General features: G+C 40.1%; 1 protein-coding gene across 1 annotated transcript; it reads right to left on the bottom strand.

Moving 5' to 3' along the window:
• Window positions 1–499: 499 nt before the first annotated feature.
• ANKRD44 (ankyrin repeat domain 44) lies at window positions 500–75,497 on the bottom strand. Its single transcript, XM_059820517.1, has 27 exons — window positions 75,447–75,497; window positions 66,674–66,752; window positions 59,754–59,824; window positions 55,977–56,177; window positions 54,349–54,436; window positions 51,928–52,070; window positions 50,316–50,528; window positions 48,771–48,849; window positions 45,456–45,570; window positions 41,828–41,910; window positions 40,406–40,523; window positions 37,888–37,956; window positions 37,003–37,143; window positions 34,058–34,141; window positions 32,927–33,038; window positions 20,358–20,429; window positions 17,114–17,315; window positions 13,072–13,150; window positions 11,917–12,034; window positions 10,650–10,866; window positions 9,831–9,918; window positions 7,819–7,902; window positions 6,409–6,554; window positions 5,460–5,542; window positions 4,206–4,288; window positions 2,989–3,080; window positions 500–789 (listed from the first exon to the last, which is right to left on the bottom strand). Exons 1-27 carry the CDS (start codon window positions 75,480–75,482, stop codon window positions 524–526), a joined length of 3,162 nt encoding a protein of 1,053 aa, XP_059676500.1. The 5' UTR covers window positions 75,483–75,497; the 3' UTR covers window positions 500–523.
• Between the last annotated feature and the right edge of the window lie 46,399 nt (window positions 75,498–121,896).

Below are 121,896 nucleotides of genomic sequence, written 5' to 3'. Positions count from 1 at the left end.
AGGCAGTTTTAAGATTTACAACTTTACCTTTGGTTTGTGTAAAAAAAATTATCTAATTAACAGAGCCCCTGGAAGTAGGAAACAGACAAACAGAGGAAAGGGGTGATGCTCGAATCTGTGAAGGCTACACTGGAAATACGTTCCTGTACTAAAGGTACAGCTAAAACATGTAAGAACTTTTTACAAACAGTTACCTGTTTATTTGTGCTGTCAAAAAGAAAAAAGGCATTTTCTCTTTTTCTACTTAAAATAAGAGGTAGAGACTTTCCACAGGGGCACTTAGGGCCTAAAGAAAACATAAGGAAGCTGAAAAGCTGCAGAACATTAATGGGAGTACGTTCCAGTAAATCCCTCTAACTTTGTTATTTAAAGGCTTGATTCTCATCAACACCAGAAATCTTTCAATACCTACTTGTCAGGAATTATAGTTAAGAATATAGTTGTGGGATTTAAGCTGTTTAAAAAGACAGAAATAAAGCTGAAATGAAATAATAATGAAAAAAAGTTTTTGAATACCAAAAAGTCAAAATGTTTCAGAATCCGAATCATTTTCATTGTACCCATCCTCTGTTCCTATGTTATTACTCAAGGGCTTATTATATGAGTTAATGCTACCCATACTGGAGCCATCGCAGAGATGTGTCCTGCCCAAATTGTCTTTTTTAAAACAAACGAAGTTGAAAGCCGTCATTGAACTGGAAGGAGAAAAAGGCATCATGGTAGCCAAAATGAGTGCCAGGCAGTCAGCCACGTCTTTGTTAGGAGCGCAAGCCAGGGCTGGCGTATGACCTGGGCACAAATGCAGACAAGGCAATGGTTAGTACTAAGGGTACTCAGAATGGCACTGAGCATTCCTCATATACATCTCTAGACGACGTCGTAAGCAGGAGATGTATGTTCAGTTACAATCATGCCAGGCAACAGGGATATGTTACTTATTTTAAATTAGACATGCTGGGAAAATACACACTTTATGGAGCATTTCAATCACTGTGACCACAACAAGCACTACTTTTTTTAAATCAGGCAGCAAACAGACTTCACGATATGAATAAAAGCACTTGCTAAACACAGTTCTACAGCACAGACAGTATGATGAATACAGAACATGGGGAGTACAGCAACAGGGACAGAAACTGGCTCCAGTTCCTGTGCAGATGAGCAAGTCTCATTCTGAGAACAATGACTTTCATTAGAACATAAAACATACTTGTTTTAAAACATCTTGAAGTAATAAGCAAATTATTTTAAAGACTGATCAGTTGAGTATCTACTCAACTCAGAAAGCAGTTTATTTAGGAATTAAATTATGAGAGAAAAGAATTAAGACCAGTGCATGTGGTACACGTATAGCAGGTATGACTACGAGGATGTTTAGTTATCCAAATTTACTTTATGTTAGAAGAACAATGACTGTGTTCAGAAAGCATGGCATACGCTTCAAATACAAAGTTAATATTCTACAGATGTCAGTAAAATGAAGAACTGGGGAGCTATCAAGTTTGTCTTCACTGCAGTTTAACATGGCTCCTGTCCAAGTGCTGCCCCTAAAGCAGCTCTTCACGTATACAAATCTTGGAAACCAGTACGCTGATTGCACTTGCTATCAATACATTTTGCAGGCTGCTGTGTAGTACTGCAGCACTTTCCAATAAATCCTCCTTTATACCAAGAGCAAACAAATTCTTTTGAAGATGGCTAAATCTTAAGTGCTGCAGCAATAGTAATCTGAGGCAATGACCACTACTGATATCCTACTGCCCCAAGTAAGCTGAGAACACCTGCAGTGTACGTAAGTTTGGTGGACAAATGTGAGTACAGTTTTGTAGCAAACTACCCACACTGAAGCACTGACTGCACTGACTGCATGCCCTAAATGGAATTTCCTCTTCCACTGAGTTCCAAGCGTGAATATTCTTTAGAGTTGTACTTACACTAAGATTGTACTTAAATATCTCTTCTTTTAAACTGCATATGCAGTTGTTCCTAGAAAAATTAAATGTGTATCAAATTTAAACTTAATTTTCACTCGTTGCATACAGGCAAATTAGCTGGATCTGTATGTACAATTTTAATGATAAAAACTGTGGTTAGAAGCTAGTCTGGTTCATTTTTCTGTCCCCTATGTCTAAAATGAGGTTAGGGCCAAATGACTTCAGTGGAACTCATTCATGCAAGTATATCTAGGTAGCATTTGGTTAATAGTAAATACTCACCACTCAGTTCTTTTCATCCATAGATCTCAAATGTCTTGCAATGATGGGTGAATATTATTATTGTTACTTTACAGATATGGGAAGACGGAGGTACTGAATTGTTACATTAATGCCATGAAGTCAGTATTGTAAGAAAGACCAGCTTATTTCAGGAAGACATTTTTGAAAACATTAATTATAGAAGCACAGCCCTCTATGGGCTTTATAATGTTTAGGGAAGGACTTCATTGAGATCTGAAACAAAATTATCAGATTTATTAACTAATCATGTATTTTGTGAGGCAACAGTAATTTACTTGCATCTTGGATTAGGTCAGACAATTGGTAAGCGCAAGCTTTGATCTCAGAATGAACTAGGACACAATCAAACATATGTTGATGGTTTTCTTCCTACCCATTAAAACATGCGCTGATGGAATGCATAATCCTTAATTCTTCTGCAAGGCGTCAGAATTATCCGGTGCCACTTGCATGTTTAGGAAATTCAAGTTACCACTGCACTCAAGCATTAAAAAAGACTAGCTGTTGACAGTACATGCAAAATGAACAGTAAAAGGGACCACTGTGATGTTTAGAATACATTATTATATTAAAGAAAAATAAATAGTATCTTTTTTTTTTTAATAGGTACTCACACAGCTCATTGTCTGTTCTTGGAAGGATAAAGGCATCAATGATGTCTATCATCAGCTTTTAAGTCTATTGCTTCGGTCTGTTGTAAAATTACCTGTTGGGTCCTACTGAAGATTGTCTAAGTGTATTTTTTACTTACCATTTTCATCTACTGCTAGGACACATGCCCCTTTGGCTAGCAACTCTTCAACCACCATCTTTAAGCCGTTTCGTGCAGCAATATGGAGAGGTCTACAAAAACATAACAACTAAATTCAAGTTCAGTTTAAAATTGACTTTCTAAAAAAAGTTAGGTAATGCTTAAAGCATACCCAGCATCAGAAAGAGAATATTTTCCTTTTTTGGATAATACAATTATACTGTAGACATTAAATTATATTACAGCCTTTAAAATAATCCTCATATTCTACATCCATAAAACATATGTGCAAGACGAATATAATTACCTTTACATACACAAAGATTGCTTAATACTTTCCAGTCTAAAGGCTTTCTTTAAAAAGCTCTCATTTTTCCACTGTTTGCAGCACACAATCAACATTTAAAAGGAAAATTAATCGAAGACTGAAGAAATGCCTTTGTTCCATCCTTCATTCTGGCCACTACAGACTGTTCAAAATTATTGTATTGTCTTTTTATCCTTGAATATTTAATTGCTAATCTTTGTTACTGCAGAGTAGCTGGAAATTAAAAAAAACCACTTGTTTGCTCCCTTCCTGGGCCAACACCCAGTGCTCCTGTTTGGGGACAGCTAGTGGGACAGGAAAAACAATTTCATATTGGAAGGGGGAAAAAAGGGCTAAGATGGAATGAGTTCTTCTGCAAGCACTAGATGATCTGCCACCTCAGCTCGTGGTTGATCTTCTCCTGTGGGATTCCCCCATACCAGTCAAACAGTTGCAGCTGGAGTAAGAACATTGATGGTTCTAACTCTGCTGATAATGTATGGAAGGGACAGGAGTTACACATAAAATATCACCTAAAAAAACCTCTGAAAATTAAATGTACCACCTTAAGTCTAAATAAATTATTTAGATTTAGGGTGAAGCTCAAAAAGCTAGGAAATGTCAGATGTATACTTACACATTCACATGATTAATAGACATTTTGATATACTCTTCAAATAAATGACCTCATACAATTTTTCCACAAGGTCATGTATAGAATTGACATCAAAGGAATCAAAATTAAAAGTGAAAATGAAATACAAATCTGGTCTTTTCAAGGGCAAACACTCAAAAAAATCAGAAATTAACTTTTTTGTTCTATGAAAAAAATCTGAGACATGAATTTGAAATGCTAAATCGGAATCTTCTGGTAGGTCAACTGAACTTAAGAGGATCAGACTATACTTACGTCTGCAATGCGTTATTTTTTGCATTAATAAGGCTCTGTTCTTGTATCTTGTCAAGTATTAACAAGGCACATTTTTCATGACCCTGTAGTTGGGAAAAAAAACAAATAGTGTTAATTTGCTGAGGAGTTTGAAATTGAGGCAAAAGAAATGTTATATGTAAAAGTGAAATTTAATAACTCAATTTCAAACAGAAAACATGCTACTCAGCTTATAAGGATGTATAGTAGGTGAACTGTAGGAGCCTTACAATACCATTTACAAACTGCCACTGCTAGGATGCTTTAGCACATTTAGAAATGTAGACATTCACCTGTCTCAACCCTCCATTCATTATAAATGAATTCATCTCCTCAGCTTTCAGAGGACACTGCTATTTCTCTTGAAAGAGCATTCAATGGCTTATTTATTAGAACTACATAGTAACATAGAAAGAGATGGCTTCATCTCAAAAACTAATACTATACTTTCCGGGTCTTTAAATGCCTTTCTCTATTATTAATAAGCTACTACAAAATCTCTTCAGTGTGAGAGCTCTAATAATGAAAATTTGGAAATAATACAGATCCAGGCCTTATTTCTGATACTGTTTCAGCACAGCAAGTCGCAGATGTCGAGCCTACAGCCCTGTCAGGTGAACAGCTGCCTGGAGGGCCTTGAGAATTCAGCGAGGCTCATGTGTCTGCAGAAGCTGGAGTAATACTATCACACTGGAATGCAATCTGTGGATAGGAGCAAAAGAAAAGGCGCAGGAGAGGGAATCCCATGGGCGTTTTTTCTTGCAGAAACAGCAGTAGCAATTGGAATTAAGGGGAAGAAAGGGTGGGAAAAGACACCGCCACCAATCCAATCAATGTCTCTGGTTTTACTGCTACAGAGCATAAGGGAAAACTTTGGGTTCCTTCCACAGAAACTGGAGAATAAGAAAAAAGAATAAATACCTTTTTTTCTTCCTTGCCACTGAACTTATGTCAAGCTATTTTCTAGTGAGATTACTGGGTAAAATCTCAAAGGATTTTCCGTTATTTCTCTTAGTTTCCCTTCCTTATGTTTCAGCTGTCATAAGAGGCATCCGTATTTCTCAATTTACTAACCTTGAAACAGACTTGAGAAAAAGCTTGGAACAATGCTCCCTTCCTCACCAGAAGTTTGGCTGTCACATTTCCATTGCAAAAGAATTTTTAGGAGCATAAACACACACATACATACGTACAGACTGTGAAGATAACAGAGGCATACAGAGGTCTTCAACTTACTTTACTGCTAGCCAAGTGCAAAGATGTATTCAACTCCTTATCTTTTAATGTCAAGTCAGCCTTGGCAATGTTCACCAAAAATTCTGAGGTATAGGATAGAAATCAACGAACAAACCCAACGGGCAGACGGACATGTAAAAACAGAGGAAAAAATTTACTATTTCAATATACATGTGCATACATGCTAATCAATTTAGCTTTTATGTGATGCGAGCTTTATGAACATGAACTGAAAATAATGAGAACAGACTAATCTTGTGAAGTTAATCAGCAAGCAAAGGCAGAGCTAATAGCTCATTCACTGTGCCCCAAACTGTCAAACATATATTCATCTTAATTTATTTATAAACTTTCCCATTTGCAGATCAGCAAGTTCTGCCTGAACCACCTTCTCCTGAGAACAACTGTGGATCCTGCTTTGAGAGGACTAAGTGGATATAAAGAATTTAGGGTGCAGTCTGTGCTGTTGAAGCTAGAGAAAAGGGAATTCTGGTAAGCCAATATGACCCTAATCTGTATGTCTATAGTATATAGTCTAGCCTGGAAAAGCAGCTGCTGATAGCTGTCATTTTAAGAATAGGACTTCCTATAACAGAGCGGAAAGAAAGGTTACACAGTCTTTTTCCACACGTGCAGTTTTATTGCTCCATAAAATCAAGGAAGTAAACAGGAGAATAGAATTACTACTCCCCTCATGCTTTTTACAATGTGCTCCTAGGAAGAAATAAGACTCAAGTTTGTTATTGCAAACGTTCACCAAGACTGCTGAGAAAAAATGACTGAGAAAAAAAAGAATTTTTTTACAGAAGTAAAGGTAGCTTCTTACAGACGTCAACACAATTTATTTTTCTTCCCTAGTTTTCACAGAAAAAAAAAAAGACTGCCTGTTTGGGATAGTAACTGCAGTAGTAGCACTCACCCTTCAAGACAGAGGCAAGGATGTACTTACCTACAGCACCTACATGACCCTTTTGAGCTGCCATCATGAGGGGTGTTTTCCCTGCATGATCCGCAGCATTCACTTGTGCGCTGTGACTCAGGAGGAGCTGGAGGCACTCCACGTGATCTGCGAAGGCTGCTGCGTGAAGGGGCGTTCTGTGGGGAAAGTAACATGACCACAGCTGTTGCTAAAGAATTACAATATTCCTGTTTATTCACCTTCCCAAGAACCTGAAAGTGCAAGACATTTTTAATTTTTTTTTTCCTATGAAACTGAGTTATCACCAGGGGAATGTTATAGTAGCAGCATCTGAAATAATATTTACAGTCTCTGTCATGGTGCAATATAAACTTTAAAAAAGGGAAGCATAAGGTGGATATGATACTGTGGAGATAGGATACTGTGGAGAATCTCATATCAGCAGCATATTTATTTTAATGGAGCATACTGCGTAATATGAAAAGCAGTACAATCCCTCATTTTTACTAATCTGATTTTATTTTTTTTAACAAGCCTAAGATGGGAAGAACTATCAGAAAAGAACAGATCCATTATTTAGAAAAACTAAAGTATTTAAAAAAAAAATACTGCAGCAACAAGCTACAATAACAGTATTACTATAAAAGGCAGACGGAATTCTATCCACTTTGAAGGTTATCAGTTTCCACAAGACTGAGACACTAGAATTCTTTCACTGTCTCCCTGTGGTGTTTTGGGTCTGAAGTGTGACTAACAGAGATGAAAGATAGTTGGTGCACAACCCAGCTCATAGTGTTACTTCAGGTTTTGCTTATCAGTAAGGGTGAGGTGGTCTTACCCTTCTAGGAGTAAGTAATCACCATTACTGAAGGTCTTGAATTTGTTTTAATTAATAGAAATAATGAGCATTCAATTTTTAGAATTTCAGCAATTTTAATTAAATATATACACACAGACACAGAGTGAGGAGATTATCAACGTGACGAATTAAGGATTTGGCTGAATGCATATCTCTTGCTGTATCAGTATTATTTTGCTGCATAGATGTTTTGAGTTGTGTGCCCTGAGAATGCTAACATAATATTAAAGCTTTTAATGAAATACTTTTCTATGTGTACATAGTATCACTCCATTTAGCAAAGATAAATATGTTTAAATATTTAACAAAGAACACTGGTTCAGGGAAACAGCCTATAGTCATAGCTGTTCTAAACAAACAAAATACTATTTCTTTTGTATTTCTTTTCATATGTACTATGAAATTGAATACTTCACTATTTAACTCTGTTGCAGTGTAAACTGCTGTCTGAAAGAGTCAGCATGACAAGTCTTAGGTCAACCATATCAGGTAAGGATTAGTTCCAGAGGTTCAGAAAGGATTATGAAAAATACTAGATGGATTCACGAAGATGAAATGCAATTTGGTTAAGAAACTATTACCTTCCTTTGTCATCTTTGCAATTGACAATGCTGGCATCGATGGCTCCGATGAGCAGTGATGCACAATTTTCGTGATCATTGATTCTGCCAAAGAAAAGAAAATTTCAAAAAGGTAAAAAGTCTACATCTTTTCTCACTTTCCAATAGTAATTTACTTCACTTCCCATTAATATTTCTTATTGGTTACTTGTAAGTAATGCTTTGCTGTAATGCTTTCAGTCACATATCTGATTATTCATCACCTCTCCATTTAACCAAACTGCATCTGCTACTATGCTACTATGAATTTCAGTCTCTAAAGCAAAGCTGATCCTGCAATTCATTATGCACAAAGGTCCTCGAAAGTGCAGCACAAACCTAGGGTTAAAACTTTAATATCTTAAAATCCTTTAGTCTAAATGTCAAACACACCTGGATCTGGAAAGCATTCAGTCATAGATACCTACATATAGAAAGCTTTATTCTAATGTTTTAGGTACTGAAGCCCACATCTCTTCCAACTCACACATTTACTACTTTTCCTTGATGGATGTACTCAATTAATACTCTTTCTGGTTACTGTTATTTTGTCTCATTTCATTATGAAAATGAACAGTGTTTAGTAACAGTATCGGACATATAGCTAACACACACCCACACTGGATTAGCAGCTGTTTTAATTTTAAATTTGCATGCATTTTGAAGTTGCACATATTTTTAATGGGTTTGAGAGTTACATTCTAGTTTAGAAGAATATAAATATTGAGAAAAAAATTTTCAAAGCCATCACTAGAAATTCAGATTTCAAATACTATGCTTCAGTCACAAATTATTTTATTTTAAGCAGAGTAAAAACAGTGCTTTATATATGCTTTTATTTCTCTAATATATTGGGGTTTTTATAATTTCAAGTTTGATACATGACAAATTACTTCTCTACTTGTGGATTGTAGAAGGGAAGCCTACACAATAGTTACTCCTATCATTACTTCTGGAGGACATTCATTCTTCTAATAGAACATAGAATAGACTACAGTCATTCTAAGTGGACAAATTAGGAGGGTTTGCATTTATTTTTTCAGTGCTTAATTCCTTACTCTTCTGATGGCTTACATGTTTTAATAAGCATGTTAGGTCCTACAAACTAAAGTAATCTTGCATTTTAAATAAAACGCATTTGCAATTATGTTATGAAAAGTTACGATTTTGCTCTGTTAGAATCCTTCCCATATGAAAATATACTGCTTTATTTGAATAAGGAATATGTATAAAATACATGCATGGAATAAGATGAGTAACTCATAGTAGCCACCTCCTTTTTGTTGTTCATAAGTAATACGGGAACTCTGGATACAGAGTCTGCCTCTATAACTGATCAATCCCTTTGGCTAGGACCTGGGTAAGACGTACCAAACCTTCAAGACAGAGATTATCTCAGAAGGAAAAAGGACCATGAAGAAAATCAGTCTGGAAAACACTAGGCTGAGGATGTCTTGGAAAAAATATGCCTGCACAGAACACCATTCTAGCACAACATAGATTGTTGTTTCAAATCCTTCCTTCATTAAAGCTTTGTTCCTATTGCTAAAAAAGAATCATCTTTATTCTGACAAATTTCTGAACTTTCAGCCATTGGGTTTCAAAGTAACCTCAAAAGCTCATTCTTACACAGACCAAGGCACTGTAGCCCAGGTCATGGCCTAAGAACAGAAGAGCTATGAAGTTCTAGCCTGTGTGAAGAACAGGCATAGGTCTGTAGTTGTAAGCAAGGGAAAAGAGACTAGAAAGGGAGCAGAAATGCAGCTATTTAATTACAAGTTAGAATTTCATCAAATAGTCTACTTGTGTGAAATTTATACAAAAATACTCTTTATTCTGTCACTTTTTCAGCAGAAGTATAAGCACAATTTTATGATCAGCTTTAAAATTATTTGCTCATGCAACTTATCTAAAAAAAAAAAAAGCTTTCTTCTCATACTGCTATTTTTTCTAGACATATTCTAAACCATTTCTTACTGGAGATTTCTACTTACACGGCACAGTGCAATGGAGAGAAGCTATTACCAAAGAATGTGCGGAAAAATTTTTGTTCCAATAGTACCTCTATGCAGTTTTCATGACCTGTAAGAGATCAGACATTTCACAGTGTTGCACAAAGCAAGTAATTCACTTACTTCATATTGGACTTATACAGATTAGAATTTAACACTAAATTCAAAGTTGAACACAATGTGTATATAAGCTCTTATGTGATAAAATTATAAATACTTTTTTTTAAATGGCAGTAGCAAGATAGATCCAGGCTAATAGCACTTACTGAAAAAAGGAAAGGAAAAAAAAGTCTCTTTTTTATGTGATGTTATGTAGGTTGCCTTACAGATCTCCAAAGATGGTCTTAAATGATGGCATTAGGAAGCTTTATCCTTGTATTAAGCAACAAGTTCAGATTATCCAGTTTAGAATAATCAGTTCAGTTAAGAATATCCATCTATTCACGTGGTCTCTTGCATCAATAAATAAGAAGGTGACACCTCAAACGAGCATTCCCAGCCCCACAGAAATCAATGAGAATTTCATCACTGACATCAGTAAAACCAGAATTTCACCCTGGCCTCCTGTGACTGGGAGCAAATGAGCTGTAAAGCCACTGGGAGGTATTGCTCGAATGAATTTCCCTGGCTTCTGAACTGAAGGGTGAACATAGCAAATGCTAACTACAGAGAGCAAGTAGAGGGGAGATAATTTGCCTCTTCATTTCAAGCTTCTCAAAGTTTTAGGCTGCTTTGTTATCACGTTTCCCTAAAACTGAGGCCACATTTGAGCTTGGCAAAAGTCCACAGGGAGAAACTTACCATTGTAACAAGCCCAGTGCAGTGGTGTATAACCTTGATTATCTTTCAAACTGCAGTCTTCCTCTGAAAGTGCTATCTGCAGTAATTCACTCAGCCAAGTGGCGTGACCCCGAGCTGCTGCAAAGTGCAGAGGTGTTCTGCCTCTGGCATCTTTACATAAAATAGATACTTCTTTCTCTAACAGCATCTGAACACACTCTTCATGCCCAGTCATAATCTGATAACAAAGAAATGAGTAAAGAGGTTGACATAATACAGATTCTTTCCCAGGAAATATAGAATATGATTGATGCCTGTGAACACGAAATGGCCTGGATGGGATTCAGAAGGCAGAGATGAAAGCTCCTTTGATCCCATAAGTACCTATGATAATTGATACACTGAAATGTATTTGGTGCTGTCTTTCAGAGGCATTGATTCCCAGTCTGTGGAAGAGAGTCCACTAAGTGAGGCACAGGTGAAGTTTAAGACTAAGGAAACAGATGAACAAGACGTGAGGTTCATAAAACCTGAGTCTGGCTTCTTCAAAACTATGTATGACTGTGAGAGAAGAACTGAGGAAAAAAAGGATCAAGAATATCATCAGAAATATGAAAAGCTGTTTTAACAGCTGGCCAGCTACTATCAGTGACTTCTGTATCATACATAGGGTAGCTTTGGTATCTTGGTCATGTTTATGTATTGCTATCAATACAGAACAGAAATTTTATGCCATAGCTTTTCTTACAGACTTGTGCTGGACTCCTAAGCTGAATTGCTCACTGCAGTTATCACAGAGTTCTGTATAAAAATAATCTCTTGCATCAACTTCACATTGGGTAAGAACCTGACTCCTAGAAAAGATTAGATCTGCCTTGAGTTTCACTGCCTCCGGATCAAAACTTAAGGCTTGCTTATTTATACCAACCTCCCCAAGAAAAAAGAAAATAACTGCTGGGCAGTTCTTTTAAAGAAATTATTTTCAGAATTCATAAGGTGCTCAGTTATAAAAATAATAATTGCTATACTGAAGTGTCTAGAGCCAAGAAAAATTGGTCTAATCAGTATTTTATCCAATTAATTAAAGTGAACGTGAAATAAAGTCAAAAGCAGAGCATTACTGAGAGCAGATCTGTCCTGCTTTTTAGTTCATTGACTGTGCTTGGTCAGGTTTCCAATCATTTACAGTATTCCCTGTATTTATATCCCAATCATTCAATATCCCTGTATTTATAAGTGAGTTGTAGTCACAGTAACAAATAATTAAGAATCATAAAAATTAAGTCACCCCTCGGTGTAAAGCTGTGCATCCCAGGAGATCAGCTGCATCTACAGATGCTTCTTTTTCAAGTAATAAAGAAACAGCATCAATGTGCCCATATGCCACTGCAAGCATTAGCGGGGTTCTAGAAAAAACAAAAACAAACCAGTCATAGCTGTAAAATGACATACTACTTGCCACTCCTAACTTATAGGAATAAAGAAATCAGGAAGCCTTGCATTTCTCTCCATTCCTACCCACAAACCTGTTTCTTTCACCTTACTCATCTATATAACACCCAAGTGAAGACCTTTTGCATGAAATTATTAAGATGTTTAACAAGCAACTACCATGACTGAAAAAGAAAAAAACTCATTTGTAAGCAGCTTACAGAGCAACATCATTAAAGACAATCTGTTCTCTTAATAACCTACAATTATTGTCACCTCCAGCAACACATGAGCTTTACAATACCCAAGTGTTGTGGATGAATGTCCTTGCTAGTTACCAAGACGAGAACAACCCAAAGCATTTCTTTTTGCAAATGTTGTGCAATTGCTTAAAGAGGATGAAGGAACATAAGGAAACTATTCAAGCCAAAATTTGGACCAACATATCTTCCATTTTTTCCTGGAAGGGATCTATTCTCCTTCTACTTTTAGATAAGACCAATATAATTTAAAGTTATATGTATAGTAAGAGATGTTCCAGGCACCTCAAATGAGTTTTTTAAACCATTCACATTTTCACTTTAAAAATATACTTAATTCTCCCTCTATAACTGTCATTTAATGAGAACTAACATTTTTGTGGGAACATCTCAGACTCATGTGTCACCTCAAATAAACATTCTGTCTCACTGCACCAGCCTAATATACCAAATAAACCCTGAAATATCAATGTTTTAGAAAGAAAAAGACTCTCTATAGAAACATCTCAAGAGCTTGTTAGTTTTTATTGAATCTGGCCCTCAGCATCTATGAAGAATTGTTTAAAGTATGAAGCAAAGGCTAAGATTAATAAATAATCCTTTCCACATGGCTTAGATCAACTGAATGTGCCAAATTCTATAAGGAGACGAGCAGGAAATACAGTATTTCAAATAAATGCTTTTTTTGTAAGAAATCGGAGATGCTATTTGAATCACAGAGCTGAAAGAAAACCATCACAAAGAAAACTTACTGTCCTTTGGCGTCTGTCACATCAGGGTTGTCTGCAACTTCTAGCAATAACCGTAAACAAGGTGTATGGCCATTTATGACTATAAAGAAAAAAAGTATGTTTAATTAAAACATGTTTAACTTCAGATACTTTTCCACTGGGATGCTTATGGATAAGAAATTTCCTTATAAACATGGAAAATATTTCACAATATAAGAAATTAATATTCCCACAATTTTCATTTAACTTGAGCCGATAAAATGGTGAGCTCTTTTTTCCCTGACCTCAGTAAGACTAGGATTAGTTCTCTTACATACAAAAATCCCAAATGAGTAAACCAGAAATGGTGATTTTCATTACTGAGATATCTACTAAACCAGACAGCGTTTCAAAATCCCGCAGAGCGAGGAGGCAGACAAAGCTTTCTGCGATCAGAGTTGGAACGCAGTAGGAAGTACGTCAGCAAGGCTCATTAGTTTTGTGTGCACTGTACAAGCAAGTTCTTCAGTGCTGCTATGAAAAAAGAAGCATCTGTAAAGAATGACCAACGATACAAATGTCATATTCACAACAGCACATAACACCAGAGACTAAAATTCCTTTGGGGATTTTCCAGCTTTTCTAGTTTAACATTACTGGAAGCCACAGCTACTTCTCAAAAACGGGGTTTGCTTTTTAAAAATGTAACCCATTGCTGTTGGAAAACAGCCCTGAGTTACTACGTTTTGCAGGGCCTGACACTGGAAACCCATCTGTGTGTCAGCTGGCTTAAAGGCTTCAGCTTTATATAACTCATGGGATCAACAGAACAGTATTTTCTTCTTTGAAAAACAATAATTCCTGTACTCAGTAGATATAGATCGTGTTCCTATTACAGCAAGTCATGCATTCACACTGCCTACACCCTGTGGGCTGAGGCAAAACCCTTGGACACCACCTATGTCACTTCATTCTGGCAGAGAAATGGGTGGACATCATCACATTTAAATCACTCATCCAAAAATAATCTTAGTTGCTCTACCCAGAAAAATAAAAGACATTTTTAGTTATTTACCACTAAGCAATGCCATATACATAACACGCAAACAGTTCTGCAGGGCTGATGAGTCACTGGCTTAAGGGGAAAAAAAAAAAAAAAAAAAAATCTATTCTTTCTTCCAGCAGGAGGAAGAGAAATCATAACTTATTCACACCGAAGTCTGAAAAGGATTTTGGTAAATGAGTTTTAGAACAGATACTCGCAGAAACTCTTAGGACCTGACCCAGTGATTGCTAAGCATTACAGACCCCGCAGGGAACATTAGTTTTGCCAACAGAGCTGCAACACTAACACTAGGGAAACATTTGCAATGGATTCCCCAAGCTAGCCAGAGGAAAGGCTGGTGGTAATAAAATTACACAGGGAACATATAATTTAGGCTAAGGAAATTCTCCATATCATGAGGTCAGAGGAAGTCTATTCCCTGAGAGGGACAGACAGAAAAAAGAAATACTTCATTAGGTGATTTCTCTACTGAAGTTACAAATCCCTTTACTGAATGGAGCTCTGCAGAATCCTGTAATCCAATCCACCACTTCAGGTCTCCTTAACTATTGTGTTCTGCAATTGTGCTTGTGTAATTAGAAGGAATGAAGGCAAACACGTTTAAGGGGATGGGCACACATGCCGCCTTGTTTCTTTCCAGTGCACAGGAAATACATGCAAGTAATCACTTTTGTGTGTGCAAATGCGCACTGTCTCTCAAAGGATTAATTCAGCAAGAATTCTGTTTGATTTCTCAAAATATGCCAATTTACCTCTTACACTTGCATTGCAAAGAAAAACGCTGGATACTGCAGTGACACCATGCAGAGTTTCTGACAGGTGGCACCATTCTTTGCTAAATACGCTCCTAAACAAAATGTACTGTTATGAAACAGCGTAATAAAAATCATCAGATTGCAAGTAGCTTTTCATAATAGTTGGAGATTGAAGTTTTTTTCCAGAGCTAATTCCTACACAACGCTACATAGCTCTTGATCTAAATGTTGTCTTAATGGATATTTACCCTAAGTGCACTTATCTCCCATTTTAAAGCCTCCAAATTGATGTCAGCGACAAACTTCCTTTACTAAGAGTTCAAATATTCAACCTGTCTGTGCAGTATTTTCCCTTCTTAAGGCACATGTTTTCTTTAGTGTCTCATTCCTGTGGGTAAGGCTTTCTTGCTTCTTGTCTTTTTTTCTCCCCCTTTTTTAAATACACACCTAACTGATCTTGTTTCACTGCAGATTTAAAGAACATTTTCCTCGTATCCCTGGAAGATTTTTTTTAATCTTTTAAAATTTAATTATTTTTTTTTTAAAGCAAAAAAATATCACCGACTAGAAAAGTCTACAATGAATCTTCCTACTGGCTTTACATGGAAGGCACTCATACTACAGTGATGGGGGCAATTAAAAAAGAAATTAAAACAGGGAAAAAAACCCACAACCAGAATTTGTATGAAGGTAATAAATGTGCCTATTAAAATAACACCTTTTATTCAACAAATCTACTCAATTCTATTCAACAAATCCATATTTTAAGTCAGAGCTGCTAACAAAAATATGGCTTTGTTACCATTTGCTTTTCTCGGTACTGCAGAACCCTTACAATTCCACTGTGACAACAAGAAACCTATGTCACTGTAACCAAATTTTTAAATAAATGCAAAATCATTGCTATAGTGATGAGGTACCAGACAAAGTCACGCCTTGTTCGTCATCAGACCCCAAGCTATGTTTGAAGTGACTATAGGAAAGCTCTTGACCAACACAACTCCAGTTTTGTGGCAGCACTGATCTTGATTTAAATTAATTAAACTAACAGTTTTAACAGGGTGAGGATCAGCTGGATCTACTATTATGTGTTTTTATCAAAAACAACTAAAACCCCCTCTCACTGAATTCTGGTCTCAAACTTCTAATATGTAAACTCTAGTAGCACATCTCTATATCATTAGTTTATTGTGGGGAGTATTCTACTCAGTTCTGATGCAAAATTTAAGAAGGCAGAAGCATTTTTTAGTATGCTGTGAAGATCTATTATGCACATTTTCTTCAGTACTGCACACAAAATCGATAATAGTCTATTTGACCTTATGCTTCCAGGTTCCACTTATATGATCACACGCAGAGAACAAACTGGTAGTAGAGGATGTATATGCATTTTAAGCTAAGCAAAACTAAAAGATAAACAGAAAGACAATTAAATCTGGCCCTGAAAATAATTTTTATCCAACTAAGTATTAATTTTACTTCCCACTAGAGGTCACTGCTATGCTGTACTGAGCCCCTCAATGAACAGCCAGAGGAGCAACATTCCCTTAGGCACCCCTGCGTATTTAGCTGACAGGTACATATTAAATAATAACCTTTAATTAAATAATAACTTTAAATAAATGGCAAATTCTACCTTTTCCAGTTAATTACGTATGTTGCATAATTAACACTCAACACAGAAGGAATGGAGCATACTCCCAGCAACAGCAAGTTCACAAGCTAGCTCAGGAGGAGGGTAATATCTGAAAGGGGGTTAATTTCTGTAGCATTGCCCCTGCAAAAGGTTGAGAGTTTAGAACACCAGGATATTTTCATCACCAATGACAGCCTACCCGTATTTTCAACCTTTCTTCCTTAGCAGAAGCAGCGAGGCAAGCGTTCTCTCTTCCCTGATTTTTGGCTGAGGAACCGTTAAGAGAAGGTGTTGTGGGGGGAAACATCACACATTTTAAAGGGTAGGTGGTAGTAGAGAAGTAAGGTAAAGCAGAGGCAAGCAGGTAAGGGCAGAGCAGTAGTGGTGTGGAAAAATATGGTATGCTGTGTGAGGGAGGACTGAACCACTGGGACAGAGGAAAAAAGACCAAGGAAATGAAAAATTAGAGGACTGTAGGACGTCAGGAAACAAGCAGCAGTCCTCAGTGCAAGTCAAAATCTCCTTCTTCCATTTAGAAGAAACGTGCATGGGATAGTAGGTAGGTAAAGGTAACTGCTTCTGTGTTGTAGGGTTTATACCACAAGCATAACATAAGATCACACTCACCTGAGGCATGGAGGGGGGTCCTTTTGGTGACATTGTCTTTTACAGTGACAGAAGCACCCTGGCTGATGAGAGCTTCCACGCACTCTGCATGTCCTTTAAACGCAGCCAGGTCCAAAGCAGTGCGTCCCTTCTCATCCTTAATGTCCAGATCTACCAGAGATTGGAGAAGTACCTCCAAGGCTTGATGATGACCATTATAGGCCTAGAAATATGAAATGCGCCATGTGAAGAACACAACCCTTGTCTTTCAAAGACTTTCACATAAAACGTGAATAAAATCCATCATTGTCACAGTCTCCTAAACACAGTAGAAATGACAGTTTTCTTGATTCCTTATGACTCTCTCTTCAACTTGAAAGGATTTTCCCAAATTACACTGTAGCCAAGAAACTAAAAAATTCCTCGTGTTTAGGGACAGAAATTATTGATTTGCTCTAACCTCCTAATACAACCCAAGGTGAGGAATTTCAGGCAATAATTTGCCAATTCAGCACAGATGGATCAACAATTCATTTCTCACATTCTACAGTATCTTCCAGGGGAACGTTTGCTTCAAAAACTAGATTCATTAGTGATGCTGGTCAGAGGTCACATGGATTATCACCTAACTGGGTGCTAAATTCAACACATCTGCTGGTCTCCAACTAAACAAAAACAATTCTCAAAACAGATTTTTGTGCAAATACAAACACAAACTTGACCTGCTGTTTATAGCTGATGCTTCATGGAGTATTCCTGCCAGAAGGGTCATTTGGTAGAACAACTACAGTGGACAAGTAGATGCATTTCCAGACCTACAGCCACATTTGGGCCAACAGCACAAACACAGGTGACACTGCAAAAACCCAGTGGATAGCCCCAGAAACTGGAAACATTTCATTCAGCTTTGTGGGGACTGCCCGCCTCTCCTTACTTTCAGTCTCACAAAGAACATCCATTTTATTTATACATGAATGTATATTTATTATTACCAGAGTTGAAGCAATTAATGAAAACAGAAGAGAAATTCAAACATGAAGGAACCAAAGAGACCCACTGATTTTCAAGGTTAAGTAGTGGTGGCAGCAGCTTGCTCATACTGACCATTGTCAAAAGCTCAAAAGAACAGGACAGTGCAGGGAACAGTTGTTTCCCTGTTACACCAAGACGACTGCTTAAGGAAAGCAAATACAAAAGCAGAAAAAGAAATGCAAAGGGAGATTAGGGCACAGGGAACCCATATCTCAGAAAATACCCCAACACAGTTGTCTGCTTTTCTTCTTCATGACAATTTTACTTAGAAAACAACTAGCAAGAACCTGATCTTTGACACAATATGAAGCATCTATCTTGAAGGTGCCATGCAAACTGTATAGCCCATCCTCTCCTTGAAAGGACAATAAAGTTGACTTTTTCTTCCTGTTGGTTTGCCTTGTACAGTCATTTACTCAACCATCACAATAATCATGCACCATAGCCTCAGCAAATGGCAGGTCAGTATGTTGCTGGCTGCTAGGCCACCCCTGCTTTCTAAATCCTATTTCCATTCTAGGGTCAAATGTCTGTAAGCAAAGGCCTTGGCCAGTGTGCTGTATCAGCCATTTGACAGGAATTCATGTTTTGGTGAAGGTTGCTGGCTTTCTGGATCCATCTGTGGAGACATTCGTGTGGACACTGCTAGACCTGGGCAAGGATGACCACAGGCACCCCAATACATGAGAGGGTTTGAAACAAATGCCAGAGACACTCCTGGATAGCTGCAACTGAGCTACGAAATAGTGATGTTTTTATGTAAGCTTTTTTATTTTTAAACTGTGGGTTTGGGGTGTCTCAGGTGAATGAACTGCAGTTAACCAGCAACAGATACAAAAGGGAGAGCCACTGGCAGTGTCCTTGCAAGGGTTCTGCCCAAGAGGGACCAGAGAGGAAACGAGTTTGCTATCTGGCCAGCTGCAGGGCAAGTCCCTTCCCAGCACAGGAATTTGTGTTGGTGATAGTGCAGGTTGTAACTCCTCTTTGGGCTTGGGAGTGACACTCTCCTTCCTGCAGTCTTCAAATTGCAGAAAAAAAGATGGGGAGAAGAGTTCAGTGACAAACTCTGTTTTCAACCCAACTGTTTTGGCTCTTGTTCCTTCAGATTATGTGCGGCTAATTCAAATGTCAGGTCAGAGCTGTTCTGGCTGACTGGGGAACAGAGATACGATCACTACAGAACTAAAACTTGCCCCTATTTTCGAATAAGCAAGTTGCTTCCCTTTCAAGAGGAGGACAGCTTCATGGTGAGGTTGGATATTCAATGAAGAGCCAGTCTGTGAAAGACGTGTGAGGAGAGGCTGAGAGAGCTGAGACTGTTCAGCCTCAAAAAAGAAAAAAGCTCAGGGATGTCTTACCAATGCGTATAAACACCTGATGGGGGAGCAAAGAAGACAAAGCCAGACTCTTCTCAGGGGTGCCCAGTGACAAGACAAGAGGCAATGGGCCCAAATTTAAACAGAGGAAATTCCATTTAATGCAAAAAAAACCATTTTTACTGTGATGATGATCAGACATTGGAACAGGTTGCCTAGAGGCTGTGAAGTCTCCATGCTTGGAGATACTCAAAATGTGATGGGGCACGGCCCTGAGAAAACCTGCTCTAGCTGACTCTGCTTTTAGCACAGAGGTGGGATTAGCTGATCTCCAGAGGTCCATGTCAACCTCAACTATTCTATGATTCTCCACAAGAAAACTGGGAAGAGGGATCATGAATCTTGAGTTCGTGGGAAAGGGGAGCTATTGTGATCTCTGAGGCCACATGTGCTGGATCCCCTTTTGATAGCACAGTTTCCATGGCATGCTGCCAGGGTACTGCTGGGGTTTAAGCATGCTTTCCCACACCTTGCTGTGTACCAGACAGTTTTTTGCACTCTGCATATCTCCAGGAGAACATCAGAGTATCCCATTCCATGATCAGAGCCATAGGCTCAAGCTCCGACCCCAAATTTATAGACTAGTTATAAATAAAAGTTGCAGCTTTCCATTTAATTTCATTTCAGTGTCTGTGTCGTCTTCTTACTGGAGTGTTAGTGTCAATAAGAACCTAGAGCTTCAACTCTCAAAAACTTCATTAACGATTCCAGCCTAGAACCTGTTTTTGTTACATCTAGGCCTACATCCCTTCACAGCTTTTTCAAAACAAGCCTATGATTAAACCTGATTCAAAGACAGAAGTTAAGGAATTATTCTACGAAATAGTGATCAAACACTTTACACGTCTCATACTTACAGCTAAATGTAAAGGACTTTTCGTAGTTGCAGAATCAGATTCCTCGAACATATTGTTGGTTTTTTCCAGAAGCTGGGGAAAAAAAAAAAACGTCTTAGAACATCTTTGCATGAGACAGGATAAGTTCTCATGTACTATAAATCAGCAGACAAAGATATATTTTGTCCTCAGATGTCCACAGAAAGTATTGAAGGACTGTGAGGAATAAATACTTCACAACCTTTTCTGTATTTTCAAGTTTTTCCCCACAGGGTAAAATTATAAAACTAGTTTCAAAGCTTGTCATGAACATCCTGATCCTGATTAATAAGTTTCCCTGAAATCACAGGGCCTGCTTGGGTGAGAAAGGAGCCCTCAAAAGGAAGGATTTGTGGAGTAGAGCCCTCAGTAAGTTTACATTGGAAAAAGCGCAGTTTCACGATTTCACAGGTAATGCATATGCAAGCCACGTATGATACAGCGTTTCAGATAATTCTGACACATAATTAGCACTAGGAATAATTATAACCGAGCTGTAAGTCATTCACAGTCATTTTCATAAGTTATCAAGGTAGAACCTGCTCCTATTAATAATGACAGTCTTCCGAAACGCAACACATCCTTGAACTCTTATAAACATCTAATAACATGCATTGCACTTTTATATGATCCTCTTCATTTCAAGGGATCCCAAAGCATTTTAAGGCTCAACAAACAGGGCACTCCTGTCCATCGAGAAGGAAAAACTATGGATTAGCACCACTCCACAATAGCACATGAACCCTGACAACTTACCTGATTGAGGCTGCAAGGAAAATCATACACAGTATAGACAACATTTGTTGAGTAGCACTGCTCATGTGCATGGCCTTTTACTTAATAACTACTCAAAGAATTAGTCTCCAAATACCTCTGTGACTGGAAATTAGCATTTAGAGAAAATTAGGAATAGGAGATTGTAAAAAGGAAAGAAAAGCATGGCCGGTAACTACAACTGACTTGTAATGTTTCTAAGGTTACGAGCCAATTTTTCACACAAGTTTTTGAAGGAATTTTTGACAGCATAAGGAATTAACTAGAAGACTGCAAGAGAAAAAGAGGAAAGGAAGATTTGTGACAATCTGGACAATTCTAGGGCATGACAACATGGAATACTCTCCAAAGAGACCCGCAAAAGCCTATGGTAGGCATAGAATTTACCTGCCTACAGTGCAATATGATGGCATATCCTAAACTCTGATGTATGTCTGAACTTTTGGTGTAACAAATTAGTCTTTAATAGACCTACACTAAGGACAAATTTATCCAAAAATCAAACTGGAATACAACCTAGCATTAATAATGCATAAGGTGTCACAAATCTCTTATTACAAGGACACTAATCTGAATCCTATGGAAAAGCTAGAAAATTAAGCAGTAATTTTGTTTATTTGTGTATTTTGTGCCTAGTAAAATGTCAGGACTGGGAAAGAAATATGTGTTGATGTACACAGGACTCATAAACAAGTGGGTGTGTGTATTAACAGGTAATACAGATTTTAACACATCCCTGCAGCTAAGGAAAAAAAACCAAAAAAACCAAGTCCCACACCAGTTTTTCAGGAGGTTTGGGGCAGGGTTAGGAAACACATTTGGTCTTACCATGTGGAGCCACCTCCAGTTTAAAATATTGTTCTTCTCTTATATAAGATAGCTATAAACAGGATGAAGCAGGAGCCAGCTCTGAATACATGAATACATTCTGATTTTCTCTAGTGAGTAAACAAACTAAAAAAATCCCACCAAACAACCCCAAGCACTAAGCCTGTTCCTCTGTCTGCCTAATACTGGCCTTTACTCTGAGTCCATAAGGCCAGCACTGCAGACTAATTTAATCACTTTTAATTACATTTATCATCATCTATTGAAATTCCAGGATCAAAATCTTAACATAGAAATACTTTCTTTAACCAGTCAGAAGGCTCTAAAAGTCTCCTGGAACAAGGTAGATAACTGTCTTTCGAGTCGATGAAAAAAAACACACAGAAAATTGACAAAATTAAGGCTCTAAAGGAACAAATTGTGGGATTGGAGAGCCCCTCACAAAAGGCATCTCCATGGCTTAGAGTTAAAGCAGCTTAGGCTGATGCAGACTAGGCTTAATGAGCTTATTACTCATAAGGCTGAATGTCTCCATCATGAAGTTAAGCATAAACAAGAATTTGATGGTAAACCTGGTAGCTCTCAGATACATAGCCAGACAGTGCAAGCAGAGAAATTATAAAGGAGAGCAAGAAAAGGAAGAGTAAAGACACAGCACTAACAATTTTTTAGTACACCTTGTCAAGCACCGCTTTATAACAACTAAAACTAAGTCATCTGAAGGATAAACATCATGCTCAAAGAGACAAAAAGTACCAGGTCCAAGTTACCAAGCAACTTCTCCAGTTTCACCAATGTTTCTATGGTTCTAAGAATGCATTTATAGTAAAGTACATATACTTGTTATAAGAACACATAAAACAGTGTGTCTTTGGGGGGCTCTAGCTCCATAACACTTCCATCTTAGAGTTTATTTGTAAGAAGCTACCCATAGTTGCACCTATTTCTAAAAAAGTTGAATTTATTGCTCAAAACTATTTGCCCTGACAGCCATGGAAGCTTAACTCCACAGACCCCGCAGAGCAATCCAAGTGTGTTGGCTGTGCTGCGATACATACCTGCCTGCTAGAAGCTGGCCAATGCATTTCACTGAAGACAGACAAATAAGCATGAATTACTAACAGTTTATGGTTATTGGTGGCTGACTGGAGATTGTCCCAGCATATTTAATTTCTAAGTTCTTGTGCCATTAAAATTATGTCTTTTAGCTGATTACATTTTTAATTATTGATTGGCCACAGAATTTAAGTAGACGTCAGAATTGTGCAAGAGACAATGCAAGTGAAATTGGTGGGCACAGTTCTCTCTGTTTAGGTTATAACCTTTACTTCTCTTTCTGCCTCTTGGAAATTCCCAGCACAACCCCTTCACTTCCCATAACAGTGCTATTTAATACTGTATGTAATTATTTTGTAAAGTCTTCTTCACACTCAGAAACAGGAACTTGAATGCTTTGGGAGTGAGATGCAGACAAATTAAGATGAAACATGTCAATTATTCAGTTCTAGTGTTACAAACTAATAGCACTACAAGGCTGCTATTATAAACGGTCTTCTCTCCCCCAGCTCTGTATGAAGATTAATAACATTTACAGTTCTCACAATTTTATTTTATTTGTACGGTAAGGGTATTTACAGACATAAGAGGCTTTACTGCTTGATTTTATTCTGTGGTTATAATAAAGGATTATATAGGAGGATATGGTATGGTATGGGGAGTTTTCCCCCCTCCTTTTTTTTTTTTTTTTTTTTTTTGACTCAGATGTGCCAGTTAATGAGTCAGAATAGTTCTTATGATTGTTCTTACAGACTGTAATATATTCTAAAATTCAGCTCTGGTTAAAAAAAAAAAAAGCTTCATGGAGCATCTTAGTAATTTAAAATCACCATTAGGCAGAAAAGGAGATAATACTTTCAGCATGCATAAAAGGTTTAAGCTACACTTTTAAAAGCAAGATGTCAGAAGCAACTTCAAACCATAGACACTGTAACGATGGGTGCTATCTCAAATCCTAAAAGAGAACAGAACGCTAGATTCTGTACAAGCCATCATGCACCCACACCTCCAGGCACAGCCATTTAAGTGCACTACCAGTACTTCTGTCAAAGGTTTGATCTAACTACCACTGAAGTTAAAGTGACTTTTCTTTGAGAGTTTTACTATTTTAGCGAGTAAGGCAACTTCTACATTCCAACACACATCTCCAGTTTGATGCTATTAATACTAACCATAAAATGGCAAAACATTAGATTACCTGTGTATAATCTATAAATGGCCTTTACTCTGAAAGGTTATTAAGCAAACAGCGTTCAGAAATTTTCACACATGCAAAGAGCTGATCAAAAGGCAATTAAGACAAAAGAAATAGTTGAACATTGCTCTTCTGCAATAATTACATAGCAATGTAGCTTATCACTTACAAGGTCATTCAGAAGTGGCAATTAGTAACAGTTTTTAAGGTCACTTTCAGAACTGAACAAAAATATATCAGCTAGGATGTCACTTTGAAACTCATCTTTCCTGATAAATTGCAATAGATAATTGTCTCTCCTGGGGGAAAACATACTAGCAGCAGTTTCTTTTAAATAAAGTCTTTTCCAGCAAGTAGCAAGCACAAGATTGAAGACTCTCATCAGTTGTTTCAGAGGAGATAGAAAAGAGTAATCAAATTAACCTCTGCAGTAATTTATACCAGGAAAGCACATTTTTAAATCTCAGAATTATTCTTGATTGAACAATTCAAAGGTGAAGTGGTACAAACATATCCTCAGAAGGGTCAAGCAACTCTATAAGGTCTCTCCATATTTGTAAATACTAATGATCAAATTATTTTAATTTGATCAGGTTAAAACTAATACACATCCTTAACCCAGTGTCTGATATGTTTTCCTAAAATCAGGCTTTAAAAATGAGATTAATCAGTGTTTACATTGATTTCACTCACGTGTGTACATTATGGGTGAAGTTAACATAAGCAAGAAGTTTTGCAAGAGCTTAGGTAGACTGAGTCTGAAGAAATTTATTAGTAGTTCCATGCAACTCTTCCAGTACAAATTTTAAATATCCAATACCCTACCAGAACAGTCACCACCATGCAAACAGGACACTTACCTGGCATGTAAGAGGACAACGTTCAAGTCTTTAAACATATCTAAATCTCAAAATTCGAGCAGACCTCCAGGCCACTGGCTGTTCTCACGTGGAACACTAATCTTCCGTTGGAGCTCTTCCACTTCATACAAAATCGTTTCACATTAAGCCATACGAGTGCCATACTCAGTGGGTAATACAGGAGATTCTCACCCAATGAGTATTTATACGAAGCAGGACAGCTCCAAATGAGAGCAAGAGATCCCACGCAGTACCAGCCAGCATAATAAGTTGGTCACTTCCCGGGATGTAAGCGTCCAATTTCTTTCTCAGTCAGGGCAGAGATTTGAACCTTGAACTTTCACACTCGAATCACATCTGTCATGTTTCTTTCTGGCCAGAAATTCTACCTCAGAGGTTCTGTAAAGCCTCATATTTTGATTTAAGGACCCTCTTACCCAGTGAAAGTTTTATGAAATCTCATACACTTGTGTAAAATGTATAGGAAGGCTTTTATTTAGAGAAATTATTATCCTTAAGAAATTTCCTCTTTACCTAGAAAATTTGAGCGCTGGTGAAATACAGTGACAGTCAATTTTAAAAATGTGCATTTCAATGGTATTTTTGCTACTCTCCTCTCATTTGTGCCTCTACTGTGAAATACACACAGTGCTTTTTACATTCAGGCTCACTTGAAGACGTGTAATTTACATTTCTTCTCTGAACCACTTTGAAATTGGCCACAAACTTGCAGAAAACAGACAAGTGTTGGTTCCATTTCACATTTCCAAATGCAAGGTTACTTTAATATCCAGAAAAGTGTCATGCCAGTCAGGTACGTGCACTTGACTCACAGCTCCTAAGACTGACTGAAGAAAAGCAACAGACTTTCTAGCAAAGCTTGAGCCTGTAAGCAACAGCAGGAAGGAAATCCAATGGAAACAAAAGCAGCACACATGCAGTGGCTTGAAGTACATGGCATGCTAGTTAAGAGTTGTGATTTTTCTTCTTCAGGCTCTATCAGAGTGAATACAAGGATTTGTAAAATACTATAAGAAGTTTAAATAAAAATGAAAATACAAGACATGCAATCATTTTTCATTTACTCACTATATCCAATGGCGTTTTGCTTCCAATCTAATTAAAAATGTCAATTAGAATAATTAAAGACATAAATATTCAAGTAGAATGGTAATCTGCAAGTGTTTCTTGGTTTTTTGGTTTGTTTTGTTTTCCCTGTAGAATAAACTGCGTTGCAAGCACTGCATGAACAGACACAAACAAGACCTGATCCTGTGTGCACCCATCTCTACACTGTCCATCTATGGATGAAATACTCCTGAAGCAATGGGACTACTGCCTACTGTCAGACAGCCACTGTGAACAGATACCAGTTGCATTACTTCATAAGGGAGGAGGGGAAAGAGGAAAATAATGTTCAATGAGAATGTTTAAGATCAATCTACTCAATTGACAAAATACAGATACACAAATACAAAATACACACATTGTGGGAGACTTTGCCTAATGAAGTTAGAATGCTTTGTAAGCCTACAAATACCAAAAAATCACTGATAGTTTCTTTTTGAAGTCTGCTCATGCAGGCAAACATCTTGCCTTGTATAAATAAGCCTGATTACACCCCTAAAATCTCAGCACCCACAGCTCTTTCTGAGCTATACAGTCTAATGCAATGCCATATGCCATGATCAAATGCCCTTTTCATTGGATTCAGTAGATTTGAGGGAGTCAGATATTCTTCACACATTTACATTTAAACACTACACACAGAGATACACACTCACAGACAGGTATTTATGGCAACAGCAGAAGTCCATGACCTCTTTCCCAACTGAAGGAAAAATGTCTCCTGCAGTTCTGCAATGGCCTTGTTATTCTCTGTCAGAAGACAGCAGATGTAAGTGCCTTGCTTCTCCACCCCAGGAAAATAAAAATAGAAACTAAAAAAAGACAAAATCTGTCAGAGAGACAGCCAATAAACCTCAGAGATGTTAGGCAATACTCCTATCCTACAAGCCAAAGTGCCAGCAGGGTGCTAGAGCAAATGGTGAATTTCTGCATTCATTGAGTTCACAAGCAGCATTAGCTTTCTAGAAAATGTTTTTAGGATCAAAATTCTCTAGTTTCCAACACATAAAATCTAAGCCAAAATGCACTGCTATAGGCTAACGTATATCGGCATATCTAGCATATATAGGTTCCTATTGATCGTGTAACCAATGCGTACATATTGCACTAATGCTGACATCAAAACTTAAGTATTTAAATCAATCTACCGTGATTTGGGGGGTTCTAGGACTGACAGGCAAAATAGGTTTATTAAATTTCTTTTGAAGCATTACTTTCCTAAGTTCTTTCCCTTTTTAGAACCACTTGAGTTAATGACTTCGCGTTTCTCCACTAAAAAAGAAGCAAGCTTCCATGTGGGAAAAGCTCTCATAGACATAGGTACGAAGTCATTCACCACGCAAAACACTATCACCACTGGTTTCAGCCAAAATGCTCCCTTTAAAAAGGAGGGTGTTGGTCGTGGAGATGGACAGGCATTTATGAAGGAGTAAACCCAGAATGTATCCCCTGAATGAAGAGATTTGGGTCAGAAGGAGGCCTAGGGGCTGCTACCGGACAAGCATCTGAGCCAGATCCCCATGCGACAAAAGGCTTTTTAACACCTATCCCAACCACCCTTGTGATTCACTCGTCACTAATTACCAGCGTCCTGCTCTCAGATGGATGAATGAACAAATACTTGTTGATTAGTAGCAGCCACATTGAAGATCTATTGGGTCTGTGATTACAATCTCTCCATGGGTTAAGGAACCGAGTGTTTGAAGGCACAGCTTAACTATTTTCCAGTGGTAACAGCAGGTCTAATTAAAGGCGATTTCTTTCTCTTCAAACCCAGCCTCTCCTTTCATGGCACAGCCAAAATGGCCTTCTGCTAGCAAGAAATCTCACTCTGCCTCTTCTCCCTGACACACACAGCTGTGCAGATCACCTTGCTTCAGGCAGGCAGGCAGACTGAGATTTGCCTTTTCTTTTGGACATGGTGTTCGGTTAAACCATGCTCTTCTCCCATCCTCAAATTAATTAGTCCCTATGCCGATTCAATTTCTATTAGCCAAAGAGTGAATTTAATTTGCTGATGGAATAAAGAGAAGAGGAGATTAAAAGAAAAAATAACCATCAATTCTTACAGTCAGAGAAGAGATTTCACTACAGGAGACAGGCTTTTAATTCTGTTTGCCCTAACACTGCACAGAAACCTATTTTTACCCGCACAAAGTGCTTGACTGGCTCTCCAGATAGAATTTTAATGTGAAACTACAATTTAAAGTTCACTCTCTTCACACCAATAAGGATTTTTTGATAAGAGATCATTTCAATGAAAAACCCCACCATATTCTTCTTTCTTTCAAAGTATTTTGGTGATGTGATCAGCTCTAAAATACCAGCTAGTGATCATGACCAATATCCCTGACTACTGAATGCCAGAGAAGTCAGTCCCAATCTAAACAAACATCAGGTTATTTTTAGAAGTAGGAAAGCAGATGGGAGTTTCACTTGCTTGCGAGCACACATGCCCACCATTCAGCCTTTATGAATGGCTCCTTACAGATGGAGAAAGAATTCAGGAATCTGCTTCCACTCTTCTCTTTTTAGCAACATCACGTCATTCATTGCAGGGCAACTACCCCACTAATATGCCAGACAACCTAAAGGTCCTCCAGGAAAAAAGCGACTGTCATTGAGCTCTGTGGTTGAACACACAAACACAAGTTTTATTTGTTTGGGTCAAAGGATATGACCTTTTCACTCTTAATCCTTATTTCTCCTGATACCTCTCCTCTCCCCACAAAGAAATTTAGCTAAATTCCCACCAAGGCTTTGGGCTTACAGTAAACACAAAAGTCAAAATATTAAAATATATTTTTGTAGATAAACCAGCCTTTCCTAAACTGTACTCAAACGTGTAAATATTTTGTAACGTACACTTAAACGTGTAAATATTTGTATTTCCTTCAGCAAAGGAAACACCATTGCATGCTGCATCTTCTTCTTCAGACTTTTTTGTTAAGTGACCATTTATTTAGCAATAAGCTAATTTAGATACCTGTTATAAAAACCAGAGGGGAGAGGGGAAGAAAAAATTTATCTTACAAGGTCTTTTATAAACTTGACATATTCTGGAACACTGAAATAATTCCCTAACATTTTGCGGAATTTTGGTATTGTGCATGTAGAGAAATACTAGCAACCATTACTCATAAACTCACGCTCATCATTGTACCCACTTTGCCTTAGTTTTGATCAGAATTAAAGCTTCATATTTTATATGTACTCTTTCCTCTAACAGTTTTATGCCCATAAAGAATAGTCTTGTTCTATGGAAGATAATTCCTACACATTTTCATCTATGAGCTATCAATAATAAACCAAAAATATTTACCCAAGGGATAAAACAGTAAAATAAGAGTTAATTTGGGACTGAAAAATAATGTTATTTCAATAATCTTGCCTGAAAACCTCTTCTTCAGGATGGAAGGGATTGGAAATATTTTAGGAGTATTCCATATGTCAGAGTTACTGTGACACAAATTAGTGGTTCAAAGTTAGCACTTTTAAGAAAGACATCAATTTATCTCTGTTATTACACATGTGAAAACAAAATAAAAAAATCTCCCTGCCTATCTACAGATATAGTTACATTGGAATTAGGGCTGCTGGGCTCCCACTGTTCCTTGAGTAAGAGCAACTAAACATATTGTGAATCTTGTTTTCATTAGCACTGAAGACAAGAAAAACAACAAGAATAGTGTATTTCCAAGATACAGCAACAAAACCAGCCAAGTACTCCTCAGACATAACCAGCTGTCCTCGTGCACCTCCTCTACACACTAACCCACCAAATCAACCTGCAGCGTTAACTGGAATCAGCAGCTGCCTCCACCATTACTGAGGAGAGCCTGGTGTGGCTCAGGAGAGAGAAATGAGGCAAAAAGCATTGCCAATTTTCTGGATCTCCATTGGTTTAATTTTCAAAACTGATAAACAGAAGGCTTGAGGACTAAGATGGCATTTGATGACTTACTGTTCTCTCTGCTATGTGGAAAAGAGGGGGCCTCTAGATAAAAGTCATGCCTAGAAGCAATCAAACCTTAATGGATGCTTCACTCAACTATGAATAACTAGAGCAGTCAATGTACTGTGGTTAATAGCTACCAGAAATAAAGATCATGGTTCATGACGAAGTCCTTGTCATAGGGCCACCACAGAGAGCACAACAAACTGTGACCAAGCCACCAGTCAGCCTCACAAGACAGTGAGGCTCCTTTCCATCTGCACCAGATGAATTCTTATTACAGCTTTTACACACAGCCTTCAAATAGCCATAGATAACCATAACGGTGTCAAAACCAATTTGATGGCATTACAGGATAGTGATGTCTATAGATGACACTACTTTATCAGATGAAGCACAGGAATCAACAATTATCTTAACACCTGGGACTCTCATGTTGGAATAAGTGAATAAACCTAGGCACGAGGATTATTTTCATTTCACGCTCATGGCACAATTACCTTTCAGCTACTCAAGACTTTGGTCCTGACCCCTTCGCCATCCTGAATCCAAGCAATGTGAAAAGATCAGTGTAAAGGTGGTGCCCATATCAGTTAGTTAGTCACTGTTATCAAACATAAAGTTGTTAAACTCAGGACTCAGTAACTCACTAGAGCTAAGGGACAACTGCTCAAATGAACAAAAAAGAATCACCTTCTTCTGACAGTAGGTGCAAAGATGACAAGTCCTGGTCCTGCTGCTGATCAAGCACAAATGCTTCCTGGTACATTTAGCTTTTGTATTCCAGAGAGAAAATGAGATGCCTGTCAGCCTCTAAACACCAATGGCAAAATCCTGGTCCCCACAAAACTTTCAGGCAGAGACCCTAGTACACAACAGTGGCCCTTTGCATGCAAAAGGCTAAAATTCATAGCGGTTTTCTTTCACTGGTGTACACAGAACAGCTGTATGACTATAACTCTGCAAATGATACTTGATCTTGGGTTTCTATATGGCAGCTGTGGTCACAAATATGGGAAGATTGACATGGAAAAACATTTAATTTCTCTGTCCAAATAAAGGACACTTGCTGCACAGCTGCCTCTAGCCCACAGGTTGCATTTCACTCTCCAATATTAAAAGAAAACCCAACACCTCTGATATGCACTGCATTTCCAGCTCTTCCTTTTGTCTGGCAAGCCTATGCAACACTGGGGCTCGACAGCAGGTCATTGTCTGCAACTGATACGTTGCCAGATAATGAGCACAGCAACAAGCAAAAGAAAAGAGAGGGGACCTCTCTCTGTCCCTGCTCCATGCCTCGCGGCACACAGGAACTGTGACATGAAGGCTGAAAGGGTACTCCCCAGTGAAGATGCTGTTATAGAGATCTCTGCTCATGCAAGCCATGCAAGAATCTGGTGATAAGTCACAGGTAAGGTTGCAATAAACATTGCTGTGGCCATACAAGCATAGACTTGTACACAGCACAGAGGAGGCTACTATATATATATATACACCCTACAAATACCAAGAACATTTGCTTTTGTTCCAAATGGGTGGCCGGCTCAGCAGAGGACCCCTCCATCCCCATGGGCAGAGTCACAAGAGATCAGATCTAGGAAAAGGCTCTAAACAAGGAAAGGTAAAACTTGCTGGCATAGGCAACAAAGGAGCAGGGATATTTTAAGTGTCCTAAATATACCTGCTTGCAGGTGGGAGCTAGAAAGGCTTAACAGCCCACCTGAGATTCTGACCCAGGGCTGCCCTGGTATAATTAGAGGTCAAGGTTTCCTAGCTGTTGTGACCCTGATGTAGGCCAGCTGCAGTATTTCTCCTGCGGTGGCAGTAGCTGACAGCGCTGGTAAATGTGGTGTGAAAGCAGCATGTGCTGTGCAGAGCTCCTTTTCAATAATTAAGTACTTTGACTCTTCAACAAAGAAAGAAAGAACGAAGCAAACAACATAAAACACTAAACATCACATAGTGTTCTTACTAAAGCATGAATATCTGTAAAATTTTCTAATTAGAGGGGTTTTTTTTAAAGCAACTAAAGCCTATTTATAGGTGACAGTAATTTTGGATAATCCTGTATATCAAGCAGTTCAATTAATGTCCATCTTCACGATACTTTTACAAATCACAAACTATCCATACTATACATCTCCCAAATCCAGTTTTTGGCTAAAAATTTTTGGCTTCTTATGAGTTGCGATTTCTAGTCATTCAGGTCCAGGATATTAAAAAACAACAACAACAAAAAACCCAGTCACATTGCATACAAGGTTTATCTTAATTATGGTAACTTCATCAATGCTGCTATTGTTTCACCAGAGGCAAAAAGGCACTACAGGTATGCAGCTGACAAAAACTATTTACTCCCTTAGTTTGCAAGTCAGATAACGTGCCAGCTGCAGAAGGCACATACACCGTCATGCACTGGGAACTATCCCTTCCTACTGGCACGTTCACATACAGTGGGAATATTTGTATCACAGTTAAAAATAATTTGAGCACACATAAACTCCACTCAAAGACAACAATTAAGCACCAGCTTGTTAAACAACGACAGGAATATCAAGATTAAAATGTATTTCAGATATATCTGGTTCCATATATTTGCGTTTACTGCACCACGTTGCAGGTTTTCACAAATTTGTGAATATTCAGAGAACTCAAATAGTAACCATCAGGGGAGTGCACAATACTAGCATATACACATATATATGTATATATATCAGCAGATGAGAGACTTCTGAACTGTCTGAGCACTCACCAGTTCCAAACACTGCCGGTGCCCATATGCAGCAGCATAATGCACAGTGTTGTACCCCTCTTTGTCTTGGATGGATGGATTGGCATCGTTTTGTAGAAGGAACTCTAGACACCTGTGGACAATTCACTCATTTAAATGAGAACTCACAATATTTAACAGACTCATCCCTCACTGCAACTAGAAGTGGCATTGAAAACTGGCAGTTAATTCCATACTTCTAGCAGCACCTCAAATCACTTACAAGTTTCCCTCTTTTCACCAATAGCTCCCCACATTCACCATTTTTTAAAACAGAAAATCCCCACTCATATTTGAAGATCTTCGTAAAAAAAAAAATCTTCAACCCAACCTTTGTGGCTACTCTAGATTACAAAATTATTTTCTATTATGAAGGCTGAAAGAAAACTACACAACTCTGTACCACGACGTGAACAGCCTAGATTTGCCACTACTGTACAGAAAAACTCATAGATCAAACCACTGGCCTCCAAACATGCACTATGGCAAGCTGAAAATTAAAGACTTAACTGAGTTAATTTCCCGGCATGTACGTAAATAAATATATTTTCTTCTTTGTTGGCTTTTTTTTTTAAATCGTGTGTTTTTCAAAGGATCCCTTATGCTCTTTATAGCTCCTGCCATTTTTCTCATACCATCAAGAAATCATCATTTTGTTATTAGTACTTTCTTCCATAGCTTGTAATTTGTAGTGAATGTAAGGCTGTCATATGAAAAAGGTGATTTTTAAAACAAAAGAAATCATTAAGCAGCTAGATGAAAATGTCAATCTGAGTAAATACGTTGAGGAAGCCATTGGCGACTTCTTTTTGCAACATACATACTCAGTGCAAAGCATTAAAATAAGTCAGTGCATGATACTAAAGAATTATTAAATTACTGAAGCAGTTCATATTCAATTAAGAAACAGCAACAAGCACAGAAACAGAAATATTAGGGAATATGTGCACAGAGAAGCGCGTAGAGCTTTTTTTCTTTAGGTGAGCCCTCATTAAGGCCAAGCATTGTGTTTAGCAGAGCAATTAATGAGCAAAAGCAGAGTGTAAACTCCAGCCCAAAGCAGTGGCATTCTCCAGAAATGGAGTCTAACTACTTTATTGATATCGAACTTACAATGCAGCTTCTTTTTCCTTCATCTCACTGGCTTTTTCAAGTTCTTCAGCATTTTCATGGGAGTTACCTAAAATATTCTTTCTTCTTAGCATAGAGGACAGAAAAATGCAACTTATTTTCAAAATATCATACCAGTGATTTTGATGCAGTCTGACACCCATCCCCAATCTCCTCTTCAAGGAGCTGACCTCCTCCAGACAACAATAAGAATTATACAAGTTAAATGAGTGTACCGCATGGGTCTGCAGCAGGTAAGTTTTGTAAGGTATGGAGACAACTACGACATGGTGGTTTATTGTCCCACAAGCCAATGCCAGAAAAAAAAAAAACACCAGAACATTTTGGTTCCTATCAGAAACAGTTTGATCATCACTTTCTAGAATCCTTCCGTTTCTCTCACAGCAATGCTGTGCATTTTGTTTCCTTTGCAGAGAGGAACTCAGGATTATTACAGCTTGCTTCTTCCTACAGTAACCTGCTAGTTCTTCTCTAGCATTTAAAGAAACTTTAATCACTGATACTAAATCGGTCTATCTCGAATCTGCATTAACTGTGTTGCTGACTCTCCTCACTTTCTGTGAAATATCTTGGCAAAACTGTGTGAATCTCTCAGTCAGATTCTTTAGATTCTTCAAAGAGCTCATCACGTCTTCATATGCCTGCACACCTGGATCATTTTTGGCACCTCTGCTTCCCAGCTGGATGGATGGCAGACAGAAGATATGATTTGTTATCTTACAATCATGAGCTTGTGATTATGATCTTTCTTCACCACCAAGGCTAACACAGAATACATTTACCAACTGCTATCATCATGGCTTAGTAGCTTGAAAGGTTTGTAGAAGGACAATTTGCTACTTTCAATCCCAATATAACATGCAAATTCCAGACTGGATTCTGCACAATGCAGAACAGTACATTCTTTCTTTAATGTGCAATTTCCCACTTGCAATATCAAGATTTGACATTCCTCCTGTGGCTGTTAGCAATAATGGATTGTTCAACAAACCCAGGGTTTGTCTGATGTCCACTGACTCAAAGAAAACTTCATTAGTAATAAAATAACTCCCCTGAATATTAACATTGTAAGCTTATAGACAGCACTCATGCTATGCTGAAGTCCTACTTGCATCTGCTTTCAGTTAACTACAAAACAGTGAGATCCCAAAATAACATTCCCTGAACAGTATACACAATGATCGGGAGAAACAGTACACACTCAGAAACTGCAATCATCTATTTAATGAAAATGCTGCTGTGATTTCCATTGCAGGAAAGGGTACTTTCTGAAGACCATAAGCAACAACAATTACCAAAATAGCTGAAACAGTACGGCAACCTCGCTGCACCAAGACTTCTCCTTGCTCATTAACTGCCCACATCTGAAGTTAAATAATTATGAATATTCTTTGGACTGAGATTGTGTGACCTTTGGAGTTTTTTGCGATTCAGCAGGAAAAAAAATATGCTGACCTATAAAATCATGGACTGCAAATAGCATTTCATGTGTGTAACAAGGCGTCTTCCAGAACATCTCAAACTGGGAAATTTAATGAGAAGACAGCATCACCACATCAGAATCAATTTAGGTTTGGACTATGAGAGCAAATAAAGGCCACGTATTCCTGCAAATGTTCAGAATGTGACTAAAGTAAACTTTTTTTTTTAAATTAATGAATACACCTTTTTTTTTTTTTTTTTAAATTAATGAATACATCCTTAAGTTAACCAAGAGCTTGTTTAAATGCAGGAACTTCACCTACAAAGAGCCAGAAGCTGAAAAATACACACAGAATGAAAAGTCTCAACACCCCAAGTAACAACTCACCCTGGCAAGACAGAATTAGAAACAGCCAGTGGTGAAAGCCTTCCTACAAGCCTACTCTGATTGTAATGTCAAGCACAGACCTTTGAAGATCCTGCTGCCTTCTTCCCAGCACTGTTCAGGTTTGAGGGTGATAGGGGAGACATTTTTTATATCAGTGTTATCACAGCAAATGATGAAGAAGCTACCAAGGCTCTAGTACGGCATCCAAACCTCTACCATAAAGTTAAGCCGAAGTCTTCCCGCAGTGGCTTTAACGTGGTATTCTGCTGGGAATGAGCCAGATGTACTTTTACCAGACCTCACTATATGAGAAACCAAGAAAATGGTTCCTTAGTGTCCAAAGGAATGAAACAGAGAAGCATAGGATGACCTAAAATAAATACAGGTCGCTAACAGTTTTGAGACAACTAACAGGGTAACTGAGCCTGTTTTATACAGTATGTTATAAGAGATTACCAAAATATGCAACTATCTGGGAATTAGAAACTGCAGTCACTAACCACAGGATTTCTAAGTTTTGCAGCTGTTTTCCCCCTTTCTCACAAGAACAGTACTGCATTCTGCCAAAGGATATTCCCCAGGCCTCTCTCTTCTTCAAGTCCCTGAAAAGCAACCTGCTTGGACAGGGTAAGCATTTTTATCAGCTCTGACAGTGGAGAGAGACTGATGGGTAGATCTAACCAATCTTTTCCAGAAACTCTGTCAGAAAGGCCAGATGTTTGTCTGTCACAGCAGTTCATCTGGGCAAACCTCTCTTGCTCCATCCCTTCTGATGGACTTGTAAAGCAGATGTAGAAAATTCTCTGAGCTTACCCTTGTGAGGAAACCACTCAGAGGAAAACATAAGACAAAATGTTGTGAAAATAGTTCAGTAGGACAGGGTGGCTGCAAAACTGTGTGTTACATCCAAGGTAAACCATAGAGCTGAAATGCCACATCATCTGGGGATTTGGCTTATAGTCAGAGCAACTCAGTGTGGAGTTAAGCATACATCCGAGAGAAATTCCTTTGCTGGCGGGATCATTTTTCTGGCTCAAATGACAGGATCATGAAGAGAACAGAATGACACCGATTTAGCAAAACACTTTAAACACGGAATACAAAGAGGCTTTCTTACTTTCGGTCCATGTCAGAAGCAGCAGCATAGTGCAAAGGGGTGCGTCCCCAGTCATCTGTTTCATTAATATTGGCTCCTGTTGTCACCAGTGTCTCAATGCAGTGGAAATGACAATTTGCAGCTGCATAGTGCAAAGGTGTCCTGTAACATAAGTGACAATTTGTTACCTCATATTCCAATATGCTCCACTGAGGACAATGACAAATCTTAATTGCTGCATTTCTACAGATTTCCAGCAGTCAATCAGCGCCTTATGTTCCTGTGATGAAATGCAAATTTATGCAAATTTAACAAAATACTGTGTTAATAGGAAGTTTTGGTGCTCCTACGAAGCCTAACAGGATACAGATCCTCAATCTGTGTCTTGCAAACAACCTATTCCTAGTGACGGCCTCTGCTGTTGCTCTGCATACACACTACTTTCTTCCAGTTGGGAGGCAGAGCAAAGCACGGTGTCCCTCACAGCATCTTATTTAGCTGGCATAGCAACACCCATAGCAACACTTCATATGGGGAAAAAAAACCTCTAGGAAGCACGTCAAATAGCAGCAATCCTCCCATCATAAGCCAGGTGATGCCTTGGGCACACAAGGACAAGAATTCAGGCAATAAAAGAAGCAATAAGGAAAAAAAATAAACCTGTGATATTTTTAAAACAGAACACTCAAGAGGGTGTGATGGCTTTTATGTATTTAATGAAGTCTGCACCTGTCTGTCTGGCATATAACTGCATCAGCAAGAGTTCTGCAGGGAAGGCCAAACTCCTACTTTATTTTACTGTCATTTTTCATAGAACATATGATTTCCAGACTGAGGTGGTCTTTCTTCCTTGCCTGCTAGATTCTTTTTTTTTTCTTTTTTAAATGAGCTTCATAATTTACCTACCTCCCACGTTGGTCCTTCTTATTAAAATCTGCTCCACTGCTTTGCAAGAGTTTTATACATTCAACATTACTGGAAAGAGAAGTAAGGAAAACAAAACATGAACAAAACAGAAGTTTACATCTGTTTTCCCCCTCTCCCCAAAAAGGAAAAAATTACTCTAACTATTTCTGTATTATTTGCCGTGCAAAACCAGGGCACAGCCAACTACAACGTGAAATTCAAACAAAAAAATGAAGCTTTAAAAAACCATTTCCTTTTTTTCTAGAAAACCTCAAGCTTCTCTCCTGCAGAAAAAAAACCACCTAATTTTCCAAAGAGAGCACAGCAAATGTGATCTGAATTCAGTGTGTTTGGAGATTTTCAGTGGGAGCTGTACTCTAATGCTTCCCACATCAAACTGGTATTTTATAAGAGAACTTTAAAAGAAAGTTGTTGCTAGCTTATAAAATGCCAGTCTAATAATGAAGAGGTGACATTTAACGAAATCCACCCCCATTCAGCAAAGCATTCAACAGTAAGCACTTTGCTCAAATCCTGTTTACTGAGTGAGCTTTAATCACAAGAGTTACTTTTAGGTTTATTCTCATACAATTTGTTGACTATTGATAGATTTAAGCACATCTCTAAGTGCTTTGCTGAATAAGGGGCATAGCTATTTAAAGTGATTGTCATATCAATATTGCATTTATATAAGTGGATGAGTTGGACTCCATTGCTTTGTACCTGTTGAAAGAATTCACCACATCATAGCTGCTTCTTCATCTTGTTTAAAGACAGGTGATTTTTAACAGAAAATAAAACAGCTGAATCCTCACATCTTTTGTAATTCAAGCAAATAAATGTATGACTCCAAGCCAGAAAATGACATAAAGAAGCGCAGCACTTTCCAAGACTCCTTGTCATTCACAGGGGCAATAAATCATTTGTGTTCACAATCAGATGAGCAGGCCTTTGAAGTATGTTCTTTTCCTAGTACCCGTGCAACTCCCATTAATGTAATGGGAGTAACAGGCACGTGTCAGGAAAAAAACGAATGCCTTTTGTATAGCTCCAGGAAAAAAAAAAAGACTGGATGCAGTATGTTGGTGTATGTTCATCCCTACTCTAAATTGCTATTGCATAAAATAGCTACAGAACACTCACCACAACATACTAAAAATAAAAACACTTGTTAGTGATGACAATTGTAGTAAACCACTGGAAAAATATGGTTTGTTTTCATGAGCCACTTTTGCTTCTTACGATGCCTCTCCTTCTCTTTAGGACTTCCAGGTTGTTTTTATTATTCTTTATCTCTTATTTATTACCGAAGAGATAGCATCTGAACTATAGTATAATAATCTCCATCCAAGCAACAGTCACACCTCCTCTATTAATGTGAGACAAGTATCAAGAAGAATAATACCGTAAGAACAATAAAAAGAGTATTTGGATCAATTTTATTATTTTTTTGTAATAACAAAAACTCTGTGATATACATTTTGGTCCATCGAGAAGAAAAAACAACTTCCAGAAAGACTGCCAAGTATTTGCTGTGGATGACCATTTCTGCTTGCTATAACCACAGAGAATCCAAGCTGGGTTCTAGCCAAGGCTCCATTTCAGCAGTTTTCTGAGTCATAAAGTACTCAACAGAAGAGTTAAAACTCAATGCTTGCCAAATGTTTTGTCCTTTTGCTAGGTTAACTTCACAGCACTCCACTGACAATTATTTGGAAATATTTAAACTAACTGGATGCTACATTTACAACTTAAATTGACATATTTCAGTTTTCATTTGTTTCCATTTCTGGCCTCCCAGCACTTATCAGGAATGCATCACCCTGAGAGAATGACAGTCTTTTGACTTTCTAGTTTGGAGCTTGGGAGTTTTTTTGTTTTGGGGTTGCTTTTTTGTTGCTGTTTTGGTTTGTCGTTTTTTCTGTTAGAAACTTTTAAACTTGCACATGAAAAATGGGAAAGAGAGAGATGAGCTGCATTTGGACTCCAGGGTTGCAATCTGATGGGCACTGTTGCGTAGTTGCATTTTTGGACAAGGACACAGTCCAAAGGTGGAGGCCAGGAATAACTCCCCTGCCAGCAGCATCCCAGGAGCTACAGCTCCTCCTCCTCACTTGCTTTGCCCTAGGAACCGATGATTTCCTGCTGACTGCTGGTGCTCAGCGACCATTGTGGCCAACAGACAGACCTGGGTGAGTATGCAGTACCCCCACCCAAAGGTGAAACAGTCTTCACAGGAGCGTGAAAAGAAGGAGTTTTACCCTATGCCTGAAACCCATGCTTCAAATCACAACCCAGCTCTCTGCGGTAGAGGGAATCAGACTTTACTTTGCAACCAACCCTACATGAGGACAGTAGCAAAAGACAGCCTCAAATGACCCAAATTTGACATCAGACCACTTTGCTTCCCTTGCACCGCAGTAAATTCCTCTGTGGATGGCACAGTCAAGTTGGCTGGCACCAAATCTGCAACGAAGCCACAAAATAACTTATAACAGCTACAGTCACAGCTACTCACCCTCCTGCAGCGGCAGCGTGGAGGCACGTTCTTCCAAAACTATCAGGGGTGTCTATTTCAAAGCCTGCAGACAGCACGTGCTCATTACTAAACAAGGACACTATGCTATACTTTTGTCCTAGTTAAACCACAAGAAACATCGCAGAGACAGAAAAATCAGTTAGTTGGAAAAAAACAGAACGCAAGCAACTACAGTCAGAAAGAGGTTGTCACGGGAACGGCGAGCGGCTGCTCCAGTTTGGCAGATCTATTAAAAGAGCTGCAAAGTCGACGAGCATCTATTTCCGCATCCAGCCCTGCGCCGCATCCCTATTTAAAACCATGTGACAGGCATTTATGAGGCAGATAGTTATCAAGAGGACTGCAACAGCAGGACGTGAAGACAGAAAACATGAAGAAATGAGGAAAAACCACAGAGTCAACCTGAACGTGAAATGGGGCCATTTTTATTGCATGTGGTTTTCAGGTTGGAAAGAGGCTTCCAGGAGCACGCAGAGATATTCATCAAGATGCACGAGGCCAAAGATATAAGCCTGGTAGTGTTAACTCTGGTCACCCAGAAGTTTTTCTCTTCCTTCCTGATCTAGTGGTCAAGGCCAGAGCACACCAAGATTTAATGTAATGGGGTATGTAATTGCTATTTTTCACACTTTTTTTATATCCTACAGGACTCAAGTTTAGGGGGAAAAAGTAGGACATTTTACGTGTTAAGGAAGGAAGCCATTTTCTAGAAAAAGCATATGATCTGCCTCGTGTGTTTTTAACTCATGGGCACTCTTGCCTGGAAAAAAAGAATTTGAGATTTGGCACCTGATTACTGCCTCTTTTGAAACGGTTGCATCAGCAAACTCCTGCTTCTTCTGCTTTGGGCTGTGGTGAAGATCCTGAGCCTGTTCTCTTGTCACTAGACTGGCACTCATTTCTCTTCTTGTGCCCACAGAGCTTTGGCCAGCCTAACTTCTTTACTCTGGCCACATTCAGAAACACACTTTAGCTGTATCTAAAATACATCATTGTCAGTGAGATGTAAATACCTGTGCCAGTGCAGGCCCCAAGGATGTAATTTTCTGAATTACTCCTTTTGCGGGGGGGGGGAGGGGGGAGAACCCAAACCGAAACAGCATCTCACGTTCCTACAGTCTGGAAAAGGTTCCTAAATTTCCTCCCTCTTCCCAGTGAATTCATATAAACTCTCTGAACCTGCCAGGAGAAAAGGGCTTCGGGCATGAACAATACAGGATGCGAGGAAGTACCAGCATGCCGTTAGGAAAGCCTCGCACGCTCCGGTACACCACACCACACAGTCGAACACAGCAGCACAGGAAGTCTTTCATTTGAACAATTCACAATGAGTATAAAGGGGCCGTAAGCAGCAGAGACACAGACTACTCGAGCTCCACAGACACTGCAGGATTTACTTACCCGATGACAACAATTTCCTGCAGCAGTCCGAGTGAGCATTCAGCGCTGCTAAGTGTAAAGGGAACATGTTGTGGATCCCACACCTGAAAGGCACAACAGCCTTATTAGACAGTCTCATGTGAAAATGCAGGTTGTATACAGACACAACACATCAAAAGCTCCTTCCACAAAGGCAGCATGTTTCATCCTTTTCGAGGAAGAGTCTTCCTGCCATGTTATTTTTATCTGTATTTCCTTACCGGCCTTCTTGGGTGTTAAAAATACTCTGATACAGCAAAATCTTGGCATTACGCTTTGAACAGAATGTGGCAGGAAGGTTCCTAAAAATTCAAGGCGAAAGCGAAGGTAAGGGAGGAAGCGAGAGAGCAGATATTACTCGGTGTCAATTTCCCGGTGTGGGCTGTACAAATTTCTGCACCAGCTACACATACTGCAACTGCCATTCTGAGGTAAAAGTAAATGCCGAAATCTCAGTATTATTTCTGAAACCCATTTTTCCTGCAGTTAACATCCTTCAGCTAACTCTCATGTGGGTTTTCAAAGCCTCCCCTTTTTCCCTCTCTCTCTCCCCTGGGGCTGGGGTAGCTGGCGACTCTTCTTCACACTGTCCTTTAGGCTGTCCTGACACGTACAGTTTTCTTCCCGCATCCTAAGAACTAAACATCTAATTTTCCTATTTGCTCCAGCTACTCTCCTGACACTCCCTTTCACTTTTTCCCCCCTTTAACACATGACCCTCTTTTCAATTATACTATAAACTTCTCAGAGGAGATATGCTAGGTAAAAAAAAGGTAGGCACCCTTCATTAGGCTAAATCTGTACCAGACAACCACATAGTTTTTAAACAAGCTGAACACTCAGCAGCTTTTCTTAATATCAGCAAATCATCCCAGTTCAGTCCCTAAGCATGCCGCTGTTTACCATCTTAGAAGACTTTTGGGTTTGGACATCTTGGCTTCTGTCATTTAGCATTGTTTTGTGAAAAGCATCTTGTTATTCTAGAAATACTATCCTACCGGCAGTCCTCCAAGTGCACATAAACATGGAGCCTCTGAAACCAACTATCTTGACAAGATTATCATCTACTGCCTGCTTCAGTAGATATATTTTTGAAAAACGACAAACTCTTGAACAATAGCAGATGGATTCATATCTGCCCTTCATTTCTGCATGACAATTGGTGGATGGGAGAGTACGATCACCTCACGGAAGAGGATTTCAGATACGGACCCAAAGACGAAGGAACTTGTCTTTCTGCAAGACTCACCATAAATCATAATTACTTATGAAGCTTTAGACAAAAATGAATGCGGACGTTTATAAAGATATCTTGCTCTCTCCAACGTCTTATACATATATGTATTTAATTTTGGTTTGTTTTTAAAAAACTTATTCTTTCCAGAATCCAGAGGCCCATCCTTCCTCTGTCTTCACATTAAATGTGTGCTCCTTGCTGTGTCACTACACTAAGAAGTGACTTGTGGTGCTGTACAAATTGTAATTTTGCTAGTGTCAGCATCATCATCTTAGAGTAAATCTATTAAAGATGATCTGACAGCCTGTTCTTTGAAGGAAACAGCACAAGCTCCACCAAGCTGCTGCATCTGTATGAACAGGTTGCGTTTTTTAGCTGTGGATTCTTTTATTTAAGTTAACATTGGACGTTCTGTATTGCTGTGCTTCTTCCTACGCCCATTTCCCTCTGTCTCCCCCTCCACCTAGTTATCTAAAGAAATATTTTTCTTCTTTTAGGTCAAGATTTCCACCCAGCACGTTTTGGCTGGTTTCCATCGAAATACACTATCTGCACATCTGCTAATCAGTGTCACACTTCTGTAGTGCAGTTCACACTGGTTCCTCCCATCACTTACACAGTTTCCCCTTTAAATGCAGTTGCCTCAAAGACTGACAGAGCTGTCTGCAGTTATTGTTAACAACGCTGCAGAATTTTCTTTTCAAAGCCAGTTTAGGGAGCTCAGCCAGAGTTATTAACATGCAGCACATCTGAAAGCCCGTTCCCAGTTTCAATACTCCTTGTTTAGCACAGGCAGTAGCATCGTTTGGATCCGCCTGGTATCTCTGAGCCAACTTCTTATTTCACTTATTTCTGCTGCTGGAAGAAGTATTTTATTCGATCAATGTTCCAGTCACACAAGTGTGAAACAGAAATTTCTAACTGGATAACCCTGATTCCAAGAGTGGGCTCTCCCACTATATCTCATTTTCCCTTTAAACCTCAAGATAAGAGACAGACTGAGACTTACTGTACTGGAGAAAGAGCTACGAAAGATACGCCTCTATTTAGACACCAAGATCTTCATGCTGGCTATGTTAATAAAATCCAGTGATGTTAGCTGAAGCCTGTGGAATTTCATTATCCATGCCAATTGAAGATCTGCTCCACCTTCTGAGTTTGCATGGTGACAGTCGTACTTGATAACGGAATATGGGCAAATGTGCCACTTTCTTAAACATCATCAAGCAAACAAACAAAATACTGAGAGCTGCAAGTATCTTCGAAACTAAAACCAGCTCATTTGCATCTGAAAGCAGGTTTTCCTAACAAGGTAAGTCAAGAGAAGTCACTGATCTCTATGGTAAGGTCTAGTTAGAAGACTCTTAAATTATATTTTGGAGACATGTGGAGGTAATTGCTGAAAACTTACACTCATGAAATCAGATGCTGCTATTAAACACCTGGTACAAATATCCCTCATGGCATTGCATTACTCTGGTCTTATACCCCTTTGTTTATCTTCTGGTTTGTTATTTTCTTTTGACAGACCCTGAGAACCTGAACATAACTAACTAATACTCAAGTACTCTTAAAAATCAAGCACCTGCCAACATTTGAGTTGACAATACTTATCACATTGTGGGTGCAGTCTTGACAAATGTGCAAGAGGGAAAAAAAAAAAATTGAATTCAAGCAGAAGGCACTAACAACATTTAGAAATGTGTCTAATTTCAACTCCTTGTCCTTCTATTCAAAAAAGACTCCCAAACTCACAAATCAGGTAAAAGCAGTCCCGTTATTTCAGCCACCTGAATATCAGAAACCATGCAACATCAAGAGGGGCTCTAGTTATACTGAGATCAGAAACACTTACTAACATCTGCTTTGCAGTACTGCATTTCTATTGATTATCCTATGTCATACCAAAAGATACAAGACAAAAGAATAATCACCACATATGACAGGCCACTAAACATGAGGCTAATTTAGATACTAAGGAATATGCATCTGAATTTTTTTCAATTACATTTCCTATACAAACTCATTGCTACAGACTTTCTGGAATAACTGTGATTAAGATGCACTTTGTATACATAATGTACTTCATGTATACATATATACCACTATGCCACATCAATGCTTTAGGAAAAAGAAGCAGTACTTTTACTACTTGTAGCCACATAACTGGGCACAATAGGAACTTAGCAGGGCTTCCTTCCCCTCCACACTTCCCAAGTGTTCATATTTTAGCCCCATGTCACCCACTGAAGTACAGTACAATTATGCTTATCCGTTTTAACCTTCACACTTCAGAACCTGAGGAGTAACTGTGTTTCCAGGCATCGGACATAACACTTGCTCATTAGCAACAGCTCCACTTCAACCACCTACTTGGCAGTATCAGCTCCGCTGGTTATGAGGGTGTTAATCAAAAGCTCATGTCCATATCTTGCAGCCACGTGCAGAGGGGTGTTACCGTCCTTATCAACACAGTCGATTTCCCCTCCTGCAAAAGACATTTTCATACAGTTTAACACTGAAAGATTAAGCATGAACCAGTGACCACAAACGTTATTTCTCTCTAGTGAACGCAGCATAACCAGTCCAGCCACACAGACACTAAATTTTAGAGAATCAGCAGCACACAGCAATCTGTCAGCTGTCAGCCACTGGTACTGAACATGATCTGGCAGCAGCATTTTCACCTCCCTCTCCAACTGCCGTGGTGGGGAAAAATGGTGGGAAATAGGTGAATAGGATGACATATAACAGTCAAGTACATGATTCAGACTTGCTGCTCACCTAAAGGTACAAATGGATGCGTTGAATTAAACTGACAAAATAAACTCCTGAAACTATGCCCTCATTCGTAAAGGCATTGCCACTCAACATTACGTGTAAGACAACAATGTTAAATAGAGTTCATTTAAGAGGCCAGCAAGAACACAGTGCAAACAAGAAGTGCGTTGTGTGCCTTCTCTGTGTCGTACCAAAGAACAACCAAACAGCGCTTAAGTAGAACTTTTCCTGTTGCAATTTAAGCCTGTCATCTCGTTTTATCCTCACAAGCCAGAAAAAAAAATATTTTTTTTTTTCTTTATTTCTTCTCTGCTGTGGCTTTTGACCCATGGAACGATTGCTATCAAATCCTTGTTTTCTTTTTGGACCAAGGAACTGTAATTTTTTCTGTCTCTCCTAAGTCAGGCTTGCTGCACTCCAACTATTCTCATCCTTCCCCAGTCCTCTCCAGCTGGCCCACATCCTTCTGGAAGTAAAATGTCAAAAGCCAGAAACAGTACTACAGCTGACATCTCCCAACGCTGAGCTTAGCAAAAGGATTACTTCATGCCTGCTGGCTATGCTCCTATCTATACACTCCTCCTGTACATTGTACAGCACCATGTACATTGTTGATAATTTTTTTTAGGCACCGTGACACTGTGTGGTCAACAAGCTTCCGATCCTCTACAAGCCCCAGATCCTTTCTTGAGGAACTGCCACCCACCTGGCTGTTGCCATTCTGAACTTGTCAAACTGATACTCCTGCCTGCGTGTGGGATCTTTCCTTTGCTTCACTTGCATTGTAACTTCTGTCTCCAATTTTACAGGATCGTTTTCCATTCTGACTCCACCTTCTGCCAAACTAACAGTCTCTCCCAACTTCATGTTTTCTCCAAATTTAAAAGCACATTTTCTATTCCATTGTCCCAAGTTGTTAATGAAAATACTGGTTAGTTCCAGACCCAGGAGGGAAACTGAAAACTCCCTTATTACCCCTTCCATTTCAACAGCAATCCATTTATTACTAATCTCTGAGTGTAGTTTTTCAACTAGTTATGCACCAACACTGTAATATTTTAATACTCCACTAGTTTGCTGTGAGAATACTTCATGAAAGCATGTAAAAAGTCTTGCTAACATCAGGATATGTTAATATTTACTGTATGTCCACAGGAGAATAGAATTCGCAGGCCATAACTGCAACAAGAAAAGTTCTAGTAAAGCACTACACAGCATTTTCTAACAGTAAATAAAGGTCAGTGAAATGCTGGAACAGGTTCCCTGAGGTGGAGCATCCACCAGCGGAGGTCTCCACAAACATTACCTGCCCACAGAAGAGTCGGAGGACTGTGCTGTGTTCACAAAGCCTATTACCCTGCTGTAGAAGAGAATGATGATGTTTCTGCATCTTTTACTCTTGAGAAATCCATGCCAGATATTCCCCACTCCTCCCTAAGTGTTTACAAACAGTTTGTTCGTTCGCTCATTTCAGAATTTTTGACTGACCTATATAAAATTCTCCAGCTTTTCTTTTTCCCCGTTTTTAAAGATAGGTATCACATTTGCAATTTTCCAGTTTTAAGGTAATCCATTCTTCCTCTGCAAGTCGCTAGAGACAGCAGCCAGAAATTGAGACATCTTTAGCCAACTCATTAAGTATTGCAGAATGAAACTCCATTTCTTTAAATCATTGACACTTCTCTCTTCCACAATATCCCACGGCAATGAGGCATAAAGTCACTTGCAATCAGATCTGTGTACAATACTAAAATTAGAGGGGCAGCAAATGAAGAAAGAAAGAAGCGAAACCCAAATGAAGACGACTAGAGAGGCGTGAAGGATAGCTGAAGAACCATCAGTCCTTTCACACACAAATCCAACAGAGAGCAAGCAACAGCTGTAAGTCAGAGAACATATTTGACTAAACAACTAAAAATTGCATTAAAGCACAGTTTCTTCCAGTTTGCCCAAACTCCTTTTATTATTACTATTTTATTTATCCAAGGAGAGATACGACAACAATTTGCATGATGACCCGAAAGAAGTATGATGTACTGAAGACCTCCATGTTAAAATACAATCTTGTGTAAATGTAAGTGTCATTACATTTACAGTGTAACTGTTCAGCCATCTTCAACATCTCACACCTAATTTCCAAGTTTGGGATTTTGGAAAACAAACAAAAAAACCAACCAACTAACCAACCAACCCACCCCAGACCATCTTGTCTGGTATATTGGCCAAAGCAGGGAAGCATAAGTAAACAATCAGTAATAGCAACCTCTGTCAATCAGAAACAGGCCTCTGCCATATCTCCAACAATGATATTCGTTACACTCCGTAGTATTCTTGGACAAAAGATACACCTGATAAATGACTGGTAATCAGGAATCCTGGCTATGCCAGAACAAACAAGGTGGTGCTGGTCCACCTTCTTGAGTATTTATTCAACACTTGATGAAGACAGTGGTGAGGGGTGGAGCTAAGGGAGGTGAGAGAAGTACAGCTGCTGAGTGGAGGGTAGAGAAAACAGTCTGACCTCTAAGAACACCAGGGCTCCCAAGGAAGGACAACTAGAAACTTTTTCTTTTTTTAGTTTTTAAATAATTTGAGAAAGTTGTGCCTGCTTCTCAGCAGAAAAAAGACCTAAATACAGCTTTGAACTCTTGTTTTCAGGTTAAGAATCACAACAGATGAGCTGGACCACCGTCGGCTGGAGGAATATGGGATTTTGTTAACAACCAAAATCTCAGCTTGTGATGACACGCTGGAATGAGAGCTGCCAGTGCAGCTCAAAGCCAGAAGCTGATGGCAAGCTAAGCAGCTCTCAGAGCACTTTGGCACTCTGGGTCAGAACAACTAAAGACTGCAACCCTAGAAATGCCTAATCTTTTGGAATGTCATTAAACAGGCACAGAAACTCACCGTTCTGAATGAGGGTCTGTGACCGCGTAAATCTGCCATGGACAGCTGTCATATGCAGTGGGCTCTTCCCATCCTTACTCTAACAGAAATAAAAAACAAAAACAACCATTTAGCATGTAAAGCGGTGGTAACAATTTGAAGTCTCTCAGCTCAACATCCTACAGCTATTTTTCCGATAAAACCTCCATTGGCTTTGAAAGTCTGCAGGACTGAATCTATACATGATGGTAAATGCAGAAGGTATAAGCATACAAGTAAAACAGTTCCTCAGCAATGAGTAGGAAACGGGCTGGAGTGCACAGCCGGGCTGTAAGGACAGGCTCCACAATACCGGCTAGGAACGTACAGATATATGACATACTATTCTTGAATATTATTTTTAAGTAACATTTCCCATTCAGTCATTATTTTCCCTAATGCTTGCAACAAGGGGAATATAGAAAAGCAAAGGAACCATAAAGCTAAGTAGGAGCAGTCTCTGAGAGATTCAAGAACTATACCCTGTTTATCAACCTGCATTTAATAGATACGTGCCAGAATAAAAGCCACATATTTAAAAGTTTTGGTTAACAAATTTCCACACAATCAAAAATAGGATGTCTACAAAAGACAATCAGAAAACAGAAGGCATATGAAAGGAAAGGTACAATGAGTAGAGATCAATGTTTTGGGTTCTAGAGAAATAAACTGAGATTGGGGAAGCCAAGGAGCTCAGAAAAAAGCAAGGGAAGGGTACCAGCCTCACTACTCACATCACTTCATGTTTATTGGCATGGGGTTTTGCATTCATTGGCAAGCACAATCTCTAATTTCATTTTAGTAATTCTATGTTTAAACAGTGCACTGACTATTCACTGATCTCAAGGGACTTGCAAGAGGTGTTAAATGCTAGGAGACCAGTTTTACAGATGGGAAACTGAAACACACAGAGCTTAAAGCAAAGCAGTCAAAATCTTATATGAACTCAGAGATCTCAAGTCTTCTGGTACCTATACCAGTACCCTCTGTTGGATAACAGCAAGTCCCTTTCAGCTTCATCAAGATGTATCAATTGTATCTCAAGAGCATTCAGATATCCTAAACAGAATCAGACTTTGTAAACTCAGGCTCTAAAATAGGTAAACAAACAACCTTCAGTTCTTACTTCCCCGAGAAAGTCAAAAGGAACTTTTTAGAATCAGGTTTAATTAAATCCATATTGGAGGGAGAAGGAAAACACCAGAAAGGAATAGTTCCTTGACTTACCACCACTCCCTGCAATAACATTTTGACAGAGCTCCTGGGACTATATTTTAGTAGTGGTTCATGCCTTCAGGAGTGTGGCTGGCCTAAAGTTTAAAGCTGTCATTATAGTTATCAAGGCACTGAGAGCTCCTCTGCTGGGAAGTAATCTCAACCAAACAGTTCAATGACTAACATTCATAGCATCACTCCACTTCCATCAAGGATTTAAAGCCACGCTGTACTCGTTATGATAGTTTCCAGTCTCCTGAGGTATGCAAAATAGGATAAAGTAAAACTGAAGAGCTGCAATGCAAGTTTTACCTGAATGTTAACGTCTGCCCCATTATTCACTAGTAGTTCAAGACACAGTGCTCCATGAGTGGAGGCAGCAGCAAAATGCAAGGGAGTGAATCCATTATTATTAGGCTGATTTACATTAGCACCATAGTCAATCAGCTCATTAACAACAGAATCCTGACCATTGTAACAGGCAATGTGAAGTGCAGTATTTCCATAGATGTTCATTTCATCAATCTAAAATGAGACAAGGAGACATAGTTAAAATTACAGACATCAGCTTACCATTTTACATAATGCATCACATACTGCAAATGGAAATAGCTGGAGGCTTGAACTGTCATAGGGCATATTTCTCACCAGCAAATTTCATTGACAAAAATATAATCCCAGAGAGCTTAATTTGGAATGCTTTACCTTTACTATTATTAACTTTTTATCCTACTGGCAATTTCTAAAAGCCAGTATGAAGCTTAAAGCTGATAGCAGGACTATGTAATGATGATGATGACAAAGGTCCTAACAAGCTGGAAAACTTTTACATACAAGTGGGAAAGTGGGACAAATAAAAAGCTCATAATCTTTACTAAAAAAAAATTAAAACACCCACTACTGAACTTTTGTGAACAGAATCAGGCTTAAAAGCTCTTTCCACAGATTTCTTTTGGAAAAGGAGTGAAGGTGTCTGAGTGAAGGCAAGGTGAAACTGCACAGCCATATACACCTCAATAAGAAACCACTTTCAGTAGCTCAGTATTATAAAGATGTAATTAAGATTATGTTACTTCTTGATGACCGGCTTAGTATTCAACTGCTGTTCTGTAAAACAGGACAAGACAGATTGTACAAAAGACTTGGGGATGACGTGAATACCCTTCCACGAAATACAGGCGTCTCAAAGATCATATCCCCAGTGGTGGAGAATGTGGAAGTTAAAGGTAGTTATTAGCACAGTACTGCTAATAACAGGAAACACCTATTCCTCTTCAACTTCACAGTCAACAGCCTATGAACACGGACTTCTGAGATTTTTTTGGCAGGTCAAGTCAGCTGAAAATGCAATGGCAAATGCAATGGCTTTATTTGACATCTCTGATTAACCAGTGCAGGCTCTTCTGGTCATCTCACTGCTGCTCTGAACCACTGAATTGACAATATTACACTAAGAGAAGTCTGTGCCCTGAAGAAAATGTTCTTTTCCAGAATGAAAATAATCCTTCTCCTTCCCTCTGTGAGCTACAGAGGAAATACAGCTCCCTAAACCTAAACAGCCTGAACTGCTGTTTAGTAAAGTACGCAGTGTATATATTGAGAACAACCGCTCATCATATCAAAGGGAATGCTGACACAGGGAAATTTCATTATTCCATCTTCCTCTGCAGGAACAGCATATATTTCCTGATTTCTTCAGCAAGGTGGCCTGGAATTTACTGTCCACATCAGGCATTTTTTATTCCAGAATGTTTCCTGGCTCTTGAACCAATAAACCACATGAAGCACAAGGTGGTCCAAAAAATAGGAACTATTTTCTTTAGAAGTTCTGCCAATGTCTGTAGCAGCATCCGTAAGAAAGAAGAAAATAGCATCTCCAAATATGGAGAAACATGGAAGCCACAAAGAGCACATTACCACATACCTCTACCCCCAGGTTAAGGAGGTGTTTCACAATGTTAATCTGCCCATTGGATGCAGCTGCATGAAGTGGGGTGTAACCCTTCTTGTCTTTACAAGTCACTTCTGCACCATGATTAATCAGTAAGGCAACAACTTCCAGGTGACCTTCAAAAGATGAAAGATAGAAATCAATGAGTACACCATCCTACAGTATCACTTCTCCCAAATTACTGCTTTCTTGCTAATGCACTACCCCTTTTGCTGCTGTTTCACAATGCTCCCAGTTTTACAAGTGAAAAAAAATCATTTTCATAAATGTTCTTAATCCTAGCTCCAGGCCTTGTCAAGAAATCCATGCATTCACTTTCACCAGATGTGTCAAATTTCTCTTTACTGAATTAGTTTTCCAGTCATTAAAAGAACAGAAACACACCTCCTTCCCATTTATTTCTTATTTTAAATAAGTTTGTGTTTTATTATCCCTGTTACAGAAAAAGCAGTGAGCATGACAATACAAGTCTCCCAAAACAGCATCCTGTTGATGTCATCTGCAAACACAACTGCTAACACTTGTTGTTTTTTGTTAGCAATACAAAATAACTTTAATAAATGATAAAATGAAGGTGTCCTTTTTTCTAGCACCACTGAGGACACAGAAAACTAAATTTCAAGTGAGTGCAGAATTTGATCCAAAGCCTACCAATACAAACACAAGATTTTCTACTGAATCCACTGATCTTTGGATCAGGTTTTTGACTCTCTAAAACTATCTTTAACACAAAACTGTGCAAAAAATCCTGAATATAGGTCTAAAAATGTTTGAATGTGAACTCATAGTCTATATACACATACTTAGTCCGCAAGCTAAAATAATCGCAATAGCCTCAACAGTCACACAGATTGAGAGCTGACTGCCAGATTGATGGGACATCTGTCTTCAGAAGTGAAATGCTGACCTCTGAATTAGGATCTCCCTACAGAATACAGGGGAAGAGCTGAGCATCTCAAAATGCAACTTATAACCCACCTTGTCTTCAGTTCCCTCCTCTCCCTGAAGGTCTCAAACCATCTGGCCTGCCTTCCCAGATAGTGCCCTAACCACCAAAACTAAATCAAGGCTAACTGAGGAATAGTCCTTATTGCTTCATGTTGAAGCAGAGCTGTCTTTCTTAGAATTAAAAAATTATTATGTCAAACACCCTATAAAGTTGTGCATCATCTGAGTTGTACAGCACTTTCATGACAGAGGCAGCTCTGGTCATGCGCAGGACCTAGGAAACTTTATGGACAAAGTCCAAAGTGCCCAAAGATATTTAAGCATTCAAGAAACTACATGAGGGTTTACAGGATAAGATGCTCAGGTCTCATTATCTAAATTCTGTCCAAATTACACTGCAGACTCCCAAATCCCATTGCTAATTTAGGTCTTAAATGTTACCTAAATATTTTGAAAAGTATGTCATGAATTTCTGAAAAGAATTAAGAGCAAGAGATGTGGAATTGCACGGCACAATGTAAAAGCCTTTCACTTCTACAGAGCAGAGTTCAAAGCTCGCTAGCTCAGAAGCCAGATCACATTTGTTGGCAAAAGTCTTTCCATCTGTCTGTGTATATCAAAAAAACGCACAATATGCTTTTCTCACAGTTTGAAATCTCCTATTATCTCATTTCCAAAAGTGCCAGGATTAAAATCAAGATTTTGACAGGTCAGATGAAAGAGTACCTGGCCAAGGGCACACAACACCTCACAAATTATAATCTGGAATACACTGCTTGGCCAACAAAAGCTCTTGAACAAGCATGACCACTACCACAGGCAATCTTGTTCTAGTATTTTTAAATTATAATGCCCCACTGTAAGAAATTTTCCTTTAATTTGAAAGCAATGATAAGGTCAATTGATTTAATTAAGCAGTATATGGTGACACCACTGATGTTCTGAATAGATGAATCGGTTGCTCTTGTCCACTCTGGAATAAAAGACGACAATTTGCTCCTATCAGGAAGAAAGCCTATGAAGCACTTCCTAACAATATCATAACTTAGCGATTTATAAATGTAGATAAACAGCAAAATTTATGATTGTATTTATCTGCATTTTATATATTGTTTTTAGCAAAAACTGAAACAAATATAACCTGTATTTTTTCTAGCCCAAATATACTTCAGGGCTGGAATTAGAGTCAGGATAAAAAGACCAAAATGAAAAAAGCAACACAAAAAGCCCACAATTAACTGTTTTAAAAAGGAAATCGCAGCCAAGTTCTCACCAGCTGCAAAACCATAAATGGACAGTGTATATTTGGATCAGCTGAACCCTTCCCTCTTCAGGGTAAATACAATGCTTACTTTCCATGGCCAGGTCTGCTTTTGTCCACTTTAAAACATGCTGTTGGTTTGTGAACAGGAAATTAAAAAGAAGGAGCAACAGCCCAAGCCTTACCCATGTACGCTGCCCAGTGAAGAGCTCTTCTGTCCTTTTTGTCAAAAGCATTGATATTTGCCCCCTTTGCTAAGAGCAAGTTCACCATCTAGAAGTAATAATAGCAAGTAAACCAACCCTGTAGATCACACACTCAACAGTTTATAACAAATCATTCTAACGATAAAGTTGGGATCACAAAATCCTACTTTTGAATGATAAATTTGTGAATTACACAAATACTGTTTGAAGCTCTGTGTATTAATGACATGGACCAGTGACGGCCAAAAGTAACCAGTTCTGTGCCCACAGAGGGGACTGAAAGCATGCAGGACGCTGCTACTCCAGTGTGCTTCAAATTCAGCTTGGCAAACGACCTGGAAGAGAAACAGGCCTGAAAGAGAAACATTGCTCTGAGTTTTTACTGTTAAGACCAAGGGGTTTTCTTATAGATTGGGACAAGATTCCTCCAGACCGCAAGGTAACAAACACTAAAATCTGCTTGATCCTTCAACAAGGAGTGTATATTTCTTGCCACACCATGGTGATTTTCATTAAGCTCCCATGTGCCCACGGCGGTGTGGACAGGCACCAGGCTGCTTTGCACATGACACTGGTGTTTTAGACAGCATGGCTAAGAGATAAAAAGCTGCTTTCCCCATTGCAAATCATCCAACATTAAATGTAAGAAAAATCAGGGAAAAAAAGAAAGGAAACTGAAAGGAAAACACATTCAATAACTGCCTTTTTCAGCAAAACAGTCTAAAATCATAAATTACAGAGCTGGATGATTGTCTTCCGCTTGTACACTGCTTTGCCACAGAGATCGGCTAGTAACAGCATATATGCAGTTATCATTTCTGATATACTCTGTCCAAAAGCTCAGGAGCTTCAGATTATGACAGTTAGACTCAAGCATTACTATCTCTTTCCTACAGTGCAGTATTTTAGAGGCCAAACACCACCATCATTTTACAGGAACTGCCATTCCTCTTCCTTCTTTTAATTACAGTACAGTTGATTAACTTTTGTTGACAGGAGCCTACTGTTCCAGTCTAAGAGTTTTATTCCATATCTAGATCTTCAGGTGAGGAACGGGCAAACGAGGATCCTTGTACCTGGATCTAAAGACGCTAGCAAAACCCTTTACATAGGGGCTTTATTTACAAAAATATGGTTTTTTCACCTAGAAACAGTAATTAGACTAGAAGGGTTTGCTTGTATAAGTAGAAAAAACAGAAGCACATTTTTGAGAAGACTAATTAGAAAAGCAGACCGACTGGATCTCACACAGCTGAACATTTCTTCAGGATGAAATAAATGCACCAGTTTTCCCTTCTTTCCATTCTGCTACTCTTATTTTTGCAGGCAGTCAAGCTCAAAAGAGCCAAGGACACACCTGAGTTGCCAGAGCTGGTGGCTCAGCCAGCCCTCACTTACACGCTGGCTCTACACAGGTACTTTCCAGCCACTGTCTCGTTTCTGCAGGTAGGAAACCTGTCGCACAGTTTGGAAAGCAGTTGAATGATAGGAATTGTGGGGGTCAGGGATACGGAGCTCAGTCTAGACCCAGCCACAGCAAGTCAACTGTTTGAACAGGGAAAATAAATAAATAATCCAATGACCAATTACGCTCTTAAAGAACTCACCTCGATGTGGCCATTCAGAGCTGCATGGTGCAATGCCGTCCTCCCCCCACGGTCAGAGACGTTGACGCTGCTTAGCATGGGGATGATGACTTCCGCACACTTCACTGCCTTGTTTGCAGCCGCCACGTGCAATGGTGTCTGCCAGTTCTTGTCCCGAGCATTGACATCGGCTGAGTGCTTAATCAATACTTGCACTGCTTCCTGCAACAGCAACACAGTTCTATCCATAACCAAGCAGTTCAAACAAACACATGGCCCACCTTCTTGACAGCTCAATCATACTACCTATGCATATCACTTATGCATATCAGACATGGCCAGGAGGAGGGAAGGAGAACAACATTTATCAAAACAACCTCCCAGGCTAGTGAAATGGTATTGTTGATTCCAATGCCAGTGTACACATCACCTTTGCTGTCATCTAGAGCAGTGTCCTCACAATCAAAATTTCCCAATTTGGTTTTAGGACATAAAAAGCTGCCTATGCAGAGAGCCCAACCTGTTCGGTTGATTAACCTTCAGTACCTCAGTCATCATAACTGTGTTCTCACTGAAGAAATGAATGTACTTATTTGAGCTCACTGTTACATTAATTATTTACAAAATGAAAAGCACATAATTTTGGACAGTAAAATCATAGCAAATTGCTCTAAGTTTTATTTATAAACAGGAAAAAGGAGAAAATAGAATATGTGAAAACAAAATTTTAGCTTTGCAAAAACATGAGAATCACAGGCAAGGGTTGATGCTCGTGTCCCCAAGTTAGCATTAGCATTCCTTCCCTCCCGGAGGGCTAAGCATAGGCCAAGGGTCTTCAATGAAACATCTATTCTGTCAGCCTGAGACCAAACAAAATCTTTTAAGGTTAATTTTGTTGGTTAAAAGTGAGTATTTCCCAGTGAGAAAATGTACTGTTCTCTCTTGAGAGACTGTCTCACTGGAGAATGCACGACCGCTCCTTTTCGGATTCTACTTATGCATCTGCCATTAGACAAGCCAGATGAAAAAACAAGTCTCTCTCAACATTACATTTTGTTTCTTCTTCCTTTTTTCCCCACAAACAAACAAAATACAAAAGAACCACTAGGACACAGTAGCATTCATGTAGCCTTGTCTGCTAATTACAACTCACAGCTGGTAAATGGAAGAGCCCTAGTCCTACACAGTACCTTACTCTTTTTCCATAAACCAAAAAGATTTCTGGTAAGCCCAGCTAAAATTATATTAATGAATAACAAACACATACAGTGTGTTTAAATAGCACTTTTGTATCTAGAATGGCCCAGGAGAGCGCCTGCAGTCTGTATCAACAGTACATCCATTACTAGGAGTTTTAGTTCTTTGTCCTCAACTGATCTCAGCAATTTCATTTTCTACAGCCATCTCACAAACCATCCTCTAACAGATTTGTTCCGTTAGTGACATTGCATCTCTTACAGCACCAATAATGATATATCACTGCTGATGTCTCAACAGGATTTTCTTTTTTAAATTACATGCCTACTATTTTAAAAGTCATTTAAATGTAATTCACTGGAAACCTACCCTGCTGGGACATGAAGTCAGCAGGAAAATTCATGCACTTTGACTCTTAATGAAGGAAAGAAAAAGTTAAAGGAGAATTTTCAAAAGTAAATAGTAAGGACTGAAAAGTAAGCTAAAAATATTTAGACTTTTTAAGAAAACATTTACACATTTTGTTTACATCTGCAAATTGGCTGCTCTATCAGATTTGGGATCAAAACACTAAAATCTTTATGGAGAAGTTTTAATGTTATTGCTTTTGAGAGCATGAGCTATCCCTTTTTATTAACAATTTCTACATGTGCATGCAGTCCACAGCTATGGTGTAAGCCTCTGTATCCACTGTCTCTAGCTATCCCAAGTTAACAGAGTGAAATCTCTTTACTTTTTCAAACCATATAAGGCTGAAAGCTGATACACCATTAACAACCCTGCCCAGACAACCCCGAGGGTTGTTCATTTGTAAATAAACATTTAAATCCCTAAAACCCATTTGAAAAATCATTAAGATGTAAGTAAAAATGTGTTCATGCTTTTAATCAATCTATAAAAGGGTGCAAGGAGACAGCTTCTGAATCCTGTGAAAGCTTCATAGTATAAGATTGATAATAAAAGTTAAAACTTGTAGGTGATCATTCAAAAAGCAACTGTGCTCGCAGGAACTTCAAAAACCACACTGAGTCCTACTGGTGAACTTCTGGACCATGAATTCATCTCCTACTATAAATGTGAACTATGAATTCACTTACTGCTATCTACTACTTTCACTATCACTTTAATCCTATTATATTGAAGCTGCACGTTTGTTAGCTTGTGTAATAAAGTAAAAGCAGCACTGAAAGAACCTCAAAACGCTGAATCTTGTTTCCAAATTATTACCAAAAGTAGCAATTATCATACAAATAACAAAGAAAAAAGACCAGGGGAAGAAAGCTTTGTGTGTTTATAAAATATATAGCAGACCATGAAAAGGCATCAAAGGCTGGTGCCTTGGCCTGCTGCCTCACTATTGCACCTGGGTACTCACTTTGAGGTAGCAGAACTGCCGGCACAATGGAAGACAGTTTCTCATTGTGCAATTGGCCTTCAGCTGACAAAGAGTTAAAGACGAGACACAAACCCACAGAAAGACATACATTTTCTGTTACGACTGTCACTGACAATAAAAATCATGTACTCTGGCACATCCAAAAAAAGAAACCAAGCACAATGCAATTCTCGCATCAGAATGATTGTGGCTGGTTTTTAAGGTTTAAGTCTGACCTTTGTTTTCCAACATGGCTTTTTGTATTTTGCCTCATTACAGCATTCATACTCTATCAGATATTCCTTTCAGAGGGTTTCAGCGCATGCCAGCAGCTGGGAAGCTCAGCCAGCAGCCAAACAATGCCCAAGTTCAGAAGCGAGCCCAGGATTCCTGCCTCCAGGCTTGGCAAGTGCTGGGACTTATTACGGAGGTGATTCGAGTCCATCAATCTCTGGAAGACAGCCACCCTCTGTCTCTTTTACAACGCCTCCCCTCATCTCCAGCAGCCAATTCGGTCTGCAGTTGGGCTCACTGTTATCTAAGTATTAGGAGGATAAAAGTATACAGGGCGGTCCAAAATGGAAAGCCAAGAATAATGGTGTAGCTGAAAACACAGTCATGCCTAAGCTGCATTTCTGATAGTTATTGCTGCTCCTTTTTGAGATAGCAACAGAAGTACAACATGATGCCAGAAGATTTCTAGTTGTCAAGTAGAAGAAATACGGGCTAACCCTCCTTTATACATTAATCAAATGCATTAACAGAAAACCTAATGGATGCCTTGAAATGCAATTAACCAAAACAAACTATGTGGTAATACGTGTTGGATCACATACACATCCACTCCCTTCCGGCACATGCACTGCGTGCATGCATCCATATGGATTTACTCCTTTTTATTTCACCACTTGAAGATGATGTGGCCACCACTGTGGACTCTATCCCACTTCAGTCCTGGTCACCCAATCCAGCTGATGGTTGCTCAATATGACTTGCTACAGTAATGTAAAGCATTCCACAAGGCGAAAATCAACCACATTAAGGCTCAAAAGTAGCTATAACTAACTCGTAAAAGCTGGCCTCCAGCTGCAATGCTAAAGGCCCTGCACACAGAAAATGCTTTCCCTGTTTGTGTCACCGTGCTACCTGCTACGGCTCTGAATGGTTTGCTTTTTCCCCCAGCATGTAGTTTATGTGCAAAAGCAGGGTAATTACATCTTACTCACTTCACTTCTTGAAGCAACTGCTCGATGGAGAGGAGTCAGCCACATATTGTCCTTGGCATTAACACGAGCGCCTGCAAGTAAAGAGCAGAGGTTACATCCATGCCTTGGGTGTGACATTGAAAGCCTTGCCCAACTGTTTCCTAGTAACAAGAGCTGAGCAGTGTGTGGTACTCTCAGCACTCCCCACGACTCTCCTGGCACCCTGTTCACCTTGGAAATGCATTTCCAGATCCTGGACAGACAGGAGCTGAAGCATGATTTGGAAAGAAAGGAACTGGACAGGGTGGACTATTATCAGAAATAGCTTTGTTTACAGGACACAAAAGAAGCAAGATTTTTTGTAGGGGATTACATATGTACGTATGTATGTACATGTATGTCTACGTATATGCATTATTTTAGATCAACTGATACAGTTGGGGAAAAAAGATAATTCTTTGCTCAGAGCACTGCTGCTGTCTGCAAACGTAAGGGAACAGAGCCTGAACAACTGAACAGAGCCTGAACAACCGTCTCTTGTTTCCAGCTCCATCAGGCAGACCATCAGGCAGGCTTCCCTGCTTTGCAAATCTTGCTGGGATCAAGAAAACAGGACCAGGAAATGCTCAGGTTGAGGAGGAAACTGGGCACTTACTCCCTCAGTTGCTGTGTGTATTATTCAGCAAACATCAGAAGAAGAGGGATGAAGGAGATTATCCGTTTGCCGTCTGTGCAGTTCAGCACTAATGTGCACTCCAACAAAGATAGCGGTGCAAGAGGATGGGTTTGGGGTGGCTTGCCAGAATAAAGAATAAAGGAAGACTATTTAACAACTACAGCAGTGTTGGCTGACTGCAGACAAAAAAAGGGATCCCGTACATTTGTGTGATAAAACAGATTTGTTTGAAAGAAATATTAAAGCTGTTCACTGATGTGATAGCCCAGAAAGGAAATCTAGTGAGAAGGACTAAAGAAACTAATTTTAAAAAGGGCTTAACCTGAAAATGTTGTACCTCTCAGGTCTGCATGTAGCAGTACTAGTCTGAGAAGACTAGCACACACAGAAAAATTTTAGAGAAGCACAAGCGTCATGCACATAGCCTGGATGAGCCTCTGAGCTTCATGAACAAAAGGATTCTTAAGCTTCATTTTGCACCATAACTTAAGTGCATACAAAAGCCTGTAATTAATAAATTGCACTCTCTGAATCAGAAGTACTTTAAGAGAGGTGTTTCTCAGGAATATTAAGGTGCTTGCCTCTGAATCACAGTGGTTACTGGGAATTGTGCTAGATAATCAGAGAATAAACAAGTTATTTCATATTTCCACAAGCTGGGATATAATTTTTTGGCTGCAAGAAAAAGAAAGCCATTTTCACAACTATTGCAACAATTAGAGGCAATCGTCCCAACTCACCTCAGAACGTGGTACGTGGTGGTACAAAGTGGTGGTACAATCTGCCCTCTGCAAAAACACCCTTCAGAAGAGATAACAGTTTCAAAGAGTTTTCTAATGAATCTGTCTAAGCAAGGAAGCTGTTAACTTCTTTTGTCTTCATGAGAAGGCCATTATGGTTGATATACATTAATATCCTGCCCTTTGCCTGCACTGCCCGAGGCTCTAGAGACACCTAAGGCAACAACTTCCTCCACCATCAGGAAGCTGACAGACAGGACTCCATGGCACCTTGTACTGATTTGGCCTGGTAGGGGTCTTGGGGATGCAAATTGCCTAGATGAATTCCTAATGACTGCCACCAAATACCTCTTTTTGGGTTTAGAAATTTATTTTCTATTTGCCTTTTTTTTTTGCCTTATGTTCTTAACTAAGGTTTCTTTTGGTTTATTTCTACCCATTCACTAACTCCTACAAGCAGATGGTTGCAAATCAGAAAGGCTTATGTGTGGAGTAGCAAAGTGTGACAAACATATCATTCCTCAGTATTCAACAACTCCGGTGGTGAATATGGTGAATTGGCGAATATGAAGATGATTAGAAAACCTAGGGAAGTGTCTCTGTCAGTAGCTATTCATGCCTTTCACTGATCCACTTACCCTTTGAGAAACTGAAATAGTTGCCAAGAAAACAGCTAAAGAAAATAATAAAAGCAAAACAATACCAGTATAAATAAAATAATACACGGCGTGCTATCAGCCTTTTCTTCCTCAGCTGTTTTCCACATCCCTTTACCTCTTTGTGCTTTGGGGCTCTTTATGTGACAAAGTGAAATTGCTCTTACATATCTAATTCAATGCATCGGCTGAATACATTTGTGATTTCTGTTTTGAAAGAGCTGCACAATTCAGCTGTTGCCTCTTACAGGAGCCGCTGTTGTCCATTAACTGAGGTGCACATTTTCTGAAGAGACATTTCAAAATGTTTCCCTCTGTACTGCATATTTCCTTCACCAAAATTCAACTTCCAGGTTCCCAGCAGTTCCTTGCAGGCAACAGTTAATGACAATGAAAAAACTTCACCCGCACTGATGCACTCCTTCAGGGACAGAAAATATCTGCCATTTTAAAGGAGATCAAGCAGAGGCACCTGGGGAGCAATGTTCATGTTTTCAAAGGTGTCCTCTACGCTTAAGGAACGTGAACGTCCATCCTGTGACAGCCCAGGGGACAGCTCTTTGAAAGCACTGAGAAACACAGAAATCCAACTCTAAAGACTAAGTTCTCTACAACATGCTAAGGCAGCTAAAATGAGCTGTGTCCAAAAATCAGAAGCTTACATTTTCAAGTCCATCCCACAACACTTCCTCAAAGTCACCCAGAAATTCAGTGCCCCTCTCTTCACTCTGGACCAAGTACCTTAACCAAGTTTCAATGCACTTCCTACAATACTCCGTGAATTAACCTGGGTATTTATAAGGACAAAGAGGGCTGATAACACACTCAAATTGGTGTATATGGTGTCCACAGTACAATCTTCCTTGAAAAGATAAGCTGCTTTAAAGATTTCCCTTAACATCCTTTCAGGTAGCCACAGCACCCACCCACCCCACAAAATATCCACTTAAAAAAAACCCTGTCCAGAAAAAAGCACCATCCTCTGCACTCTGCCCTCAGAAGGACTCGTACCCGTGGGCCTGAAGGAAAGGCTTGGCTGTTGGATTTGCTCTGTGAGGCTGAAGTAGACAACATAACATATAACATTACAGATAAAATCAACAGAGAGGAAACTTTCTGTAATCCACTCTTCTTTAATAAGGCTGTTTTGTAATCTTTGCCATCTTTCACTCTCAAATTTTTCTGCCAAAAGAGGAAATAAATCTGAAATTGTCTCTGTTCTTTTGAGATCCGAAACAAACAACCCAATGCTGGCTTTCAGGAATAAAGTTAACATCTCTTTATCCTAACCAAAGTACAATTTTCCATCCAGCAGATCTGCTGGATGGTCTCTAATAAACCTAGATTCTGCAGTCTAAATCTCTGAAATTAGGGATGGTCAATGGAGGAAGGAAACTCTACTCTTTAACCTATTAATGACATTATTAATGTGCACCTTCCCAACTCCTGCTATGAGACACAGCAATAGACACACAAAAATACAAGGAACCCACAACATGAGAGCAACACAACACCGTGCCAGAAGTGAACACAGGAACTGAACATCTACATGGCAGAAACAGGAGGTTAGGCAGGATCTCCTCCGAGGCAAGTCCGAGTCACTTGCTAGGGAGGGAAATGGCCTGGGGATCCCACCAGGTGAGATCCCACAGGTCCTGGGTCACTCATGAGGGAGAGAGGAGATAGTCCTGGGACATCCTCCAAACTTTCACCCAAAAGGGATACTCCTAATCCCCAAGGACAGGAGTCTCAAAGCCGTGGGGAAGGCAGAGAGAAGGCTGCCCCTCCAACCCACCTATTCTTTAGCCTGCCATAAAAGAGGAAGCCCTGACTGTGTGTTTAGGTTACATAGCACTCTCCCCTGCTGCCTACACAACAGGGATGGCCCAGAACCTGCTGCACATGTGACAGTCTCGCTTCCAAATCTGTGTGGCAGAGCTTACCAGGAACCCTTCCAAAGCATGCTGGGGTTTGTCCTTTTCCTCAGTTATTGTGCAATTTATGAAGGATGGATGTCAATATTGCATGCACACCCCCAGTGCACAAACTTCTTGCCGAGAAGCTCCGAGCCTTCTGAAGTAGTACGGCATGGTAATATTGCCAAGATCGCAAGTTCCTTGGTGGGATACAAGGGGTAAGGGACCGAGCTCAAACATTATGTCCTTGGGCACCAGCTCAAAGACCAGGACGGGGAGAGGCACTGTCACAAATGAGAATGGAGCTTGTATTTGCCCAGACAATTCTTCTTGCACATCCATGACTGTATCATCATACAGGGCTTCATTTATGTGAGATGGTTACCCTGGTCCTCCTTCTTGACAGAAAGAAGGTAAAGGAAAAGTGCTCAAAGCTCCCTGCTTTCATGTAGCCTGGAAAAACAAAACCACACAGCACATTTCCCCAGTGTGAACCATATGATTATGGATCAGACCTTTGAGCTGGTGTAAATCTACCTATCTCTGACATTTAATGGGCTGGGGTGATTCATACCAGTTGAGGGATCTGGCACTCTCTCTCCTGTATCAATTCCAAACAGACGCCATTTCAGTGGTTACCTAGAAAGTAATTTCTGGTCTGCCTCCATCCACCTGGGCAGATGTTTTATTCATTAGACACTACATTTATTTGTGCTGCCACCAGTCCACGGGCCACAAATCTCAGAATATTTCATGTAACTTCTCTCCTGAGCCCTGTACAAAATGCAATGGGTTGCTACTCCTCCTAGCTTCTACTCATGCTAAGAATATTATTGTTTGAAGCCAACAGCAAGCATTTTTGTGCTTTCTCTCTGTGAAAACACCTTCTCATTTTAAGTCAGACAACAAAGTTTTTCTGCTTATGTAACTAAATTTTATGATCAGATTAATCTTATGATACACTTCTACTAATATAGTTTACTGAATGAAGAGGTGAAGCAAAGGGAAGATGCTGCTGTTGTCTTTGGAGCCTAGTTCACGGAGAGATCACAGTAACAAAGAGGTATTTATAATAACTCATAAATCTGCTCCTCCAAACCTCATAAACCTCCAGACCTGCTCTTAGATACAAGTACTGATGCTCATCATGAGTAATGATACTTCAGAGACTGAAGGACAATGAATTGGTAAAATATGCAACACAAGATCAATTTTGACTCATGCTGAGCTAGTTAGGAAAGATCCAGACAGTTCCTGCAGACTGAACCCCAGCACAGTCCCACTGACACAAAGTCCCATTTTTAAAAGCCCACATTATAAGTTTTTCACACTCACTTGGACGTATAAAAAAACACCAAGATATATCACCTGCATTTTATGCTGTTGACCCGACAAACCCTATAGCCCGTGGATGACATTTTGGCAGTGAGCTGCTGGAACTAAGTGTCCCAGAAGAACACTAGAAAGTCTCCTTCCCTCATTAGGAATGTGATAGAAAACAAGAATGTTCACCAGGACACTTTTTGATGCTATTGGGATTCAGGGGAGAAATGGGCAGAACAGCTTCACCTTTCTCTTTATGTGGATATTGCCTATGCTGTTACTTGCAAAACTTGAAAAAAGACTTTGCTCCTCCAGTCTTCTTACACCACAATGGAACAAGAGTATGTGACAGTCAACACACACTGCAAGAACACATGCACAGATGAAGTTTATTAACTCTTATCTCCCAGTGAAGAAAATCATGTTTGCATTTAGCGTATTGAAAACCCACCCAAGCATAACCTGTCAGTTCATTTAAATCATTCTTCTGGCATCAGGGTTAGAGCAGAAAGCTCTGATGTATGTCCAACTAGTTACCCTCATTAAGCAATTAGACAACTCAAAATGCCCCCAAAAACGTACAGACGAAACACATAGCTACAGCAAATTGAATTCTCATTTTCTGCCTTCTCCCGGTGTGGTTAGGCTGGTAAATCCAAAGAAATACATTTGTGCACTCTGCACGCACCTGTTAGCAGCCTGATCTGACTTTGAAATTGGCTGATGCTCGAAGCAGGGGGCTGAATCAGGTAACCATTAGAAATCCCTTCCAGTCTGAATTATTCTAGGATTCGAGGCTGGAAATTAGAAGGTGCCTTGCAATCACAGAACTGATAGTTCTGAAATAACTTTCTAAAAAAAATATGCAACTTGTTTAAAGCAGCAGTCTAATAATTTGTGAAACCAATCATATAGCAAGGTTGCTTGCAAGACATTTGTACTATAAGATTCCTTTCAATCCCACATTCTTTAACCCCCATAAGCTTTACCCTTACAGTTCTCCAGTCTAGAAAACACCGCCTTAGAAATCTGCAAGCACATACAGGAGTTTGCCATGAATTATGTGTAATTCTTGAGAGATATCTGCTTTATGCTTTGTTCTGACATATTTTGATCATGGGTTTTGTCTCTATAACAGTTTGGAAATATTTTTTGATTTTTTGTTTAGATACATCCTACTGCACAGTTTCTATTCTCCAAATCAACTTCCCAACTCTTAGAATCATGTTTCTAATGTAAATACCATTTACAATTCATTCAAACTCATTCATAACTTTTTTGCTATTATTCCATAATGATTTTTGCTTACCAGGAATTCTTGGCTTGAACTCCAGGACGTGAGCCCACATTTCAAATATGTACTTCAGCAAGCTTCTGAATCCGCAAATATTGTCAGTTTGAATGCTTTAGAAGTTTTTAAAAACTAGTTGCTTTGGTTATTAATTCCACTCAGTCACAGTGCACCAAATTTAAATATATTTTCTCAGCTTGCAATAACTGCAACCAGCTCTATGAAACTCAGAAACAGGCACTGCCCAAAGCTCACTCATATATGCTTTGCTGAGTATTCCTTGTAGCTTTAAAATTAGCTAATTTACCAGTTTAATAACAGTGAGGGGCACTACCTTACCTGACAAAATGAGAAGCTCAATGATGTCTGCATCCCCCAGGAATGACGCAACATGAAGAGGAGTTCGTTTCTCAGCATCCTACAAAACCAGAGATTGTCCAGTTATAAAACATGGTCAATAACTGCAAGCGTTAGTGTTAACATCTTTGGGTCTCTTTCGGAAACATTTTCCACTCTAAGTATTGCAGCAACATAATTCAGACGCTTCTGGACATCAGACTTTGTAATGCAGTTTGCATCAGCAATATAACACCAGACTTTTCAGAAGGATATCTCTGGAGAATGGTTTGGAACCACACACAAGGACAAGATGCAGTCCTCTTAGTCTACAAAGGTTCTTGTACACCATTTAGCCTGCTTGTCTACAGCAGCCCAAAATGGGCTTGTACACCTTGATCGACCTTTAAACTCATAAAAAAAATATTACCAGTCAGGTCTGTATCTTTAAAGTCAGAAGAATTGCTAATAATCATATATACAACTTCTGAAATACATCTACTTTCATTTGATTTCTGTAATTTTCAGCCTGAGGGAGTCACATTTTCAAGATTTTCTTTCCTAACTTCAAGAAGTGTAAATACAGTGTTTACAAAAGCCCCTTTCTTTTATGCTTTATTCACATGATTCCAGAACATAGGCCTTTAACAGAAACTGCTAAACATTGTAATATGGGCAACAAAAATCACAACAACTGCTAATACTGCTAATCGTGCTCTTTGACCCCTGTTTCCAGTCCTAAATGTATTTCATTTTGGTTTCTTAACCACTAATACAAAAAAATTCTAAGAGACTTATCAATCAACCTTAGTAAATTATAACCTACCAGCATTAAATACTATAAGCTGGTAACAGATTCAACACTTCCTGCAAATGATACCAACACAGAAACCCTACCGGTATTTATACTCTCTCCCTGAAACATATCTCTGAGCCTGTCAAGTAAAATATCATTTTTAACGTGCCCAAGAGGTCATCAACCGCAAGCTATTTTGGACTATCTTCAAAGTATGCTATAAATGTGGACAAATCAGTGCAGCAGAACCATTTGTCATCTAAATGCTGAAAATTGTTTTCCAGCACTGCGAGACACAGAGCCACTGGTCACCAGAATAAGTTACATTTAATTTTTATATTTGCATGTTTTTTCAAACATACATGATGTATGTAGTCCTCCTGCTGCAGTGGGTTTTGATCTTACATAACTGGCATGCACTTAATACACTCAAAAGACAGATTACCTGACACCCTGGTTGTCACAGGTCAGAATGAAAGATATCTTACAGAACTTCACCTCCTCATGTGGTAGGCAAATTAAAACAATATTAAGCAGCGTCCGCTCAGGAACCGAAATCACAAGCTGGATTCTCTCATACGCTCAGTTCCTAAAACATAATCCGCCACAGACTAGCTTTCACAGGCTACATCAGTGCATACGAGACCTTTCATAAGTATTACTTCATATTACCTATCCTAAGGCTATCCATGGCAAAAAAAAATATGCTAAGACTGATTGAACATTTGTACAAAAATAGAATCGGTTTTATTTATTTTTTTAGCTCCTTCATTTTAATGCATGAATCTCTCTTTAGCACAATGCAGTATTTGTAATAGCTATCATACCTGTCAGTGATAAATTTTGAGGCAGCTTCTTGCAACACAGCCAAGTTTGGCAACAGAACAGAGTAGTTTGAAGTTGAATGCTAACTATACAAGACCAAGCAATTTTCTCTATCAAGGAACCAAGGCTATTCAGTGCTTTATTGATTATAAGCAATATTTTATACTAAACTGTAAATCTGATGGAAATTTGATAATAGAGGGAGGAAAGGACATGAAACAGAATTTTTATCCTTCTGTAACAGGGATAACTCTCTGTAAGTATTCTCAGCTTTCACTTTTTAAAATCAATGCAAAATCCTATCAATTTAAGTGAGAATCAAGTCTTCAGAGAAAGATGGGTTTAGTCATGGAACTGAATTTAAGCTTAATTTCTCCAAGAGGAAAAAACCCTAAAATGTCCCCATTTATCACAACCAGGCACAAATCAGAGTTCACCTTCACATGAAGTAGCAGATGACAAACCCCGATGCGTGGTACAGAAAACTAAAAACACACAAAAGAACCCTACAGGCAACATTTTCAGGAGTTTGGCAGGGAGAAGTCCATACACAACGTCTGCAGTTGAGCAACTCAACAGAGGAACACCCTTAAGTTCCTGTTTATGCTCAGCACAAGGCTGACACAGAAACAGAGGAACTGAGGCATCTGCCTATCTGTCCAACCACACTCCTTGCGTCCTCCTCAAAGCCGTGTACCGCTTCAGCAAGACTTAAATAGCTCACCGGCTCTGCGTCTGGCCCGCGCACTAACATCTATTCAGCTACAGATGTCCTTGGGGCATGACGGTAGTAAAAGGAGTACAAATAAGTAAACCAATAATGATCTAAACACTGAAGGCTACAAACAGAGAGAGAGGAATAAAAAGAAAATTTGTCATTTCAGGGCAAGGTTTGGCAGTACCCCAAACCCAAACATACATTATCAAGGCAAGGAAAGGAGGTGGGGAGAAGAAATTATAACAGGATTACAAATAGCATTAAGACAAATAATCAGACCTACTTCAAGTGCAGTTCTCAGAGGAACAAAAGGTCAGTAAGAGACAGTAGATAAGCTAAACAATGGCTAGAAAATCATGCTGAGATGAGATAAACACTGTATTAGTGACATATTAGTTCACAGAAAAGATGATGCTGCAGCTTATATGCATTTTATAAAAATGCTGCATTTTATAATAATATATATTATCTGTACACTTTTTTTTTTAAAGTACAGATAAAGAAAACTAACAATTTAACAAACAGGCAATCGAGGACAGAAGGCCTCAGCAAGAAAAACACTCAACACATGCTTAAACTATTCAAATGACCACAGTGACACTGATAAGGCCCTTCACAGGCTTAAAGTTAGGCTAGTCCTTAAGTGCTTTATTGGATCAGAGCCTTAGAGCACATGAAGATTAGCAGAACAGTGGCTCAGATGAATCATATCAGCATATGTAAAATATTCAGGCACATTAAGAAAAAGGCCAACAGTTTCTCCTCAACAAAGCCTACATCTCAAACTGCAGTTGTTCAGATCCAAAGATGTTTGCGACAGAGTTAATTACTATTAAAATATAAGTGCAACTGCCACAGAAAATAAATGTCTGTATCCTCTTTATGTCACCAAACTGCCCCAGCAGCCAATAGGAATAGTTCAGCACAGACAGAGTTCATGCACCACAGAAACCGAGTTAATGAAGTTCAGTTGGTAACAAGTGTTTGGATTCCCACCACCTTCAAGTGGCCAGCATCCGCCTGGGTGGCAGAAGAAACTAACTATATTAGAGGCACATGAATGGCTACAGCTTCCATTGATACAAGTCTAACCAAAACAATAACAGAAACAAACCTCCTGCTCATTAACTCCATTTACTGTTGTTACATCTGAGCACACCTTATTTAAATAGCACAAAGTAGCTGCTACCATTAAAAACCCAAACATTCACATACAACATGACTTCAGGAAAACTAAATATTGGGAACTGGTTAGGAACTACTGAAGAGGCTAAAAGCAAATGAGCAGCTACTTCTTGGGCTATTTACAACCCTTCAGAGCCAAAAGCTGATGCTGTACAAAGAAAATCTCTGCCGCTTCAGGATTTCCTCCCTCTCACAGATTCTTTTGTTAAAGCCTGTAATTCACAAAGCAAATCGAAATGCTTAACTGTGAGCACCAGCTGGGAGGTGAAAGTCAAGCTGTGTAAGTTATGCCTGGTGCTCTTTCTTCTGCTATTACCAAGCACCGAAGTTTCCGTCTGAAAATGCAGACCCCAGTTCCAGCACCTCTCATCCCCACGCTCTTCAGTTTAGTCTCAGAAACAAAGATTTTTCTGGGCTGAGTCTTTAATTGCCAAGTGCCCATGAGGTGGGAGAGGCAAATACTTTGATCTTCTAGAGACAAGGAAAATTACCGTCACTCTCCCATCCCATCTAACATTTTCCTCCCATGAGGCTGACAGTAGCTTTCATGCAAGAAAAAGTAACTTTTAAAATTAATTATTAATCCTAGATTGAGACTGTAGAAACTGTTATCCTAATTAATGGAAATATTTTAATGTTTATAGCAGAGAGTGTCCAATGTACGGCTCAAAAGACAGACTTAAATAACTCTTCCATTTTTATAAACACAATATTGACTTTGGGGGGGGTGATGGTGTGGGAGGATACATCACTGAGTTGAGAGGAAAAGCAGATTTAGAAAATTCAGGTATTTCAGGCTGACATTGCTGCATTTAAAGAAAATAAAGCAGTTACAGCCAAACACTGCCATGAGCTTTTAATGGCCTATACACCCTTAATTGTCTGAAACATTTTGAGGACACTGATAACATGAGTCACCAGCACAGATATATATAACTTAGTATCCACTAGTATACTAGAATGCTGTACAAAGCAACTCAGAATATTTCAGACTCTCAGTAAACTCCAGCAGAATCTCCTTCACAGTTCAAACATCTTCTTTATAAAATATGAAAAATTGTTTTTATTTTCAAAAAGAAAAAATACTTATTCTAAATAAAAGTCACGCTGGTTACCTTGCATCGCAAACATCAATGCATTTTCATATTCAATTTCCTTACATAACTTTCCACTTAAATTAACAGCATATGAAACAGCACTACTGGAGGCTAAATACCCACTGAAAACACAGCTATTACCTAGCACCAAACTGTCATACTGTGTCAAAGCAGAAGCCTTCCAAAGTTCTTGACTAAATCCTCCAGAAGACTTTCCAGCACAGCAGAACTACATCTAGAAGAGAAGCATTTACTTCCAGGATAGTTTTATTCTCCTGCAAGACTCCACAGTGCCAAAAAGAAAATCATCACTCCTTGGATGACAGCAGAGATGAGGATCTGGTTCTCAATACCTCATTATGGTCTCTCTTAGTCTCAAGTCAAACATGTCCCTCCAAACTGAAGGACAAGCTGTTTTTCACATTAGCTATCCCAAGCATGCAAAGCCTTTCAGACTCACAATCCTAAACGTGTGCACACTTGTACCCTCAAGCACTCACACCACCTCAAAAAGCATGCTTAGTAATGTTATAGACATATATATAACTTTTGTGTTCGTGTGAAGTCCTGGATAAAGCCTGAATCCTCCTAACAAAGGCAGTCCTGCAAATCTATGCCTTACAAGTAGGATAATGAGAAAAAGAAGTAATAAACAGCATACATCCATGTCTCTCCATAAGGACTTCCTTCTTGCTCTCCTTATCCTGTAATAAACCACTCTCTAAATACACGGTCCTGCAGGTAAGACCTTGCAATCTCTGCTGGTGCCACTGCCCCTTTCTCTGCAGACTTCCTCTCCAGCTAGAAAGAGGCAGGCGATGCCCAGGATCACTACACCTCCACAGGGCTCGAGCCCATCCCCAGCCCGGCCCATCAGGAGTTACTGCAGCCCACCTAGATCAGCTGGCTCTGCTTTAACAAAAAAAGCCAAATTCAGCTAAACCATTACCACCTTCTAACCTATCTCATTTTGGCAGAAGTGGGTGGGGGAGCATTTGCACAAGCAGCTCTTGACACCGACGAGCAGTGAGAAGCAGCAGCTTTTCCAGCTGGCAAAGCATTGAGCAAAGAGGCTAAGAGGATCAAGCCCAGAAGGCCGTATCAGCAATCATGTCCCAACAGCAGAAACAGAAGCAACTAAGTTTTGGGAAAGCAGATGTTGCCTTCAACAATCTCACTGGTGGGGTGAAGGTGCGTATTATTTACTTTCCCAAAAATATCAATGCAATAGAAGATATTCTGGGAACATCACAGTTTTGCATACGTTTTGGGTTTTAGGGTTCTATCCAAGAGAAAACACAAAATTAGGGGATAAAGAGTAAAAACGGAGGGAAAGAAATATCTGGTTTGGCTTGCAAACATCGCATTAGTTATGGTGAAGAATACTGGAAGCTGGTTTTGCCTTTTTTATTTGAATATTTTGAAGAGAAACTAAACTGGAAGACTCAGATGAACATGGAAATTTGACAGGAAGGACGTTGGTTTAGTAGAAAAGCATGACATCGCAAATAAGAACTGGACTCTGCAGACGTAGGGCACTGCACAGCTGCATGTATTACGAATCCCAGCTAACCAGGGGTTACCACTGGATCCAGAATAATCCCTAGATTCTGGGGGTCATTTCCTCACACTCTTCCCGAAGTAAAAATAGCACCCCAAAAAATCCCCACCTACACAAACATAGCACTATCACCCTGATATTTCTAAATGTATCAAACGGCAAGTGTAGAGGATGTCTACCTGAAACTAATCTGGTGGTCCGGATGGTCCAACCCAATATCCCAAATGCCCCGGGAAAACAGGCTTCTGAACATTGCCCACAGGCAGACCACATTTCCCACGGAAATAGTGCGTATTCAGTACTCAGTGGTAGGGAATCACTCACCGCCAGCCAAGTATGCCCATGCCCTAAGGGTGCAAAGGTAGCATCACGTTCCCCCAGAGCATAGCTAGGGACTGGAGAGGTCAAAGTGACAATTACGGTGGCGGAATGAACTAAAACCACACTTCTAAGCCAAACAGTTACAACTTTCACTTTGTTGCAAAATAGAAGTCACAATTACAGTAGCATCCAAAACATAGCCATTTCCATCAACACACACTTCCTGGCTTGGAAAGATACTAATTATTTTACCAGACAAAAAAAAGTAACCTCCTAAACTTCTGATCTGCTCTAAACTCTTTCCTCTGAGATTAATTTTCTCTTAGGAAGTATGCATATACATCCCTAATTGTGCATACTTTCTCCATGTGCTTTTTTCTTCTGCCTTCCAAATACCTCTCTTGCTGCAGATTCCAAAAAACAATTATTAAAACTTCAGAAATCCCCAAAGCTTGCTGCAAAACCAGAGTTTTATTTTGTTTCCCTGTCCTACCTACATTTGAACTATTCCAATATTAACACAGCTAACCAAAATGATCAACAAAGGCCAAATCGCTGCCAAACAGTGTCAGAGTTTCCTCTCACGTGAGCAACCAAGCACTAGAGAAACACTAACATGGAAGTAATTAAAAACACCCTTAAAATAGAAACATAAGCAGGCGGTGCCAATTGCCAGCTCACAGCAGAAGGGGGGAAAATGCTATCTTTTGATCTTTCTTTAGTGACATTTTAAGCATTTGACACTTGTCTGCAATCACTACCCAGAACACAATCTTCAGAACTCGTGTTGACCGGTATTTTTCTAATTACTCCAAAGAACAGCTTTGGGTTTTGCTCCTGACAAAATAGCTGTTCAGGCAAAGCATTCTTGGATGGACTTTTAGCATCTTAAACTGAATTCTGGGCAAGACGATTCAAGTTCAGTGGCTTTTTCTATTAATTACTCATCTCTAAAATACATATTCTTCATTTAATATCTCACCTGTCAGTTGAGAGCATCTCCCTAGCAACCATCACTACCACACTTGCAGCCAAAGGTTTTAAAAACATTTGAGAAGCCTACAAGAACCTTGTACAGGAACTGCTATTTTGAAAAAACAACATGAAATACATGAAATTTTGGTTGGTTGGTTTTAGTTTTTTTCTTTGGTTTTTTAAGACCACCAGGGAAAACAAATAAGGAGGAAACTCAAGGGAGATGATGCTTCAAGGAAGCACTTTTAGGAACTTATTTCAAGAAAACAAACAGGTACTGATAAACAAAGGGAAAGCCTAACGTCAAGGTCGTCTTTGATCAGATTCCCCATTTGAAACAGCTGCAAGGTTTTCCTTCCACTTGACAGTGAACAGAGTGGAGCACCGGTTAACCAGATCTGTAGGATCACTTCTCCAGTTCCTTTCTGCAGCTCTGACCAGGTGGTTGGACCTCACTGCCTGCAAAAGCTGCGGTGCCAAGACTACACCAGACAAACTGCTGGAGTTAGCTATGAATAAACTGATGGCTTTATGTCAGAGAAAGACGTGAAGTAAAAGGAAGGTTAATTCAAAAGCCCAGGAAACACCTGTAAATCACCATTCTGTTTCTGCTTTATATTCTCACCACTTTCAGATGTCACAGATTGTAGTCAGGACTGGAAGAGTTCATTTTTAACAGTACAGATTTAAGTTAAAATCAAAGAGGGGAAAAAAAAACCCAACTTCTGCAAAAAGACCAAGTTCAAATTGAGGGGGTTTTTCACTGCCAAAATACTTAACTACTACTTGTTTACAGCTGCTTACCATTGTTCTGGCTAGAATAAGCCAATCTGCAGAACAGTAATTCCTTTGTGGGCAAATCGTGGCCAAGATACTGCTTCCTTACTCTGACTGCTGAGATCTATAGTGAAGGCTTTATTTCAAGTACAGTCAAATGCTGAATAACAGCTCCTGATCTGCAAAGACTCTTCATAAGAGGAAACTCTACAGAGAGTAAAAATATGCAGCTTTCAGCTGTTTTCATTCATTTTCTCAGTAAGAGAGAAAACAATGTCCCTGACTGACCTGCACATTTGGAATAATTACCATACACTTAGAAAATCTAAAGTCACCTGCTGGAGTTAATTATATTTCAGACTACTAATTAGGATTCCACTGAAGCCCCAGATCTCTAACTTCCAAATCATTTCCATTCTGTTACATGTTAATTACTAAGGACATGATTAATACCGTCATTGCAACAGTTTGTAAGCGTGGTGCTTACATATCACAGGCACATAACATGCCAAGTCACATACCAAGGCATTGACATCCTCGGTTTTGTAGATCAACATCCGTATCTCTTCTGGATCGCCACTGAAAATCGCTTGGACCAGTGGTGGCTGGAAAAACAAAACAGAAGAAGCAGCATTACAGGTTTGTTTGTTTTCTGTTTAAAAGGAGAGCATATCATTCCTGCTAACATTTACTAATGCTACCCACAGACATTGTATGACCCCAGTAACAGATCACCAAGAGTATCTCATCAGTAAGAACTATCAGTTTCCTTGAGGATAAACTGAAATCATGAGTATGTTTGTATGTATAATGAGCATGTGTGTGCACAAACAGGGACCCCCATTAGAACGGCAACTTTTGTCAACAACACGCGATTAGCCCAGATGTTCTCCTTGGCATGTAAGGGGAAAACTAATTACATCAGATATTGCTGCATACTTGCTGTTGGCACAGATTAATGGTCATGCAATACACATTTAGAAACAGAACATTATGCAGATAATGAATTTCTGGGCAATTACTAAACATCTTGTATCTTTTTACTGAATAAATAAGCAATGAGCACAGTTAATTTTAACCACCCAAGAAGCGAAATAATTATCTTATTGTTTCAAGTCTGTTATTATGCTATTATGAATCGGAATGCATAAATAAATAATCAGGCATACGGGAGAAACAATATGCCATGCTCATTCCTCTGGCAATGCTGGCGTCACTGCCCATCGGTGGGAGGGAGCGCTGCATACACTCAACCGCGCCATTACACGTCCAGAGCCGGCAATTTCAGTCCTGCCTAGGTTTGCTCCGGACCCCCAGGAGCAAATATCTGCGTTATTAACCAAGCTGGCAGAACGCAATATGCTGAATTAGAAGAACAAAAACCTCGCTGCTGAAGACTCGGAAAAAGAAGGGGACAAATTACAAAGATACCTATCCCCTGAAGCACATAGTTGAAACAGGCAGTGGCCCCACTTCCACCGTCACACCTCCTTGAAGGCAGCGTGTGCCCCCCCAAGCTCACTGCCCACCTCCAGGCTGCCTCATGGTCCTACTAGCAAAAAAGAGTTTGTGGTGCTATGCAGTCACCAGAATTTAAAATAACCCTGCAAAATGGAAGCATGCATGACTACTTAAGCACATAAAACCACAACAGTTCTTAAGAGTCTGCAGAATTTAACTATCTTGTAGACAGGTTATCTCAAAATTCACAAACAAGCTGGAAGAACAGAGAAAACACCATTTTGTCCCAATCTTTTCACTGCAAAATTCACCATATTCAAATGTGGAAAATACATTTCTATGTTGACGGTGTCTATTTTAAGACCCTTATGTCCTTGAGAAAGATTCACACTGGAATTTCATTCTTGCCGCTCCTCCGATGGAAAACAGCCTAAAGCAGCACCTTTTATCACAACTGTCTGCAGTCTTAAGTATTGTAGTGGATGCTTGAAAAAGAAAGAAAAAAAAAAAATTGCATTTCACTTGAACCATTTAGCATGCTTCCTTCCCAGCCCATGTCAGAATGGCCACAGACTATTCCCCACCGGAAGATGCAAACACCAGATCTCAGAGTCTGATACATTCTCCCTCATTTGCCAAACTCAAACAAATCAGAATTTAGCTAAGAGTGAGATGGTCTCATTTCTGCATTTTTCTCTACCAAAATAAATTGTTTAAAGTGACTCTCTAACCTTATGCCCACTAGCACACTAATAAAAATCAGTATTTCCTAGACTTAGCACAAACTTAACACTAACAGCTATGAAGAACCAGTGAATGTTTATGAAATTAGAATGTTCACACCAGAATATTTCCATTTCACATACATTTATCATAATATATAAATAAGAAAATAAACAGCAAAGCAGAGAACTCCTCAATTTCAAGCTGAATGGCAACACAACCGAGCGGCCAAGCCACAAATACCCCCAGCAGCTTCGATTAGTCTCTGAAGCCACTTGCAGGTACACCTGGAACCCAACGAAAGCTATCAGCCAGGCTCTGAGGACACATAAGCTGTGACTTCAGACAGAGGTACCATCACCAGGAGAAAAACTCAACAAACTTCAAATCTGTTGGATTTTTTTAAAAAATTCAAATACTGTTACAGGTGATGTTTTTCTTTTAATAGGGTGATAGTAAAGTAGTGTGCAACGTTACCTTAAAAAAAAGAGGAAAGTCTACAATAAGACAGTTTGACCCTTCTTCCCTCTGCCAGAAATCAGAATCAGACACCTGGTTTTACAGGAAATGCTTGACCTTTTTAATTAGCATCAGCTACTTAACACAAAAAGCAGACTGAGAATAACACTGTGTTCTTTAGACCTGTAAGATAACTAAGATACTCATCTTAATTTTTGTCCACCATACTGCAGTCACATTATGTGCAGTTCCTTATATCAAAACCCAGTATTTATTGTGCCTCTGAAGCAAGTTATAAGTCTCACACTGCTGCTATACATGACCTCTGATGACAGGAGATAGCTGCCATATACCCATTTCCAAAGGCCTTAGTCCTTCAGCCCTTTTTTCCACGAGATTTACTTTTTATAAATTAATTACAATAGAATCTATCACTGCTAATTGTAACAGCTAGAGACAGAGATAACAGAGAACAATCAGAGCCTGTGAATTGGAAAGAACAGATAAAACCAGTACAGGTTGATAACCATCTTGAGTTACTGCTGTGCGGCTTTCTCCAATTGGCCATTTTTCTAATTTACTGTTTCATGATTTTACTTCATTTTCAAAGGTATTAGTTTTGAAGTGAGAAACACATTACTGTTAAGGAATTTTTACTACATATTAAGACATGTTTCTGTGTAAGATGCACAGTCATGTATAATGACCTGTTTAGGAAAAATATGTCAGCAGTACGTTGCAGCACTGTTGCTGCAATTTGAGGTCAGAGCTGAGAATGTGCATCTGCATCCATCAGCACAATGGAAAAAGTATTGCTCCATTCAGCAGCTGACAGTGATGAAATGGAGCTTGTGCAGTTATGTCCGTGTTGATGATGGATATCCAATGACCTGAACAGATTACTTTCTTCATCTTCAGTGATAACCATGTTCATCCATGAATGACTTCAATTTTAAATAACTTTTTTTTTTTTTTAAATTCCTGAAGGGCAGATAATGACACTTCCTAATTATCGAAGAAGGATACAGTATATTTTTGGAAATTATTTCTAAAACCTGTGACAACATCATTAACGAGTTATTTCATTAACAGAAATATTTTGCTTTAAAATTCTTCAAATTCACAAGTTGTTAAACACTCAGAATGAAGAAAAAAACAAAAAGAAAGCATAGAGCAGGCTATGTATAACTATTATTAGAATTAAGCAAGGGTGCAGATTTTAGAATGATGAACAACTGTTTCATCAGCTCAGCTCTCCAGAGCTTCCAAATTCTTAAAGAGAGTTTCAGTTGGGTGTGTTCACATTTTTTTCCTGAAAATATACACCAGCAGCTAACAAAAACCTTTCCACGTTACTTTTTCTACAGAGGTACTATTATAAAACTTGTTGATAAGCTTCAGACTTATTAGAATGTTCTTTATTTTGTACTGTAACAAGCGTTACAGTAAAAACAAAATGTTATCTGCAGACAACTTCCAATGTTGGAACACATCCTATCTTTGCTGCATACAAAGCAATCGCAAGCTGGACTTCACTCCACCAGGTAAAATTAGCTCATTGAACTGAAGGCACAATGATTATTTCAGCAACGCAGACCTGAAACCCACATGGAAGAACGTCCTGTGGCTCAGCTAGTGTCCACGGAGCCAACAAGCCACACCAGCAGAAAAAATCCAACCTTGAGAAATTCTCCTCCATAGATCTGACAGTACAGAGGAAAGCCAAGACTATCATTACCAAGCGGCATTCACAGGTCTCTGAATCCCAAATGAGATGAAGCGTTTAAGTGGACTGTCTCAAGTATCATTTTAATTACTATGTCCAAAGTGGGTGCGCTGAAGCTCCTAGCAAACCAGATAGTATTTTCGTCAAGTAACTGTGACATATATTAAATATTTTGTCTTGATTTTAGATATCCTGACTCACTAACAAGGACTTATTTAAGCCAGATTTCCATTTGATAGGACCTGGAGGCAGATAGGGAAAGGATGATCGATTCCCATGCTGATTTGATATAATATACCATCATTTGGTCTTGTGAGTGAAAAGAAGTTATATATTGATCCTTTACTTGTTCTAATTGCATTACATCAAGTTGCTGGACTAAACACTTGGATATGTCCATGTACTCATTTCTCTTTCACTGGCAAGACAACGTAGCAAGACACATAATCATTTCAAAGTGGTATCGATTTTGTCAGTGTTTTGCCAAACACCTCTTTTTTTCTGCAGGTACTCCCATTAATCAAGATTACAAGGTTGCCTGCAATGTCACATCACATACATCTATTTCCTTCCACTGGTCACAGCATAAAGACTACTCCTCTTCCTAATTTTATTTTAGGACTTTCTTCCTCCGAGTATACAACATGTGAATATCTGAAATGCTGTTTTAACTTATAAATCTGTATGAATGAGCAGTCATAAACTGTATTTCTCTTAATTCTTAGAGTGCATTTCCCTGGTGCTTAGTATTTATACAGTTCAACGTACAGAAATCATTTTTTAACAGGCCTTGCAGTCCATTTCACTTGCATCAGTGGTTAGCCTTTTACTCTGTTTTAGGAATTAATTGCTGGGGAAATACAAAGAGAATTTTACTCTTAATTTGTTATTATTTCAAAGATTGCATTTCTGTTATTGGAATTTCTACATACCGGTTTCTAACAGCAAAGTACTTTACAGTGCTGGTATTTGGAGAAGAATGTCCTTGGATGGTTGCTAAGGGGTGTTGCAGAGCAATTACAGATTTTTACTGACAGACTCCTAAGGAATACTTGTCCAAGCTACTGAAAGGCCAGTGGAGAGAATCAAATCTGTAAACAGGGTGTACTGGTCCTCTGGAAGCACTATGGCAAACTGACAGCATTGTTAAGCAAGCAAATGTACATACCTAGGACATTTATTCTGACCAGATCAATAAATACCCTGTGCATTGCAATATTTCAAATACGGCAGGAAAAAAGTTTTTCAATTAATTTAATTCTATCTTCTTAGGTCCTTCCATTTTTTGCAGACTAGCCCAATTATTTATAAGGATTGCACATAATCCACTGCAGGAAGGACAGCATGTATGCCTACATGTTGCTACTTACTCCAATTTGTTCCACTGTGTTTCCATGCTCAGGAACAACAAACTTACATGACACACAGAGGTATTCAACAAAACACAAATCAACACTCCTGAAAGTAAAAAAAAAATCTGGGTAGATGGCTCTTACAAACTTCAAGAGATCTTTGCATTGTTTTTAAACTATGGCTTAAAGGACACAAAAGAACTGTGCTCTGACACTTTCCCCAGTCCAATGACTTTATAACTCGCTGCCACGCTGTGCTCTAAGTTGCTTAGAGGGATGTGCTGGGCATTTAAGTTTCACTGCAAGAAGTTTTAGTTTTTCCTGTAATGGCTCCACATTTCTCTCCATGTCATTTATAACAGCCTCTTTCTATTTAGCTTCTCCAAAACTTCAGGTTGCGTTCATCCTTCAGACCATAAAAAAGACTTTAGCGTCGATGGTGCAGGGCACACAGGAAACGTATTCTGGGAGCAGTGGAGAATCGATCACTGCTTCATTTGCTGTTATGCTCTCCTGAGATTAGGAAAAAACCTATATATAAACTACAACTAGAGCATATGTTTAGCATCAAGATCAACTTTGTACCTAAACTTTTTAACGACAGAGGAGCTGGAGGGGGGTGTCTGCATTTGCCTGGACAACCCAGCATCTCCTGAACCTGCCCACAGCCTCGGTGCCGGAGAGCCTGTCCCTCCGATCTCTCAATTCAAATGGTGAATGGCAACTTCATCAAAATGCAAAGAAATGCTCAGTGACCAAATGTGAAAACACCCCAGTGCACACTTACGGCTACCGGTATGGTCTAACCCTTAGGGATGGGTACTGAACAGCTCCAACAGCATCAGGCAAGGATGTCTGCAAAGACATTCAGTGTGTAACAAACGATGCTGGTTTTGTATTCAGTCCTTTCTCCCCTCTCCTGAAGATTAGTTAAATGCTCAGTAACGCATTAGTGGTTCTGGATTTTAAGTAATTGTTCACAAATGTCTGAATAATTCATGTTATACTAACATGGTCTGTAGATAGTTCCCACTTAAGACATGCACTCAGCTTTTCCTATAGTGGCTTCACAAATGAAGACTTGAATATTTCCAGAAACATTTGGTGCAGAAATAGTTGGAATATGGTGATTCTAACATGATCACCAGATACTGCCATTGCTAGTGACATTAATAAAACCTGAGTTTAATCACTGGTATACATTGCTAGCTGGATGATGATTAATTGCAAGCTACCAAACAGCTACAGAAACAGAGCAGCTCCAACCTTACTCTGCTGAACAGCCGGGCGGCTTGTGCAGACTGCAAAGCCTCCGAGCAGTGTGGCCCAGGGGAGGGCCTGTGTCCTGGGAGCACGCACACCCCTCTGGCTGAATTCGGCTGGGTGCCTGGTGTCCAGTACTGATCAGGTTTAGAGACTGGAAATTCTGGCCTAACAAAACACCTTTCTGTATCTTGAGGATGGAAAAATCAAATCATCAGTTTTAGGTGAACAAGTGTTTTTTCCAAAACTGCAAGTTCGCCTTCATTACAGCTACTGTACATCATTAGGGGAAGGAAAAAAAAAGTATGATCACTGGCAAAGGTTTGAAGCAGTAGCCGTAAAGATGCCTGAAACAAGATTGTCCAATGACAAGCTGGAAAACACCTTCCATTAAGGCTCTTGCTTTGAACATTGCTTATGCTGTGTTTGGAAAAGGACAAACCAAACCGCTTAGAGTATGGCTCGACCCTGAAAAGAGAGCAGGGCCATCACGCCACATCCTGCATCACCTGCTTTTAAATTATTTCCCCTCCATACCAGTTTAGGCCTTTGTAACTGGGCTTGGGACTGGAAACCCAGGCTGGGCTCCCACGGGTTTCTGGCTCTCTGCTACCAGTCAGCAGGACCTCGGCAGCTTTCCCTTACACCCCACCCAAAAAACTCCACGTCTCCAGCCAGACAGAGAAGGCAGCAGATCTGATTCTATAATTAAACATAATCACAATTAATCATTTAGTAAGTGATGTGCAAACCAGAATATACTTCGGTTCACTTTCCCATAAGCACATTACTTATGAAGTAACAAGAATAAACCTGCTTCACACCCCTGCCTCCCAGCCACCCCCTGCACCCTCCTGTTCTGTGGAGGGTGCCTGGCCTCTGTGCCTGGCCCTTTCGCCTCCTCTACTCACCTTCTCCATGAGATTTAAACCTTCGTTTCTCTCTCTGCTGCCCCATTTCCATGCTGCTGGAGCAGGGGAGCTGGAGTTCTTAGGTCATGCACACTTTAATTGTAAATACACACTATCAAATACATACTTGCATTTCAAGCAAGTGAGAAAGAAAGAAAACCATAAGCAAAATGAAAATTATCCGGAGAAGAAGTATTACAACATATTGAGACAGCTGAAACTTTAACACAACATTTATTTACTCAAGCTTTCATGATACTTAAAAAGGAAAACAGTCAGGATTGATTCTGCTTGTGCAATGCTGGATCAAGCTTGGTATTTCTGTTCGCACAATTTCTGATATGCCATTCCGGACGGTGCAAAACAAGCCCCTCGGCAAGATCTATTTCTGGCTGTTAGCTTGGCTCCAGACTTTGGCTGCCTCCCATTTTTCATTATGAAGCCTATCAACTGCCCCGAGAATTGCTTATGTTTCCAGGTGAAGTGAAGGTTACATCCTGCTGTTCCTGGAATCCTGAAATTCCTCTACACACCAAATGCACTGCGAGTGGTCTATGTTTTATTAAACTTAACAGTTAAAGGCACCAAAATAACTCATGGCATGTTAAATTTAGATCACTTCTAAAAAGGAAAAGAGCTAAGCATGTTTAATTCAGCTTGCCCAGTGTCCTTTACTCCATTCTCATTACTGGAGGCTGTCCACTGGTCTTGATTTAACTGGTGGATTTTGGTTTTGGCATTTGGGGTTGGAGGGTGTCTGGTTTTTTTAAGCGCTTGCAGATCATATCAGAAAATTAGCTAATAAATACTGTCTTGAAGTTACATTAATCAAATGGAGACAAAGACTCAGCATGCTGCAGACTAGTTAAAATAAGAAAGCATTTTTTAAAGGAGACAAAAATAAACATAGTAGCATAACATTTGTTATATTCACCAGCATTTGTTACCCATTTTAGTGGAGAAAAGTCTGTTGTAGACAGCGTAATAAAATTTGTTGGAATATCTACAAAGATTGAGGATAATCGATCTAATGGTATCCTGAATTTTTCTTGTCCTCCTGAATTTGTTTCTTTGAAGTTGCTTGGGGGTTTGCCTTAATACAAAGTGTGTGTTGTGTAATATCTCACAACAGACCTATCAACAACACCATTAAATAACAGTCATGGGATTGTAATGGCATTACCAAAAAAAGGGTCCAATTCTTTTTATACATTCCCAGCAGCGAGTGCTGCACTACTGATCCATTTGAGTACTTCTTGTCACATCGGTATTTTGAGTCCCAGAGCTTTTGCCTGGTTTTTTTTGTTCCCCCTCCCTTTTTTTTCCCCCTCCCCTATAATCCATCATCTAGGTAGGAGCTGGGAAGAAGGCCTGGCACCAGAGCGGTGTTTCAAGCACACCACCAAATATTTTTTTTGGACAATTTCATAGGTTTTCTATTCCAGAAGGGAAAAAAAAAAAAAGCGATAAAAACAATTCTGTGTGCAAGGGGAATGCTCTAGAGAACAAACAGGTTCATGCTGGCTACAGCTGTCCGCCTAAACTGACAGGTCTCAGGCATTCAGTGGCCCCACATCCTCTGGAGACCACTGACATCCTGCCTTCACCCAACTGTACCAGCAGCAATGGCAACCAAGAGAAAAAAAAAAAAGAAAAAAAAGGAGAGAAACGGAAATGTTGCAAGTTTATCTTCCTTCAGTTTATGAAACCATGACTTACCCCTCTCTTCCTTGCAGAGGTAAGCATGAGCAAGGACCTCCACCCGCACCGCAGCTGGTTTAAGCAACTTTTTCATTTTCCTCCTCCAGTGCAGCAGCAGTGAGACCTGCCTGTCATCTTGCTTCCTGAGCATTCAACGGTACAGAGCAATAGTCCAGTGAATCTCTATCTGTACTGCAATTAAGTGCTATAGCTGATATACGCAGCATGCATTGATACTCATCATACATACATCATAATAAAAATCCTGTAATTTTTAGAAAATTAATCCTGATTTGGAGAACTGTAAAGTGTCATCTGATCCTGTAAGATCTTACTCAGTAAGATTAGGACTTCCGCTAGTTAACGGTGTCTGTTTTATATTAATGTACACACAAAGAAGGCAGCTATGAAACAGAGAGTTTGCATATAATTCTGAGCTACAAGTGACTACAAGGATGTTGGAGGGCAGGATCAGAATTTACAATCACCTCGCAAATTACACAAACAACTGGGCTGGAGGGAGATGAGGACACTGTTCAGAACGGAGGAGGACACAGCATGCCTTTTAGCAAGAAATCCAGAGTTGTTACATAGCAATTTTGTATAAGAAAGAATTTGGGACAGCAGTTTACTAACGGAACGTAAGCGAACAATGTTATGAAAGAGGAAGAGACCTTAAAATAGGAATACAGCTTGCAAAACACACAGTAGTCCTTCCGTGCTGCTCCGTACTGCTTAGGCTGCGACTGGAGTGAGACATTTAGTTTGGGGCACCACTTGACTTGAGCAAAACAGAGCTCTAAAATGTGATTTACAGGGAAAATCTAAACAGATCGGAGCTATTCAGCCTACACAGAAGAAAATTTAAAGGGAATATGAGAACAATTTACAATACATAAAAGGTTGTTACTAAAAGAAATCATCTGTTTTCCACATCCAAGACGTACAGAGCTTGAATGGCTGCATTTCTGCTCCATTAAAGGCAACGCAAACCACGACATGGGTTACCAATTTGGCTGAGTTACAAACAGTGAACTGCAGAAGACCATTATTTCAAAACCAGATCTAGTCCAATGATCACTGAAAGTCAAAGGGATTCTTTTCTGCAGGCTTCAGTAGACAAAAGATTGAACATATGAAAGCAAAAGAGCCCAAACAAAATTCACACTGCACTTACATAAATGCAAAGCTTAATGCAAAAAGGATAAACTACAGCAGACTGCACTTCCAATAAAAAGCAGAGAACATGCATTTTCTAGCATTTCAGCTGGGTATTACACCGTAAAAGGCGCAATTACTATAACAGTGTGGCACATGGTGCTATAGAAATTTCTACAGAAATAAACAAAAATATATATACTTCCAAAAGTTCGAGGGGAGTCTAGTGCTTTGGGTAGAAACATACTAACATGTGGCATGACCCCAGCAGAACTTTCAGATCCCATTTCATTCACTCATCAAAAGGTAATTACAGCTATGGTTTTCTTCACATGAGGTCACATGCTGAGTTTCTGCTAAGGTTGGATATATTTTGCAGTCACGATCTCACGTGTTCCTGAATCTCATCTTCCTCTTAGCAGTGATCTGAAACACTTCCAAGGTCCTGCTGTCACAAGTGTCTAAACCAAGCCCAGACAATAGCAAATCTCTAGGGTCATGAAAGTGACATAAGGGAGGGACAATACATTTTAGGGACTTGAGCAAAATCTGAAACATCTGACTTGCTCGTTCTTACCATTGTATTACAGGCGGATCTTGCTAAGGTTCAAGTAACTTCCCCTTGCGTTGCACATCACACACAAAGCCTCACCACTGCCTGTCTCCTAAGCTCTGCAATGCAGCTCATTCCTCTGGTGAACAAGTTCCATCCCAACAGCCGTCCTCCTGCCAGCTCCAGAAAAACTCAGAAAATCTCCCAACTTACTTTCTTATACATAGCCATTGTCAAACATACTTTAGAAGACATTAAACACTAACATTTATGTTCCCTGATTTCTCTTAGAGGGTCATGGAGGTCTCAGTGCTCTTGAAGAGCACCATGGTCAGTTATTACTGTTTTCATAAAACAGTAGAATCCTTTGCAGATTTTAGCCACTGACATTCGCCTTCTGCATAGCTAGTATAAAATTCAAATTAAAAATGTTTGACTACTGAGGCTGATGACAGTGTTATTTCCATTAATAGCAGAATAACTATGTGTGAACATGCAGATCAGTCCATAACAGCATTTCATCTCTTTCTTTGCATTAGGCATGCTACAGTTGGCATGGAGCTCCGCTCAACAACCGAAGCAGATGTTTTACCTCTATTTTTAATCTGGAACAGATTAGCAAAGTTAGCTTGATTCAACATACCCTGTTAATATCCTTGTACTCATCATCAACCAAACTATTGAAGCTGACAGGAAAAAAAAAAATTAAAATCAAGGTTTGCTGATGAATGCAATGTCAGGCAGCCAGGCCAAAGAAATGAAATGGAAATTTAAAAAGGTTTCAAAATTGGCTTCACTTCAGAAACCAGTTCAGGGTCTTCCAAGCGTGATGCATCTGACTGTGACAAATCCAGCAGCTTCAAAATTACTTTGTACAAACCCAAATTAAATGGAAATATGAGCCTGAGAGCTGTAATGAGCTATTATACTCTTCCTTCCAACAAGTTACCATCATAAGTTATGAACACCTTTGTCTGGGTACCCTCTGGAAAGGCTGCAAGATGTCTCTGAGACTACTGTCACAGTTTAGAGAGTCAGGGTGAATCTTCCCTTCATCACACACAATCCCATCTATTAAATACGTCTCCATATCTGAGAAAAATTAATCTTGAATGAGAAGCATCAACCAGAAGCGTAAGTGCATCCATTCTCATCAGCTGAGGAAGTAGGATACAAATCTTCCTCCTGCTTCTTCTCAAGGAGCTTCCAGCCACAGTCACAATCTCTTGCTGAACTCCTTCAGCACTGAGAAGGGAGGCAAGAAAGGGGCTCAGCCCCCCAGCTGCCAACACAGCTAACTCATTTTGTACATGCAGCTCTCTCTTCACTATCATTTCCAGTTCCTGCCATACAAGTCAAGTGGTAAGGTCTGCAGTCAGACAGAGCCCAGCTATGTTAGAGACCCACTCTCTGTCCATATCACATTGATCCCATCTGGCCTGGGATAATCGTTGCCCAAACGGAGCTCTCTTTTCTGGAGACAAAGGCTTGGTGTGGGGGTGCTCAGCCACAGAGTGACTGTCCCCGCGAGGTCAAGACAAGCCCCACTCATTTCCAAACAGAGTCTCATAAAAGCCTCCTTGCAACAGAGGAGGGCAAGGAACCGTCAAACGAACAAAAGGGAACACAAGAGAGGGAACGAGTGCAGTCCACTTCGGAGGCCTCTCTGCAACACAAAGTGCTCAGGCAAGCCAGAAAGGGAAAAGAAAAAAGAGTCAGTGTTTACAAAACCCTTTTTGAACCCAAACTGCAGGTGCCATTTGTAATCCAAACCCCATTTTTTATTTTGCTAGAGAGGCCATAGCTTATTAAAGCTAAAAGTTAATGAGACTTGCATAGCTTAACACTTCAGCCTCTCATTTATTTTTTGTGAACCATTCCACCTCTAAAGTGAAAAACCTACTATTCTGTGTTATTCTGTCATGCATCATGAGTCTGATGCCAAAAGGAATGCTTGCAGAAAGGAATACTTTAAAGTTTGGGAAAAAAAAAATTAGTGGGTTTTTTTTAAATGGAGATTTTATACGAAAAAAGAACAAATCTGTATCTTGAGTCTCTAAAGACTACAGATCATTATCTCCTCTCCAGTTCTTTTGTAAATATTCCTGTATTAGTCTTGCCAAATTTAGCCCAATAAATATGCGACCTTACTACAAAACAAAAAGCAACCCACCACCACTTAATCAGCTAATGCATGTAACTGCTTGTTGTCAAGGCAGTGGCAATGTGCTTTACACTCATTTTTGTCTGTGCTGTTAAGTGGGGCATTATTCTCAACCTCTCTCTAATGACAACAGCAGAAAGAACTGGTGACAGCTTGATCAACTGCCTAATGAGATCAGGAAAGCTGAATTACAGTAACCTAGCTAAATTATAAAGCCAAAACAAACCAGAGGATTTCCCAATCCAGTCTGACTTTACCGTTCTTTTACGATTCCTTGGCCACCCACTCTGCCACACCACTGTGGATGCCTGTGGTATTTGAACATTTCCTTTTAACAGAGAGCTCTTCAAGTCGTTCTGCCCATGAGAGAAGAGGATGTTTGAGGAAGAGCATGGGAACATGTCTGCGCTGCCACCAGTTACCCCAGATGCCTTCTTTGAAAAGGAGGTGTCTTTCTGGGATCATGTTATGGGACACGAACCCCCTACATGAACTTAAGAAGAAGCAGGTGTTGTCCTTATAGTTTCCCTTCTAAATCCCATGTAAATGCCAAATCAGAATCTGTGGAACTAAATTAGTAATCATCTCCATTCAGTTTCACAGTTCTTTGCAAGTGACTCAAGCAAAGCATCAGAAGCTAGTGAGACCTGAGAGCATCTAAGCTAGGCCCAGGCTTAGCATCTCACTTGCTCAACTCTTTTTTCAAGGAACTGGTTTGGTAAACCACTGTCTGATTTTGTTGTCTGGTCTGTCCATTCTCAGGCCACCCTGCCACTCTGATCTGCTAAACAAAGCAAATCTCTCTGCATCTCACAGCCTCCTCCTCTCAGTCCTTGTGAAGCTCTCGCCTGCTTTTTTACGGTGACGATCGTAATTCAAGACCTGTATGTCTCCTTCACAGATGTCTTGTTTACACTGGTATATGTAGCTCAGCACTCACTGGCTACCCAACACTTTGGAAGAGTATGTAGGAAAGCACAGCCTTGCTGTGTCACAGACCTTAGATTTTCAGGATAGGACAAATGAAATGCATTTAAGGGCCAGCTAACCCTGTCTGCATTTAAGTTGATGGCAAAGACTTTCAAACTACACCAACAGACTGAGAGCAATGCTTGGTGCTTTTAAAATCCCCACCCTCAACATACGAAGCTGCATGATCTTTTGGAGGGATGCGAAAGGTTTTAGAGGGGTGGCAAAGGTTGTGCCATTTCACCATCTTAATTCACCATGATTGCAAGGAGTTTAAAAAAAAAAATTAAAAAAGGGAAAGAAAAAAAGGAAGCAGCCTGTTCCCAAAAGTCGGCTGAACTGCTTTCACTGACAGTTCTGCCTGAGGAAGTACACGACTCTTCTGCTTGCAGCCACTTCACGTAGGCTCCATATTCCCTTCTCCTCTGGGGTAAGATGAGTAGGACGACAGTTTCTCTACGCTATCTGCAAAGTCTCATCGACCAACTGAAACTATACCGTAAATGGGACTTGCCCAAGGGGAATTCAGTCCCAATGCACTGAGCTAAAATGATGGTTGGCAGAGAGCTTTAAGCCATGGGAATATGGTGATGTTAGCAAAGAAGGTGGATGTACCCTTCTCCATCCCAGTGAGATGCCTGTACAGATGATTTCAGGCTGTTTAAAGGCAGGCAGAATCTTGAGGCAGTAACTAGAGAGAGGGGACGGAAAAGAAGCAAAATCTTCCTGGTGAGGACAAGCCACCCACAGCACCCTGCTCTCCTGCTTTGGACTAGCCAGCTCTGCGGTCTCCACTTCAGATCTGACTGGAACAAAACTGGGACTGCACTGGTCCTGCTCCTCCAGGCCTCAGCAGGAAGGAGCTGTCCTGCTACATGCTTTGAGTAAGGCAATCTGGATTTTCAGTGGTCTCATTTATAACCTAATTCAGACTTCTAACTTGTAAGCTGGACATCTTGTAAAATTTAGAAGGTGAAATCCATACAACCGTAAGCAGAAGAGTGAAACACAGGAAATCTCTCATCCCTTTCCATGCCACAGCAGTATGTAGACCATGGGGGCAGACTGCATATTTCTGATGTATTCTAACTCCAGTTCACCTGTTCCCCGAAACTGTTTGGGTCCTAGAGGCATTTTATGTATTTCTCACTTGAATTTTATTTGTGTCTCTACAGGAGGGAAAAAAAAAGAAAAAAAACAGCTCTGAGTCATATTAAATATTTGAACAGATTTCTGCAAACCAAGAACAAGACATTTCTAATCTAGGTCATCTTATAAAGATATTACAGTGTCACTGTGCTAAATTTCGATCTTCCAAGACAGAGCTGCCACTAGCTAACTTGCTGTGCTGGCACAGATTCTGAGAAAAGCCTCAGGAAATACTTTAGGCAGGTTTCTGTGAAGAAAGAAAAACACAAATCACAGTTCTAAATGGCTGCACCCGACCCCACCAGCCTGCTCAGTTTCAGAGAATCGAAGTACCACACAACACAGCTTGCTCTTGTAGGAAGTAACAACTGATAACATGCCAGTCTTTCTGCGGTTTTTCACCGGAGAGCTATCCGACTCCAGCTTTCATTCAGCTTGCTGTATTAAGAGAGCAAAAGTTGGCCGCAATGCACTCCAAGTTCGCTAAGCAGTGTTTAACAGAGATAAGGGGGGAAGTAAATCACAGTTGGACGTCACTAGTCAGCCTCCGGCCACACTCGACGCAGGCTGGGTATGAGCAGTTATGTTCAATCCCAAGCCAATGTATCCTTTGCTGTGCAAATCCTCCATCTTTCCATCTTCACAACCTGCCGTGTATGTCTTATTGACAAAGTTCAGCTACTTTCTCTTTCTCTCCTGACAATTAATGTCAAACTGATCCTTCCTGAAGGCTAGGGTAGCATGGGAGAGGAAGAGGCCCGGGGAACTACGGTCATGATTTCTAAAGACAAATCAGTGACAAATACTGGAAAGCAAAGAGGAATAAATACTGTGTTCCCCCTCATTTGCTACAAGCATGAGAGCTTGTAGATAGTCAAACATACAAGCTCTCTGATGATCACCACCCATGCCCTCTGCAGCCTCCCTCCTGGCTACATTCACAGAGATATGGACTCCACCTTTCCCGAGCAATGTCACTTGAAAAGGATTCATCCTTTGTATATGATACATCAGAAGTAACTGGAGAAATAAAAGGTGGACTACCTGCCTGCTGCAACAAGATAGGTTTTTTTAATTACGTATGAAGAATTACATTTGTTTTTAAAAAAGGACAGAAGTATAGAATAGTCAGATTTAGGGCTACCACTGAAAACCAAGTCCTGAAATGCAGAGTGTAAGGGAAGTTCACCATATGTACAGACTGAACTCAGACCTGTCTTGCTTACTGAATGCATCCCTGTTAATGACCAGCATTACATGTGTCAGCAGCACCAGTGCTGCTGTGTGACTCAGGGCCGACAGTGAGATGCTCTCTTGCTGTTATCATGAAACATGACTCAGTTTTCATGCCTTTATGAAGAACTGTCACCTACCTCAGCTTAAAAAAAAATTACAAGACCTGTCATGAAGGTGAAGCCGTTTTCCTAGCATGAGTACAATTCACAGTGCTGTCCCCACAAGCCTCGACTGCAAATTTAGAAACAACGTAACGAAAAGGAGATTAAGAAACGTATATATTAAAGATCACATAGCTTTAAAACAAGAGAAAACCTTTAGAGCTATCCAGGATGGGTTTACGAAAACTATCAACGTTATCCAGCATCCAGAATGATTGCTTCAGTTCAAACCACCACGTACTGCACTATTTAAAAAGTCTGTGCTTCTAAAAAGTCAAGAATTATACCCTGAATTAGAGTCTTCAAGTAATGGCTGAAGCTTGCCCTATGACGGTGATGTCTCTGCACACCTCTGCCCAGATGTTCTTTTAGAGTCTCTAATTTGTGCTATTTTTAAAAGAAGGTGGTAAGAAATTTTATTCTCGTGGTCAGACAACCACTTCTCACATTCATTTCTCCTAACCATTTCTCACAAATATTGCTGCTCAGACACCATCGTACACGCAAAGTGTAATTAAGATGTTCTAGATAAATGAACAAATGAAAAGTCTGTTTGCATGATGGGAGGGGAAAAAACCCCACACTGAACAAGCTGGAGGTTCCTGAAGCCTGTAAGGGGGTAATTTTGTTGGTTTATAGCAAATCAGAATTGTGTTACCTAAAATTGATTAAAATTGACAGGTAAATGAAATGCTGCATTTACAAACCTCCACAAAGGTGACACTGACAACTCCAATGAAATGCATAAATCAGAAGAAATGGACAGATTAATGTTTCTGCCATTTTCTGCCAAAGCCATTGCAGGTGTCTCAGAGAGACCATGTTTTAAACACAGTGTGCGCTACAGCGGTTGAGCAGAGGAGTCGGGAAGTACTTCCCCCTGAGCTGTCCATCCCTGGGGCTTGCCTCACTGAGGCACAGATACATACTGCTCTTACTTATTTCCACTGTTCATTTTGACAAGTGCTGAAGGTCATATCAAAGCCGGTAAATGATGCGCCATTGCCTCCAAACCAAACAAAACACTTGTTGCACTTTGTGAGCAAGCTAGACAGGTAGCAGGAGACTGTCAGAACCGCACATGGCAAAAAAATACACCTACTGAGTATGTCAAATCTGCAGGTGCTCTAAACACATCTCCTAGCATCAAAAATGACCCATGACTAGTTTGTCCCTGGGCCTTCCAGTCACAGACCTAGTAGCCAGCACTAGTGAGTAGGTTTGAATACCCGCTGCATACTGACGATCTCCCTTTTACTAGTTCAACATCGCAGCATAAGCCACCTGAACTGCCACATTTCCCTTTTCCAAACTGGGGCTCAGAGCCACCACGCTTCGCAGTTGGACACAGCAACATTTTTTCATCCCACAATCTCAAAGCACTTCGTAATGGTGGATCCCAACTTCACAGACTAAGAAACAAGCACAGAGAAGTACATGTAAAATTGTTATAGGACTGATTCTCCTTTCAAGTATTTTCAGGTTTTATGCTTTCAACATTTGCAAAGCACAGAAGATATTTCTCCAGTACTTTTTGTTGAGTGACAGCATTATTAAAATTCATAAGTAAATTGGCATTTATGGAAGAATTGGTGATAAGATCTGTGACATGAACTCCCAGGCACCAGAACAAATGGAATTACAAGAAGCTAGGAAAAAAGGTTTGTACTTTCCTCTTCATCCTGTTCCACCCAAAAAAAGGCATTTACGTGAACAGAGAATGAGGCATTCATAAGTCTGTCTGGCATCACAGCACTGGGGTCACACCCGCATACCCACCGTTCATTCAAAAAGCCAAATTTCAAAATCCTTGCTCATGCTTACTCTCTGCCATGACGATTCATTCTCACTCCCATCAGTCTGCTTTTTCCTATGGAAGCAAGGGGTCAAGCTGTCCCAGGTCCCTTCCCAAGGTAGGTGCCACAAAGTCATGTCAGGGCTGTATGAAAAATGCCACCTAGCTCTGAATCTGGTTGCAAAAACAAAGATTCACACGTACATACTTAAAACACTTCTCCTTAAAGTCTGTCCATCAGAACATCAATTGGACACGAAGATTTCAAGAGGAAAACCATGGCAAGTGACTGAAAACCACATTCGTATCAATGAGGAAGCACCCAGCGTAGGGGATTTTCACTGCTCGGGCACTGCAGATGTGGTGGAGCCGGCGGATCAGGACACAGAGAGCACCAGGCTGCTCAGGCCTCTCATCCTCCATGGGTGCAGAGCATCCCGGTTACGTCAGAGGAACTCATGGGAGTCGAATGCCCGGCTCTGCTAACCACAGATAATCAAAAGCCAGGAGAGATCCAAGCACTGAGAAAACATAAAGATGAATTGCTTTAAGGAATCTTTTTGCACGCTTAGTTCCCACTACCAAGGTAACATTTTATTTCTATTACCCTCAGCCGGACACAACTGCTTGTTCCCACACTGGCCTCTGCTTTGAAAACCCAGCCAGAGGGAGAGCTGAGCGGCCCAGGGACTCGTCTTCCCTTCCTTCCTAAGTGGCCAGCCATTAGTTGTGAATTAGTCCCAAGGAAAAGAACTGGATTAGTGATTGTTCACTTTCTAGCACACTGCTGTCTCGTAGCAGACCAACGCCCTCAGTCACACAGATGGCACAATAATTAATGTATTGTTAGGGGGAAAATTATCCTCCCTGCCCCTTCACCCCATGGGACTGGTTCAGAAATCAAAGCAGAAGAGTGATAAGGTCTGCATCCCCAACACCCACACTTCACAGGGTTTATCACTTGGGTACCAACTACCACAGCTGTCAGCTGCCCAAAACTTCGAGAAGACAAAATACATCCCATATCTAACCAGACAGCATCACATCAGAGAAATAACCAACCATTTCTCAGGCCCACAGCACACATAAGGAAGGAAGGAAGGAAAGGAGTAGGTAATTTTACTGTGCTATAGATACAGAAGATGAAAAGCACTTCGTGGAAAGTATAAAGCAGAAAGCAAGAAATATACATTGATTTTAATTTCCTGAAATGTTTAACCATAAGTTGTTTTTTGCAACCGTATCTCACAGAGCTGTCTAAATCCACTGCCTGCCATGGATTCCGCAATATTTCCAGGCTCACAGCGTAATTCTGGAAGCACTACATCATACAGGCGGTTTGGTCACCAAGACATCTGCCTGACACAAGACTCTGGCTGCAAACATCATTCCCCTGCCTCTGCTGATCCCTGAAAGCAATCCTGAGCAGCAGGTAACTCTTTGCAGCCTCCTTCTGACATGGGATTCACTGATAAAGTCCCTTTGTAGGAAAAGAAGGGTTAATTAATCTCTTTAAAGAACTATAATTAGTCCGACAGGAAAGTCAATTCTGTCTTCCTGATTCAGCAACAGTGAGTGCCAAGAAGTCTGAACATGCATGCGGGGAGGGCAGATACACGCAGCCTTCAAAGGCAAGCCCCGGTCCAGCCCCGCTACCTTTGATGTAACCAAGCACCATGTTTGCCTACCTACTCTGACACCTGAATTTACATGGGGGACACAGGTTGATTTCTCTTTAGCAACCTTGTTTATAAAGTAAAATGCTTTGCTGGTTTTTGTTTGCTTTGTTTTTTAAATCTGACTAGGAAACCCAAACTGTGCCATACCCAACTCTCCTGCATCAGTGCTGCTTGTATTTCAAATGCGGATAACTTTTTTTTTTCTTTTTTTGAAAGACCAAGCAACTCTAGTATAACACAATTACAATAAGTGGACTCTAGATAAGACCCTCAGAAATTACCAGTTCCTGTAGTTGATATATGAGGCTTGCTTTGTAGATCCAGTTGAATAAAACATTAAAATGCAATACTGGATGAGGTTTACAATACTTTTTTCCCCCGTGTAAATTTAATTTCATTTATCAGTTCAGCCTCAAGTCAGGAGTTCAATATTTAGTTCCTATATTTAATTACGTTTTCTTTTCATCGTGGCCTTTTCCAGATAAATGTTTAATCAGGGTGTTCACTGTAATATAAAAATTACTAGAGTGAAAAGAATGAAGTAATAATGTTCTCATCCTTATACGTAATGTTGTATGTTAAATTCTAGAAGGTTGATTAAAAAAGGGCAATGATGTCACTGAATGAAGAACCCACTAATAAGCCCTCAAGGAGAAAATGAGCTAAGTAGTGGTAAAAATTAACAACCAGAATATGAAACCATCACACCTTTCAGAGAGTGTCAGGGACCCATTCATGCTTCAATAAAATGCAGTAAAAGCAAAATATTAATTGAAGTTCAGTGCATCCCAATTTCACCCACACTATACCAGTGACAACAATTCCATTGCCAAAAATGCAGCACGGATTTATCCAGCTAAATAACATGCCAGGTTTGGAGGCAGAATCAGCAGTCCACATAATGGCACTATCAGAACCATTACCTGGTCTATCACTTGCACACCTGTTAAGAGACTAGAAGTCTACTCTTTGCTATTCTAGTAAAAACACCTATGTGTCCTGATACAAATTCCTCGTGACCCCAAACCCTCCTATTTCACGAGACTGAAAGGAAGGGCTAATGCTTATTTTTGACGATGTCTATGTGGAACGTGAGTGATAAGCGTTGATACTACTGTCATCACTGTTACCCACCTTTCACTTTGCCTTTGCCCACAATGAATCACTTTGTTTTCCATGATTCTTCAGAATAAAACTTGCTACGGACCAAACATTTTGGTTACTAGAAAACAGGCAAATTTACTGTAAAACCTGCTGCATAAAAGATTATATATTTCCTACATATTTCCAGGTAGTTCTTCCTGCTATGACTCCATAATATACATATACTCTCTCACATAGTTTTGTCTGGTTTGCAGTCCTGTTTTCTACATCTCTCTTTCTTTGTTGTAGTCCCTGATGAGGCCACTTCTTCCTGCAGAAATTACTCATTTTTAATGGGCACCATCAGTCTTCTGTTACTGTCTTTGCTTATTGCGAGTAGACCAAACTTCCAACTCTTCTTTTTTCTACATCATGTAAAGACATGTTGTTCGTCAAACCCTATCTACAGAGGAAGGTTGTTCCTAAACTAGGCAGGAGGTAACTGTTTTGCTTCATAAAGCGTGAATTATTACCCTGATTTTTCAGCATTTTTTTTTTATTTACTGTTAAATAACTCTGTTCTGGAGATCTGAACTGCCAGAGTATTTTGGCATTTTGTTTTCCAGTTCAAAAACCTACTTTGTCTTAGGGCTCTGGCAAGCTGGGGGCGGGGGTGAACTGTGACAGCCTAAGGTGCTAATGTCCCCAGGCATCTACTCCGCACCCCGCCAGTAGCGGAGACACCAGAACAAGGCATGTGCCACATCTGCAGCCTCTCAGCCATCAGCAGCACAGCACAGCTGGCTGTTCTGGGGACAGAGCTGGCCAGCACAGCTGACTGTACTGGTAGAAGGGACAGTCCTGCTCCCCCTCAACCCTGCTCTGGCCACCAGCTCACCTATAGACTCCTCCGGCACTCATGCAGTCCACAGCAAACAACTCTGGGGAGCTGCATCCTATTCTCCCAGAGGCAGCGAGTATTTTTCTGCTGGTGTCAGAGTCTCCGAAGCTCAATGAGCAGCCTGGAGAATGCTAGCACTAGTGCGCAGGATGAGATAGGAGTGCACAGCAAGGAGCACACAAGGGTCCAGGACCATCCCTTCCAGCCAGACAGCACATCGTTTCACTGCTAACGTGAAACCTTGGTGGTACTTCAGTCAGGCTGTGCCAGCAGGGACATGCTTTTTGCTAGCGCGACAACAGCATCAGCAAGCCATCCATTCTGTTCTCACTCATCTTGGGACAAAAATCACCAGAAAAATGTTTAAGACGACTCTAACAGCCATGAACCCATAGCAGAGAGGGATGAATTCCTTATGCTGCAATCAAATCTGCCAGAACTTGCCCATCAGAGCCCTTACATGGGGCGAAAAATTCCTCTCTTGCAAGGGTTCAACCCAGTTAAAATTAGTGTTGAGAAAAACTGAAGAATGTAGCATGCTTCAAATGCCCCATGCTGGATTGCTCTTAATGTTTTGAAAATCAATGCAAAGGTAAAGTGATTCAACTTTGCATTTGGAGCTTAGCTTTGCAAAAGGGGAAACACACTTTGTCCGGGAACTTAAAATATTTTCAAGGACTGAGATCCAACAGAAAGCAGTTTTAAGACCTCTGCTTTCACAACACACACTTTAACAACAACATTTCATTCCTTTGATTGCTTAAAAAAACCCAAACTGCCATATATGAATGCAAATGATATACGGATTTCTTGTAAAGATTTCCTCAAGTACCTGGAGGAGTAAAAGCCCTAAGGATAACTGCTAACCTAGCTCAGGGCTGTCTGCACTTCAGGACAACATCTCTTTTCTTGTGATTATCCTATTTTCTTCATTGTCAGCAACTCCCTCAACTTTTCTTGAGATCTCTGAAAAGGTCCAAGGGAAAGAGGTTGGGGGAGAGATACGCAAACAAAAGAAAGCACCATGAAAGACCAAACAGCAGTGGTGCCTTCAAATGACATGATACTGTACTTCATCTCATAAAAGTAAAAGCCCCTGTCCGCTAAACTATAGCTTCAACAGGCTTCACAGTTTAACCCCAGAGGGAAAACACACAGCGTATATTGCATGAAAGGCAACAACTAACCCTCAGTGCCAGTTCGTGTTTTCTCCTTCATACAGGCATAGTCTGGACAAAATCAATCACATAAAATGCATTTTTGTAAGTAGTGGAAATTTGTTTTCCTGAACTAAGTAGGAAAGCAGAAGAGAGACGTAAGGGGACACTGAGATCTTCCCTTTCAAAACACCAGCTTGCATCCAGCCCATATCAATGACGGACAAACCTGTCACATGAGGGTTACCCAGTGATCTGGATCAGCATCCGTATTCCTAAAAAGAATGTCTCTTCATAGAAAATTCAACCCAAAACAGAGCTTAATTTGTTAGAAAAGCAAAATGTGGAAAATCAAAAACAACTGTGGTGCTGTTTCGGCGTGCGTATGACCAATGCAAATCATGTCTAGGTGCAAGCATCTTAGGCTTAGGTGACTTTATAGCCCAAGACTGCATAGCTGGCATTGGTCTCATGCACTAATCTCATTTTCAAGAAATCACAATTACTGCTACACACCAGTGTAATTCTCTTAGGTGGTAACTGGATTTAACCAGATTTTTCCAATATGAAACAACTAAATAAATAAATCATCAGAGAAGAGGGCAGTAGAATAAGAACAAATAAGTTTTTATCTACAGGAAAGATGGTTCTTATTTACTCATCCCTTACAAACACTCTGAGAATATGCTCTGCTGAGGATTAAAATGCTGTAAGACACTCAAGACAATAATCTTTTATGTATGAACCATCCAGCTGAGGGAGAAGGAAAATGATATTCCACATTTAGTTTTGCTGACGTGACTGCATAACAAAAACCTCCTAGTGAAGACTGGAAGGATTAGAAGAATTTTCAATGTTTTTGTGGGTTTTCACTTTTAATTTTAGTCTATGCAGTTCATTGAACAAACTGAAATACAGCAGCATTAAATCTGGTATGATTTGGTATAACTGGTATGACTTTGTCTATACTAGGAGGCAAAAAAAAAAAAGTCAGAAAAACCCCACATGCCTTGGGTTGGCACTAACATGTTAAACAGAAATTTCCAGTGTAATCAGGATATTACGTAAATATTATAATTCAGATGTGGATATATGCATATGTGGATACATACACTGTATATGTTCACCCCATTCCGCAGACGTAGTCCTGGCCCAGACAGCTGAGCTGACTACACTAGCAGAGTAGGATACCAGAAAAAATCTTCACTTTTACTTTTCCAGGAACATGGCATTCCCCCTCAAAAACTTATGGCTTCACAGCCCAGATCCATGATTTACTGTTGGACCAAGAACAACTCTCATACTCCCCAGATCCTCAGGTCTTTAATGTTTTATTTTGGTGCTTTTCAGAGCTGGAAGAGAACCCCAGGGATAACTGAGGGAAAAAACAACCGAGGCAAAGGGGCTGTGCCCAATAATGGCAGCAAAATGCAAGGGATACCAGAAGATGTGCAAAAGAAACAAAGTACATCAATACAGACATCTCTGTATTGCTCAGACACAAACACACATGCTTACCAAGCACCTTTCTACTATTTGCACATGCTGGTTACATCAGGCATCCATCCACTTGAGTCTCCCTCAGGTAACCCACCTCTGTGGAGCTCAAACTGCAACAACTTCTTCCAAACTTGCCAAAGACATACATGTCAGATACAGAAGTTTCTCTGAAAATGACATTTGTGAATACCCAAGCCAAGCAAGATTTCAGGCCTGAACCAACAGCAAATTCTGTCTCTGAAAGCATCATGACAATAAGCCCATCAGCTCCCTGGGCTTCAGGCTGGAAGTGTTTGTTGTTGAGGAAGACCAGATGAAAAACCAATGCCGACAGAGTTGCGTGACTCATAGCACTCACCTCAGCCAAGACAGTCCTGACAAAAATATCACGGGACTAGAAAGAGCAAGTAATCCTTGGTCATCTTGCAAAACAAAAGGTAACAGACACAGAGATCTTATTTTTTTAAAACAGTGCAAGACTGCCATGTGACAGTGTGACACTAACTACTCTATTTCCAGAACCCTTCAGAGCAATGGACAGGAGGGAGAGGCGGGGGAGAGAGAGAGAGAGAGAAATTAAGGCTTTGTAATTATTATTTTTAAACAAAAGAGTGCTCAGTTGCAAGGCTGAGCCTCTCCACAGCAGCTTGGGCTCCTGCAGCAGGGATCGCTTGAGCCGGGGCTCAGCCGGCCACAGCTCCAGGGCACCACGGGCAGGAGCAGTGCAGGCAGGAGCAGTGCAGGCAGGAGCAGCACGGCACTGCCAGGCAGCAAGTCTCCAGCCTGCAAAGTGGGAATGGGAAACTGGCACGTGGCCTGCGCCGCCTTAGACTACCAGTTATTATAACGCATTACTGGCAAAGCTCCTGCAGCCATAGAAAGAGAGGAGGAAAATTAACTCGGGTTTAATAAACACTGTAGGGTAAACATGATTTCAGATAGACACCAGATATAAATACTTAGTTTTTTCTTAAAGACACAGTCAACTTCTAGGCAACAGCATCCAGAACCACAAGGTCTCCCACAGCTTTTCCTTATGTCTATCTAAAAGAAAGGTCCCAAGAGGTTTGTTTTTTTTTTTTTCTCTCCCCTATTTCAAACACAGGATCATAATGTCTCAGATGACATTAGAACAAAATGAGACTAGGGGATGGCATATTACTGAAGGCAGGTATCTGTTACAGCCCAGCCAGCTAGAGTATCCTTTGCACCAGGTAACCTTTCAGTCAAGACAAACAGCCTAACTAGGGCAAGCGTGTTTGCAGGGTCAGGACCCGAACAGAAACGCACACAGAGAGTTTGGAAAACTTCATCCCTATGTAAGAGTGCTGCCGAGAGCACCCAGCGATACGATGGGCCTCGACTGTACAGCTCAGAAGAATAAGCACATCACCAAGTTGCAGGGACAATGAGCACTTTCTACTGTTTTGCACGCTTGGAGTCTTGGTATTTTGGCATTGCGAAATACCCGCAAAGACTCTCAGACAGCAAAAAAATTAATAAATGTAACCAGAGAGAAAAGCATAGGAGCACACAAGACACTTAATTGTCACGTAGTCTTTAGAGAATAAGAGACAAGCTGTTCCAAATAGATAGCAAGAAATTATGAAAAAGTAGCATCTGGAACAATAGCAAGGTAAACTCAGCCTACAAGTTTGGCACACGTCCTATGTTTCATGAATCTCTTACAAGAAAAGATATTCTGGTTCTTAAACTATGCCTCAAAATCATCAGCAATTTCATTTTCAGTGCAACGCCTTCAGGATTCTTCCACTCATGCAGATGCCCCTTTCAGAAGACAGCAACATTAAAGCCTTGATTTTGACACGTTGTCAATAGAAAATTCCTGCTGTAAATTATATTTGCTGTCACAAACAATTCGTGCTGTGCCATACTGCGCTGGCCCAAAGTTTCTCCCTAGCACGTTATTAGCAAGTTAACGAAAATGCATCCACTAGCCCAGATTAGCACTTTCTCCAGAGCAGCAAGATGAACTGCCATAGATGACATCTTGGAGTTTTTTGCTATCAAGAATCACAGAAAGCAGCCAAAACCACAAGAAAAATTAACATAACCATACCAAAAGACAGAAAGTAGTACTAAGTGTCAACCAATCCACTTTGCTCCAAAGTCCTATTTTGACGGGTAAGTATAAGATCTAGCAATCTATGTTCTGGAAGGGAGTCGCAGTGTGAAAGGCTGCCATCCAAATAAGCCCCATTTAAAGCAAGACTAAGCTCTGAAGGCAAGGAGGGAATAAATCATATGAGTAACTGCGGGTTACAGCTAAATGCCAGCACATTTTGTGGGATAAGACAGTCAAAATATATACAAATATTAAAAAAAGGATGAATCCTCCACAAGACGGAACAACAAGAGATAAAGGAGGCCCCAGGAAATTTTGGTCTTGCTTCCAAACATCATGGTCACAGTTAGGTTGGGGCAGAATGGAACCAATACATCCTCACAGCCTCAGAAGTCTGCATTACTGCAAAGCCGTACAATAATGAAGACACATTGCAGATAGGAATCATGTAAACACCAAAGAGTCCAATTATATAGTCTCTGCTGACAAAATCAGATCTACAAGATCAATTTACCTAAAGCTAGTGAGTGTATTAGTGAGAGGGGAAAAAAAGAACAAAAAAAAAGAACAAACCGTATGTCCTCCTGCAACAGCAGAATTAACACAGAAAAATGGGAACACCCTGCAGGGAGTTTCCACTCTGCACATGCTTCCCAATTACTTTACAGCTCCCACATTTCAGCGCAGAGTGGAAAAAAGACAAGAGGGCTCTGTCCCAGCTTACAGTCCAATTAACACATGACGAGTCTGAAGATTTCAAATTCCTTTCAGGTGTTGACGCGTGAATCCACCCACCTGCATTCCTCCAAATATCCAAGAATATCCAGAACAATAGACTGACATGTGAACACTCCCAAAAACACAGTGTCAAAAAGAAAGCTTTTGCCTCATTAGCTTTGGCCAACAAGATATCAACGGAGCTTCCCACTTTTAGACCTGAAACTGAATCCTGGCTACTACCATTATCAGAACAAGCAGATCAGTTTTCCATACAGACAGAGGCACAACAATCTGAACAGGGAGGGACAACACTTATTTTGAAAAGAAAGGTGACAGGAGGCCAAAGATTGACCAGATCAGTGATGGAAACCCATCAACCCATATGGCAACTCCTGTATTTCTGTTATTCATCACAGTTACCAGCAATGCAACAATTGCTTTTTGCCATGGAGCAGCAAGACAGTATTTTCACGAAGGGAAAATGCTGACATTGAGGAGATCTTGCTGGGTGACCAGCGAGCAAGCCATGGCTGATGTGGCTGAAGCAGGGAGGTTCTCCAAGGGCACCAACGCTCAGTAGAGCCATTTTGCATTCCCATCCAGAGTGCAGCCTGCTGTTTCCCTGCCCTCAAACCTTTTCTGTCACACATACTTTACAAAACCCACATTCATTTTTCTCTTCCCACGTCTTCCTGAAAGAAGAACCTAATCCTGTATTGGTAGAGACAGGCTGTTATTATTATCTACAGGAAAAACAAAAGATACTTATCTTATCTAAGGCTCAGCATAAACAATTCATGGGGAGAAGGGAAGTGGAGACCACACTGCAGCACTGCCATTCAGTACAGCCCTTACAAACACCAAAGGTCCGAGTGCTTTGCCCCCATTTTGCAGGCGGGGAAACAGAGAGGCAAGGACGGGGCACTGACCCAGAAGGGGCAAAGGCAGAGCCCACCATTAGCAGCGGGACCCGCAGGCAGCACTGCCTGTGCAACCCAGGGTTATTTCAAGCAACACTTCCAAGATGTGGAGATCAGCACATGAATGAATCATGGTTTTCTTCACATAAAAAGGGGAAAAGGAAAAACGTTTCCCACTCCACAGGCAAGCGATTTCAGCCACGCCACACTCATGTGATTGCAGCTACAGGAGACAAAAAGAGGCACTGTGCAGACGGATACAGCCCAGCCCGGATCCAAGTTAAGCACTTCCTCAGACAGGGTCGTGCAGGAGCAGTGCTGTGGCAGATGTTTACACCATCCTCCCCTGAGGCAACCAAAGGGACCTGCGTGAGGACGAAGGCACTTGCAAAGGCAGACAACAGAGCAAGGGCTACCACCACTGCACCCACCCTGCCTGCCCTTCACAACAGCAGGCTCCTCTCGGGGGAATAGGGAGTATGTCCTGCCGGGAGAAGCTCTTGTGCTGTTTCGTATTGAACGTCAGCTGGCACAGTAACAGTCTAATTCATGCTGAGGGCTCCCTGGGTGATATAACAAACTGTCTGTATTTATTTCTCTGTTTTCTTTAAAAAGAAAGAAAAATCTGTTACTTTTTCTGTAAAATAACATGAAAAAGTGAGCAACAACTCTGTGTTTACACAGACTTTTGGGCAGGGACAACTAGCTAGGATATTATTCCAAAAGAAAGACAAAATTATTGATATAGACCCTTTTTAGACAGCTTTTTCACTTAATTCCTTCTAAATAAACTAAAATACAACAAAAGTTCTTATTGAAATACAAGATAACTTCTTGTTGATTTTGAGGCGGTAAGAGATGGAGGACTTAGAGGACAACAGAAGTCTTTTGTGAAAGGGCAGAAAAACACAGGGAAAAGCAATATGTTAGTGTCAGGTAAGAATTCAAGCAACAAGTCTCCAGGGGAATATGGGTCTCCAGAAGTTCGGTTGCTCAGTAAGCTTCAGCTGCATGAAGAAAACATTCAAGATAAACAAAACATGCCAATGTTCAAAGTCAGGTTCATGAATGGCTCCATCACTTCATTATGCTGGAAAACAGCAATAGGAAAGATGCAGTAATTTCTAAATGTTTTGCCACCACTTCTTGTTCGACAGCACAGAATCACTTTTCATAGGCAGCCATTTCAGACCTGAAACAGAATTAGATGTGCTACAGCAAGGATTTAAGTTTCTTCTGAAGGTCTTAACGTTGCTTCCTGCCAGCATGGCTTGGCTGGCATAAAAGGAAGGATATGCTGCAATATAGTGGCATTTACTTGCAAGTATCTGTTTGCCTCAAAATATTAGCTTCTTCAAAACATCTTGGGTGGAGGAAGGAGGTGACAAATCATCTAAGGGGTGGCAAGAGGAGGATGAGAATTTCCATTACAAACTACATGTTAGGTAGTTCCACCCCAAAAAAGTCATGGTGCTATACTAGGATGTGAGAAAAGAAAGATTATGGTTTGTGTGTGCCACAGTGCACGAGTAATATTCACATTATTTTAGGGCAGCTCACATCCAAAACCTGCATGAACACTATCAACTTTGAAGAAGGTCAGCTCCTAAAATCCTGACAAGTGACCCTTGTATTTCAGCCCAGCTTGAAAAGAAGTTTGGATCAGAGCTTTCTTCAGACATTGGAAGAGTCTTCAGCAAGTATTTTCAGACATCATAAGCACTTACTTTCAGTCCCAACTACAGAAATGGACCAGGAAAAGGTACAAAGTAGTTTCCCAAATAAATTTTTACACTGATAGATGCCCTATTAAAAAACCTCACGGCTCTAAGGAGGCCTAGAATAAACAGATGATTTAACTCAAGGCTTAGCTCACCACAAAATACTTAAGGACGAGAGACACTGCCCCATTCATGAAGAGACTAAAACGAGGAAAGAAAGTAATGCAATTTACTTTACAGAGGCCACCATTTGTTGTCTGAATCTCTAACCCACTTCAGACAGGTGAAAAACCACCTTCATTTTGCCAGATGAAGTATTTTTTTTAAAGAAGTTAACAATCACTATTTTGGAAACACTATTTGGAGGATATGGATTATGTTACAGACAAAGTAACCTATTCCTGAAAGCTTGCTAAACCTATTTTTTAACCAATTGAGCCCTACCACACCACCACTCTCTCACATATCTTTGCTCTGTTTTCCTTCAGAAACTGAAATCATAGGAGAATTTCAAACTCTGCCTCTCTTTCAGTTTATACATATGAAGAAAAAAAGAGGTGCTGTTAAATTTTAACATTTTATTGAGTAATGCCAGGGTAAATTACAGCTCAGTAGACAGTAACCAGGGAATACAAAAGACATGTTCACAAATTCCCTCAGCAGAGCTGGCATACCAAACAAATGTCTACAGGTCTCCGCCACCAAAAACAAAACAAAACAAAGCAAAAAAGTAGTAAATTAACCTATACTTAACTTGATTATATGTAGCAAAAAAGCATGGGTATTTCCTCCACCGAAAACATCAGGCATGCTGATAAACAGCAAGCGATGGCAACTAGCCAAAAACACATCGTAAATAGCAAGAGTGTTCTTCGCCACCAAAAGACAACAGTGAAATGAGTTGGACCACGGGAACCCAGCTGGGAAGAGATTTTTACAGAAGCACATTCATGGATTTTTAAGTTTATAATTTCAAACATGTACATATGAAAAGGTTAATGTTCTTCTGTTTCTTCCCTTTGGAGGTCATGAAGGAGGCAAAAATAAAGCACTCTTTGATACTGTCACAGCCTACGTGGAGATGCTATTTAACAGTATGAAGCTGTCTGGAGAAAGGCTGACTAATTTTCTTTAAAGCAAATCCCAAAGTCTTCTGTGAACTCTTCACATAACAAGCCTCTGTTTCACGTTTTTCAAGATAAAATCTGGGGGGAAAAAAAATCATTACTCTGAAGTTTGTAAGTCCTTGAATTTCTTTGTTAAATAATAATCATTAATCACTGTTTTAAGTTAAACATAGAAAAACATATTTTAAGAAAACACAGCTTTGTAGCCTTTGCAGATGAATGTGCTTGGGTTTGCACTTTGTTCTTTCCCCTCTCCCAACACACACATGAGCTTTACATCCCAGCAGCAATTTAAAAATAAACCTTTAAAACAGCTTTTTGTTGTGTTGAAATGTGTTCTAGAAAAATGGAAAAGTTTCAATCTAATAACAAATAATGTGTCAAGGTATAACTATGTTCATTAAAATTCTCCATGAAGTTTAAGCTTTTCCACAGCAAAACCTCATGCTATGGAAAGTTTCCGTCAGTTCCTGTTCCGAACACTGTCCACAGACTGTCTCGATGACATCTAACATGCACTCACTCCTATCCCTACTGCCCAGCAGGGAAACCGAGGACCTGAAGGACAACTGCATGTCACCAAGAGGACTGTGAAGAGCTGAACTGTGACACTGTTATCCATTATATGGCAGGGTCAAAAAGCATTCTGCATTTCACCGAGATGTCACTACGAGAAGAGACAGCACCCAACTCCCCGGCAAGTAATGGAGTGTTATCTAATTTCGATAGTTGAATTGGGGATTGCAAACATACTGCTGGGTTGTTTTTTTCTATTTCCTCTGCCTTTCACCATGGCTGACACTTGATGAGGGAAGTATGTGTGCACATTTATGTTCAGCATTGCCTCCATCCCAGAACACCAGCATGAGAAGCAATGCCAGGACATTTGTGGTGACAGGCCGGCAGGTCTGCTGAAGTCCCACCACGTCGCGATTGAATGGCCCAGGGAACATGGCGATGCCAAGGTGGTGGTCTAGGTTTCAACTCTCCCAAACAATGTCAAAAAACACAGGAGAGCAAAACAAAGCCCAGAAGACTCTCCCTTCCAGGAGGCAGGCAGAAAACAAAAAGTGGCACAGGTTTTGGGGGTTTGGGGTTTATCCCTTGCTTATTGAAACAAATGCCTCCCCACAGCCTTCTTCCTTCACCTCTAGTCCTTAGGCAGCTTCATTTAGTTGATCACTGGGAACTGGGCTTCATTCAGCACCTTAAAATCTTCTCATTCAGATTGCTCCTTCAGGCATTGGCAAAGTTTTTAACTAATAAGCACTTGCCTGTTAAGCTGAAGATGGAATTACTTATAAAATGAATTATGTATCTAATATCTTGCTGGTTGAACTGGTTTTCATTAACATCTGAGAGAAAGGCTTGGTAACAGCTTAGTGTTTTTGCCTGTTTCTGTGCAGGCTATGGCCAGCTCTGCGCAGAGGGCAGGGGAGGGGACACCGACACCCCTGGGCGCCTGCGGAGGCCAGCTCCAACCACCGGTGACCTTCACAGTGCAGGAGGAGAGCTGGAGCATCGGCACCACAGCCTGAGGAGAGCTGGTGGCACATTCACCACGACAGCAAGGATGAGGAGGTTTTACCTGATGAAAGCATAATGCCATTGCAACTGTAATGGCCATTTACTTACCCCTGTGTTTTTACTCACTAGCACTTTAAAGAGAAATAAGAATCAAGCCTGACACAGAGGGGAGAAGAGAGGAAATAAAGAGATGGAGAAGTGAGAACTCAGGTTCTGTTTGCAGCAAAAAAAGCTCGGTTCTGGTGAAAGAAAAAATTAGAGGAGTTACTTGAACTTCTGTGTGCATTCATATCAACACAGCAGACAAGTACTCCCAACAATTCACTAGGTAATACAAGTCTACAAATTGCATGTATGCTTTGAAGCAAGCACTGAGTTTACAACACAGATGGAAAACATCCTCAAAGACTCAAATGAAAGGCCTGAGTTTTCCAGAGTTGAAGGAAAGTAAACATGCATGAAGAAGTCAACTTCTATTCTGGAAGTCATGCCTTTTCCCTTTTGTAACTAAAAAAAGATCAATATTTTTTAAAATATGAATAAATCCTCACATAAGCCCTTTAATACTAGGCTCACAACAACAATGACGACATTAATGGAATTGGTTGGCATTTAAACAAGAATGGGCAGAACTTGTTTGTCATTTTCTTGTATTTAAGCCAAATAGCTGTAAGGCTGGCGTAGGAAGGCAGCATCTAAACTTAAGACACATAAGTAAAACAGTATCAAAGTAGTAATTAACAACAAAGTAGCCTCAAGAATGATAATATCAGGTAATCATCAGTAAGGAAACTTAACTGCAAAATTTTGAGTTGGTTTATTTATTATGGATTTTTTTAATTATTATTATTGTTTATTTCAGCTTTGGCCAACTATTTTGAAGGCATTTGAAACTAGCCAAGGTTACTGAATGTTGCTTAGGGTTCATTGTCAATTGAATTCATACAGGAAAGAAACAATGAAATATCTGTCTCTCAGCAAGTATGTTAACCTTTAACATCCACAGTATGATCCTCCTCTTCTTAAGACAATGGAGGGGGAGGCGGCGGGAGGAGGGTGGGGGGGGAGAGCAGAAAGAAACCTTTCCCAAACCAGACAGGGCTTCTGAAGAGCAACAATTAACACATCAGAGCACGAAGCATCCATACAAATGCTATATCCTACCTAGTCCCTCTGACACACTTTCCGTGTCTGCTGTGCAGCTTTCAGCTCACCACAGATAGAGCCTCGGCCCACACGGAGCCAATTATGAGTTTCTTAGTCACTAAGAACTTATGCCAAGCAGAATTTACCCTGTAACTTTCTGCTGGGATGAACGATTCATCTTCTCTTTCAACATGGACAGAGGCAGACAGTTTTGAAAATTGCCAGTAATTACTGGAATCCTTTCACCATGCTTCCTTAGGTCACAAAATTTGTTGTATCTAAAAGTCAAAACTTTGTAAGTAACATATGCAATATTTTATACACACACATGTGTATTCTATTTACACACACATACATGACACATATATACTATATATACCACAAACATATTTTGAAAAATATCTACAAAGTTGGATTTCAGGCCTTAATCCAACTGAAACAATTGGGGCATATGAGAAAACCTTTGTGGATGGGGAGATCATCTTCCATCTGTGTTCTTTCAGCATCCTTGCAAATTCCTCACGGTTTCAGAAGCTGAGCACAACTGGGAATGGGGCAATGGATTAGCAGTCAATAGGTGAGGTACATTTCAGCTGAATATCACACCCTTCTGAGTCTTTAACCACATTGGAAAAGACAGCTGCAGTCAACTATTCCTAATAAATACCTTATTGTAAAATAAAATCATATACACCCTTTTACTGTGTAAACATAGTACTGTTTTACAAGAAGTACCCAAAATAACAGTTAGATTTTGCTCTACCATAACATCTAGTAGTGGATTTAGGGATCCCATCATTCTGCATGACTACTGCGTCACAACAGAGCAAAGACAGTATCGTACAGTATATATAGTATAGTATATAGTATTCAAGGGGAAATTATATATTAGAGTTTCACTACATCACTGGCACAACATACCATGACCATGCCAGAAAAACTAGCTCGGGCTGCTTCAGAGTGTACCAGTGCTGTTGTTTAACCGGCAGGGAGGAGCAGCTCTGTGAGTGCTTTAAGCACTCCTCGTGCCCTCCTCGGTCACGAGCAGCCAGTTCTGCACCAGACCCTCCCTGTCCTCGCTGGCTACAGGGCAAGAGCCACAGACTGGTCCTTAGGGCTGCACTCCCCTAAAAGAAGACTCAGGTTTTATATGCCTTTTTAAAGATGTGAAAGCTCTCTGCTCAGTATTCCTTCTGCAGACAGCCAGTGCCAGACTCTCCTGAGGCTGATGCAGGGAAGTCCAAACACTAGCAAAATCCACTGCATTTCTGTAAATCTCCCACAAAGGTTTTTATTTCTGACAACAGCAGGTGAGCCACTGCAGAAACCAGGCACTATGAGAGGCCACTGAAACGCAACTTCTGCTACTGTACGTCCCCAGAAACCCAAAAGCACTTCTTACAATTATTACTAAAACAAGCATAGCAGCATAACTAACTCATTTTTTATATGCTGTGCCATTTAAACTTAGGGCTATTAGTAAAGGCCTAATCACTGGATCAGATAAATTACAGAAGACACAGCGCTTTTAACATCTATGCACCTGCTGAACTTCAGTTACAAGTCAAGTCTTGCTTATGCACGTATAAAGATTTAAGAGGTTGGGATGACTAACATAAGATCACAGGAGAGAAAGGGGAACGGTGCTATTTTGTCTTTGATAACTTTAATAACCATCTCAGCACAGCTCACTGTGAATAGAAGGGACAGAAATGTAAACCACCTGGTTTGGCTGGATGCCTGCTTTGCAGGGCACTTGACCCCGGGAGTTCCTGAGCTCCCTGTTACACTGGATCTCCAGCAACAGCCTGGATGAGTAACGGCCAGACAGCAGTGACGTGCGGCAGAGGGGTTACAAACAACTTCCTCCACTGAGACATCTCTCGCTGTAATTATGATCGAGGAGAGCAGCGTGGGCAGGGAGAGCCTGGTCACACTGCAGGATGGGGCACACCAGCTCCTTGCTGAGCACCAGCTACCCTGTTTGCATCCCCTAGTTACAGCGGATCGATCCCGCTTCTCTACCTTTCCCCTCGAGTAACCCAAAAAATTTCTTTAGCACAAGGTTGAGCAAAGGAAAAAAAATTTAGTAGGAAGTGGAGCAAAACAAGATCATCTCTTTGAGGCTTCTGGTTTACCTACAGGCTTCTTGCTCATCCTTCAAAACAGAAACTAGCAGAGCTTCCAGCCACAACAGCCAGCCAGCTTAACAACAGCAAACACCAAACAAGCAACATAAACCCAAATAAACATCTTTCATGCCTGCAGCAGACCCTGGCTATGCTTTTGGTCAGCAGGCCTCCACCTGTCCCCATCATGACTCAACATCTCCTTTCTGCATCATCACATCTAACTGCTTATGCCAGACCCTGCTCAGGGCAGCACCCAGCTCCCAAACTGAAGATTACCTGCTAGTACTAGTTGTGCTTTTGTTTAGCCCAAAACAGACCAGACAAATGGGGATGTACAGGAGTGCATGGGTGAAATATCCTATAAAACAGGTGGCAAGAACAACAACAGGTTTTCCTCATGACCTGCCGTACAGGCACAAAATAAAAAAGGAACAGTAAGGTATATGACAATCACCACCCCGTGATGCCAGTGCAGCCAGGTGGCCATGCGGGCATGCAGACCGCCCAGGTACAGCCGGGCCAGCCTTTGAAGGAGCCAGCTGGAGCCCCATTTCGTATGGCAGCTTGCATCTCTACAGATTGCTCTTACCTGTGCATACCCAGGTAACAGATGAACAGAGATTAAAAAAAACAGCAGAAAAAACAACAAAGAAAAAAATCCCAAACCAACTTTTTAAAAGAGAAATTTAGGTGAAGTTGTAGCTGCAAATTTATTTTAATTTTGTATGGCAGTTTGCCTGCCTACAGATTGCTCTTACCTGGATATCCCCTTTCTCTTTTAAAAAGCTACCGGAAGTTGGCTGGGGATTTTTTTTGTTGGTTTGTGTGTCGTTTTTTTTATCTCTGTTCCTCCTGGAAACGAACACACAAGCACACTTCAGTTTAAACAATAATTGGGCAGTATCATTGTTATTTAATGAGCCCTAATAAATCCAGATAAGAGACTTAAAAAGATGGTATCTCCCTTACTTCTTGCAGAGTTCATCAGGTAATTCACAGTCACAGTCAGTAACTTTCATTATTCCCCATGCTAAAGAGAGAACAGTATTTTGCCAAATTTATTTGGGGGAAAGGAGGCGGAAGCAGCTTTAATTATATAAATTAAGTTAGACCAAAGTATGGAACAGATTGACCTCCCAGACCTTCAATTATATAACTAACCCTGCCAAGTTTAGAACTGGATCTCTTCCAGTTTTTCTTGTGAAACTTGTGATTTTCTCCCATGTTATTACAATTCCTTTTTTTAATATAGTGATATAATCAGAGCTCTATGCTTTTGCACAAATAGTCTATTTTGTTCAAGCAAGTTCTTGAAATATAACTGAAGCTCTAAGGGTGGGTGCAGCCAATTTGTTTTGATAATGTTTCCTGTTTATAACAATCCTAAATTTCACTCCATAAGGGAATGAGATCATCACTAAGGCATGGAAGGAGGGAAGTAGGATGTTTATAGCAACCGATTCATTTTACCTGAGCTTACAGGCTTCATCACTTTGCAAACCTTGTATAATCCAACTGAACTGAAGGTGCATACAGAAAATGCAGACTCAATGAGCAGGATGCTGTGGTTGAACTGTATCGACGCAGAGAAAAGTCATCACCCATTTTCCAAACCCTGCTTCATAAGCATCCTCTGAACATGCTACAGAACAAGGAAAAGAGAGAAAGCCGAGAAGTTTCAGGAGAGAAAACGCAGTCTGAACACATCTGAAATTTGTTATGGGCTAAAGAAGTAGTTTCAAGACTTTATCTCAGTAGAAAAGAACTGGAGTATTTGAAAGCTGTGCTATACCATCGCAATTCTATAACTGCCTGAAACCTAGACTGATTTCCACCCTCCATCCAGAAAATGGAGGTCAGCTTCTACCTGGCAAGATGAGTCTCACCGTCAGAGATCACTCAGATCAAAGGCGGGATCTCACAACACTTAAAAACAGGGAAGAGAGAAGTACACAACAAAAAATCTCAACACTTGAACGTGGGGCATTCATTAATTTCTCTGAATCAGTAAGTATTTTCCAGATAAAAAGTCTCAACTCGTGCATCTTAGTCTGAGACTCCCGTCTGACTGACGGAAGAAGAGACAGCAGTAAAAGTGGTTTTCAATTCAACTGGAATAACAATGGGGGGAAAAAAGCAGAGAGTCTCACTCACTTTTACCAACCGCATGTCAAATCCAGGCCACTGCTTCTACTGCCAGACATTAGCCCACAATATATTATTCAGTTCTTTCATTATTAATGAGGCACAGCAAAAGAAATCATGGCAGCACTAAGTCTACATCTAGCACATATTTTGAAGTACAAGATACAGAAAGCGCCTCTCAGTGTGAGCTTGCTGGAGCAGTGACCAGCATTTTAACACAAACACTGCTACGCTGCCTTATCTTTGGGGCCCTGGCTGCTGCCCACATGGTTTGTTTGCCTTTGTACGGAAAATTTCCAAAACCTACCAACGTAAGCTATCTTGTGAGAAAGCACAGAAGTCAGGCCCGCACCATGAACACTGATCCTTTCTGCCTTCTAAACTCTGCGAGTTTACTTTGAACTAATGGTGTATTTGAGAATAAGCTTTTGTAGCTCTTTTCATCATGTGTAGTTATTTCAGTGTGTGACCAGCAAGGTCTGTTCCACTCCTGAGTTTCTCAGACTGCTGGCAGAAACACCCCACTGACTAGAAACAACATGATGTTTCTTCACAAGAGAGGGCAGGGAGAATTGGTGGCAGTGGGTAGAGAAGCAGGGCCACAACCCGCTCTTGATCAGCTGTTTAGTGATGAACATGTTCCACCAAGTCAGCGTGAAGATTTTCTGTTAAGTTTCGCTGGGATGATTAAGGGAAGAAATGGAGAGATTATACCAACAGGCACAGAAACAACAAGAACTAGTGAGATAGATCAGATAAGAGTTGATTTAAGATGTTGTAATATTGTCTTCCAACTCAGAAATACAATACAACCTTCAAAAGAAGGCAAGCTTAAGCTTCTATACATACTTTTGATATGTGACAACCTACTCAGACTACTGTTCTCTGTAGAAAATTTCCAGTCTCTGTTTCTGTATGTCCCTTCTCATTGCAGGGGGGTTGGACTAGATGAAATTTAAAGGTCCCTTCCAACCCAAACTATTCTATGATTCTGTGATTCTGTCTTTTGTTGTACTAGTCGTGGCATTACTCCAGGTGTATTTTGACATACAGTTTAGTGTGATATTAAACGCTGCATTTTGAAAACAGCTTCAAAAGCTTTCTGTTCCCAGCAGAAGCATAACACAACATTACACTTTTGTACCTCACAAACCGGACCTGCTTGGAAAAAGTTTACTCCCAGATTAATAGTATTTCATAGAGGTGCACACAGTGCTTGCAATACTCCTCATTCTTAATGATAACATTAGCTATTACATCAGGCGCTCATGTTTATGTGCTAGATTTTAATTTTGCACAGAGTACTACTAAAAGTAAAATTATTATTGATCAGTATGTACACAAACCCACTACTGGAGGCAGAAAGCCTCCAGTTCTTTTAAAACTACCTTGCTGATGCAGTCTAAACACATACCTTTTCATTTATATAACGTGGAAGTAAGTAGACGTGAATTTTCACCGTTCCTGCTAAACCCTGGACTTCTCTTTCTTCAATACAGGGTATCGGCATCACGCAGCAAATGCCCCCCACACATACACAGACATTGATATCTCCTGAATATCATGAGATAAACATGCAATTAACTGTATTTTAAAGATCTAATTATTTATTTTCTTTTAAAAAGCAATTTTAAAAGGAAATTATGTATTTATTAAGTGTGCAGAAGAGGTGCATCCTCCAGCTTAAAGAAACAAAGCAAAATAGTTGCATTTTTCTAAAGGCTCCAAGAGTTTTCAGCAGAATTGCAGGTCCAGGCAAGTGATGAGCTGTAGAGGATGGGCCTAAACCGCCACTGATCCGAACACCAAAAGCTTTGGAATGTTCCAGAATCTCCCTTAATCCCATCTCCGCCATGCTGGGCTGTGAAGGTTTATTGACCGAGTCTTCCCTTGTATGTACTGACTCTAGGACTCCTTTTCATTTTCCAATGCATGGTAATTTCCAGACTGAACCTGAGTTCTCAGCCGTACTCCCATACAGTAGCTGTCTGTCTGCTTCAGCACAGAAAGTGAAGCTGTGACTTGCAAAGTGGGATATCAGAGACGGTTTCAAGAATTAGACCCTTCTTTTCTTGCATTTCTGCTCCCCTGTCTTCATCTGGCATTGCCTTCATTGCAGTTTGTGTATACAAGAATCTAGGAGCCTCAGGTCAGCTACCCAAACCATAAATACACCAGCACAAGCACATGCATCCATACAATAATATTGTAAAGCCTATACAAAAAGGAAGTTGTCAGGTCAAGAGACAGATTTTGTGATTCAGTTTGTTTCCTTACACTGTAATCTTACTCTTCTCTCGATCTACCCAGACTGAATTAGTCAGTACCTGTCCATCAGAAAAACAGGCAGCTGTCACTTCATCAAGCGAGTTTATTTGTATATGACGGCAACTAGGCCAGAATCTCATGCAGCGTGTCAAGTGATATGTTAACTAAGGTCATTTCCAGCTGAACAAAGGCAACCAAAAACCTCCAGCATACTGCATTACCAAAGTTTGTCACAGTAAATTAGGTAATGCTAATACACCAGGAATAGTCACATAGATCTGATTTCACGGACCACTGATCCTTGGACACTAGAAATGATGGCAGAAAAAACTATGCATATAAAATTGTCTGTCACAATGCAGAATACTGCAATTATAGAATGTTGTTGCCATTAACTGCAACAACAGTTGCAATATATAGTTTACATGTAATCAAAGACAGCAGAGATTCATTTAAACTTGCAGTTAATATCATGAACAACAAGACATGCAGAAATTGTATTTTTACTAATTAAAAATTCAGTAAAACACTCTTTATTGTCTAAAATAATATGGTTAACAAATAACTACTGGGCAGCTACATCATGTTCTCCCCTTTCTTATAATGTTAAGACCTAAATAATTTCATCCTCAAATAACTGGAGCAGATTCTTGAAGGTACAAGCCTCGTTGGGAGAAAGAGAGATCCCTCAACTTAGTCATGAACAACAAATTAAACTAAAACTTATTATCATATAAAAAAAATGAACATTTCCTAGCTTTAACCAGGTGTACAGAAGGGAAAGGACAGTGTATGTCAGTTCCAGTCCTGTCTTCTTTAACCTCAGGAATGGCTGGCATTTGTTTGTGACAACTCTCAAATATGGCAGTACCAGAATAAAATTATTCACAGGGATTTTAAAGGGATATAAATGATTATATACATGGTCAAATGCAAAAAGACAACTGTGTAACAGTTGAAAACACCACTGAAGAGGTTAGGACAGAAAGCGAGTAACGGTGTATCAAGAAAATCCAAAGTAATTATTCGGAAACTAACAGCACTGCCATCCCCACAAAAGATTAGACCAAAAAGAAGTGTATTTCACACACACAACATTTACCAAAATAACACCCTTTCCTTGCGTCCTCGCAAATGCCCATTGAGTTCCCAGGAGGAGGATGAATGCAGCAAAGCTCATCACTTTAAAGCAAGAGATGTCAGGCAAAATTCCTGAGCCTGTGCCACCCGATACTCCCACATGATTTTCCATTCCATTCCTTCCAGCAACATCCCGAAAACCACTCTGGTTGCAGACTGTTTCAGCAGCCACAAGAAAGACAGACTCAACCACAAGTGAAAGATCTTGTTCAGACTTTATTTTCTCCTCTGGCAAGGGAAAAAGCTGGTGTAATGGCCCAGCAGGAGACATTTAGCACAGAGACGGAGGACACCTTGATTGTAGCTATGGCACCACAGTGGAAATACCTAGCGCACAGGCAGAAAAATGCCTGTGGCTTGGGAAGGGGAGATACCCCATCGGTACATAAGCACGGGCGAACACGTAAAGGCAGTACCTGCGAGTGTCGTGCCAAAACCTGCCTCTGGCCAAGAGCCGCACAGCAGGTGCCAGACACCTCCAAGAGGAGGGGAATCTCCTGAGGGTCCCATCACGCGGCAGCCGCCACGGTGGGGCCGCGATTGAGGCTGGTCACTGGACTGAGCCAGTGCCGCAGCCAGGAGAGGGGCTCAGGGTACTCAGCCACCCCACATCCAGCACCACGTGCCCACTTACAGGTGGAGGCCAAGCACAACCACCACAACCAAAGCACTTGAGAAGCGCACACCACGAGGAGCCAGCTGAAAAGCAAACCAACATTTTATATGTGCCACTACAGTACTGTTTTCTACCCAACTCATTTCTGTATCTGTTTTCAGCATTACCCACTAAGCACAAGATCTACTGATGCTTACCCCAGGAGGCACCCTGGTCTTTTCAGGGGGTGAAATCTGAAAGCCCACCCGTTGTCAAACCTCCATCGATTGCTCCAAGGTGCCTTGCATGGCCAGCTGCCAGCATCAGGGTGCTTCCTCCAGCATGCTTTGTTAACATAAGCAAATTATGAGGGATAAATGAAGGCTCAAAGGCTGAACAGTCACCTTCAGTAGCCAATGTCAATAATTCCAACAGTAATGCCTAAATTAAGGACAAAAGCTAGAAATTAGGGATGATATTCCAAAATTCTAAATACAATCTGGGATTTCCTATTACCTTAGCCCCAATTACTCCTCTGGATTGATACTTTAGTATGAAAGCTCCAGCAGGTGCTCCACAAGCACTGCAACTCCAGACTGAGGAGCTCATGCCAACCGACATAGAAGAAATGCAAACAAAACTGCCTCTCGAGCACTCCCAGCACCGGGAGCCAACATCCAAGGGGGAAACGCTAGTCCTGCTCAAGGTAATGGCAACACGCCCATAAATTTTGGTGGAGCCAAGCTTTTATGTCTGCACATCTAAAAGGTAGTTCCTGAATGGCAATAATATTTGGCATTATTGTTAACGTAAACCCAGAGAGCTGTGCTGGGGGGGAAAAATGCCAGAAAGGTTTCATTAGGATATTTTATGAGAGGTTAATTGTAAAAAGTAAGTGACATTTGAAGAAATTGGTTAACAATCAGAGAAGTGAGATTTCTATTTATCCCACAAGCAAACAACTATATTTTATGTTAGTGCTACAGGGCTGCTGTCTCTGCCAACAGAAGATAAATGCATTTCTTCTGCTAGTCTGAACCTGCACATACTGTATAAACATATTGTAGAGTAACAACGCATATGCAGGGAGTTTATTCCAGGCCTGCAAAACAGATGGCCCCCACAAGCCACAGACAACCCTCCAAATGAGTCCTTTGTCCTGCCATACCATCGTCACCTTGAAAGGTGAAGTAGGAATGAAAGGCAAGCAGGAATGAATGCCTTTCAGAAGATCAATATTCCTCACACTCTGTTCCCCCAAATAAAGGAGCCTCTGCATCCTCTGATAGCATGGCCAGGCCAGCTGGTCTTGAAAATCCCAGGCCAGTGCCAGAATGGAACATGTTAAGGCACAAGTTGTTCAGTGGAGTAATTTAGACCAAGGTGCTCATAAGCAGTACAGAATGCAGCTCTACTGCTCAGGCAGACACAGCCTGGGGAGAGGGGCTGGCAGCAAGGGACCTGTGCCTCTCTGCAAGTTGTGTCTTGGCATGTTTTCTTTGCTGGCTGTTAGGTTCATGATCAAGCTTATGTTTTATGTACAAGTGCCCAAAGGTTGCAAGAGATACTGTGCAAACTAAAATAGTGTCACCCTTTACACACAGTCTTCAGGGGGAAAATAATTGTGATTTAAAGGAAAGGGAAGACATGCTTCAGAAATAAATCAGATAGAACCAATAAAGGTGAAATTACATGACTGTAAGGCATCTTGCTAAAGCAGTGTAAGTACAGAGAAGAGAAATCCGTGGGTTACTGGGTGTAATGCTATGATGTGCCACCACATCCTCGCCCTACTGAGCCTTCAAAAAGAAGTGGCGAGAGACTGTTTTTTTGGGTGGGGGGTTCTTCTGGTTGTTTTTTTTTTGTTTGCTTTTTTAAGAAAGACTTTGTAAGGCTAGGTTACACCACACTTTTCTTATTTTGGTATAATAAACTTCACTTCCTTGGCTATGTTGGAGCATCACTCAGTTTTGGGAGCTCCTTTGGCAGCCAGTGCTTGGGCCAGCAGAGGGAACTGATGGCCACTGCCCTGGGTCCTAGGGACCAGGGATCAGAGCCCCTGGCTGATTTTGGGCAGCCAGTTTCAGAGAATCTAGGTCTTTTATGCACTGTTCACAGAAAATCCTGCCATGACATAATAAAACCCACAGGCCTATCGCTATTTTAGTCCTGTATTTTTTATTACAGTATTCAGGGATTGGATTTTTAATTTATATCTGTATATTGAACACATTCCTGAACATTCAACAACACTTCTTACCTTTTAGAGACAGGATATGGTTTTATTGCCATTTTAAGCATGAAGCTACATGGAGCCACACACCAGAAGAAATTATTTTTAATAAAAAAGTCAACATTTTTAGAAACCCAACTGCAGCTACAGAAGTAGGCGCCTTCTAATACCACAACAGAGTGCTCCACACACATATTTTAGCACCAGATAGTTCAAAACCAGACAGAATACAAAATATGAGGCACAGTATTTTATGGCCCTATGATAGTGAATGACTTTCAAAGAGGAATTTTTGACTGAAATGGTTTCAGCTAGGAAACAGGGAAAACTATCTGGAAGCTTCAATGTTCACAAGGTACTTTGCTATAAAATCATTACTGGCACGTATGTGCACAGTCACGCAAAGCATTCTTCAGTTAACAAGAAATACCTGGGTTTGCCTCACCACGCCTCCCATCTGGGTGCTAGTTTCAAGGACACATGTTGAGCCGATCCCCATGGTCCCAGCAGCTTGCCCACAGGCCATCTGCAGCGGCCTCCTCTCTTTACAGCAAAATCACAGCTGGCAGAACACATAGCATAAAATAATTTCAGAAGACAAGAATAAAGCAGGAGAAAAATTCAAAGAGAGTGAACAGATGAAAATAATTATAAGACAATTTCAGAGACAGACTTTGGGTGGCTTAAAAGGAAGCAAGACAAAGTTCAGGAAGGGAAAAGCAGAGACAGCCAAAGGGTCTCAGCTATTCTGATAACAAGGAGAGAAATGTCACAGGGGATCAACACGCTGAATTTAATAACTGTTTGGAGCCAGGATGAGGTAGGAAAGAAGGCGTTAAGGTTTTATGAAAGATGCAAGCTTTGGCAACAGAAAGACAATAGCTCCAAGTGGTGTATACTGACTTTCACAAGCTCTGGAGGAGTACAGTAAAAAAGGAAAAACCAGCATCATTCTTTTTTGAACACCGGGTTCACCTAAGCTATCCAGTACCAGAACTACAAACGCAGGGGTCATCAGTTGCAGTGTAAGCTCGCAGTGGGGCCAGCGCCTCTCTGAACGTTAGGGAAGCCTGGTTGGTCACGTGCAGACCTACACCTTTACAAAACCAGATGGGACATTCCTTCTACATTCATGGGGAAGAGGAAGAGGAATGCTGAAGCCTCCATGTTGGGGCAGCATAGTCACTTAAAAGACAATTCTTAACATTTGGAAAAGGAAATGCTATAAGCATGATGCCTGTATTGCTCCTTACCAATGGAAACACAGCAGTGCATCATTCCTGTTCTCCACTCCAGTTCCCCTGAGGGCTCCCTCTGTTTGGAACAAGCACCTGCAGTGGTTTCATTAGGAACTGACCGGAATGGGAAAGAGATCAACAGGTTCAAATGCTTTCAAGAATGCATTAAATACAGCTGTGAGACCCAGCCAACCTGCTACGGTAAAAGTAATGTTTACAATGTGGTTTGAGAGCACGGACTTCAAAGAAAGAGCTGGCATCAGCCACAGAGAGCTCCTGTCTTATCACAAAGGCTTTGCAAATCACAAAACAACCTGCCCCAGGTATTTAAGGCATGCAGAAATCACTTTCCCTACTGTTACTCTCCTCATCCAACTTGTCCGTTTGTTTTCAAGATTTGATTTAATTTGTTTCACCTTGAAGGCCTCTCAAGCAATTACAGTGCATGTTCTGCAATCATGAGAAACAGTTAAATGTACTCTCAGATGTGCTGTGATAGATATCAGCTCCTAACTCTCTTAAATCACTATTCCTTTCAGCTGGAATTTATTATAAAAGAAGTCAAATATATCAAACCTTTAAAATCCATACAGCAGCAGAAATTCTGGTTTGTCCAGTGGCAGTTAGAAGAATAAAGTATTGAAAATTCTGAATATTTAACAAATATTGTAAGATGTTAACTTGTGCATCTGGCAAGCCGTTAAGCAAAAAAGCCATTTTCAAGCAAGAGTTCTGATACTAACAGACCATGTCACCCTCCTAACACTAAAATTTCCATTCAGTCATCCTTCAGCTATACCAATATAACCAAAATGCCCTGAACAAACAGCTCTTCTAGACCTATTAAAAAGAAAACTTCTGATCAGAAAACA

This window comes from Gavia stellata, chromosome 8 (genome assembly GCF_030936135.1).
Source record: "Gavia stellata isolate bGavSte3 chromosome 8, bGavSte3.hap2, whole genome shotgun sequence".
Taxonomy (NCBI): domain Eukaryota; kingdom Metazoa; phylum Chordata; class Aves; order Gaviiformes; family Gaviidae; genus Gavia; species Gavia stellata.
The sequence above is the reverse complement of the archived record's forward strand: the minus strand, read 5'-3'. Positions and strand labels throughout refer to the sequence as shown.

Coding starts and splice junctions, on each gene's coding strand:
- ANKRD44 (XM_059820517.1), bottom strand. CDS start 75,482: ATGTTGATCTACAAAACCGAGGATGTCAATGCCTTG. Junction 66,753..75,446: donor CCGAGGATGTCAATGCCTTG/GTATGTGACTTG, acceptor CTGGTTTTGTAG/GATGCTGAGAAACGAACTCC. Junction 7,903..9,830: donor TCTCCATTGCACTGTGCCGT/GTAAGTAGAAAT, acceptor TTTCTTTGGCAG/AATCAATGATCACGAAAATT.